General features: G+C 45.3%; 2 protein-coding genes across 9 annotated transcripts; one reads left to right on the top strand and one right to left on the bottom strand.

Moving 5' to 3' along the window:
• The first annotated feature begins 1,323 nt into the window (after window positions 1-1,323).
• Window positions 1,324-32,797, top strand: ATIC (5-aminoimidazole-4-carboxamide ribonucleotide formyltransferase/IMP cyclohydrolase). Its single transcript, XM_005289719.5, has 16 exons — window positions 1,324-1,553; window positions 4,295-4,421; window positions 6,461-6,537; window positions 7,835-7,901; window positions 9,678-9,766; window positions 10,897-11,048; window positions 11,135-11,291; window positions 14,233-14,358; window positions 14,549-14,656; window positions 15,811-15,896; window positions 17,347-17,436; window positions 19,867-19,995; window positions 21,069-21,161; window positions 29,232-29,414; window positions 31,438-31,593; window positions 32,443-32,797. The coding sequence occupies exons 1-16, from the start codon at window positions 1,532-1,534 to the stop codon at window positions 32,560-32,562; spliced, it is 1,782 nt and encodes a 593-aa protein (XP_005289776.2). The 5' UTR covers window positions 1,324-1,531; the 3' UTR covers window positions 32,563-32,797.
• A 7,641-nt stretch (window positions 32,798-40,438) lies between these two features.
• FN1 (fibronectin 1) lies at window positions 40,439-110,105 on the bottom strand. Of its 8 annotated transcripts, none has more exons than XM_065561089.1 (46): window positions 109,750-110,105; window positions 108,284-108,412; window positions 107,038-107,175; window positions 103,898-104,029; window positions 103,423-103,560; window positions 100,377-100,535; window positions 98,392-98,589; window positions 97,344-97,523; window positions 95,216-95,392; window positions 93,426-93,578; window positions 91,177-91,305; window positions 89,457-89,600; window positions 83,542-83,663; window positions 81,714-81,891; window positions 81,169-81,345; window positions 80,172-80,300; window positions 79,956-80,045; window positions 79,287-79,481; window positions 76,447-76,719; window positions 72,984-73,250; window positions 71,699-71,793; window positions 70,968-71,136; window positions 69,142-69,228; window positions 68,050-68,241; window positions 65,540-65,812; window positions 64,300-64,482; window positions 62,529-62,618; window positions 61,480-61,749; window positions 60,234-60,350; window positions 59,581-59,745; window positions 58,327-58,482; window positions 56,960-57,073; window positions 54,975-55,244; window positions 52,427-52,614; window positions 51,619-51,706; window positions 51,196-51,372; window positions 50,010-50,099; window positions 49,580-49,759; window positions 48,727-48,816; window positions 47,325-47,455; window positions 46,228-46,366; window positions 44,935-45,099; window positions 43,574-43,699; window positions 42,703-42,809; window positions 41,721-41,831; window positions 40,439-41,238 (listed from the first exon to the last, which is right to left on the bottom strand). In XM_065561089.1, exons 1-46 carry the CDS (start codon window positions 109,886-109,888, stop codon window positions 41,164-41,166), a joined length of 7,095 nt encoding a protein of 2,364 aa, XP_065417161.1. In that variant the 5' UTR covers window positions 109,889-110,105; the 3' UTR covers window positions 40,439-41,163. The 8 variants fall into 8 exon arrangements, with proteins under 8 accessions (XP_065417161.1, XP_065417158.1, XP_065417165.1 ...); XM_065561086.1 differs by having other exon boundaries at window positions 47,325-47,776; XM_065561093.1 differs by lacking the exon at window positions 65,540-65,812.
• Window positions 110,106-144,179: the final 34,074 nt, after the last annotated feature.

Raw genomic sequence — 144,179 nt, forward strand, 5'->3', positions numbered from 1 at the left:
GGTTGGTGGGTTGTCTGTGGGCGAGGACTGGCCTGCCTCCCAAGGTCTGTGAAAGTGAGGGATTAATTAATGGAGATATCTAGAACTGGAAAGGACCTTGAAAGGTCATCGAGTCCAGCCCCCTGCCTTCACTAGCAGGACCAAATACTGATTTTGCTCCAGCTTCCTAAGTGGCCCCCTCAAGGATTGAACTCACAACCCTGGGTTTAGCAGGCCAACGCTCAAACCACTGAGCGGATCATTGTCCAGGATGGGTTGTAGATCACTGATGATGCGTTGGAGAGGTTTAAAGCTGAGGACTGTAGGTGATGGCCAGTGGAGTTCTGTTGGTTTCTTTTTTGGGCCTGTCTTGTAGCAGGAGGCTTCTGGGTACACGTCTGGCTCTGTTGATTTGTTTCTTTATTTCCTTGTGTGGGTATCGTAGTTTTGAGAATGCTTGGTGAAGATCTTGTAGGTGATACTTGACAACATAAATAAAAGTGTCCCAGCACACTATTACTGAAAAATTGCTGACTTTCTCATTTTTACCATATAATTATAAAATAAATCCATTGGAATATAAATATGGTACTTACATTTCAGTGTACAGTACGTGGAGCTGTATAAGTAATTGGCTGTATGAAATTTTAATTTGTACTGACTTCGGTGATGCTTTTTATGTAGCCTGCTGTTAAACTAGGCAAATATCTGCACGAGTTGATGTACCCCCTTAAAGACCTCTGTGTACCCCCCAGGAGCACCTGTACCCCTGGTTGAGAACCACATCTGCTCATGGCTCATTGCAGGGGTGGGGGAGGATGCTTGTTTTGAGACAAAACTGCAATGATCATTTTACTCAAGAACCAGGTTTTGCACAAATTTTGTTATTTTAGACCCAGCCTGTCCTTTAATTGAAATTCAAACTATTTTTGACATTTTTAATTGAAATTTGGAAAATTTCTACCAGCTCTGGACCTTTTGTGGGGGGCTGGTTGGGGAAGACCTCGGGTTTTAGGGCAGGTCTATGCTAGAAAGTTTTGCCAGCCTAGTTGTGGGATTTTGTCACACACCATAGCGTTGCCTGCAAAAGCCTTAGCCAGTGGTATAAGAAGTTAGAAGTTTTTGTGGTGGTGGTGGTGGTGGTGGTGGTGGGTTGGTTTGGGGGGCTTTTTTGCTAGTAAAACTGCATTTACAATTTGCTGGTACGGCTATACTGGTCAAACCTTCCTAGCTAGGCCTGGGATGAGGATCTGAAGTTTGCTTTGTTGCGTGCAGGCAATTTCCCGGGGCGGCCCTGCTTGTGGGATGCAGACACACGTGGGGACCTACACCAGGAATAGGGCGGCGCGTGGCTCTGCGTTTTGTATTCGGCTGGTCCCCGCCCTTGGGGGACGTAGGGCTGGGGCTCCGCAGACGGCTCCGTCGCTCCCAGCATGCAGCTGCAACCCCACTTCCTGCCAGGCGCTTCCTAGGGCCGCCCCACGTGCATTGCTCTCTGCCCCCCCACCAGGTGCAGCCGCCGCCGCCGCCGGGATCGGGCCCGCCGCAGAGCATGGCTACGGGGCAGCAGCTGGGTAATGCCCCGCGCCGCGCGCCCTGGGGTCTTGCAGCGCCTCCCCCCTTCCCCCGTTTGCAGCTGCAGTGTCTGAGCCTTTCCGGCAGCAGCCTCCGGCCTAGCCCGGGGGAGGGGGGCATTAACCCTTCGTGATCTGCGTGGGGCGCAGCGTGACTGGGGTCTGTGGGAGGAGGGGGTTAAATCCGGGGCTGTAGTGCTTGGGCCTGACGATGCATTGCTTGGATCCGGAGCTGATGCTCGATCCAGCGAAAGGGCGTTGAGCTGCTGGTGCCCCAGGCCATGGAAAAAGGGGGCGGGGGAGAAGAGCCGATGACGCTTCTGAGCAGGTGTTTGAAACACGATCTCTGTACATCCCTGGGCAGGTTGAAATGGGGCCTGGGAGAATTTTTTCTATGTTGGGTGTTAAAAATATTAGTTGGATTCTCCCACCTCAAAATCACTCACGCCCTGCAAGGGTGCAGTGAAATCCTGTTTGAAATGTAAGAAACAACATTTCTCGCACAGGGGTTGGGGTTTGGTTGGGTTCCCTTTGCTATTGTCCAGGGTTTCCAAATCACAGTCATTTGCACCAGTGTCACATGACTGTAAAGCATGTGCAGAATGTTTCTAAATAGCATTTTAGATCTGGGAGCGTGCCCTTTAGGGTGACCAGATGTCCCGATTTTATAGACACAATACCGTTTTTGGGGTCTTTTTCTTATATAGGCTCCTATTACCCCCGTCCCGAATTTTCACATTTGCTGTCTGGTCACCCTAGCGCCATTTCATAGAATCATAGAGTAGGGTTGGAAGAGCCCTCAGGAGGTCATCTAGTAAGATGCACAGATGTAAATAACTGCACAAAGTGCAAGGCACAACCATGAATTGGCCCCATGCCATGACTGTTAACATGGCATTTAGGCCGTGTCCATACTAACACGTATGTCGGCAAAACTTTTGTTGCTCAGGGGTGTGGTTTTTTTTCACACCCCTGAGCAACATAAAGTCAGCGTAACATGGCTACACGAATGCTCTTACAGCAGGGCTGCTGTAAGCTTGTAAGTGTGGACATGGCCTTAGTTACTAGTTGGGGTGATGTCTGGAGCTGAATAGAACCCAGCTCGCTTCGTAGCTGCGCTGGTTCTGCAGGGCTGATAATTTAAAAAACTCTTGTTCACTCTATTTGGCTGGAAGTATAAGCAGATGCAGCTATGAATACACAGAAGCTCCTTCAAAATAGTGAATAAAAAACTGCCTTCCCCACTCCTTGATCTTCTGGGACCTGGTGTCCTCACTTAGAAATGTTAAGAGATCCAGCTTTGCAGTCAGTTCTTTGGTGCTCTGGGGGTCTGCATGTTTGGATCCAAACTCCTGGTCAGGGCATTGGTTAAGATCTTGTAGTTACAGCAGGGGACTGGGTCTGCGTTTTCTATTCCTGACGCCAATTTGCTGTGGCACTTGCTTAGGCAAGTAACTTAACCTTTCTTTTCCTCGGTTTACCCATCATAAAATGAAGGTATACCTAGGAGTGTCTGTGTTTAATGCTTGTAAAGCACTTTGAAATATAAAATCTGGTTAACTCGGAGCAGCACTGCTCAGGACAGTAGCAACTGCATCCATTCCTGCTCGATATGACCCTGCAAACACATCTGAGTAACTTTTTATGCATGAAGTTACTCAGAGGTAAATGTTTGCAAGTTCAGGGCTTAATGATATCAATGTGCTGGATCTGTGAACTGTGGGTTGTAGGTGCCATTAATCTGCACTGCTAAGATAGTAGATAAGAATTCACGGTCACCGTGTGCCATCTTTTGATAAATCCATTCATAGACACTGTTGTTCTTCCCTTGTAAAGTTTCCATTAGCTACTCACAAGCCAAGTGAAATAAGCAACTTGCTATTTTTGTAAATATCCGGGGCCTTATTTTTCAGAGTTGTGGACACTCCGTTTGAGCACAAAAAAAATTTGCAGTTGTATGTTGGTCTTGCAGGTGGAATTAGACTAATTTGAAATGCCAGAAGGCAACCATTGTGGTTATTTCAGCTGAATCCTGCATTACACAGGCCAGAAAACGTCAGCCGGGAATTATTCTTCCTTCCTGTGTAAGCGATCACCTTATGACTGGAGCTAAGCACGTGTTTTAGAAAAAATATCCTGACCGAGCTCTTCAAAGCTGTCAACATAATTTGCGCCCCCCCCCCCACCATAATTCCCATTCATATTAATAATCAAAATTATTAATTTTAAAATGAATGGGAATTGGGCATTCAAATCTCACCCCCAAAACCTCACCTAAACACTGTTATTATAAACAATACCCAGCTCCTATCTTTTCATCCATAGATCTCAAAGTGCTTTACGAAGGAGGTCAGTGTCATTATTCCCGTTTTACAGATGGGGAAATGGAGGTACAGAGAGGTGAAATGACTTGCCCGAGGTCATCCAGCAGGCCAGAGCTCGAAGTGTAGAACCTAATGCCAGTTCAGTTCTCTTTCTCCTAGGCCTCACGGCCTTCCAGGAGTACGGGCAAATGTTTAATGATACTGTTAGACTGGGCAGTTACTCAGCCAGCAGCAGACCATGTTGGCATTTGAACATGCAGATTGTCTACAGGAGTAGTTTCTAGTTTTGATTTAAAAATTGTTTAGTGAGGTTAGCTGCATATTTGGCCTCAAATCTGTTACTTTATGCAATGTAGTAAAGGGGGAAAAAATCCACCTGTGTGTTACCAGAATGTTCCCTCTCTTCTCTTCTTCCAGCTTTATTCAGCGTCTCAGACAAGACTGGCCTGGTGGAATTTGCAAAATGCCTCAACTCTCTTGGGTTGGGTTTGGTTGCCTCTGGAGGAACAGCAAACTGTCTTAGGCATGCTGGCCTGAACGTCAGGTAAGAGCTCTCTCTCTCTGTGTCAACGTTATTCTCAACCAAAAATACATCAAACCTTCTGAAAATGTTAATCATTTGATTAGTTTGCCGTGATTTGAGGCGAAGATGGGGAGGGAACTATACCATTTAAATGCAACAGAACTCAAGGTCTGGCTCCTTGGCTGGAAACAGATTGAGTCCAAAGACTGTTGAGATGAGGGAGTGTGTGTGGTGACTGATGGGGAAGTGAGGGTTCCTGCAATCCAGGTGTTCTCATGTTTGCCCTGACCCAGTTCCTCTCCTGTGAGGCAATATGTTGTTTTAAAAAATCAGGCCTTAATGCTAGTCTCTGCTGGCTGCTGAAAACTGGTCTTTGCCCCTTCTTGGAGAGTAGGGAAGGTTACAGGGTTTTATGGGGATTTGGAGATTATTTCTGTTCAAAACCACAAATTGTCTGTCTGAAAACGATGGCCTGGCTTTTCAAAAGTGGCAAATGATTTTGGGTGTCCTCAGTGTGTGACAGGCAGGAAAGCGTGAGCACTCCTCCACTGAAAAGGGAGGCACGCAGAGTCTCTAGCCAGTTTGGCTGTGATTTGAGGAAATGTTTTGATTCTGGGTCTCCGCACTCCACCATTCAAAAGCAGTTTCAGTCAAATATAAATAGTTTCCCGTGTAATGATGGCAAATCTGTTAAAGCGCTTGGCTTGACTGGCTGTTGTTCACCCTCTCCGCAAATGACCGTGGCAAAAGAAGCTGTGGTGGTGTCTCCAAAATTCCCCTGAGGTTGTGTTTCTGGTCCCTCTCTCTAGCGGTGACAGCACTTAAGGATGGTCACGTTAGTCTCATTCCCTCCCCAATTTACAGTTCCTTCTAATTATAAACAGTCACGAGGTGAAGGAAATGAAAAGCAAATCCATAATTTCTTAATGCATTAGCTACGGTTAGCTATGAAGAACAGTGAACAATATAACAGCAGTGGGATTAAAGCCACATTTTATAGGAGCAATGGTGCTGATACCTTGAATGTCTGTCTGAGAGCAGAATAATAATACTGTATCTAAAATGCTGGATCTTTAAAATGATTATGTCAGCTTCCCCATATAATGTTTCTTCTAAGATTGATCTCTCAGCTCATTTGTACAAGTTCTTATTAAGTTATCTAGTCCATATCTTCCAGGATAAAATAGTTTAAGACAGAGGTAATGTTGTTTTTTGGTAGGTCACGTTGACTTGGCTGGTTATTTCAGTATAAAAGCCCATTCACAAAATAACGGTGCAGGTCAGGTTAATTTGATTAAAAAATACATGCTTTGTTTCCATTCATGGGAAAAGCAGCTGATGCCCATTAGATTTATTTATTTATTTATTTTGGGAACTCCTGCTGTGCTGTTCAGGGCAGATATGGAAACCAGTGTCCTTCCTCTATTATGCTGCGTTGGACGTAGGTTTTACATAAAATACAGCTCTATACCTTGTTAAGTGTCGGAAATCAGTAAAATTGTGGAAGAGAGTTAAACGAGCATTCCTAGCATGTTTCTGCTAACAACGGTTACTCGCAGGACCATTTTGCTAGCTAGTGTCAGAGAGATGTAATGGAACCATAAACCATACCAACCTTAACGCAGAATAGTTTCTGTGACTCCCTGTCCTGAAACGTCTACCAGCTCTTCACAACAAGGATGCAATACTGGAAGAAACTGAGTTGTGTGATACACTAACAACCTATTTATCATGCCTTCCATCTGCTCCAGTCTTGTGAACATACAGGGCCCTGCCACTTCCGAGAATCGTGCTCTCTCTTCAGTAGTGATTGGAGACAGAGAAGTCATGATTTTCATCCACTCAGAGCTGCAAAGTCTTATTTTTGGCCTTCCTAATCTTGGGCATCCCTTGAAAGTTTGGAGATTTTTAGGGTCTGAACCTCTTCCCATTGCAGCCAGTGTTAAAACTCTGATGGGGGACCAGATTAGGGCCATGATTGAGAATATGGAGCCTGCAGAACCACTCAATCTGTCAAGCGCTGAGCAGCCATTTCAATGTTTTGTTTCCCCCTTGAGCAGAGATGTGTCCGATCTGACCGGATTTCCTGAAATGTTAGGGGGACGTGTGAAAACCCTGCACCCCGCAGTCCATGCTGGTAAGTTGTTGCCGATGTCCTTCCATTTTGAAACGGAAATCAAGGGGGCTTGCTGGAGGCCCTTCAGGGGATTGGGTGGAAGAATTGGGGAATGAGGACCGATGAAGCTGCAGGTCACTCAGTTGTAACCCACACGCAATCAACAGGAGCTGCATCGTTCGCTGGCTGTTAGAATGTGTGGCACACTGACCAGCACCCTTTCGTCAGACTAGTTCCTTCCCTCCAGGATGCTGGAGGCAGAGGAGTCACCTCTCATCACTCTAGCAACAAGGTAGGAGGCATTGTTCACTCAGTAGGAGACATGCCAGGAGGCTCTTGAATGTGCAGTGGCCGTCCTCTCTGTTGATGATGATTGACCACAATGAACGGTTTGTCGTCCTGGGCGTAGCCTGTATCTACAGGAAGAATACTTCAGCTTGGTTTCAGCTGCAAGCAGAGCGGCTCAGCTCTGACAGTACTCGAGAGTTGTGACATGCAGCGATCTTACTGCAATGCAATGTGGCCTGCCTTGGGCTTCCCTTGCAAACTCCTGGCAGACTGAAATTTAAACCTGTTCCAGCAGGTGCAGCTCCACTGAACTTGGCCTGTAGATGAATTTGGCCTGCAGAATGGGGCCCCATGGCAGCTTCGGTTTTGGTGGGTGATTCCTGCATTTTGTAAGCTTCAAGCTCTTACTTTTGGAAGAACTGCAGTTATTTGGTCAGTCCACCCAAAGAGCCATCTCGTGCTTCATCTCCTTTTGCAGCACTTGAGATCCGTAGGGTTGGACCTATTGGCCATCTCATTTCACACTCTTGAGAGGACTGGAAAAGTAGGGTCTCTTCGGGGGATGTTCAGCTCTGGATTCCTCTCCCATTTACTGTACGCCAGCCTGTCAGCTGTCTCATTCTGCTCAAGGCTCCACTTTGTTACCTCCTCATTTGTTTCATGGGGTTTATGTATTGTTGGGTGGCAGATCACGGGTGGCTTTTTCCTCCTTACCTATGCACCAGAGCCTTCGATGACCATTCCCACGTTTTAAGATAAGCAGCTGGCAGCTCATTAAGTGCGATTGTTTTGGGGCTTTGTGTTCAGCACTTGGAGTTCCCCCAGGATTTAGTGCTGGAAAATCTATTTGAGTGAAAGTTGAGCAGCCAGAAAGCCAATACAATGGGATTTTTGCTGCTGCTGTTGTAACTTAAACCTAATCAGAATGTGTTTATGGAATAAAATCTCAGAGAGAGCATGTACTCTGAAGAAAGAGGCTGAGAAAGTTTTAATTATCCTTTGTTCAAAAACCTACTGTTTTTGTAATTAGGAATCTTGGCTCGTAATATTCCAGAAGATGGAGCTGATATGGACAAACTGGGGTTCAGCCTTGTAAGGTAAATGTCTGAATACGAGGCGCAGTTAACCAGCAATCATGAGAAAAAGTTTAGAGACCAATCAGGGAATGCCAGTGAGTGGGAGTGGAAGGGATCGCAGCACCATCCCCAAAGAGGAAAAGGCACATCTGTGTTCTTGTTCCTTTTCCCTGTTGGAATCACTGGGTACGTGGATTTTATTGGTTAGTTTGTTGCAGATCTGTCTTTCTAGCTAGAACTGTAGCAAAAAGGGCTCAAGGGGGTTGATCTGACCATTTTATTTTTGATTTTTGAAATGTTTGCTTAATAAACATACACTTTGAGATTTGCACAGAGCTGTTTGAATTTCAACACACAGATAGATGGATTAAACATAAGAATTGGGATGGGCCCCTACAAAGGTTGTTGGGCTAGATTATAGACAACAAATAGCTCTTTTCCAGGGTCAACGTGAAAGAGCAGATGGGATCCCAAGAGGTCAAAACACTAAGTAACATAGATCCCTTCTGTTCATCTTGCTCTATATCTGCATTAGTTTCTTTATCAGTAAACTCGCCTGGGGGATTGATCACCTCAGAGTAATGATCAGACATAAGTAACCACTACTTCTCTTGTATTGCATTCAGTTTAAAAACAAGTGGCTGAATTAAATTATTGAGGGATTGATCCGCATGAAAGGAGGTGGAATTGAGCTGTGATAAATAGTCTGCACAGATCGGTCTTGGGCTGGATTTGACAGCCTAGGGCAGGAGTAGTCGATTTTTTTTTCCGTCAAGGTCCAATTTTTTTGGTCAAGCTATAATCAAGGTTCAGAATCCAGAGAAACATTTTCACACCACAGTAATGATAATAAGTAAATAAAAAGACCTTGCCGTCTGTTCAAACGTGTCTGGTGGGCCAGACTTGGCTTGTGGTCCATCTATCGACTACCCCGACCTAGGGTGTAAAAACGTAGGAATCAACATAGGTCAGTGAGAATCCCAGCCCAAGGCACACAGGATGTTAGAAAAAACCTGGCTAAATTCAGAAGGGAATAAAGTGTCCTCATTGCTCTGTATTCCAGTAAGCAATGATTTACCTTCACTATATCTAATTTTGATTAACTGACTTAAAAGATATGGGACTTTATCCTCAGCTGGTGTGATCTGCATGGCTCCATTGAAGTCAGGATGGTGAATGCAATGGCTTACTGTTTTGACTTGCATAGATACAGGTGTTAGCAGCCACAAAGTCACTGGGTGAGGGTGCGGCTCTTCCCGAAGACTCTGAAAAGACACAGTGATGGGTAGTAAAGGTGATTAGAAATATGGTGAGGCCCAAGTGAATGGGACATGGCAAAATAGGACTGTCTGGAAGATGAAAGGCTTGTGAAGGCCATATTGAAAATGGTTAGCCCAGGGTAGTTAATCATCGGAACAATTTAGCAAGTGGATTCTCACTCACTGGAAATTTTTAAATCAGGAATGGATGTTGTCCTAAAAAAAGATGCTGTAGTTCAAGCAGAGCTTGAACCAGGAATTAATACAGGGAAGTCCTATTGGCTGAGTTATGCGAGAGGTCAGACTAGATGATCACAATGGTCCCTTCTGGCCTTTAGAATATATGAATCGATGAGTTTTAGCAATCTCCACTTCCTTAGGAGAGGCACAGATCTAAGTTTAGGATTTTGCACTGGTCTCACGTCAGAAACGAGGACATGAGGAAAGAACAGTGACTGTACTGTGGGAAGAGCTAAGCCTGACTTGACTACCCTACTTCTTGATGAGTAACCCAGGGCTTTTCCCCATCACTTTCCAGAGTTGTGGTGTGTAACCTGTACCCCTTTGTGAAGACTGTGTCTTCCCCAAATGTTACTGTACAGGAGGCGGTTGAAAACATAGACATCGGTAAGTCCATGGGAAACTGTGAGAACAAACCTTCCACCGAGGGCTGATGTGATAGCTATGGGAAAACTGATAGCTGATGAAAGGCATTGATCTCTGGTCCATTAGTGACCTCTGTCCCTCTTCCTGGGAGACTTCATGCATCCATAAAGGTCTGCAGTGGTGATAATGATATTGTCACTCTGAGCCCTTTTTTGGTTGATCTGTACTACAGTGTTAACGCAGTTCGCTCAGGTGGTCATGACCACTTGGCAAAACATTTATGGCAATTGCCAGTCGAGGAAGGGCGAGTGTTGACCAAGCTTGGGTGGCAGGGTGAAATGGGGATGCCCTTCAGGAATAGAATAATGAACGTTCCAGTAACACGGATTCATTCTAACTGACTGGTGAGCGGCACTGCTCAGCTGGTGGAATAGTGCAGCCTGACTTACAGAAGCACCGTGTGTACATGCAGGGGCTTTGTTTAGAAGAGACAGGTTGGGCAGACTCTCTTGCAGTGTGGAGAGCAGATTAAGTGTCTTCCTGGAGCACATGGCAACGCAATGAGAAGTAGATGCGTTGGGGAAGAAAAGCTAAGCAATGAAAAGCACCAGGAGGATCACCATTGTAAGGAGCAGTTACAAATGCAGGGGCTTGTCTTTGTGCACCATTTACTCCCCTGTGACATTGGGTAGGACCCTTGATTTGGTGCATCTAGGGAGGGCTTGCAAATGTGGATTTCTCTCTGATACGTAGCTTTGCTCCTCATGACCTCGTTACTAACCTAACAGGACAGCATCCCTGTTCAGCGTCGTGTGAAGAGAAAGCTCCTGAATTATGTCCTGTCTCTGGTGTCTGCTCACCAGGGTTCTTGCAAGGACCAGGCATCTTATGCGATCAAAGATATTTTAATAGCTGTGTGCGATTGGGTTAAGAGGGAAAGGTGATCTCAGAGCTTGCATACAGGACCATTAATATTTGCAAAGGGCTTTGAGATCCTCAGATGGCAGGCACCATAGAATATTAGTAAAGGAGGGAACCATGATACCTTAGCTCTAGGTCAGAGGGCATCAACCTTACATTAAGATGTGAGTTTCCGAGTATTTTGGATACGGAAGAGGAATGTTACACGCTTCTGGGTTTCTTTTTTGAAGGAGGAGTAGCCCTGCTACGTGCTGCTGCGAAGAACCATGCTCGTGTGACAGTCGTGTGTGACCCTGCAGATTATAGCTCTGTGGCTGAAGAGATGAAGGCATCTAGTAGTAAAGACACCTCCTTGGAAACCAGACGTCAGCTGGCCCTGAAGGTCTGTCCTCTTCTTTAGAACAAAATTGTGCTCCCTTTGGAGAGCGTGTCCTAGAAACCAAACAGTCTTGCCTGTTTTGTCCTCAGGCTTTCACTCACACTGCTCAGTATGATGGCGCTATCTCCGATTACTTCAGGAAAGAGTACAGCAAGGGGGTATCCCAGCTTCCTCTGCGTTATGGCATGAACCCCCACCAGACCCCCGCACAGCTCTACACGCTGAGGCCTAAGCTTCCTCTGACTGGTAAGACAGAAGGATTGGCTGAGCTACAGCAGCAGAGGCCACCCTGTAGCCCTCCAGGGTGACTGCTGGGAAAATGCGTATTTGATTCTGAATTGGGAATGCCTCCCTGAGCCGTGCTCTGTGACTTTAAAAGGGAAGGGTTTGGATCAGCTCTTCTGCTACCAAGAGGGGTGCCACCTCCCAGCACGCCCTCTGCAGCCCCAGGACAAGTATGAGGCTGGAATGTGCTGTGCAGCTGTTATCCCTTGGTCAGTAGCTCCCCCAGTGGCTGCCTGCTGTATTGCAGGGGAGTAGGCGGAACAGTTCTGGCTGCTTGCTCCCCTGCAAGGCTATAAGAAGCCCAGGGAGAGTAAGATTGGTGCTTGATTGGTCTTGCCTGATCCCAGGGCAATATATGTATTTATTTCCCTAGGGTCAGGAAGAACCAGTCAAGTGCCTAACTTGTTCTCTAGGGTTTTTTGTCCCCCCCTCCCCCCCCTTTTTTTTTTTTACTTTTCTAACTATGATTCTTAAAGGGTTTCTGTTTTATGCTTTTCCAGCTAGTTTCCTGCAGCAGTTTCCTTTCCCTATCCCCATGATAGTGGAACATACATAACGCAATTAGGAAGAAAATAAATCCTAGCAATGGTCTAGGCCCGTTACTAGGTGGAGATAGTAAAATTGTTAATGCTGCAACAAAGGCAAAAGTGTTTGATAAATTTTTCTGTTCTGCTTTTTTTTTTTTTTTTTTTTTTTTTTTAAAGAAGCAGGATGATGTGCTGGTATCCTATGAGTATGACGAAGTACTTTCCAGCCTGGCACCTCGGTTCTAGAAAGATTTGTTTCCATTACAGTAGCAGGCTTGTTTTGTGGCTTGATGTTTGCCTGGGATTGAAGTGTCTTGCAGTTGCTTAGTTCGAATGCCACACAGCAAAGGTCTCTAGTAAAGAATTGGTTGAGTAGGAAGCACTTTGCAATTAAACGAATGAACAGAGTGAGAGACAGTAGCTGTCATGAGGAAAATCGGTATCTGCAGTCTGTTTCTGTGAGATTTACTGTAATTTCATATTAAAGGGTAGATCCTTAACTGATGTAAATCTATGCAGTTGCATTTAAGCCAATGTATAAGGACTGAGTTGCAACAGCTTATTTTGTCCTAACTTATTACTAAAATCCAGGAAGAAAAACCTTTTACTGTTTCTTAAAATGTTCTCCTTCCTCTTCTCCTTATTTAGCATCCTTTCGGACATCTGTGGCTCTAAAATTTCACCAATCGGTTACTTTCACTTGTTTTTCTAGCTTATCCTTTAATATAGACAGGGCTTCTGTTTCATGCTTCTCCAGATAGTTTTCTGCTGTTTTCCCTTTCCTTATCCCCATGATATCAGAATGACCCTCAAATATGGTGGGGATAGCTCCTTTTTTTTTTGGTCTCGTAATAGTGTTTGCCATATCACTGTTCGGAAGTTCTGGCTTTCATGCCTCACGTGTAGGCAGTATGCTAGTAAGAAATGGTCTTTAATGATACACATTTCCTTGTAGTTTTAATTAAAGAACCTCGTAAGAGACTCAGACAGGAGTTGGAAGCTGATTTGCTAGCAGATCTACATTGCATGTTGGCAGAACAATATTAGTTTCAGATGTCCTAATCTCCTTCAGGAACACAAGAACATTTCCCCCCTCCCACTCCCCCACACCTCCTCCTCCCCCCCCACACCCCATCAGGCTTCCCCCCGTCCAGACACACAAATGGAGGTGGTTCTCTGTGTTTATAGTTTTGAGTGTGCAGATGCCATGATAGTATTAAAATACTTAGGGATTATTTCACATTTGGGGCGCTGTGAGAGACTGTGCTCTTCTTCTGGTTTAGCATTTCTGATTAAAGGTCCGGATTAAGTCCTTTGCTGAAAAGCATTTGCTTAACTTTATCCTTGTGTGTAGTCCCGCTGAAGTCAATTGGATAGCACGCGTGTTTAAAGTTAGGCACGTGGTTAAGTACACCTCTACCTCGATATAACGCTGTCCTCAGGAGCCAAAAAATCTTACCGCGTTATAGGTGAAACCACGTTATATTGAACTTGCTTTGATCCACCGGAGTGCGCAGCCCCGCCCCCCTGGAGCACTGCTTTACCGCGTTATAGCCGAATTCATGTTATATCGGGTCGCGTTCTATCGAGGTAGCGGTGTATCTTGCTGAATCAGGGCCATAGCCACTTAGTTTAAAAAACAAACAAACAAATAAAAACATCTTGGGTTTCTGAGAAGACTCACCATAGAGGGAGCAGAAATGTACATATTTAAATAAAGTATTCCCGTGTTCTTTAACTACTTCTGTTACAATGTCCTCTTTAGAAATTAGGGCTCCACACTGCTAGACTGTATATAGACAGGAAGAGACAGTTTGTGCCCGAAGTAGACATGGGAGACTAATGGGTGGGAGAAGAAAGTGCTGCTATTCCTATTTTACAGGTGTGGAAACTGAGACGCAGGGATACTCGGTGCCTAAATGCCTGAAGATCTGGCTCCTAACTCCCATTGGAATGGGAGTTTGAAATCAGTGGGAGTTGGATGCCGAAGTGCCTTTGAGGATCAGGGCCTAAGTGTCTTGTCCAAAGTCACACAGGCAGCCTGTGGCAGAGACAGAAACTGAACCCGGTTTTCGCGAGTCACAGTGCAGTGAGTAAACTGCAGGCCTGTCCTTCCTCTGTGGGTGTCCTGTAGAATCTTGGCCTTGTGCTTGGGCTCCGCTCTTGCACTCCGTGTTATACAACGTCCAGAGCAGCTGGGCAGAAAACAGCTCTTTCTTTCCCTACATGCTCGGTGTGTTTAAAAGAAAACAGCTTGTGTAATTTTCAGTTCTAAGCGGTGGCAGTTTAAATTTAAAATAACTTGTACTCGGCGTTCAGGCTCCTTGGAGAGAGGGGCCTTCGGCCTTTAATGTGCATTTATGATCTGTGTGCAGTTCTCAATGGATCCCCTGGGTTCATCAACCTGTGCGACGCTCTGAATGCCTGGCAGCTGGTGAAAGAACTCAAGCAGGCTTTAGATATCCCTGCAGCAGCCTCGTTCAAACACGTCAGTCCTGCAGGTAAGAGGGGGATCTTATTGATATTCGTCTTGTGGAAGAAATACAGGCACTCTGTTCTTTGAATGCCACTGCAGTGTCTGTCCTCTCGCCTCTTAAAATGCCCCAGCAGCTTTGCTGATATGAAGGAGTTGGACCAGAATATTAGTTCTCATTTTCTTCTTCCACTGTCTTGGCTCATTTTATCCACCAGGTGCTGCTGTTGGACTGCCACTCACGGTGGAAGAAGCTCAGGCCTGCATGGTGCATGATTTACACGCGACCCTGACACCTTTGGCAACTGCATATGCACGAGCAAGAGGTGGGATGGCAAGTGAAAAAATAATCTGTGCAAAGAACTGAGAAGACTAATAGTACTTGCTCCTGAGCAATGTGCCGTGTGGTTCACAGGTTCTTCTCTTTGCAAGTTTATGGTGATATTTAGAAGATCCGAGTAGCTCTTGTTTTTTTGGTTTTTCTCCAGAAGTGTCTAAATAACTCTGTTGATTAATGCGCAATCCATTCTCCTCTTGAGGGACCTAGATCCAAATCAGGACTGTCTCTCAGTCAAAGTGAGTTTAGCTAGTTCAACCAACTCTGAAGTGAAAATCTCTTTCCTGCTTTTGCTGGCAGACTCTGGACAACCAGAGAACTGGATTGGAAGCTCTCAGCCCTCAACTGTGGGTGGGGTACTGTTGAATCATTCACAAAGAAATCTTTTCTCCCAACCGTTCGTTTTCTATTTGAGTTTAAAGAATTGACAGAAACAAAAAAAGGAAGGCTAAACATTTTTTTGCCCCTTCTCAGTGGCTCAGATTTCACTCTTGATATTTTGAGGTCATTCTGCTCATTCTCCCGTTGTCCATCACGTTCCAGGAAAAGCAGGTAGATGAAATCTCAGTTTCAAAAGGAAACAATTGACACACACCCAGTTTTTTTCCCCCAATTTGTAGGTCACCTCTGATGGTCATTGTTAAAGTAAAAGTACTACTACACGATTGGCATTCTCTGTCACAATTAGAAAGCTAGGTTGTTGCGGGGTGACACTGAAGACCATTGACCTGAGTGAATGGGAAACCTCCACAGTGTCATCTGGTGCAATTTGTCTCTGGTTTTAAATGAGCACCAATTCATTAAATATAAAATACAAAATGGCTATGATGTACATTTCTGACTCTGGTTTTGCTTAGAAAAGTCAGTGTTATATAAGACATTCATTACAGAAGCTTCGTAAATGAGAATGTGAAGGAGGAGAATAGGAACCTACAGAAATATTTTAGGATGGGTTTTGTGGCAGGGAGACTGCCCTAGATTTTTTCCCCTTCCTTGTGATTCTTAAGTGTCCCTTTCTTCTGCTTTGTGATGAAATTAGCAACCTCTGAGGAAAGAAACTGAGTCATGAATGGTTTGGTGGGGTGTAGGTGTGGGTTTTCTTGTGTGCTGCAGTTGAATTACTTTTTAAACATTATTTTGCAGGTGCTGATCGGATGTCTTCATTTGGTGACTTCATCGCTCTCTCTGATATCTGTGACGTCCCGACTGCTAAAATAATTTCCAGAGAGGTTAGTAAAAGAATGGCAAGTTATTCTACAAAGGTGAAGAGCTCTTGGTGAACTCATTGGTTGTAATTGCAATTCCATTCATACTTTTTTTTTTTGGTCCATTTTTGTTTCTGTCCATTTTATTCATTTGTATTTATTGGTCCGTTCCAATCATTTAATATCCAGGGTGCAGAATTTAAACCAGTCTTGATTATTTTTTCAAGCTGTGGCTCATATGTGGCAGCAGATGTGAAAACTGAACAATCAAACCACTAACTTCCAAGATGGATCATAACCTTCATCGGCCACTTAAGCAAGTCTCTAAACCCCTGATTGTATTGTAGTAATAGGTGATTCAGCAGCTCTGGTGGAACAGTAGGGAATTCCTAGTGGTCCCTACAAGTGCCTGCCTACTTCTTCCTGGGGAAAAAAGGAATGCATTTGTAGATTGCTGCCTACCCAGTAGACTGAGCCTAATTCTGCTGGGTTCCCCTTTGCCTGTGTAACTGAGCATATCGCACAAGTCACTAGAATAGATGACAACCCTGAATGCGAAATTAAATCAGACAACGTTAATACTTAACCAAACAGTGTTTGTGTTTGTTCTAGGCTGAGCTTCATATCACTGAGTGTTATTTAAGAAGGGAAGAAAGCAGAGTATGAATGAAAAGGAAACGTATCACTTTATGGCCCTAAAATAAACCACTTCTGTCAGTTTTTAATGCTGTTTGGGCCAACGCGGTTCCATTCTGTCACTATTTGTGTTCTCAAATTATCCGAGAGTTAGAAATAATGAATGGGTGAAAGAGGAGTTTCTTTGTCTGTCTCTGACCAGTCAGAGCTTGGGTCCAAAAGGTGCTGCTCCATATATACATACCTCTTCTGTTGGGTAGGCAAGTGTTAGTTGTTTTTAGAAAAGAAAACCTGCCATCATGTAAAAAGCATCTCTTTTGAACCCAATTAGACAAATACATTCACAAAGGTACCAGGACTTTTATTGATCACCCTGAATTTCAAAGATGCTCAAAGTAAAGAGAACGTAATACAAACCTGCCTTCTGTATAGTAGGTAAAGTATTTCCAGTATGCCGTTACAAGAAACCTGTCTCTAATAGATACAGGAATGAATTCACCCATAGGAAATGTGTGGGAGGTGTGTTCCATTGACTTCAGTGGGGAAAAACACATGCTCCTGTAGGCATTGTGGCACTCATCCATATGGTTGAAACCTGCAAACACGTAGTACGTGAGTATCCTGTTGTCCTTAAATGGATTATGCTCGTTTGTAATGCTACTTGCACTTGTGAGCGTTTGCAGGATTGAGCCCTCATTCAAAGTCTATTGAAGTCCATAGACTCTTGTTGGCTTCAGACCAGGCCTCTAATGTGTTTCTAATGACAGTATCTGAAATGGCCTATTAGTGTTGCTCTTTCCCCTCGGGGGCTAATGCTGTGTGTATGTGTGTGTTGCAGGTGTCTGATGGTATAGTGGCCCCAGGCTATGAGGAGGAAGCTTTCAAAATCCTCTCCAGAAAGAAAAATGGGAGTTACTGTATCCTCCAGGTGGGTGTGCTACATGTTGTTTGTGGTTTCAGCGTAGACTTCTCAGCCCACCCAAAGCTCCATCTCAACTCCATTTTCATTATAAGCTTCTTTTTCGGTGGCCTTCTCTCCATACTATTTGGAAATATTTTTTTCTACCAATCAGAGTTTACAGCGCTAGAACTACGCACAGATAATGCCTGATCCAAAGCCCATTGAAGAGCATGTGAACGTTCCCATTGAGCTAATTGGGTTTTGATTCAGTTTGGGATTAGATTTCTAAAGGATCTAGAATTTCACAGAGTGGCATGTCCATGAAGATATAGTAAAGGCTTATATTAAACAGGACATTTTTCAGAATGTCTTCATTGATGGTTTTTTTTTTGGGGGGTGGGGGGGGAGGTAATATGCACATTAGCAACAGTACTTTACAGAAATAAAATTTCTGGACTGCTCTCCACTTCGCTGCAACCTCCCTATCTGTTCCTGACATGTATAGATTCCTCCCCTGCCATCTATGAAATTCTCCAGCTTTGTCATTAATCTTATAATTGAGACACCCATTTGGAGCAATTTGTTACATCAGCGCGCACAGCCTTTTAAAACAACAAAATAGATTCTGTATGATCTCAGGATCAATCTGTGGGTACAACCAAAGACAACAGCAAGCCCTTTTTAAAAAAAAACAAAAAAACAACCAACCATATTTGAATCTGTAAGCATGCGGGACTCACCCCTGCGGTGCCTCCTGCTGGTTGTCTGTGGGAATTAGCTCGTCCCAGCTCCGGAGCGTCCTCTGCAGGCTGGTGATCTGCCTTGCTGCTGGCCCCCATGTCCCTCCCAGGACCCGGTGCCCCTTTCACGGGGTGCTGCCCCTCTGGCAGTAACCCCTCAGTCTCGGGGTCTCCCCACCCAGGGGAACTCCCCACCCACTATCCCCACTTCGCCTCAGTCTTGGCTACTGCCAGTCATCACTTAGCCCCCATTCACTGGGGCAGACTGCAGCGTATCAGCTACTCACCACAGACAAAGGGGTTTGGACCTGCTGCCTCTGCCTACCTGTGGGCTGCCCCTTTGCAACCCCAGTACCCAGTTGGCCTTCCCTAGGCCTGCAGTCCAGGGGGTTTCCAGGCCGGAGCTCCCCAGCTCCTCTTGCCTTCCCCCAGCCCTGCTCCACCTTAGGTACCCAGGTACACTCCCTAGCAGCCAGGCCCTTCTCCCTCTAAAGGCAGAGAGAGAGTGTTTGTTTGTTTGCTCCTGGCTTCCCTGGCCTTTATAGGGTCAGCTGGGTCTGTTTGGGGCTTGGCCACAGCTGAGCTGTTTTCCCCCAGTCAGCCCAGCTTTCCTCTGCCACAGCCCTCTCCCAGGGTTGTTTTAAGCCCTTCCGGGCAGGAGCAGATGACCACCCTGCTACAGAATCCCATGTGATGAAGAATAATCACATTGCAGGCGCAGTTTAGACGCCGTGGTAATGCATGATCCCATATTCTGTTGATAGCAGTACTTGTCAAATATTTAACAAGACGCTGCCAGATCATTCAGATTACCATCACCATGCCCCCTGCTCACATGTGCTGAGCAGCGTACACGTGACTTTAAATTCTGCCAGTTTCATTGTAGATTCTGTAGGAGATTTTATACTATAGCCAAAGGATCCATGTAGCTCCTATCCCAGTCCCTCTCTGAGAGGCTGACGCGCACAGGAAAGCTAAGAACTTAAGTAGCAGCACATAAAAAATTCCAACTTCAGATGAGAGGCGGATTCAAGCGTTACTGTCAGAAGAGCTCTAGAAGGTGGCTTAGGTGCTGCAGGCAAGCAGGAAAGAAATTACAGGCAGTCTTGAAGGCTGATTCCTCCCAAGTTATATCAGTTTTGCAAGGATGCAGTGGTAACTAGTAAATCTTTAATTCTTGAGAGACTCAATCACTGCTTGTCACCAGATTCCCTATAAAGGGACCTTATGCTTGGTGTTTGACTGAATGTTAGAGTGAAGAGACAACACACATTCCCCAAGTCCTGCTTCTGCTCCACCATCTATGCCCCCTGTAAAGGTGGGGGGAAGTCTGCGAAGATGGTTGCCCTCTTCCACTGCCACATGGGAGGGGGAAGTTCTGTGCAGGGAAGGTCCTTTCTGCGTGCGGATCTTTGTGGGTCATAGTCTGGCCCTATGTGTCTAAACATCCAGTGTGCACACTCCTATCCCCTATCTTCTCCCTTAAAGTGACACTTTGTTTTGGTGCTGAGAAGTTGGTGCTCCAGTTTGCTGGTACAACCTCTGTTTTGGCATCCCATCACCTTTCCACTCATCTGTTTTGGATTATGTAAAAGATTTACATTGTTTTTTAAGGTAAACTATTGCTGGAAGTCAGATTCAAAAGGGTCATTGCTCGACGTTGGATCGGAAGGGTTCAAAGAGCGTGAAGCACTACTTTCTATGTGTCTGCTTTTAGATGGAGCTTGATTACGAGCCAGATGAAAACGAGATTCGAACCCTTTTTGGGTTGCATCTCACGCAGAAGAGGAACAACGGCGTTATTGACCGGTCCCTGTTCAAGAACATTGTTAGCAAGAACAAAAATGTAAGTGTAAGAGAATTGGTGAGAAATGAGAGGACTGTTTGAGTGAACTGGTGGGCTCCAATCAGGAAAGGAAGTGAAATTCTATCATAAAAGACCCTAAAACGTTCAGGCAGACTTGTGGTTTCAGCAAAATGATGCACTGGGCCAAATCTACTCATGCAAGTAGAGCCATTGCCTTCGTTTTAGCTACTTGCCTGAGTAAGACGAGCAGGATCTAGCTCTTTATTGCTGATTATCAAGATTATAAATAGGAAGTTCCTCTTTTAATTGCCACAGTTCCACAGCAATACAGTAAGAAACCATTGTGGTCTCATTCGGAGTCACTGTTTAATAGTCTCATTTGTTTGCATTGTGTTGTATAAACTCCTAGATCTCTCTGTTCCATATACAGATGGTTTACACATCACCAGTGGGCAGTTAGTTACATGTGTTTTACATTTGTCCTAATTTTTCACTGTGAAGTAGCAGACCTATATGGATGTAGAAATAGTCAAATATGTCAAGGGGAGCTGAGAAACGTGGTAAATGGGAAAACAGTTTAACAAATTAGTAGCAGACTGAGTGTAAAATAAAATTGTCAACAGCATTTCAAATAGGGTCACCAGACAGCAAGTGAAAAATTGGGATGGAGGTGGGGGATAATAAGAGCCTATATAAGGGAAAGACCCAAAAATTGGGACTGTCCCTATAAGATCAGGACATCTGGTCACCCTAATTTCAAACTATGGCCTTGATCTGGCAAATATGTTAACACAAGCTTAGCTTCGTACATGTGAGTAGTGAATGCAACTGGACTGTTCACCAGTGTAAAATTAAGCAAGTGCATGAATGTTTTCAGGATTAGGGCCAGTGTTTGACTGTCAGTCACTTAGTTGTCGAGACCTGAGTTTAGGGTTGGTTTGGGCTACAAGAACATTAGTAGATAATCAGATTGTTGGTCACTTTTAGTCATTTTGCTGTGGTATTATATAACACATGCAATGGTTTCTGGTTTGCAGATTTATAGCCAATTGCAGAACGTTTTAAATCTGTTATTTAAATGATACACTCATTATCGCTTTCTGTTGTTTCAGCTGCCCGAGTCTGCGATCCAGAATTTGACTGTGGCCACCATCGCTGTCAAGTACACCCAGTCCAATTCAGTTTGCTATGCTAAGAATGGGCAGGTAACCAAACAGGGCTGCCTAGGGGGAGTATACCATCTCAGCCAAACTGGCCTATAGTACGTTTTGTCCGACACCAGGTGTAAAATCACTTAGTGTACTGGAAGCTATTAAACAAGTATAGGCAAGCTGGCTTAGACACTGTTACATGGAACAGTAGCTCAAGTTCTGTAGCTCTCAAGTGGCTGCCTGTGAAAGCAAAATCATGGGATCTTTTCACAACCAGGGAATGGATGGTGATTTAGGGGATCAGGGCCTGACTCTCTCTCTCTCTCTCTCTCTCCCAACCCCCCCCCCCCCCGCTCCTGAAAGCTTCTGTCCATGTTTTTATCGGGGATCTTTTTGTTGGTGGGCATTCATTTGATTTTTAAAGTATTAGCATGTGAGTATGGGTTTCACACCTGGTGTCTGACAGTGTTTAATTTAAAGGCAACCCGCAAAGGATATATTTTAATTGCCTTATTTTGCTGCTTTGTGATGTATAAAGAAGGGCTTTTTGTAAGTAGATGAGGTTTTTATTCTGTTTGTCTTTTAACTTTGGAGTATCAGGAATGTCAAGTCTTCCTTGATTTTGATGGAAGACTTACCTTGGGGGGTGGGCTTTCATGTGTGTTGTCAAAAGTTACACCATCAATGAGCAGATGGGGTGTGAATTTTTAACAGAAACATTTGCTCCCAGGTTTCAGAGTGGTAGCCCCTGTTAGTCTGTATCAGCAAAAACAATGAGGAGTTCCTGTGGCACCGTAGAGACTAACAAATTTATTTGGGCATAAGCTTTCAAAGTGGGGTTTAGCCCACGAATAACTTTGTTAGTCTCTAAGGGTACGTCTATACTTACCCACTGGTTCGGCGGCAAGCAATCGATCTTCTGGGATCGATTTATCACGTCTTGTCTAGATGCAATAAATCCATCCCGGAAATTCTTGCCGTCGACGCTGGTAATCCTGCTCCGTGAGAGGAGCAGGCGGAGTCAATGGGGGAGCCTGCCTGCTGCGTGTGGACCCGCGGTAAGTACCTTTAAGTTCGAACTAAGATATTTCGACTTCATCTATGTTATTCATGTAGCTGAAGTTGCATATCTTAGTTCGAACTGGGGGCTTAGAGTGGACCAGCCCTAAGATGCTACAAGTACTCCTTGTTCTGTTTGCTCCCAGGTGTTCATTAGGCATTGTATTTAAATATTACCAAAGACTTTTAAACAGACTGACTGAAATTCATTTCCGCTCTCAATTGCTTGCTGTTGTGATGTCATCATTCCACTAACCCTGTGAGACAAAACCAGAATTTCTTACATTTAAAAAAAAAAGCAGACTTTTTTTTTGATAAACTTCAGCTCTCTCTTCCACCCCCTTCACCTCCCACCCCCACACCATACAGAAGCAAAATCAGGCACAATCCCAATTTTTTTCCTTTGTGTGTCACCTTTAATGATTCCTTGTTTAATCCATCCTCAGTATTATTCACCTGCATGCACCAGATTGTCATCGTCTAGAGTTAAAATGCACCCCTGCATTACTTCCCTGTATTTTCTGGTGTCATGTGCTACATAGCTCTGACAAGGCATTTGGCTGGAAAGTTGGCATTTTCTCTCCCTGAGGCTTTTTAAATAGGTCTCCATCTAAGAAAGCATTAATTCTGGTTGCCCCAGGACAAAGGTCTGATTGGCCTGTGTTCCTCTTCCCCCCTCTGCTCACTCAATACAGCAGCAGCCCCATCAACCCCTGGTGCCTTTTTAGTGATGAGCTTAATGTGCTACTGCAGATGTTTCTGTGGTGGTTGGAGTAATGCATGTCCCATGTGTATGTGAAAAGGCCCTTGTGATGGATGAGAAGTGGGCTAGAATCATGTCTGTATAAGCAGAATTCCAGCTGGGTCGTTGCCCGAGGTTTGCTTGATAATTTGCTTATGCACATTCATGGGGAAATCTCTTAGCCAAGCATACATGTTTCTCTTCTTGGTTTTTATTGTATTTTCTGCCTTTATTTTAATGGAACAACCAAGATCTGATGGTTGGAAGCAGAAGCTACACAATTTCAGACTAGAAATAAGGTACAATTCTTTTTACCAATGAGGGTAACCAGTGGGTTCTCTATCACTTGCGTTCTTTAAATCAAAATGGAATGTCTTTCTAAAATATGCTACTTCATGGGCTTGATGCAGGAATCACCTGCTGAAGTTCTGTGCCCGTGTTATTCAGGAGGTCAGACTAGATAGTCTTAAAATCTATGGAATGCCCTCTGGGATTCTAGGAGTTGACATCACCCTCCCTTATTTTTGAAGTACACACAAGCTTTTCTTTATGTCCCTGCATATGGCATTCCAATTAAGAAGTCACCTAGCTCAAGCGATTCCCTGTATGCAGTGCTGTCTGGAGATAACCGACTTGATGATCACTCATCATGGCTTTAAGATCAGCGTTCTTCCCTGGAATATTCAGTGTTCACCTCCCCAAATAGAAACTGAGAAGGGAAACTTGATTGATAATTCATCACAAACTGTCTTAAGACATAGTCTAGGCATCTGATGTGTGCAGTCTCTGGACTACTGGCTCAATCCTACGCGGTGCTGAGTGCTCCCAACTTCCATTCCTTTGATTCCCATGGGGTTGCCTTACCTACAACCCCCCTCTTTCAGAGGAGCTTTTGTATCTCGGTGACCCATGATTTCTTTCAACCAGATCGGTTTCTTTGGAATTGTAAGTGGAACAGATGCTGCAAGCAGGGCAGGTTGCTAATTAGGGATGGGGAGGATTGGGATGGGAAGAAGCATTTGTGGAACTGTCACTTAATTTGCAGTAAACCAAGAATTGCAGGAAGGACCTTCTCCCTTACTTTGTCTGCTTTCCTGTAATGGCAAAACCAACCATTATAATACCGGGCAGCATGTTGGTTCACACTCCTTAATGACACAGGAAAGAAAGGATGACTCAGTGGTTAGAGCACTGGGAGACCCAGGTTCATTTCCCTGCTCCGCCACAGACTTTCTGTGTGACCCTGGGCAAGTCATTTAGCCTCAGCTCCCCCATCTGTACAGTGGGGGTTAATAGTACTACCTCACAGGGTCACGGAGGATTAATACATTAAGATTGTAAAGCGCTCAGAGATCTATTGATGAAAAGCATGATATGAGAGTTGGGTATTATCATTATTACTAAATTAAAAATTGCAATTAAGCCTCCCCTCCCCCTTCCATTCAGAGTATCTTAAAGATAAAATGGGCCCATTTTTCTTAAATGTCTACAATATTTTAAATAAAAGTTTTCAGCTATCACGCTGCATTTTGTCCACTTGGGAATATATACTGCAACATTCTTTATCATCTAAACTTTAAGAGGGCATTAGACTTCGCTCGTTACTCAGAATGAATGCAGAGGCATGAAAGTAAATCTCTTAATTTAGCCAGACTACATAGGTTGCCAGGGAAATAAAAAAGCTAAAGCTCTAATGCTGAAACTGCATCAGTGGAAGTAGTTTTCTGGGTTCAGACTTCATCAGGGTTCTGTGTACGTTCGGGGCTCTCTTCCAGGAGACCTGCAATCTCCACCCAGCCACTTTCCTCAGTGGCAACTGCAGTCCATTGTCCTGGCGTGGCTTCCCATGCAGCTCCAGCACCCTCTTCTGCCCTTACCTCAGGGCCTCAGCCTGCAGGCCCTAGCAGCCAGCCAGGAGTTCTCTCTAGCTCCCCAGTCCCTGCTTGCAGCACTGACTTGTCCTCAGTGCTGAGGCTTCTTACCCCTACTAGGAGTCTGGTTTTCTCCCCTCAAGTTCCAGTCAGCTTCTGAACTCTGCTCTGCCTGCGGCCAGTCTTATATGGGCCTGCTAGGCCATGATTGGCTACTCCTCTCGGCCCCTTTCTAATTGGCTGCCTCCAGCACAGCTTCCCTAGGACTGCTTTTAACCCCCTTTCTGCCAGTGAGGGGCAGCTGCCCCATCACAGCCAGTCACTCAGTTTCCCCATCTGTAAAATGGTCATACTTTATAAAGTGCTTTTGAGATGTACTGATGAAAAGCACCATTAAAAAAAGCCGGGCCCTATTTTTGTTACTTCATATCATGACATTAATAACATTGCTCATATTCAACTCTATGGATTTATTAAACACAGTAGCAATAAGTTAATTATGAGCAAATGATATAAAGTGTCAGCCCAAGAAAGACCACAGCCTGAGTCTTTCATTTACTCTTTGGGGGAGGTGTGTTTTACAGCTCTGGTAAAAGGTGAACTCATTACATCTTGATGAATGAAAAGGCAAATGATTCATTTCTTTCTTTTGACTTATAGCTTTAACATCTGTTGCAATCTAGCTGCATCGGAAAGTCTGAGGCATTGGCCAGGGCTGCTGGCCTCAGCACAGCATCTCTACGCTAGCCCGTCTGGTTAACTCTTCCGTCTCGACTTAATGGGCGCAGGAAGAAATTATGAAAGGGGGTTTCTACTTTCCTGCGAGCTCTGGTTTTGAAATAGCTGGGGATGTGTGCCCAGTCCAGCCTGGCAAAACTGCCCTGAAAAGCAACCAGCCCAAGCACAGAATCCATTCCACTCCCCTGCTACAGCAATGAAAATGAGAGGGGGGATTAGTGCTTTACCGGTACATCAAAACAAAACGTACTCACCCTGGGCCAGGGGGCTAATGAGACTTTTCAAAGGGGGTGTGTGTGTCCATCCGTCCATGCATTATGCTGTGCGCCCAGTCTGGGGTAGTCAGTCCCATTGAAGACACAGAACTAGAGGAGCAGGATGATCTTGGATTCTAAGGCCCCTCTGATCATCTAGCCGACCTCCTGCGTAACACGGGTCCGACAATGTCACCGACATAATTATATGTCATTCAGCCATAATTCCTGGCTGAATTAGTGTTTCTCTTGGAAAGTTGTCCCAGTGGTTCATTACTCACTGCTAACAATGTACTCCTTATTTCCAGTCTGAATTTGCCTGGCTTCAGCTTCCAGCCGTTAGGGGGCTGGCCTGGTGGGACTCAAGACCCCAGTTCAGCTCCCTGCTCGGCCACCGGCTTTGTTTGAATTGACCTTGGACAAGTCACCTAGGCTCAGATCCAAGGGATTTAGGCACGTAGAAGAGTGGACTCACCACTGGTTCACCCCCTCATGGCTGGGCGTGGACACAGCAGCTCTTTCCTTTCTAGCATCCACGGCCGGCAGTCATTCCAGTCCTGTGGTGGTCTCACGTCTCATGGCTTGGCCCTCCAGCCAGGTCACAGTTAGCCCCACAACGAAGTCCAACAATCAGTCACCCTAATCCTTACATTTGGTTTTCGGTCCCCAGCTCTGGACCCAAGGTCCCTGCACCCCTTCGCTCAGGGCTTTAAATTGTCCTCATCCCCTTTTGTCGGGGAGCTTCATGCCACCTTCTCAGCAGCTGATGGGGAACCCAAACCCATCTGCTACACTAGGTTCCACTCTGGGGACCCTAGGCTGAGCAGCCATGTTCTGCTCTGTCAGATACCTTGCTGCTGCTTCCCTGGACTCCTTCCCGCCAGTAGCCTCTTCCCCCCTCCTCCCCCGAGCTTGCTCCAATCCTGTGTCTTCCCACGATCTCAACTTCCACCGGGCTTTGTCCTGTTCCTTCAGGCTCCTTCCTGTTCTCCTCAGGGCTGTCAGCTACCAAGAGTGACTGCAGAGTTGTACACTACCTCCCTGCAGCCTCTTTCTGCTCCAGATGGCCTCTCTTTTCCCTTCACCCAGCTTCGCCCCAGCTGGGCTTCATCTTTCAGTAGGCCTAGCTTGCTCTCCAGGTGGGTTAATTGGCCTCTCAGGCCTACATTAACCTGTTCCCCTCCAGTGTGGATAGGCAGACCATCCATAAGGCACCTAAAATCAGTGGACATTAGGCACCTCAAGACCTGTAGCTTCTGTATCTCAGTGCCCATCTATAAAATGGGACTAATATCACTGCCAGGAGTGTGGTGAGGATCTTTCATTGGAGATTGTGAGATGCTCAGATACTACAGTGATGGAGGCCACATTAATACCTCATACAGAGAGGCACATGACTGTAGACGTGATACTGAAGGCTGTGGGACTAGCAGTAGTAAGCACTACACCCGCTAGTAATTGTGTGCTGGGTCTGGCCCTGCGTGCGAATGCCTTCAAAGAACATGGCTATGCGGTTCAGCCAGCTCACGTATACATTAAAACCTAGCTTGTCATTTTGCACCATGTCCAGATGTCATGTGTCTCACTGGCTCTTGCTCTGCGTGGCTTCCCAGCATGCTCTCTGCTGCGCGGGGGTGGGGCAACGGGATGCATAACAACTCCAGGGACACCTGTTTTCAATTAACTGAGGTGTAAAAACATCACACCGATGTTTCGACACCATGAACCAGGCAATACTATAGAACGAGGAGTGTACCTCATCCTGGGGGGGGGGGGGGGGGTGAGCAGCTCCAGGGTGTGCGAATGACATACCCAGCCCAAAGCATGCCGGGGCTTTATAAACAGGAGGGGCCAGCAGGTCTGGAGACTGCAGGACTTGTGACAAAAGACGTGTCACAAAAGTGCGACTGGCCCTCTAGGTTGGGGGTGGAATTCAGCAGTGTAGTCCTGGGGTGGTCGTGGCATTTATTTATTAATTTTTTAAACATTATTAATGTATTTATTTTATTGTTTATTTTAATTAATTTTTAAAATAAATGATTTTTTTATTACCATCAGCCATAGACTGGCATTGGTAGGTGTGGGGTTAATGGCACACTTAGTTAAACAGTGCAAACTACTGTCAGGGCTTACAGTTCAGGAAAGCAGACGATTCTCCAAAAATATGAACACCAGGATGTGCTCCAGTTGAAGGGAGAGAGGGAAAAGCTATCTGCTGAGTGAAGAATCTGTCTGACCAGAGCAGGGCTGGAGGAGGCAAAGCAGATACACTGCCTCTTTCATTCTAGGTGGCTTGAAAAGGTCCCATTTCAAACGTTGCTCCTGGAGGCAGCGTACCCAGGGGCCCGGTTTTATATTAAACTCCAAACCCACTAAGTAAGGGCTTAGGTTTAGTGTGCAGCTATTTTTAAATCCTCCTCCTCTCTCTGGCCGATGGCCGAATAGGAAATGTATTGACAGCTGCAAGGCTTTGATGTTTCAAGTTATGCCCTGATTTGACAGACCAGTTGTCCAGATTGAATACTTGCTTTTCCTCCTTATCAGGCATGACTGGGGCTTGTTCGTAATATGCCAGAAGTTGCATCTAACCTGTATGGTGGTTTTATACCATGCCGATCACGGCGCCTGGAGAGATTACACCCGCAGGGGTGGTCTGGGCACAGACCTGAATTCTCTTTCCAATACCTTTTTTCCAGGAACAGGTAGACTAGACTCTCTCACCAGCCCTAGTCATTCCTAGAGCAGACAGAGCGCTTTTTAAATGAAAGCCAGAGCTGCATGAAACCATTTTTTGGTGTGACAATTTAACTCCCTTGGCAGAAGGTGCATGTCGGTACTTGTAGAATTCAGGAAGCAAAATTTAGCTAGTCCGTTTCTCTAGCTGTTAGCACAATAGAGACCGGTCCATCACTAGGGTGCTGTGGTAGCACAAATAATAAATAGTAACAGGGCACGTACTGAATGGGTGAGAGAAACAAACATCCTTGTGGTGAGGGTGGGGTCGAGTAGGTTTTGTGCCTGGGCTAGAAAATGTTGATTTAACAAAATTGAGAGAGATACTAATAAGCGTGGGGTGTGGAATTGAAGTATAAGTAGTTGAACCTGGGAGACACGTAAAGACAATATGGACTGAGCCTGTTCTCCTCCACACAGTGCCAGTCCTGATTACTTGGGCCCCGATCCTGCTTCAGGTTGCACACAGACCCCAATGTCCACAAGGAACCCAGTTATGGAGCCCCAGTGAAGTCACAAGTGCTGGGATCTGTCCCAGATGCAATTTGCAGGATGAAGGGCTTAGGTATCTCTAGAGCACTCATCACCATTGGGGGAGGACTGGAAGGCTTTTCTCTGCCTTCATGTATGTTTAAAATGGCTCTGGGGTTGGGGCTGCTCTGATAAAGATCACAGTGCGTGGGGACGTGCTTTGGCTGTCCATTACAGTGTTCTGCATGTGCTGCAGGTTATCGGCATAGGGGCAGGCCAGCAGTCCCGAATCCATTGCACACGTCTTGCCGGTGACAAGGCGAACCATTGGTGGCTGAGACACCACCCCCAAGTGCTCGCCATGAAGGTCAAAGCTGGAGTGAAGAGGGCGGAGATCTCCAATGCCATCGATCAGTATGTCACCGGGACCATCGGCGAGGTAACGCGCCAGGATTTTCCCTAAAGACCGTCCCGGAGGTTCTGCACATTTTCTTGTGGGATCAGTGTTGATGACTAGACCAGGGCAGGGATTCCTGAATCTTGTGGGTGGTCTCTTCCTTTGCCCTTTTTTTTCCCCCTTCCATCTGTCATCCCAGTCTTGCATCACTGCACTGGATCTTCTGTCCCGGGAGGGCTGTATCCTTTCAGAGCGCACTCTTTAATTGTCGTTGAGAGAGAGGAGCCTCTCCTTGTTCCCGCCACACTGGGCATGCTTCCTGGGTTGCACTCTTAGGCCTGGTCCACACTAACCCCCCCATTTCGAACTAAGGTGCGCAAATTCAGCTACGTTAATAACGTAGCTGAATTCGAAGTACCTTAGTTCGAACTTACTGCGGGTCCAGACGCAGCAGGGAGGCTCCCCCGTCAATGCCGCGTACTCCTCTCGCCGAGCTGGAGTACCGGCGTCGATGGCGAGCACTTCCGGGATCAATCCCAGAAGATCGATTGCTTACCTCCGGACCCGGCGGTAAGTGTAGACCTACCCTTAGCCCCTCAGAAACCAGAGGTAATAACTAGGACCAGATTTGGGTCTTTCGGTTAGTGAAGCCACTCATCTGTCTCCTGCAGTCAATTTGTATAGGAGGAAAGTTGAGCGTATTGGAGGGCTGGATGGATAACGGAATTCAGTCACTCACCTTTGGGGACAGGTCAGATGAGGTCCAGACTGTTAATGGCCAGAAGTCATTTGAGTTTGAGAACTGTTTGGCCTGTGTGAAAATAATCTCTGTCCAGTTCCTAGGGGAGACACATTGTGGGGGCAGCGCCTGTGGTGTGGACAATCATAATCCCTGCAGTCCTAGGTACACAAGTGGGCAGCGAAGGGAGCATTGACTTTCCGCCTGTTCAGAGGATGTCCGTCTCCAGGGCGGTTTTATCTGGCAGTTTCCAATAGTCTTTCGCAGCCAGAGGTAGCTGGAGGGCTGTTACTACTGGGCAGCAGCACTTCCAGGACCCAGCTGAGCATGGGGCCCCTTTGTGCCAGGCGCTGGACAAATACACAGAGATAGGCTTTGCCCCGAAGAGCTTCCACTATAAATAGATAAAAGGGGTGGCTGTGGAGAGGCACAAAGATGGGCAGTGACTTGCCCATGGTCACACGGCAGGTCAATGGCAGAGAGCCAGGGGATAGAACCATGTCTCCTAATTTCCCCCATCTGCTGTGTGCTGCAGTGTAAGGGAGCATTGACTTTCCGCCTGTTCAGAGGATGTCCGTCTCCAGGGCTGTTTTATCTGGCAGTTTCCAACAGGCACTAAATTAATTCTGAATCTTAGAAAACAAAGAATAAAAGGTTCAAAGTATTGCCAGCACTTAAACTTTTCCTACTGTATTTTCACTCTGATTTCTGCAGTTCATTTCTATGGCTGCTTGGATTCCCAGAATCAAACTGGGCCAGGCTGTTGCAGGCAGTGACTGCCTCAGTAAAGCATATATGCCCTTTTAAAGTATAAACCCAACAACTGGAATGGGAACCTAGTGAATCATACATACATCAGCAACTGCTTGCTTAATGGGATGGCATGGGAGGTGGATTAGTGCAGTTTAAGAAGGTGATTCATAAGGCAAGCTCCTGTTCATCAGACATATGTGAAGCTCCTTATACCAAATCCTGTTTGTGTGTGTGTCCTGTGTTTACACCGAACGGCATAGCACTAACCGGCCAAAGAAAGCATATGGGCCAGAAACGAGCGAGGAGCAGGGATGGTAGCAGGAGCAGTGGTTGGTAATCTCTTTCCACAGTCACTTCGGATCTAGTAAATTCCTGGTGTGAAGTTCACAGCAGCAGAGCACCATGTAAGATCAGGACTGTAGAATAGTTGTGAACTTGGATGTAAAAGAGATGACATCGCTCGTATGCATAGGGGGCTGGGAGGAGGCCCAGAAGCCATTTCTGGGATGGTGATAGCCAGAGAGCAGTAAAAGGAGTGAATGCCATCAGGCTAAGCTGACTCTGTTCTTGCAGGGGGACGATCTGGTTAAATGGAAGGCGCTGTTTGAGGAGGTCCCAGCGCAGCTCTCTGAGGCCGAGAAGAAGGAATGGATTAGCCAGCTGGACGCAGTCTCCCTCAGCTCGGATGCATTCTTCCCTTTTAGGGATAACGTGGACAGAGCTAAACGGGTAAGGTCAATGTGCGGCCTGGATGTCAGGGTGACCTAAGGGAAACACCCGGGTGGTTTTGGCTTTATTTCGTCCATTTCGTGCACTGTGGAATGTGTATGCATTTTATACACGTGGTGCTTGAAAAGTGCCAACTAGAACTGCTGCATTCTAGGAGAGGTTTTTCTGGAGCACAATGGTTCTCCATGCTAACCACCATGGATGTTGGCTTAGAATTAAAGGAGTGTAAAAGTATGACAGATGTAGCCAAAAAAAATCCAGATAATGCTGTTTTTAAGTTCAGAGGAGCAGATTGTGACCTTTTTACTCACACTGGCAAGCAGTTACTACATGAGGAGTAGTCCAGGACTAGTCCTGTGAGTAACTTACTCACTGGCTTGTAAGCCCTTTGGGGCAGGGACCATCTTTTTGTTGTGTGGCTGTACAGCACCTAGTGCAGTGGGGTCCTGGTTCATGTCTAGGACTCCTAGGGTATGTCTACAGCTGGCCCATGCCCCGACTTGGGCTAAGAGGCTGTTGAATTCTAGAGTAGACTTCCGGGCTCGGGCTGGAGCCCAGGTTCTAGGACCCTGCAGGGTGGGAGGGTCCCAGAGCTCAAGCCTGGGAGTCTCCACTGCAGTTAAACAGCCCCTCAGCCCACGCCCCCTGAGCCCAAGTCAGCTGGCACGGGCCAGCCACGGGTTTTCAATTGCACTGCAGGAATACAGTGAGTTGGGGGCTGACAATCTGGACTGGAGAAGAGCACAAGTCTGTGCTGGTTGTACCATATTTCCTAGTTTCACTGCACAATTCATCCAGTTGTTTTTGCTTTTCATCACTAACCTTTAGCGTCTCCAAATCTTTGTTCAGAGCGGAGTCCAGTTTATTGCTGCCCCATCTGGCTCAGCTGCCGACCAAGTTGTGATCGAAGCGTGCAATGAGCTGGGAATAACTCTCATTCACACCAATCTTCGGCTGTTCCATCACTGATTCCACCATGGGCTGTCACAGCCGGTTGCTGTCACTCGCTCAGCCCCGGGCTCGGCATACGCAATGACCGTAACTTCACCCATTACATCTGGAAACCCAGTCTGCACATGTGGTAGAGTGTCCTTGTGTAGTCAGTAAACAAAGCCCCTGCTGCTGGCTGCAAATTAAAGCAAAAAGAAGCTTGATACTTGCAAAGGAATTAATTTCTTTTGAAAATAAATACGCGGTTCCTGGCTGTGATGAGTGTGCAGTCTTATGTCTTTCATATTCTGTGTGTGTTCGGGAAAAGAGGCTTCATTTTATGAGTTACATTTTATAGCCCAGACTTTACCAATTAATTAAAAAGCTGATGGAACATTGTGAAAGTCCTGCCTTGCAGCCACATTTGTAATGGATTGATAAAAATCTGTTATAAACTGAAACTACACAGATTGCTCTTGAGTTAGCAGCTTTCTCCCAATGTGTCCCATCCATTATCCTCTTTTCTGCTGAGAGTATGTAATTGGCCCTGTGTCTGAGGCAGTTTCAGGTTCAATACACCAAATCCTGATATGGAAGTGTTTTTGCCAAAGGGCGGACTTGAATTGCTTTCTTAGGCCTGGTCTACGCTGTGGGGGGGTGTCGATCTAAGATACACAACTTCAGCTACGAGCGAAGTCGACGTATCTTAGATGGACTTAGATTGACTTACTTCGCGTCCTTGCTGCACGGGATCGACGGCCGCCGCTCCCCCATCGATTCCGCTTCCGCCTCTCGCCCTGGTGGAGTTCCAGAGTCGATGGGGAGCGCGTACAGGGATCGATGTATCGCATCTAGACGAGACGCGATACATCAATCCCAGATACATCAATCACTACCCGACAATCTGGCGGGTAGTGTAGACGTACTCTTAGAGGTGAAAGGGGAAATACCAGTTCCTGTGAATCTTACATGCTTGGTTCTCGTACCAAGTGAATTCAATTCAGAGTTCAGACATAGGCATCTTGCCTAGAGCTACTTCCGTTCTCAGATGTGTACAGTTCACTTTACGTTGTGCTGAACTCTGATTTGCTAAACTCCAGATTTGCACTAGTTTTTCTATGTGAACAAAGTAACATACTGGTTATTTGCTCTTGCCAGCACATTCCAAGGGATATCTTTTGATTGCACTTATAAAACCTGTTTGGTTTTGTCACTGGCACAGCTCAGAGTTTTGCAATTGCTGTCTCTACATTGTACATTACATGCAACGGGAAACCACAGACCCGTTCAGCCAATTCCTCTTTCCTCCCCTACAGAGCTTATAAATTCCAAAGTGGTCCTGACCTCAAAAGGTTGAATTCGGTGGCGATACACTCTATGCAGAGCAGTAAAGTGGATAAATAGCAGCTGTTCTTAGGCCTGCAGAGTTTGTTATCCCCACAGATCCGAGTTTGAGGAGCTCACAGATGTGGTTTTAAGTCTGCATTGTACTGTGGAACTTAAACTCCACAGCCCGTTTGGACTCGGAGAGGGAGTGTCTGGTCCCAGCCTGTGACCTGGCTTCAGTGAAATCATAGTGCCACACTGTGATGCTCCACACGAGGCAAGGAATAGGTGACAAATGGGAGTTCTCGCTAGACTCCAGTACTGTTGCTTGCCTTCTTTCTGGCTTTCGCTTGAAGGGGCAGCTTTAATCGGCACAACCTCAAAGGCTGCCCTGCCAGCAAAGGCTGTACGGGGTGATGCTAGATCAGTGCATCCCCCATGTTGCCCTAACTGTGCCCTTCCTAGCCAGCATCGGCCCACTGTGGGTGTGAGATGGGCTGGTTGCAGCACCCCCAGTGGACGGGAGGTTCCAGGCGGGGTGTGCTTGTTCTGTATCTTGGCAGCAGTTTGCAGAGTGATGGCTGTTCAAGATGAAAGCTAAATCCTGGGCTATCTGCCCTGTCCATCTCCCTGCCAGGGCAGGCGGGATCATTCCTTGCCCTGTATTCGTGAGTGCTATATCCAGGCGAGTTTGAAATGAGCGAAGCAATGAGGCTTCAACCACTTCCTGTGGGGAAACTAGCTGAGTCTAATAAGAGACTATAATCAGTCTGTGCTTTTCTTCACTGCGTTACGTATCAGCATGCACCTAGTTATGTAGCCCCTTACATCACCCTGTAGGGTGACCAGATGTCCCGATTTTATAGGGACAGTCCCGATATTTGAGGCTTTTTCCTATATAGGCTCCTATTACCCCCTAGTCCCTGTCCCCATTTTTCACACTTGCTATCTGATCACCCTGCTCACAGCTCACACCCGTCAGTTCCTTGGAGCAGGGTGCCGTGTTCCCCGAGTTACCATGTGCCCACGTTTTATGGTCCAACAACAATAGCGTGAACCCCGACACCCCGAGTGCTGTTACGCTGCTCTGGCAGCTCTCCAGTTTGTCAGTATGAAGGTGCCTATAGCGGTGGGCAGGATAGTCAGTACCTCTGTTGTAAAGCCACATTAGAGGGCTACCGCCTGCTTGGGGGGGCTTGTATAGAGACCTGTTGAGCCTGTTCAGCTGAATTCATTAGGGGCCTGATTCCAGCACAGAGGGGGCCATAAACCACTCACGCCTCCCCACTGCGGAGCCCCAGCCTGGGGCAGGCATAAGAGCTATTGGGAGGCAGGGAACGTGGCCATGGTGCACAAGGTTCCCGTAGTCCCCTCTTGGGGACATCATCGCCAACCAACATAGATTAGCACAGTCTGCTCCGAACTATACCAGGCTGAGATGGGCGCAGAATCACACTTGTGTCCTTCGTGCCCCTCCCCACTAAGCCTGGCAAGGACAATGTATGTATTGTTTCTATAATGTGCACCCCACTGTTTCGCTATGAGCTGAATGAATAGAGGCTGTTCCGTTTGATAGCTGCAGTGTAGCCATTTTGGAGTGAAACGGTAGACTGCGTAGACCAGGGGTCGGCAACCTTTCAAAAGTGGTGTGCCGAGTCTTCATTTATTCGCTCTAATTTAAGGTTTCGCGTGCCAGTAATACATTTCTAAATGTTTTTAGAAGGTCTCTTTCTAGAAGTCTATAATATATAACTAAACTATTGTATGTAAAGTAAATAAGGTTTTTTAAATGTTAAGAAGCTTCATTTAAAATTAAATTAAAATGCAGAGACCCCTGGACTGGTGGCCAGGACCCAGGCATAGAATCATAGAATACCAGGGTTGAAAGGGACCTCAGGAGGTCATCTAGTCCAACCCCCTGCTCAAAACAGGACCAATCCCCAGACAGATTTTTACCCCAGTTCCCTCAATGGCCCCCTCAAGGATTGAACTCACAATGCTGGGTTTAGCAGGCCAATGCTCAAACCACTGAGCTATCCCTCCCCCCAGTGAGTGCCACTGAAAGTCAGCTCGTGTGCCGCCTTCGGCACATGTGCCATAGGTTGCCTACCCCTGGTGTAGACTCATTCTCAGCAGTCAGTGTGTTTTACGTACGGGGACTGCTGCTGTGGCACTGTAGCTTAAGTGACAGGGGATTTATTCTTTCAACCACCGAGGGATTTGTGCGTAGAAGGTGCAGGCTTTTCACTGTTGTTGAGCACTGCGTAGTTTTAGCTAAGGCACTTGAGCGCCGATGGTTCTGATGCTCGCTCAGTGGCATGGTGTGCTGGTAAGGTACACTTGCCTCCCAAATGGTAGGAAAAGACTGTTGCAAGCTAAGGGATAACACTGCCTGTCAGATGCATTGAGCTTGGCACAGAACTGCAGTGTGCCAGTGGGGACACTGGCAGCACACTGCCTCTGGGAGCTGCTGAGCATATGGGGAAGGTCATGGGAGGGAGGAGCATGCTGTCCCTCCTATGAGCTGGGGTGAAGTGGAAGGCAGGGCGGTGCTTTTCCTCCTCCATACCCACTGGGACTAGCCCGAAGCAGTCCCTACACGCAAGCGAGTGCAGATACTTCATTAGCCTGAAACGCAGTGCGGACCGCTGCAGAAGCAAGTTCACGTGCCCAGATGCATCCTTCACACTGTCACTAAATGTAGTTTGGGTTTGCTAATGTTTGTTGACTTTGAGTTGTATGTTGCCACGAGAGCAGATTGGGAATATTTTGACCAAACATTTTGTGCCAAAAAAAATGCCCATTTCTCAAAACTGAAGCTATTTGCAGGACCAGGCTGGCTTCAAAGAATTTCCCAGCTTGAAAAAATGTTGGTGGGGAAAAAGAATTTTGAAATTGTCTAAATGTCCCATTTTTTCCAGCTAAAAGTTTTGGTTTTCATTTCAAAATGACTTTTTGTTGAGCAATTTAACTGGATTTAGAATAATTTTTTTTTAAACAGCTCAAATTTGAAATATAACATGTTTAAGATATCCAAACAAAATATTTCAATTGACCCAAATGAAAAGAAACAAAAATGGCCAGTTTGTGAAAATTGTAGAGATTTGACAGTTTGTCCCAATTTGGGATGGTGTAACGGGGCAGGACTCACCCCTGCAGTGCCTCCTGCTGGTCCTCTCAGGAATTATCTCTTCCAGCCTCTGGAGCGCCCTCTGCAGGCCGGTGTCCCACTGCCGCTGGCCCCCCATGTCCCTCCCAGGACCTGGTGCCCCCTTGTGTTTGGGGTGCTGCCCCCTAGCAATACCCCAGAAATCTGGGTCTCCCCTCCCCGGGGAACCACCAACCCTCTAGCCCCATTTTGCCTCAGTCGTGGGCTACTGCCAGTCACCCTCTAGCCCCTGCTCACTGGGGCAGACTGCAGTGTAAAAGCCACTCGTCATAGGCAAGGGGGTTTTGGACCTCCTGCCTCTGCCTACCCCGGGGCTACCCCCTGCAACCCCAGTACCTAATTGGCCTTCCACTAGGCCACAGCCTGGGGGGTTTCCAGGCTGGAGCTTCCCAGCTCCCTTGGTCTTCCCCCAGCCCTGCTCCACCCCAGGTACCTTCTCTCAGTTCTCTGCAGCCAGGTCCCTCCCTCTCAAAGCTAGAGAGGGTCTCTGTCTTCAGCTTCTGGCCCCAGCCCTCTTATCAGGGCCAGCTGGGCCCTGATTAAGCTGGCCACAGCTGTGGTCAGCTTCTCACTGCTGTCCTCACTCTCTTGCCTTCTCCAGACTTTTTTAACCCCTTCAGGGCTGGAGCGGGGTGACCATCCCACTACAGATGGGGAAAAATCTTTTGAAATCTCAAAAATTCTCATCATCTGGGAAAATCATTTTCTGGCCAATCCTTCTCTTTGAAGTCCTCGAGCAGTTTTGTCATCTCATTCGGCAATAGAGCTGGATGGAATCATCACACAAACAGCCTCCCCTTTTGAAAAAAAATTTGATAAGAAAATATTGCTTGCATTTCACGGTTCTTTCTACGACCTGTATTCTGCCCTTGGCTAATGGTTATCAAGGGCACCCCCAAATACATCATTTAGCCCCAGGACAAGAATATCCAGAGGTAGAATATTAAAAGAATAAATGGGAGCTTTAGAAGGGATATAAACGTTCGTGTTCCAGGTTATAAACTAACATCTGACTAACTGGGCTCAGTCAGATGGAAATGTTCTCTGGGGGCAGCTTATCCCACAAATAGCTACTATAGGGGTTTCTTGCAGATTCTTCAAGTGCATCTGGTACTGGCCACTGGCAAAGACAGGACCCTGGAGAAGACTGACCCCTGTCCGGCAATTCCTATGTCTCTATGAATCATAGGATTAGAAGAGACTGCTCAATGCATGTCTCACCTAGTCTACCCCCTGCCAAGATGCAGGATTCATAGTGTCTAAGTTATCTAGAGTGAGCTAGTTATCTAGAGCGGAGGTCATAAAGGCATAGATTCCTCTAGTGAGGTCTGGATGGACATGCATAACACAGCTTGGGAAAGCTACAATAATGGAAATCTAGTTTACAAGAAAATTAATTTTCTCTCCGTAGATCTAACCCTGGTATATTTTAGGTACTTATTTAGCTCATCTATTGGAACAATATTGGGATACTGCTCATTCTTACTGCAACAATTTTACTAGTCACAAACAATTCAGCTGCCTGATAGAAATCTGTTAAAACAATTGCTGTCTATTACCATACTTCTCATGTCAAGAAGCCAAATTCCATTCTCATTCTATATTTAAGTAAATCCAGAGTAATTCTATTGACTTGAATAATGCAACTCCTGTATAACTAAGAGCAGAATTTGGCTCCAGGAATCACCAGGGAAGCTTTCACATTTGGTATTTCCTCCTAAGTGTTGAGCTTGAGGTTTTTGCAGTGCAGACAGTACAAACCAAAGGGTCTTATTCCTAGTTTAATTCATTGCAATCCAACGGACTTTGCTTTAAAAAACAAAAAATTTCTACAGGGATAATATTTTTAGAGTTGTGGTAGTCTGCTGGATGAATGTAAAATTGAATATCTGAATGTAAAACTGCTGTTTCAGTAAACACCAGAAAGTCTCTCAACAGGTGGAGTAGGGATACATTTTTTCAGCAGTAAATAGAAATCATAAACTAGGAAGTTTGTGAATAACTGATCAGACTGTAACATTTTCATTCCCTTAACAAGATCACAGGAAAACATTCTTCCAAATACTCCACAGTTGTTACCTGTTTAGAAATAGTTGTCCATTTCTTTGCCCTGTTCCCATATTTTAGATATATGCAATATATCTGTCTTCCCTTACGGTGGAGAATTTCTAATGAGGTGCCATAAAATTAATTCCTTCCCTTATATGTATTACAGTAGCACCTAGAGGTTACAGCTGAGATCACTTACTAGCAAGAGTGTCTGAACAAACTGTATTCTGCAGTTTAAAAATTGCTGTGTCAGGAATGTAGTTGTAGCAGCTCATTTTTCAAGTAGTATGAATCTGTAAATTCTTGTAAAATTGACACTGGTATCTTTTATACATTTCCATCCCTTGCTTAGAAATGAGTGATTAAATTATCCTCCATCAACAGTTATAAGGAGAGATGAGTTAAGGTCATTTATAATCTCTCCCCCCCAATGCTTACTCTGTATGGGTGATCGTGTAGCTACGGCATAGGCCTGATCTCAGGAGACGTAGGTTCAATTCCTGGCTTGGCCACTTCCTTTGGGATGCTGGGCAAGTTGCTTGGACCCCAGTTCAGTAAATATTTAAGCATAAGGCTAACGTTAAGCATGTCAGTAATCCCATTCAAATTGATGAGACAACAATTGTGCTTAAAGTAAGTCACATGCTTAAATACCTTGTTGGATGAGGCCTTACGTGCTGTCCCGCAGTTTCCCATCTTTAAAATGGAGATACTTCCTTTCTCCCGTTCTTTGTCTCGCTCATCTAATTAGTCCCTGCCCTGAAGTTCTCTCAATCACTGTCTTACTGTGTGCTAGCTCTGTGGGGTTTGTACTAACTCAGTGGTGCTTTGATCTCCACTGGTGTCTCTAGGGCAGGGGTAGGCAACCCTGTGGCACACGTGCCAAAGGTGGCACGCGACTGATTTTCAGTGGCACTCACACTGCCTGGGTCCTGGCCAGCGGTTCGGGGGCTCTGCATTTTAATTTATTTTAAATGAAGCTTCTTAAACATTTTAAAAACCTTATTTACTTTACATACAACAATAGTTTAGTTCTATATTATAGACTTATAGAAAGAGACCTTCTAAAAATGTTAAAATATATTACTGGCACGTGAAACCTTAAATTAGAGTGAATAAATGAAGCCTCGGCACACCACTTCTGAAAGGGTGCCAACCCCTGCTTTAGGGGCTACTGTAATTCAAATAATGTTTTCTATGCTGCTTTCTTTAAGAAAATGACCAACAAATATTCTCCTATTTTCAGCTTCATATGGCAGAAAGCCGGCTGTCCCCTCTTCTTTCCAAAGGCAAAGCTATTTCAGTTCAGTGTACACCTTCTTTCCCTGAACCCCCTTGCAACAACAAAAATAAAAAATCACCAGCCACACGTTTGGTTTGTAAATCTTTTTATTACAAGAGTTGTCTTTCCACAGTAGTAAAGCTTTGGCACTTACAGTATAAAAAATAATCACCGATCATAATTACACCAAATTCCTCTTTATCAACTGCATACTAAGTTTCTTCAATACATTTTTTCCCATATAAAAACACTTGAGGGATGGGGAACAAAACTGATAAATAACAGTATGAGATACAAAGATACAGCTAGAAAAATAATAGGATCATTTAGAAAGAATTAGGACTGTGCATATTTTAAATATCACAGTGATGGGGTATGCAGTCACTTAGGATATTGCTGGCTGCACGCTCAGGTGAAAGCATAAGAGTTCAGTGGACTTTTCTTCCTCTAAACGTTAGTAGTGTCGTTTTTGTTTGCATGGCAAGGGAGCCTTCCATCCCATTTACTCCTCCTGCCCCGGTATTATTTTGATCCCCAACCAATTCACAATTTAGTATCTTTTTTTCATTTGAAAATACTGAACGGTATCAAACACTGAGAAAAACAAAACAATACACACTGCTATCAATCATGAGAAAAGTCTGAAACGCGCCAAGAATGATGCTTGGAGAAGCTGTGAGTTGAGCTTAAGCTGGGAAAGTGACTCCGGAGCAGAAGGCCATTCTTAAAGATCTGGTTTTGCTAGCATCACTCGTTTGGATGGTCATCTTGGTGGATAGATTTTTGTTGTTGATGGTGTAAGACTTGCTGGATGTTACTTTCCTGGTCGATGTTGTGTGTCTGCCTGTACATCTAAGGGCATGAAGCACTCAATTGGGCAATTGACATTCTGTTGGGAGGAAAGGAAAACAGTTAGTGCTCAATACTGTAAAAGACAAGTGTTGTAACGTAGTAATCTCGGCTGAGAAATGCAGCCAAACTCCTTGCATTTGCAGCTGTTTAGATTTCTCACTACAAACCATTCTATTGATCTGCCTTAGTATGGGAAGGTTTGGAATGGAGAAGAACTCCCATTATTAAGAACTCCCTCAATCCAGCAAAGTACTAAAGCACTTAATCGCAGGTTTAAGTCTCACTAAGTCCCATTATAATCAACAACCTTAAGCTCGTGCTTAAAATTTAGGCATGTGCTCAAGTTCTTTGCTAAATAAGGGTTTAAAGATTTTGTGTCAACTGCAGAACAAATGGAAATCTGCAAGCGGTTCTAATCTATGATTATTATTAACAACAAGAGTTGTGGGTAATACACTCTTCCCCCCTCCCACCCCAGGCAAGGCTCGTAACGAATGGACATGGGGTCTCTATACGTACAGTATTTGTGCTCTGGTGGTATCTCTGTGAAAACTGCGTGTAGGAGTGGCCAGCAGCGCCTTCGGGGGCCGTCTCAACACCAGGTCTGCGACAGTTGTCACAGCGCCAGCCCTAGAGAAACACACCTCAATCAGATACTGTTTCCAAGGATCCTCATAACAGATGAAGTTAATACTTTATACACAAATCAGATTTCATCCCTGGGGAAACTGCACTGACATCGATGAAGCTACTCCGGTTTGACACCAGTGTAACAGTGATGATTCACACCGCAAGGAAGTAGAAGATGGTGTGAAGTTAAAGTAGGGACTGGTCTCCGCTTTACCTTCCTCCTTATGCATTCCCATTCGTTGCTTTTCTTGCTACTGGCCTCTCTTCTGGCTGTGTGTGACACTAACGTGGACACCCTTTGATTCACAGTTGAGGAGTGTGGAGGTTGGTTTAAGTAAGTCTGCAATGGGGTTCTCAGACTTTTCCAGCGTGGGCTGCATTTCAACAGTGAGACTGTTTCATGAACACTTCCCCCACTTACATGTCCCACTCCCCTCTCCCCGACCACTGTGTGAGCATGTAACTGTCCACGCAGCAACTGCTTAGCTGGAAAAGTGTAGGAAAGTATGTATAATTCAGCAGCTGGAAAGGCGGATGAGCTAGCCCCTATCTTCAGAGACCACCACTAAGGGCTTGTGGCCAGAGTTTGAGAATCTCTAGTTGGCGTACTGGACGTGTTTGCAAAGCTGGGAGAGGCACAAAGGCAACCAACTTTGACTTTTCTTGACATTCATCTCTGATTTTGTGGGGGAAGGGCCTTTCCAAGTGTTTTTCAGAGGTGACAGCATTCCCTGGTCATGTAATTGCTGACTCAAACCTAAACGTCTAAGGTTTTAGCAAGCTATTAATAAAATGTCACATTTCCCCCACTGGTTTCCCAGTAATATGCATCATCACATCAGGATTAACATGCCAGACTAGTTTTGCCTACCTGCTGTCCTCCGTAACAAGTACAGGAGCAGATGGCACCAAGGTACTCTTTCTGCCACTGTTCTCCTACGTGGTACATCTTACCATCATCATAGCATGTTGCCTCGTCTGCGGAGAATCAGAGGAAGAAGCAAGATTCCGTCACATGGTCTATATTTGCTTTTAAGGATTAGGACTTTGGGGGTAGGGAGGTGGGGCGGCTAGAGCAAGAACCCAGGAGGCCGAGCTCCCATCTCCAGTTCTGCCGATGACTCATTGATTGGCGTTGGGGGAGGCAATTGATTTAAAGCACTCCGTTTACTCATAATCTGTAAGGCAATGCAGTGCTCTGTCCCGGCCAGCCGAGAGCAATTCTGGGCCCCAGGGCCAGGGGTGGAAGTGATGATATGCCGTCACGTCCAGGACCGACTGCACCAGTCAGCGGGGCCCCCCAAAGTACAGGGCCCAGAGTGTCACACGGGTCCGTAGGAGCCCTGCGGCCCTCCCTGGCAATTTAAAAGGGCCCGGGGCTGCTGGCTGCCGTCGCTGCTACCGCAGCAGTGGCCAGGGGCCCCCGGGCCCTTTTAAATCCCCCCAGCCCCTGGGCAATTGTCTCCTTTGCCCGCCCTGTCGGCGGGCCTGGAGGTTGATGAGCCTGCTACAGCCTTGTCTAACAGAGAAGGGTCGTTTAGTTCATGCTCTAAAAGCCAGAGATCCTAGCTTGAGTCCCCCCTACTGTTCACCCACCATGGAGTGCTGTGTTACACAGAGTAAAACAGGCCCATTTTAACCGTACTTAGGTTCCACCCACTCTGTGTCACAATGGTGAGATGCTAAGAGCACAGATAAGACGAAAGCCTGAAACTAATTAACGTCAATGTGAAGGGACGTACGCGGGTCACACTTGAATTCTCCCTTTCCGTTGCCAAGACATGTGCAGCTCATCATCTGGCCGCCCTCGCCCTGGCGGTCCCACTTCTCCCCGATCTTGTAGTTCACCCCATTGTCATGGCACCATTCTGAATGAACCAGAGGAACAACAGTCAGGTGGTTACTCTACACAGGCCTGTTGCTTAAGGGGCAGAGAATTGATCTGTGAAGCCTCATGGGCCAACCAAAGGGAAGGAGGGAGAAGTCCAAGGAGAAAGCCATGGCTGATGTAAACGGGCACAACTCTCTGGATATGAGCAGAGTTGTCCCTCCTTTTCCCAGCTGTCGATCTGAGACTAGAACTTTACGCGGGAGAGGGGCCATTTTAGTTTGGGTAAAGGTGGAGGAGCCTCTCCAGGAAGAAATGGGTGGGAAAGAATTTTAAAATGTCATTCGTAGGGAATCCCTGGAACTACATAAAAAGGAAACTTAATTAAACAGGCACGGGAGAGAGGCGGGGAAGAAATGTACTTGTCTTTTAAAGAAGTAAATACACAGTATAATCATTTCACACCGATAATGGGAAAACGACAGTTAAACCTTGTGTACCAAATGATGTAATAGAACGATTAGACCTGTGAAAAAAATGTCTTCCTTGTAGCAATTACTCTCAAAGCTACATACAACATAGAAATTCCCTTTTTGCTTTGCTTACTTTGTAATATAAAGCACAATTTAAATCAGTAAGACACACGCCCTATAGAATCACGTAGACTTAGTTTCATCCCCGACCCTTCAGCTGACTATTGTCTACGTAAGCCCAAGTCCTGCGAAGACTAAAACTAAATGCGACTGCAGTGGTGCTGTTTGTTTGGCAATGCTGGCTCATTGCCAGCCTCAAGGTGTTATGACGGTACATTCAAACCAAACCAAACTTTGGTCCCAAGTCAACTTAATGAGAGTTGTATCAAATAAATTGTGCTGATGGATAAAGTTAGGATTTAGAGATCAAATATATTTAATTATGCAGGGTTGTTTCCTTAAATGACTGTTCTGATCTACTTTAGACACGCAATCTCTGATTTTCAAGCATTAACTGGACTCACCTAGCAATGGAAGGGAAAATGTTAATTTCCTCACAGAAGCATTACAGATAAATACAAACATGACCATTGCTTATAAAGTGAACAGCAGGACTGGATAAGCTGCAAAGTTCAACCACAGTTAACCAGTTTTCCATCATTCGATGATGCAAAACATGTACTAGAGTGTGCATTTATTTGCTTCATGTTTGGGTCAGATTGCATCTGCCAAACATGCCATTAGTGCTAATTAGGCATGGAGTTTAGCAGTCTGCAGGGATGGACAAAAGCAAGCTACTCACTAGATGAATCGCATCTGAAATGACCACTGCCAAAGCCTAAGCACTGGCACCAGAGTTTAAAGCCCGTTTCAGACAATCGCTCCCATTCCTCTCCAATGGAGTAGAAGGAGCCAGTGTAAGTATCATAACATGTGTCGTCAGTTGGCTGGTTCACTCCTTCAGACACTGGAAAGAAGAGAACAAAGAGGCGTTATACACAGGGATACAAACCCAGAAGAACGGTCATAACTGAATGCACATTCCCAATAGTGATGGAGCATTCGTTTAGCTGCGCTGTCAGCATAACAGCCTCCCTAGCATTTATTTATAGGTGCGCTTGGCAGAGCAGTAGAGTGATGATAAAAACTTCATAGGTGAAAGTTATTTTCATTTTGACCTGCCAGGTTTCAAGTGTGCACACATTTTGCATTTGCTACTGGAAAGCAATGATCTAACTAACCCACCTTTACAAAGCAACGTGCTGGACTCGCACGGAGCAGTGGGCGTTTGGATTCTGTGATCACAATGGGGGAGTGATACATTTCAGGCATGCTGGGTCTACAGGGGCTCGAGCTGAACTCTGTCCCAGAACGAAACCTCAAGTGACAGAGGAGAAGGTATACCTCAGGAAGGGATCTTGCTCATGTAAGGTCCCAAAGTCTGCCCATGCGTGGAGTCGGACTCCACCCAGCCAGTTTGCCCATATACAGCGAACATGCCAGGCAATTTACAACCAGCAGAGGTGTTGGTTACACCACAGCTGTCAGGCAGGGAGAGCTGGACCCTGTGGCCCAAAGACAGCCTCCCAGAAGGCAACTCAATTAACCAGGGAGATGACACAGCAATTCATCTGGCCAATTGCCATCCGTTGGTCACCAGAGAGACAGGGAGGAGGAGGTGGACTCAGGGTAACCCCTTTGTCATGGTAGGTACATTATTTTGGTTCCAGTAATTCGATGTGGGGTGGGAATGTTGGCCATGACACTGGCATTATCACAGGCCTAGCATCTCTGACTTCTGCTAGGACAGTCCCTTTCACCACCAGAAGTTGGTCAGCACCCACCTCGCTCTCAATGCACATTCAGGCAGTAGACTAGCCTCAGCTCTTATCATCGAGTCAGTATACTGCATAGTCATCTGCGCCACAGAACCAGAAAGAACTGTTTCTTTAGTGTCCGTTGTAAATAAGATGTGAAAGGAAACAGGGTGCTCCTAACCTATTGCACTGCAGCCTAACAAGTGCCCGGTGAGATCCGGGCTGTGGGTAAGAGGTGTAAGTCAGAGTTTTGCCCAGACTGTTTAGCTTTAACCTACCAGCATTGCCCACTGTGACAACCTCCTCCAGAACTTTGTGTCTCCTACGATCTTTCAGTGCCTCCACGATGATGTTGTAGGTGGCACCTCTAGTAAGGCCGGTCAGGGTAGCAGAAGAGGAAGTTCCAGGAACTCTGAACTGCAAGTACATTACCACAAAATTGGCTTTAGCAAGAGTATGCTTCTTAGGCTGCAGGCTGCTGGAGGGTAAGGCTGTTGTCTTCATACGTGATTGTACCGTGTCTAGCAAAATGGGGTCCAGTCCTGTGGATCCCAGAGTGCCTAACAAATATCAATGAATTCAGCCTCCATGTCCCATGGTGAAGTAGGGATCTACTATGATCTCAGTTTTAGACAAAGGTGAAGTGATTTGCCCCATATCACCCAGGAAGTCTGTAGTAGAACAGGAACAGAACCCAAATCCCCGAAATTCCCAGGGTTTTACTTTAGCCACAAGACCATCTTTAGACCAGCAATATTAACTTGGCTGCCCCATTCCACTACTGAATTTCATAGTACTATAGAATTGTAGGACTGGAAGGGACCTCAGTAAGTTAGTTCAGCCCCCTGCACTGAGGCAGGTTTATGTATTATCTAGACCCTCCCTGACAGCTGTTTGTCTAACCTGTTCTTAAAGCCCTCCAGTGATGGAGATTCCACCACCTTGTCTCGGTCTCTTCTTAAGCATTTTTATAGGATAAAATCCCCAAGCATCTCCTTTGCTGTATTAGCACTTTCTTTCACTTTCTTACGGAGAAGTGCAAACAGAGCCCTGGGGTCTTTCTGTTTTAGCCAATATACCCTCTGTTCTCCCTCAGGCACAGTGCCACCCTCAGGGCCTGCCCTCAGCCAGAGGCTAAAACAGCGTTAATCTGGCAGGGCTGCTAATACTACATGGTGAAGTGGCAAATAGAAATTACCTAGGATGGTTGCAGATGGAATCTTAGAACCAGAACTTGCTTATATCAACTCTACAATGCAACCACGGGAAGCTAGAATCCCAAGGTCCTGTCTCCTTAAATGTCTGAGGACTGCCGTAGTCAACTCCAATAGCGTGGCAGCATTCACAGTGCATCTGAGAAAAAACAATCAATTACCTGTAAAGGCTGTTCGTCAGTGCCGACTGGTTGGCAAGAGATGACGTATTCAGAGCTCTCCAGCAGGGGCCTCCAAGAGATGGTTGTCTGAGAAAGAGCTTCCTGGCCTGTGGTGTCATTGCGCCTGGACCCTAGTAAGTGAGGGAATGATTGCTCAACCGAGTCCCCTCTCGGGACTGGGTACCTGTTACTAAGGTTGATTTCTTCGTCCACATCTGGTGTCTGCAGCCTCGGCCGGTGCCTAACGGGAGTTGCTGTGGTGGGAGCGGTGGTCCTTCTAAAACCATGTTCCTCAAAGAAGACTTGCTGTCCCTGGTTCACTAGTGTTTGCTGGCCACTGGTGCCTGGAAGTTGGATACCATTTCCAGTCCTCTCCACAGTGGAAGGTACGTCCAGAATTTCCGGTCCGCCTTGGTTGGGGTGCGGCAGGGTTACCAGCTGCGGGAGCTCATCTAGCCAAAGAAAGGTTAGAAGCAATAAAGCAAAGCACCTTAAGCCCCAGCATTAGTTATGATAAACTAGGCAACTACAGTGAATGCTGTAAAGCGCTCAAAGCAATTAAATGTTAGCAATTCTCCCACGAGTACAGCACACTTTTTTTGACCTCTCTGGGATTACTCTACAGAGGCTATTTTTTTATATCTATATTTTGAAGTGTGGGGAGGGTAAGAGAAAGTCTGTTTTTAATTTTCATACTATTGAGGCAAAGCTATGGTTACTGCACCCAGAGAAGCCACCAATGCGCAAATTAAGAAAACAAGAGGTGATTGCAATAGACATTCGTAGTCTATCAATTGAAGAAAACCTTGGGCATGTGCGAAGGGATTCCCTCTTATGTTATTGAGGTCTCCAGCTGGATGACAGAGATTTTACTGGCTACATTCTCCTTGCAGCGCCTCACAGACAAGACACAAAGTCAGACAAATTCAAATGTATCAAAAGCGTGCATCAAATGAACAGCTTCCATTTATGTGGGCTTCTCCCACTGAGCCCATCACAGGCAAGAAGGAAAAGTGAGTGTTAGCTTTCATTTCATTATGGTTGAAAGGAAGAAACAAGCTGAATGCAATCTCAGGTCCTCAGTGTCTGAGTCCACTGAACTGTGCTTTGCATTGTTCAGCAGATCACCTCGTCCGTTGCAGAACCCCTGCTTATGAAAATGTATCCCTCTTTTTAAGGAAGAAAAAGAAAACGAAGGAAAAAATGCTACTTTCTACAAGCAGCTTGTCACTTAGGGAAGGCTTGCATTTGATTAACAACATACACCAGTGAAAAGGATATTTTAAGCAATGTTATAAAATTAGCCCTCTGGAGAAGACATTACCCCCAGGGCTGAGACTCTAATTCCCCAATGAGGAGAGGTCAACTTCTCCCCTCGGGGTGGCCTGGAACATTATTTTACCTGTCTTTTTCCTGCCAACCAATGGCTCACTCCTCTGATTGTTCTTCACAGCAATGATGTAGATGGTGTATTCGGTTCCTGGCTCCAGACCTGGGGAGGAACAGAATGACCTCATGCTTGAGGAAACCCCTAATTACAAAATGAGTCCGGGATAGCTAAACAGAGACTCCTCAAGGTTTCGCTCCCTGCTATGGTTTATAATACTAGAGCTTTCTGCACAAATAAAATGCACTTTCCAATCAGAGTCGTATTAAGCACAAAGAATCCATTTAGGTTTCCTTGTGTAATCATAGAATATCAGGGTTGGAAGGGACCTCAGAAGGTCATCTAGTCCAACCCCCTGCTCAAAGCAGGACCAATTCCCAACTAAATCATCCCAGCCAGGGCTTTGTCAAGCCTGACCTTAAAAACTTCTAAGGAAGGAGATTCCACCACCTCCCTAGGTAACCCATTCCAGGGCATCACCACCCTCCTAGTGAAAACATTTTTCTTAATACCCAACCTAAACCTCCCTCACTGCAGCTTGAGACTACATCGTCGTCTTTGGCTTCTCCTTGCTCTAGCAGGGTGTAATCTGCACTAGCCCTTTACCTGGTACAGATTATTTGTCCTTCAGTGCCTGCTCAGTGGCACTGGCTGGCACGTGGGGGGGGTGGAGTGGATCCCAGGCTCTGCCCACATGCACAGCTCCACAGTGTCTGATCCCCACCTGGGCCAAGACCCGTGGTGCTGGTAACCGTACACCTCCTGACCCCCCTGCTGGATCACATGGGGAATGCCACCATCTAAGTGAGATTCTCAGTTCAGTGCAGGGGGCATGAACCAGATGAACTCCCAAATGGAACAGACGTACCGGTAAGAGTGGCCTCCGTGGTGCCGGCGTGGGGGCGAGGGATCAGCTCCTTGGGCTGTGTGCCAGGTCTCTCATATCTGAGGATGTAGCCTGTGACCCGGGCACGGGGGGGCTGCCAAGTAATCAGCAGGGAGTTGCTTGTGGTTGTGAGGAAGCGCAGATTGGAAGGAGCATCGATGGCTAAGAGCAAACAAAATCAGTTAATGAATGTGGTAAAAGCAAACATGACTTCATCTCCGCTGCCCTGAGGGCTGAAGACAAATGACGGGTTTCCATGGGCTGCAGTCACCTGCTGACGATAATCCACTTCATGCTCAAAGAGGGAAAAATAAGGCTGTAAAATGCAGTAAACTATATATAAGATCAAAGTCAAGGAAAGCATAAGTATAATTTCTGTTCAGATGTAAAAGAAACAAGAAGTGCCATTTACCGGTGGACGCATCAATCACTACAGGGGAACTGCGGGCATTCTCGTTCACGGTGTAAAGGTAGATCTTATAGTCCGTGCCTGGTTGCAAGCCTGGAATTAGAGTAGAAATATTACAGTTTCAGCCTTGCCTGGTTAAAAAGTGATACAGAAAGCTGCTGCAATCACTGCTACAGGTAGAATCTAACTAGCTCTTAATGCCCAGGCTGGGTGTGTTGGCTGTAGACCTGCAAAGAATTAGGGGTGAGATTTTTCAAAAGCACCCTGTTGGCTTTACTTTGCTCCCAAGTCAATGGGGGCAGAGTTAGGTCCATGGCGAGTGCTTTTGAAAATCCCACTCATAAATCCAAGATGGTTATTACCTTTATCCAAGAAATACATATCTTCTAACAGGGTTCATCCTCCTCCCACCATTGCTCTCCCTTAGCTTCAGATACAGGGCACAAAACTGTGACCAATCAGTGCATAAAGGGTTGCTACAAGGAGATGGGGACATTGTTCTCATTAGTTCTCAATGATCAGGGTAGGAATAATGAATGGAAAAGCAAAACAATATACCAATGGAACCAGCAGAAAACGTGAATGGAAAGATGATCTAGGGAATGGAACCAAGAGGGTCATGAAATGATAGTCACTGGAGATTTATTCAGATCTTAGGTGGTTCCTAATGGAGATGGTCTAGAAAGATCAGACCTGCACGAAATCAGGCAGCTGGATCTCTGGACCAACTAAGAAGGCTCTGATCATGATGTGAAACAAGGTCTGCAAAGTGCAAGTGAAAAATCCAGTACTCAAGAGTATTAATGGTCTGAAAAAGTGCACTTCCTTAGCAGCTGCTCTGGAAAACACTTCCATCCGCAGACAAAATGTGAACGCTCACAAGACTATTTTCCTGCGCTCCCATCAAATCAGGGCCAGATTCTATAACCCCTCCATGCAAGGAATGTCTGTTATCTTCAATCTGCTCTCAGAGGGCTTGGTAGGATCAAAGGCTTTAATGAGGGTTCTCAAGGTTAATGTGTATGTGTGTTAGAAGATCAGCATGACGGGGCACCTAAATTCCACCTGAGCTCCATTCCCACCAAGGTATCCCCAGTACAGATTAGCAACCAAATGTATCTCCGATGAGCCTGGTCACTGGAAGATATTACAATGCAGAAGAGATGGTCTGATGAAGAATCTCATTTACCGGTGATGGTGTAGGATCTAACATCAGGGCTAATGGTCCGTTGAATGGGGCTCTGGCTATCTGCTGAGATGGCTTCAACCTGGAAACCGGTGATAGTTTCTGTCTTGGTGCGCCAGGTGATTGTGACGGTTGTCTCGGTAACATCTGTCACACGGGCTCTGCGGGGAGGGCTGATATCTGCACAGAAGGATCTGAGATCAGTATAACGGGCAGAAGCAATGATTTGGCAGGGGGTAGGGAAGGTCTACAAGAAAAAATCCCCTAAAAGAATCCCCTGAATCTTTGAAATTCATCAACTATTTTTAGAGGGCCACATGCTGATGATGTCTTCACTCAGTTGCATCTGCTAGGTCCTTACGCAGGACTTAGCCCATTGACTCCATGCATAGCACCTGCTGCTATTTGTAAAGTAGGATTGCTTACTCTCGAGGGTGGTGACCACACCATGGGCTGGCTGGCTAGTCAGAGAGTCCTTCAGAGCATACACACTGACTTCATACTTGGTTGCCACCTAGAAATAACAAAGTTATACAATGATCAGGGAGCTACATGGAATGTCTGATCTTCAGAAAAGCAGGTAAAGCTGGGACACAGGGAAACAAGCATGAGCTAATCAAGAAGTTAGTAGATTCACATTGGTTAGCCACCATGGATATCCTATTTAAACATAAAAAGAACAGGAGTACTTGTGGCACCTTAGAGACTAACAAATTTATTAGAGCATAAGCTTTCGTGGACTACAGCCCACTTCAGGTTTGAAAATGAATTTAATGAAAAATTTTAATTTTTGCAAATTATTCAGAAGCTTCAAAAAAAATGATCAATAGATTCACTGAGTCTAAGGCCAGAAGGGACCGTTAGATCTTCTAGTCTGACCTCCTGCATAACACCGGCCAGAGAATTTCACCATTCCTCTGGTAACAAGCCCAGTAGCTTGTGTATGACAGACGCATATTTGCCAGAGAAGGCCCCAGGCTGTATTGGAAGGGGCGGCGTGAAGAGGGGACAGGCAGACTGCAGTTTAAGCAGACAGATCCACTGTCTTTTAACTACTGGGATCCAAGGGACTATGCCCACAGCTAACCAGACTTAAAACAAAGGCCGGATTGGCAGGAGCTCTACTGATTTACCCCTGCTGCAGTTCTGGCCCAAAGCATTTTTAAATTGCTTAAGAAATCCAACATCCCCCCTCCCACGCCGCACCCGTTAAAATGAAAGATCAAAAAGTCACCATTAATCCCGACACGGCAGCAAATGTGCTGTCTGGGGCGAGGTTGATTTCTTTCATCGGCCCCGTCTTTTCCTTGGGATTCACTCGCACCCTGTAGCCAGTGAGACGAACGTTGGGCGCGTTCCAGTTGACTTTCAGGCTGGTTGGAGTTACCTGAACAAACTGCAGGTTCGTTGGAGGAGGAATCGCTGTGAAAATTGTAATTAGACGACCGTTAGTTTGGGAGAACATGGCACCAGTCAAGATAGCTTTTATCAATCATGAGTATGAAATAGTCCTAGGTGTGAAATACACAAGCAAGGGCCTAGGGTAATGATCTATGTTGGGTAGCTATTGGATCCCGTCACCGTATCCCTAGGAGCTAAGGTGTTCAAGGATCAGACTTGGATGCCTAAATCTGTGATGCTACTTCTCTCCAGAAAAGCTGGCTTTGGTGGTGCATACATTCAGTAGGTCAGTCTCTATGTCCGTTCCTCTTCTGCCTTTCTCTACTCTTCATGCCCCCAACATGATATTTTAGGTCAGTTTCACCCTGCCTTGCAGCTTGTCTAGCTCCACTGACCTCTACGGAATTACTCCAGATGTACAAGAGCACGAGAGTGGAGCAGAAGGCCCAGTGAATACAGAGAGGATGTAAAAATACCGCCACGGCCAAATGGGAGCATTTGACAGGTGTAGAGACTACACAAGGCAGTGGAGACTCAGGGCTGTGAAAGCCATAATGCTGTTTACATACGATATCTTCCTGAGCTAATATACTCAATGCTTGAATAAAGAACTTTTTAGAAGAAATCATTTGGTTCCTATAAACTGAAGAAATAGAAGCACCATGGGACATATTGATTGTCTTATTAGTTGTCATTCTTGGTCTACAACAGAATATATAGCTTACCATCATGCCCACCATTACCACGGTGCTGCAAAGCACTCTGATTGCACAGCATGTAGATACAATGCAATTCTCCCTTGCTAACTGAAATAGGGCCTCATTCAAAGCCCATGAAAATCAACAGAACTCCAATAGCTTTGTAAAAAGGTCCCAAAAGGGTAAACCCAGACAGTGGTTTAAGAACTATTGTTTACATTTATGACAGGTATAAACATCCTGTCCAAGATTTCTTTTTTATATTAATCTGTAAATTAAGATCCATAATCTTCCCTGCACTCAGGAAATTTTAGTGTCAGCTTTTCATTTGCAAATTAATGGAGATGTCGATAGTAAAGTGCTATCAGGACTTGGCTGGCAACGCGGGAAACTCTGCAGTAGATTTCAGATTGCTGGCAGCAGACAGAGCTCCCATAATAGTTCCGGTCCCCATTTCTTGAACAAAGACCCAGTTGAAATTTATACGACCACTGGTGTGAATTGGGAATTATTTAGCAAGAGGAAAATTCTAAATCAATATAGGAAGAAACGGTAATTATTTTGTGTGTGCGTGCGTGTGTGCACATGTTTCTCTTATTCCAGAGAGGAGATTGGTTAATAAAAAGTTTAATCAATGGATCTAGCAGAATCTGGCTCTGATGTGGTCTCTAGCAGGACGGCCATGCTCCTGTGAAAGAGCGTATCACACCAGCGTGGATGTTGTCAATGAAGCACAGTTGTAGCTGTGAGACAGCAAACAAGGTAACCTGCAATATCCAGAGCCAGAGAGAGTCTAGGCCTCTCTTGATGGAACTTTTCATGGACTCCATGTCAAGCATCGGATGCTTGAACAATCTTATTTCTCCTGTTGTACCCTTGAAACAAGGACCGGATGGTTACGTACTAGAGGTACTCTTTTGAAGGGAGCCTACCTTTACCCTGTTGTGGGAAAGGTGCAAATGACAAGCTGGGGGCAGGCTGTAAGCATACAGCAGCTGTTTCAGAGCAATGCCGAAGAGGGATTGGGAAGCACTTGGGGTACAAAAGGGCTAAGTGGCCTATAAGTATAGCAGGGACTGACCTGAAAGAATATGTATGTTTAAAGGATGGGTCCTGGCCTCCGATCCATTCCTCCTGCGCTGTCCTAGCAGCACAAAAAGGACAGGAAACCACCCTTTGCCTTTGATATCATCTATCCCTGGCCCTGCCACTGGATGCCCAGGATGGCAAAGAGAGGAGGGGGTCTGGCTAGTGTGTGATATGCTCCTGGGATGGCTCCTTGAGGACTGTTACTCTCTGCTCAGGCTAGACTGCTCTAATGTGTGCCGGGGACCAGATCACCCCCTGAATTGCACTAGGATCGGTAGACACAGGGGCTAAAAGGTGATGGAAGATGCCTGCTCTGAGGTATCTGTGATGTGGCCGTAACCCTGCTATCCTCAGCAGCCGACCGTTATTGTAACTCTAGTCTTCCAGAGGTTTACTCAATAAATACTTAGTAATCTTCAAGCATCATCCACCTCTCCAACCAAACTAAGCCCCCTCTCAATAGCAAATATCCCCCAGGCTCCTACGGAGGTTCTCCCGCAGCCGGGCACCAGCTGCACACAGAAGGACACAGGAACCACCAGGGCTTAAGCCATGGTTGCTCTGGCCTGCTGGGCGGTGTAGACAGAGGTGTACCTGTGGACTGGGTCCCGATCAGGGGCTGGCTCTCCAGGTCATTGTGCAAGGCAACGATGCTGACAGTGTACTCAGAACCGGGCCTGAGGCCATGCAGCTCGGCAGTGTCGTCTTCACCGTCGGGGGCGGGCACTAGCTCATGGATTCCATCCTCAGGGCTTGAGTAGGTCACCCTATAGCTGGTGACTTGCCCCTGGGGGCTTTCCCAAGCAATTTTGATGGAATCGACATCCACCTCAGTGAATGTCAGTCCTTTAGGGCGGTCAATGTCTGTTAGGCAAATTAACGGTAAGAGGTTATGTGATAAAAGCAGGTTGTGGGGAGGGGGGAAAAAAGCATTCTGATTACATGCAAAGCAGTCTTCAGATTTGCAGGTGCCCGATTCTCCCCTGCCTTGCACAGATCTTTACACCTCCGCTTAGTGAGTGTAAAATGCAATGGGTGAAATCTCAGCCCCGCTGAAGTCCATAGGAGTTTTGCCATGGACTTGAATAAGGCCAATATTTCATCCCACCATGTGTCTGCTTCTCGTTTCCACTAAGGCCCCTTTACGCCACTCGGCTCAGACAGAAAGGCCTTAAAATGCCAGAAACGTAATTTTCACCCGCTATGAGTCTCCTTTCCACTGGCCCAGTGAGGTAAGGTGCCTTGGTGTGCACTGAAATCAGGCCCCACCATTCTGATTTCATAGCCTTTCCCACCCCTGTTGCGCTCACTCTTCACTAGTGTAAGTAACCGTACGAGGCCGAGGAGCATCAGTCCCGCGATTTTCTTTCATAAATTAACATCCAATTAAATCATTTGTAACAACAGCAAATGACTATGTCGATTATATTCTAAATCCATAGAAACCTTTGGCTTTGTAACGAGCGTGCAGGGGATGCCTATACACACACAACGATCTCACAAATATACCCACAAATTAGAGCCCCTCATTGTCGTCATCTCATGCGATTACACGTGAGCGTAAGATCGTAAGCCAGGGTAAATACGCACAGCTCCAGTGAGGACTTCTGTGGAGCCATCCACATTTACACCTGCTGAGGATTGGGTCCGTAATCATCAGCTATGAATTAATCTTCATAATGATTCACAGAGTCACTGTTTTGCAATGCGATGTTAGCCCTATAGACCTGCATTCCCTATGCTTTAAGGTTAGCAAAGGTGATTTTATAGGAAACTTTTGGCTTAAAACTGATGCAGCTCGTGCAATATGCCTATGCAACACTTCAAGAAAATTCCTGTTCTGCTTACCATAGTTTTATAGTTATTTGGGTTAGATTGTGGCTTTACAGGCGGGCCTGAGCAAGGACAGGTTCATAAACCATGATGCACCAGGAGTAGCCCTGGGAGACACTGAGCATTAGAAACACTCCTCTAAGTGACAGATTCTTCCCTGCTTTCCTCCTTGCTCCCCCAAGTAGTACCAGCAGGCCAGTACGCAGACAGATGGGCCAAGACGCCGCCCACTGCCCTCCCAGCTGCTCTCGGGAGTGAGCAATCGGGTGTGTAAGTCATGCTTACTTTTGCATACCTGGTCCCAAAGTCTAGTGGCCTACAAAAGGGTGTAAAGCGGGTTCTTACTCCCTCGCTCTGGCAAATGCTCTAAGTTAAAATCTAGCCCTCTAAAACCACCTTTGCCCTCCAGCTCTAGAAATGAGGTCTATGCAAAAAAATTTTCAAAGATTCGCTAAAGGCAAACAAAACAAACAAACAAAAAAGAAAAATGATTTTGCTTTGACCATTTTTAGTGAAAGAAAATAAAAGCACAGCATTGTGGGGGATTGCATATTTTGGCAGCATTTTGAGGGGACTGCATATTTTGGCAGCTGATCCGGCTAGCTATTTCTTAATGAGAGGGGCGCTTGTCCTTTTCTGGAATCTAGATGTCCCCAGAGTTCCCACAGTAAAAGGTGCACACTGCAGAAGATACTAGAGGTGGGTTTGGTGGTTGTTTTGTGTCTTCTGTGAAATTAAATACATACTGGTAACGGCGGTCTCAACCAGAGGGAGGCTCTCTCCATTTTGATTCTGAGCATAGACACTAACCACATACTCGACTGTGGGCTGCAGGCCCTCGATGGTAGTTTGGGTTTGATCTGCAAGAAAAAGACAACACCAGGATAATTTGGAATAGAGAGATGATTTTGTGTCTTAAGCCTAGATCGTCAAAGGTATTTAGATGCCAAACTCCCATTGAAATCAGTCCCCTTGGTGCCATGTGGCAGAGAGAGGAGCAGAGTCATACTCGAAGCTGTGCGTGGTGGCCGCGTGGAGGTAAAAGTGGCTATGCAGATTGTCTCCTGCCCATCTCCGCAGAAACTCTGTGTGGGTTGCTTGGGGAAAGCAGGAGGGGCCAGGAAAAGGAACCAAAGCAATTTCACTGAAGGACTCACGTGCCCCATGCTACTCGCTACGTAAAAACCAGGGACTAGTCAGCGTGGCTCTGTCTGGGAATTCTACTGCAGAGGGCAGAGAGATTCAATCACTAGTGGTCACATGGCAGACCTGCTGTCTTTGCTGGAGGGGGCTGAGCACAGCAGGAACTCTGCAGCTTCTCTGGGTGGCTGCTGAGAACCCGCAGTGCTGGGGCAGGGTTTTCTATGGCTCGCCAACCTTTTCAGCTTTTTGCAGCTTCCTGGCCTAGTCCCTGGCATGGAATGGGCACAGCTCACTGCAGAGCTTGGGGAGGTGGGAAGAAGCAGGGGGGTAGCACAGCCAAGAAGGTACACATTCATTCCCATGGGGAATTCTGACTGTGTGCTTCGACTCGTGGGCCTTATTTTTAAAGCTGGACCAAACTTTGGTGAATTTGCCTTGCTGCAGTACTGAGCAAAGGTACTGAACTGTGCCCTAAGACCCGCTGTGATGCCAAATGGCAGCAGAATCAGACTAGATTGGCAGAACCTGGCCTGACTCACGTATACCAAGGCTCCTTCAGCCTGCTCCGACAATGCAAAGAGCCCTTCAAGTGAGTGTTACTGTCATTCATACCCACTCGAAGGCCCCTTGAGGCTGCTGGAGCCCTGTGATTAGTCTCTCCACGTAAGAGAAACAAAACAAATGCAGCCAGATCCTCACCACTTTTTGGAATGGGATTGAACATTAACCTGACCTCAGCAGCAAGCAGCCTTGAGAGCTAATCTCAGCACAGCTGGTAAAACACACTGAAATGTCCCAGAGGGCAAAATGCAAAGTCACCAGAAGAGCCCTTAAGCCAACATGCTCAGGCCGGGAGAGGGAAATCTGCCCCAGGCACTCTCAAGTGACTCCCCTAGGGGCTTTACGAAGTGGTGCCGATGGACTCCAGCCAATTGGGACGAGATCCCTAGGGATATGAAGACATACTCACCCGCAGGGACAGTTTTCGTTTTCATGGGCCCATGGCCATCCTTGGGGACGCTTGTCACTCGGTAACCCGTGACCGGAGAAGTTGAAGGCAGCCATCTGACACTGATGCTGCTATCCTGAACATCGGTCACTTGCATCTGGGATGGCGTGTCAATCTCTGCACATCGAAAAATAAGCCCCGTGAGCGTCTGCAATGCAGGAAGTCTCCTTTCCTCATCGTATCCCATGTCCGTAGGGCCCACTGTGACCTCCCACCTGCAACTTCTTCTGCTTTTCTTCTTTGAGACTGTTACTGGTTTTTTAATGGAAAACCCATGCTGCTCTGACTTATTATTTGTACCATAATAACACATATTCTTATCGATCGCGTTTATTACAGTGGTGCCTGTGAATGGAACTCCATTGTACAGACAGAGCAGTCGACAGTCCCTGTTCCAAGCAGTTTACAATCTGACTAGGGGTCCCAGTCAAGAATCACATATCAGGACCATAGTACTTAGCTCACTACATCCAATACCCATTAAGGGCAGTGGAAGTCTTTTAAAAGGGCCATTAAAGAGATTTTCCATCTGTTTCAATGGGAATTGGCTCAAACCTTATGCAAACAACTATCAAAAGACAGTCTCTGCCCCAGAGAGCTCATCAAGGGTAGTTCCTATTAGGGTCAGAGAGTACCTATGTGCTACAGTGCACTAAAAATGCCAGAGATAAGATGCAGCAGACTGGTCATCCTACATCAAACAGCCAAGTGGTTTGACACCCCTTGTGTGAGGAGCCAGCCTTTGCTTGGTATGCTCACGCCAACAAAGATGGATGTTAAATGGTTCTCCCTGAACAAGTCCACAACTCTGGTAAGTTTGTTTAGTCTTATTCTCAACTCCCCTCTCCAAAAGCTGCCCTCCCATTTTGTAACATTATGAACACGGTGGGGCTGTAAATCCCTCTGGGGTGTAACTCCATCAAAGCCAACGGGCCCATTACTCCCAGCTGAAACAGAGGACAATGATGAGATAAACCAGAATAAATAAATACATATATGGAGATACACCTATCTCATAGAACTGGAAGGGACCCTGAAAGGTCATTGAGTCCAGCCCCCTGCCTTCACTAGCAGGCCCAAGTACTGATTTTGCCCCAGACCCCTAAGTGGCCCCCTCAAAGATTGAACTCACAACCCTGGATTTAGGAGACCAATGCTCAAACCACTGAGCTATCCCTCCTCCCAGAAGCTAGCAGCATTGTCCATGTGTCTCACCCGTTTTGTACGTGACCGTGACTGGCTTGCTGCTGGCGGGGCTGTCTCCACGGCCTGTCACTGCGTACACGGTGATGGTATAGTCTGCTGCGGGCTTCAGGTCATTGATGGTGGCAGTGGACACGGTGCCAGGCACGGTAAACTCCTGGACAGGGCTACTGCCACCTGGGAGGGCAGGTCAGAAAGCAAATCTGATGAAAATGCTGATAATTATTCAAGTTTTAAACAAAAAGCAAGGGATGATCCAAAACCCACTGAGCTGAAGTCAGTGGAAGACTCCCATTGATTCCAATGAGATTTGGGTCAACCCATAATAAGTTGGAAAGGCCTTTTTCACCCCAAACCAAAAGGCAAATGAGAGGCCCATGGAACTCCCACTGAAATGAATGGAGTTTCTGGACGTGGTAGGCGAAGATGATTTGCCCCACCTTTAAAGTTCAGTCATGATATTTACTTATTGGTAATCTTCCCTCGGTGCATATCCATCAGCACACTGCCTCCATCTGAGTTCTCAGAGCATGCTGCATGCTACAATCATCGATTAGATTTGCCCTCACTATTTGCTGCAGTTTTTAAATGGCCCAAGCTTAAAGCTTCACACTTGGTGTCAAGGGGGAACTCTTGTAGAAGTGGTAATATTAGATCACACTGACCTGTTTCACCATAGGTTATCCTATAGTATCTAACAGTAACTGCGGGAGCATCCCAGGAAATCACCAGGCTGGTGGGGCTAGTGGCAGTAACCTCCAGGTCCCTTGGAACGTCGGAAACTAGAAAAGAGGGCAGGGTTAAAAAAAAAAAAAAAAAAAAAAGAAGAACATTTGACACTCCCCAGGCTCCTGTTACTCCACTTACACTGGAGGCTGTTGCTACTAACAAGTCTTTCCAGTAGCCCACAGTTTGCCATCCAGTCTCTAGGTGACGTATCTGGCTAAGAGCCTGAATCCAATGGCTATGGAAAGATTGCTATTGACTTCTGTGGCCACTAGATTGAGCCCTAAATGTGTCCCTCCTGCAGAAAAACCTCGGGGAGAGGGAAATTGCCCAGAGAACTCGTTTCTGAAGGCTACTGCCCTCGGTGGGAGGGCTTTGATGTCTCCCATTGGAGGGCAAGAAGAAAGGCCTCAATCCTCCTGGATCTACCAGCCCAGGAGCCAACCGGCAGCTCCCTGGGTTTTTCCTTTGCTTTGGTAGCCTGACACTCTGAGGCAGGCTCACCACAAGGTCATTTAAATGTGCACAATGGACATTGGCCCGAGCTATCTGAATTAACACTTAGCCTCTTCAGAAACTCCTTTGTATGATAAAATGCCTTATCTCCTTAGCAGACAGATTTTCTGTGCTTTGGGCCTGATCCTAAGCTCATGGGAATCAGTGGGAGTCTGTCCATTTAACTCAGAAGCCTTTGATTCAGGCCCTTTCTTCTCTAGCCCAGTGGTCTCCAAAGTGGGGTGCGCGCACCCCAGGGAGTGTGCAAGAGGATCCTTCGGGGTGCGCGGCAGGAGGAGCGCCGCTGGAGCAGTGCCTTTTTTTTCCCCTTCGGCAGTTCAGCCGCCTTTTTATTTTTTCCCCTCCCTCGGCAGTTTGGCCGGGAATCCGATTGGCTTCCCCCCCAACCCACCCTCGGCAGTTCGGCTGGGAGTCCAAGCGGCATTTTTTTTTTTTTTTTTTTTTGCTTCGACAGTTCGGCCGGGAGCAGGGGGTGCGTGCTCAAAAATTTTTTACTGATGGAGTGAGTGCTCAAAAGAATTTGAAGACCACTGCTCTAGCCAACTTTCTGCTCTGCTGTCAGTAGTTCAGTTACTTGCCAGCCAGCCGGAAGGATTCAGTTTAACAACTTGTCAAGATGGGGCAGGAGAATTTCAATGTACATTATGTCTGTCTTGTCTCCGAACTGACCTGTAGTTTGCTGGCCAACCAAGGGCAAGCTCTCCTCTCTGCCGTTGACAGCAATAATGCTGACCACGTACTCTGACCCCGGAGCCAGGTTAGTGAGGGTGATGGAATTCCGAGAAGGTGGGACACGGTCTTCCCTGGGCCTGGTGCCACTGTGTTCCAGATGGTGGCGAATTTTGTAGCCGGTGATAGTGGCACGAGGAGCAACCCAGTGCACAGTGAAAGAGTTGGCAGTTCTATCCGAAAAGTCAATGCTGGTGGGAGAATCAAGACCTGGTCGGGGTGGGAGGATCCCCAAGAAAAGGGACGTTCAGCTTATTTGAATAACAGATACATTTATTTTGAAATGATGATGGATTTCTCCAGCCCCACCCCACGGTGGGATTTCAGAATCCTGCTTGCACTCCTGCCAAACACTGTTCAGCACTGAACCTATAAATATGTAATGATCCAGATCATACAGTGGTGTTAAAAAACCACAGGAACGTAATGGCAAAAAATGGAATCTCATCGCAAGTTCAGTCCACATTTGGAGTCCTCTGAACTTGAGGTATTTGACAATTTTATATGTTTGCCCAAACAAAAACACCCAGCCCTGGTTTCAGAGAACAGAAAAAGCCAAAGTACAAAACCATTAGAATACTTCTGCTGCTTGGTTGTACAATGTCAGAGGGATACAGTGGAGAGACCTGATCCTGAAGTGTCTGGACCCCTCTTGGGGGACTGAACACTGGTCTTTTATTGGGCCAAATCCTCAGTGGATGTAAGTTAGCATAGCCCCATTGAAGTCAATTATACACCTTTTAATTAAAACCAGCTGAAGATCTGGCCCTTTGACCATTTTGCTCAGCACTTCCCAAGCTGTCTCTCTGCATCACTCCCTTAAAATCTTTTGTGCAACTCCAACAATATAATCATACATGTCAAGGAGAGCAAAATCTTCAAGGCTTTTATGCCCCAATTCCCCATAGTGATTAGAGTTGTCCTATCAGTGAGCGGTTAATGGAAGAGATAGAAGCAAACGGAAGTTTTCCAAGCAGGTTTCCACATACCTGTTTTCTGTACGCCAGTCAGAGGGGTGCTCTCATGCTGCTCATAGACGCTGTAGACGCTCACCAGATATTCAGTGCCAGGCAGGAGACCTGAAGGATTAAACCACACCAATTTAGACCCTCGCAATTGTCAGATTCTCGGAGCAACTGAAAAACCTCAGCAATTCTGACTGACACAGCTCATGATGTGAAGCGACCGATTTTTGCTTAGCCTGTGCAAAACCTGAGCCTAATGGATAGTTAGACATTTGAATCGAGCTAAAGCTTGGGCCTGGTCTACACTGGGGCGGGGGATCGATCTAAGATACGCAACTTCAGCTACAAGAATAGCGTAGCTGAAGTCGACGTATCTTAGATCGACTTAGAATCACTTACTTCGCGTCCTCCCGGCGCGGGATCAACGGCTGCTGCTCCCCCGTCGACTTCGCTTCCGCCTCTCGCCGAGCTGGAGTTCAGCAGTCGACGGGAGAGTGATCGGGGATCGATTTATCGAGTCTATACTACACGCGATAAATCAATCCCCGATAGATCAATCGCTATCCGCCGATTTGGCGGGTAGTGTAGACATACCCTTGGTTTTAAGCATGGGAATGGCCTTTTGTTTTACGGCAGTTTTAGCCTGCAACAAGTGGTGGTGGTTTCTTTTTTTACTGCTATTTGGCAAGGACATTATTTAGATGGGTTTGTCAGCAGGGATTAGTTTTCCATACAGGCCTCCCAGCTCTGAGCATTTAGTGATACACAGGGCCAGATCCTCAGCTGATATAAACTGATGTCGCACCACTGACTTTCAGTGAAACGATTCTATTTTACGCCAGCTAAGAATGCGGTCCTTTATTTTTAAAGCAGGGACTGTCTCTCACTCAACCAATTTGTCCAGTTTCTAGGGAAAATCCTCCCAACAAAACACAACTTTTGTATCGAGACGAGCAAATTAATTATATGCTTGTGAGAAAGGGAAGAGATCAGTTACATGGTACTGCTGAAATTTCAGATAGAGCATTTATTTTCCTTTCCAAAATCAGAAGACTCAAAGGGGACCTTTTGCTTATTTTGATCCTTTGTGTCTTCATCTAGACTGCTGCACTGCAAGTCATTGACTTTTTGTCAAACAAGATAGGCAATATGTACCTACCCTTAATAGCTAACCAGGTTCAATTGCCCCCCAGTATGATGAATCATCGTCCTTGTCTTAGCGGGAAAAGGTTTACATGGTTTGATTTTAACTTCGTTAAAACAATGAACCGAGTCCTTCGCTGGGGTAAATTAGCATAGCTCTAGGGAAGTCAATGAAGCTACGCCAATTTAACCCAGCAGAGAATCTGGTCCATTATACTTATTCCAATCAATTTCTTGCTTTTCCTTCCCTTTATGCTGGGTCTCTAACAAGAAATTCGCTGGAGAGCTGGGGTTCTCAATGTGTTCAGAGGATGGGCCGCATCTTTCGGGAAATTATCTCACGGACCAACTCACCTCCAACTCACAATCAGGAGAACCATGTCTCCCCAATTCATGACTGCTCCATGTCCATGCGGCAGCTATACCCATTAATACATAGGAGAGTAATATTAAGAAAGTACTTTACGTATTTGTATCTATTTTAATGTAATTTAGCTGCTGTAAAGCAGGGGGAGGGAGCCAATACCATGTGACCACCTACAGACCAGCAAGTGCTCCGCAGACCCACCAACCATCAGTGGACTTCAGCTTGAGAAATGCTGCTGTAGAGAAGTCCCTGACGTTCTGCTGACCTAAGCCGGTAACCTCTTACTTGTTAAAACCACCATGTTGTTGGAGGGTGAAATGGTCATCTCAGCAACATCTTCCTCTTTCTTCACAGGTGAGTAACGCACCAGGAAACTGGTTAGTTCAATGGATACTGGAGGAGTCCAGGTCACACGCATAGCATCTGGCCCCACGTTGGTGAAGCGCAGATCAGTTGGAGCAGGAACAGCTACATGCAAAGAATATTGGGGTTGGGTTTTTTTAACATTTTCTGGAAGGTGAGCATTTACCAAGGTGGATGCTCAGGGAATCTACAGTGTATCTCATGCGAAAAAGAGGCTACGGTGTCAGACCCATGCAAAACATACTCCTAAGCTACATTAAAACACTCACACTACTGTCAGGCTCCTTTAACCTCTTGGCAATCGCTGATACTGAAATGTATTCTGTCAAGATAATTTGAAAACAAGGTGGCAGGTTTCTGTAATATTGGGCTTGCAGCTGCAACTTGGGTTATAGAGACGTGGCCAAGAGAGGCTTAAGTTGCCATACAGCAGTTTACATATGAAAAAGTCCTTTCACCAAAACGGATACATGCATACATAGGGGACGAAAGGGTAGCTCCATTAAGTTCCTTCACCTCTACGTCTACTTGTGTGTTTAAGGGTTTAGAACCTCAGCAGCTTACTCACACGTGACAGGGTTTCATGCACAAACTAGTTCTCAGTTCATCTTCTACCCATGCACTACAGAGAACCTTGACAGTGTGACATGCCTGTCACTAGCGTGTGCTCAGGGAGCAATGATGTTTCTTGTCCATCTTTTAAGGCAAGATTTGAAGAGTTGGGCCACCACCAAAAAAATACAAATAGCTCAAATGACTTGACTAGTGAGAGCGTCAGGGGCTAAACCGAAGAGTGTCTCCAGAATTGTATCGACCCTTTGGGGGATCCCATCTCCCTGTGAGGATTGTGATTCAGGATCTTATACTTTGGGGATCAGATAACTCAAGTTTAACAGTGAAACCTGAAAATCCAGCTTGAATAAGATCCTGCCATTGCAGATAACTGCAATATAAAAATGCAGTTCATGCACAGGGCTAAAAAAATGCAAACTGCATCGCCCTTCCCATTCTATATTTAAAACAGAAGCCGGTCCTTGTCCTCCCCTCCCCCCATCACAGTGAGTGGTTCAATTCTTCTCAGAGAAAGCCCCAGTCTCCCTAGCAGCTAGTGACAGCATGAAACACCATCCAGGTCACAAACACGGAAGTTTTCAAAATTCACCCGTTTGCTGTGTCAGAGTGGTAGGGGCGCTCTCTCCGCCATTAATGAGTGTGATTACGCTGATGTCGTAATCAATGCCCGGCTCCAGGCCTGTGACTGTGTAGTATCTTACTGAGGAGTCCACAAAATCTTCAAAAATAGGGACACTTTCTCCTGCCGCAACTACCGTGATGCGGTAACCAATAATGGTGGAGGCATTTAGCGGGGTCCACCTCAGGCCGATGCTTGTATCAGTTATGTCAACAAAGCTTAGGTCAGTGAGCTGGGGCACCTCTACTGAGTGCCAAGAGGAACAGCAAAGACACACAGAGGCAAAAGAAAAGAGGAGGGGGAAAAATAAGGCAGTATGCGTCAGGTTACACGTCTTAACAGTGAGGAAACGGTCAAGCGATGATGGTGATATGCAACATTTTCCCACTGAGGGCCCAATTGCGCCACCTTTCCTCACATGAAATAGTACCTTGCAACACACGGAGGGCCATATTTACACAGGGAAAGAAGCAGGCAGGAATGCAGGATTTCAGTGGGAGTTAGGTGCCTAAATACCTTTGAAGAGCTGGACTCTGCCTGGTGGGATGTACAATAGCCTAAGTGGTTTAGGCGCCTAATTCCCATTGAGCTTACTGTAAGGATGAGACAATTGGGCCCTGAGGTGGTTTTTTTAAATGATTCTCTTAAAGACATACCCAATTTTAGCATTTAAAAAAAAATTCTCTTGTCTGTTAATCTTTAAGCAAAAGAAAACTGGATTAGTGATAACTGACCCTCGAGAATTTTTTAAAAAAATAGTCAGAATACTATGCCCAGCTGCAAGTGTTCAAATCATAAAATTATCAACACATTGGGAATGCTGAAATAACTGGAGTGGGCCCACTCCTGAGCTGGCAAAAACTGCTGTAGTTCTATTTAAATCAATGAAGGCAGCTGGTGAAAATCAGTGCATCTTTAATGAGCTAAAAGAAATTATGATGATTTTCACCAGCTGAGGTTCTGGCCCGGTATTCTTAAAGTCTTGCAGCTATAGCTGCAGCACAGGTGCTAAAACAAAAACCCCAAACTTGGGAGCAATATAAAGCTTGCTTAGAAAAACTGTAAGTGGTTAAAAATGAGCTTTTCTAGGATATGGGTTTTCCATATGAAACTCACAGCATCACCCAGCTCTGAATGTTATGCTAGGAGCAGTGTATGGCTGAGAAAAACTGACTTGGTTTCTTAACCAAACTTTACAATCTTCAAACCAAGCCATTGAATTAGGATTCATTTGAATAACCTTCTACATGCATCCTAGATGTTTGCATAGTTAACAAGGCTATGGGATTTTTCCGATGGACACTACAACTTTAGCAAAGCTGCTCTTTTCCAAATGTTAGACCCAACAGAAATCAGGGATTTTGCTATGCCTTTAACTTCTAGGCACCAACTCTTCAGCTGGCACAAACTGACACAGCTCCTTTGAAGTCAGCAGAACGGCACCAGCTCAGAGTCTGGCCCTGTAGCTTTAAGGACCAAATTCTGAAGTCAGTGGGAGCTGGGGACGCTGCTCCCCTCAGTAAGAAAGGACCTATGGCTTATTACACTTGTGATAGGATCATTAGGAATTAGCTGGAAAAAGGAAATATCAGATAGAATTGGCGCAATAGGCTGGTTTGCTTAATAACTGAGCAAATATTTCTTGCTCCGTTACGAAAAACAAGTATTTTACAGAATAAGTGTAGCAAAATGTCCATTTTCTGTAAAATAACTATTTATCCTCATGGGATGCATTTACCATATCACCTTTCAAGAGTATCAAAAGACACAAAGGATGCCATTTTGGGGGGCTTTTTCCCCCCCATTAGAGCATGGTACAGGGTTAAAGCCATTGTTGCTTTAATGCAGCAGTATTGTATCATTAGATTCCCACAGGAGTGCACAGCAACTCAGTGAAGCACAGACATTTTAAAAGCAGGGTTAACAGCAAGCATTTGCCAAACACACAAGCTGGCATTGTTTCATGGCTTAACGGAAACAAAGCCAAACAAAACCTTCACAAAGCAAAACTAGCACCCAATCATTCAGGGATTCAGATGTTTATCGTAGTACTGTGGTACTGGGACTACATGGAGACATCCCAGCACATAGTGAAATACCCACAAAGTAATCTGCCGCTAGCTCCGACTAGTACTACATTACGTCCCGGCTTTTCCTTCTTCGTTGGCTCAGATCTGCTGGCTGGGGTACCATGGGGTGGAGTCAAGGCACTGCTCAGTCCCCAGCCCACCTGTGCAAGTGAGGCAGTGTACCGGTTTCACAGAGACAGCTCTTCCCCAGCGGATGGGCTGCCAATGCGTAAGGGGGTATAAGGGCCCCCTTACTCACCTGCACTGGCACATAGGGCAAGTGACTACCTTCCTGCTAGGGTCTAAGCCTGCAAATCCTCCACCAACAGCGTCAGCGGGAGGTCCATGTGCAGACTGCTTACAAGGTTGGTCTGTTACAGTGACCGAGGCGGTTGCTCATCTTTCCATTACCTTGTGTGATGGTTTTGGAGATGGGGACGCTTTCCTTGTTGTCCTTGACAGAATAAACACTGACGTTGTACTCCAGGCCAGGGCTCAGATTTTCAAAGATGCAGGAATTCTGCTCTGCACTGACCACTTCCTCCAGGGTGTAACCCTGCTGCCCACTGGTAGGAACAGTGGTAACTCTGTACCCAGTGATGCCTGAAATACATAGATCACAGGAATCAATGCGGCGGATTTATTTAAACCAGGCTTGGATACAATCGCTCAGAGAAAAAACAGATGATATTAAACAGATGCTCCCTATCAACCTCAGCGGGGCTCAACGTAGGATCGGTCCATTTTGCATTGACACACTGAGATACATTTCCAAAGAAGTGTCCAATGGGGGCTTAGCCACGCAGGTCCCATGAGCATTAACGGGAGACACGGCTAGTCTCTGCAGCGCTTTGAAAATGGACTCTTAGGAGTTACCCAAAGCCAAAAATTCTACTGACAAGAAATAGGAAATGTTGCATCTCTCAGCTCAGGGTGGGGGTTTTCAAAAGCACTCAGCACTGGCCTACCAATTTCCATTGAAGTCACAGGAAATACTCCCATCCACATCAATGGGAGAAAGGTTAGGCCAAGATTGGGTGTTTTGGAAAATGCCCCACTCACTTTCAGTGAACTAACCCCACATTTTCCCTTCCGGCCAGAAACCCTCTTGGTCTTTTTTTGCTTTCTTTATTTCAGACTCTATGTTAGCTAGCGAGGATACTGGTGCAGACTCCTCACTCCCCCAATCCTACCTGACTTGAAAGGCAATCTTGATCATCCTTTGGAATGTCACTGTTTGACATGGAAGGTACGGCTTTAAGAGTCCTGTGGCAGACCGTTTTCATACAGGAATGCAGAACATTTGTATTTTATCAGATGATATTTGAATGTAACATAACATCTGCCAAAAGATGACATGGAAGCTAAACATTTAATCGGTGCCTGGTTAACAACCATCGCTGTGCCGTCAGTTACATTAGTGTAATTCTGGAGTAACTCAGGGGAGCTATTCTTGATCTACACTTTCGTAATGCGGAGCCGTTTCTGATGCTATGTAATTACCTGGACTTGTGCTTCTATCCCAGGAGACCGTCAAGATTCCAGTGTCAGGGTTAGGCTCCAGATGCAGGTTAGTCGGTGGGGATAATGCTACAAGAAGCCAAATGCGTGATCAGTTGACAATCCCAAGAGTCATTTGAAAAACAAAACAACCCAAACCCTTAAAATTAACCAACAACTAAAGCTCTAAGATATAACCGCATTTGCTCCAATCCCTCAGATAGAGACAAGCACATATCTCTATCAAGCATTCTTAGAACTACAATACCCACCTGCTGAAGTGAAAAAACAGATTGACAGAGCCAGACGAGTACCCAGAAGTCACCTCCTACAAGACAGGCCCAACAAAGAAAATAACAGAACACCACTAGCTGTCACCTTCAGCCCCCAACTAAAACCTCTCCAGCGCATCATCAGAGATCTACAACCTATCCTGAAAGATGATCCTTTACTCTCACAGATCTTGGGAGACAGACCTGTCCTCGCTTACAGACAACCCCCCAACCTAAAGCAAATACTCACCAGCAACCACACATCACTGAACAAAACTACTGACCCAGGAACCTATCCTTGTAACAAAGCCCGATGCCAACTCTGTCCACATATCTATTCAAGTGACATCATCATAGGGCCTAATCACATCAGCCATACCATCAGGGGCTCGTTCACCTGCACATCTACCAATGTGATATATGCCATCATGTGCCAGCAATGCCCCTCTGCCATGTACATTGGCCAAACCGGACAGTCTCTCCGCAAAAGAATTAATGGACACAAATCTGACATCAGGAATCATAATACTCAAAAACCAGTGGGAGAACACTTTAACCTGTCTGGTCATTCAATGACAGACCTGCGGGTGGCTATATTACAACAGGAAAAACTTCAAAAACAGACTCCAACGAGAGACTGCTGAGCTGGAATTGATATGCAAACTAGACACAATCAGCTCAGGACTGAATAAGGACTGAGAATGGCTGAGCCATTACAAACATTGAATCTATCTCCCCTTGTAAGTATTCTCACACTTCTTATCAAACTGTCTGTACTGGGCTAGCTTGATTATCACTTCAAAAGTTTTTTTTCTTCTTACTGAATTGGCCTCTCAGAGTTGGTAAGACAACTCCCACCTGTTTATGCTCTCTGTATGTGTGTATATATATCTCCTCAATATTTATTCCACTCTGTATGCATCCGAAGAAGTGGGCTGTAGTCCACGAAAGCTTATGCTCTAATAAATTTGTTAGTCTCTAAGGTGCCACAAGTACTCCTGTTCTTTTTACGGATACAGACTAACACGGCTGCTACTCTGAAACTAAAATAGCTTCTTTCAGAGCTGTACTCTGATGCCACATGCAGTAATGTTAATGTTATCTGAGAATCAAAGGGAGAGCAGACTCCTTTGAGACTGAGAAGAGAGAAAATGACACACAAATGCTTTGTTTTAGGGGTTTAGCAATACGGGGTTGGCCCCCTCCGCGCTTCCCTCCCGCCTTGGAACCCGGGAAAATGCTTTGTTTTAGGGGTTTAGCAATACTACTACTACTACTACTACTAATAATAATAATTTCTTTTAGCACTCAATTGAATTCAGGCCAAGATCTTAAGGTGCTTTATAAAAGAAAATCATCAGCATTATTCTCATTAAATATAGGGAAGAACTGAGGCAAAGAGACTTGCCCAAGGGTATCCTGCAGTGGCAGAGCTGCAAATAGAATCCAGCCCTCCTGAGTCCTCCACTAGTAACCTACCCACTCAGCCACGCAATGACCTAACGAAGTAGAGCCAGAGCATTACAGATTAGTAAGGGATATTCAGATGTGTCGTACGTGTAGTTATTCTTTTGATGATCGGCGTGTCTCTGTCCTGACCGTCCGTCAGGACTGAAATGCTGTAGACATACTCCACTCCAGGAGTCAGGCCAGAGATAACAATGCTACCAGATTCAGAAATCACCTCCCGTGGGGCTTCTCCACCTTGACTTGGTCGCACACCTAGCTGTAGAGGAGCAGAAAGGGGGAAGGTTGCATTCTAGCCTCACATATGAACCATCTAGGTGTCTATAAGCCTTCTGGACACATCCTCCAAAGTGATTAGCTGACTTGTTGTGGGGAAGTTGGTCTATGCTGGAGCACAGAGGGCATCGAAAGCCCTGTAGCTGGGTAAGCCTCAGGGAACACAGCATCATGCGGCAGAACGGGACAGTGCAACCTCATGGTGCTGCATGACGGACTATCAACTCGATGCCCCAAACATGGGCCTGATCCAAAGCACACAGGAGTCAGGCGAAAGACTCCCATTGACTTCAATGGTCCTTGGATCAGGCATGTGAGCGCATCACCTCCTTTGCATAAATATTTTAACCCCTGAATAATCACTTCAGATTAAGAAGACAAGACACTGCCCCGCTCTACTCAGTGCTCCCATATTTGTGACTACCCTTCCTTCCCCAAACCATCCTCTCTGGCCATTCGTTCTTAATGGGTCCTAGCTGGGTGACAGCTAATGGAATTAAGCAACAGAGAGCAAAACAGATCCAAAGGCTTCCGTGGGAAAATACCTTGAAACCAATCCTTGGCGCAGGTGTCCAGGTAACAACAATAGAAGTTTCTGTCACTTCTGTGTTATAGGGAGGGATGGAACCCATGGGCTGCACTGTGAAAGGAACAGATAAACGGAGTTCAAACTCAGCACTACCCAGATTTCTGTAACGCTCTGGGTAGCCCTTTGTGATTTTAAGGGCAGAGGGGGAGTGAGGGAGGGGTGTCAATTTTTTTTTTTATTATTCATAATTTGGCTGATCCTGGGATATATTCGCAGACTTAGCATGGAAAAAGCTTTGACTGAGATTTTGCATTTTATTCTTTAAAATACTATCAATTAAAAAAATATACAATTACACAACATATTCCTAACCTGGAATAGACTCAGTCCAATCAAGTAGTTGTGAAAGGCAATAGCTTTCTTTATCTCAGCCACGCAGTGTCCTCGCCAGAAATGAGGCCACATCTAAGGCAGACACTATGGGCCAAGTGCATCTCTGGTGTAACTTTACTGAAGTCAATAATATTACACCAGGGATAAATGTGGATGCTTGGTTTTAACTTCATACTGATACAAAATCCACACACTCCGTTGAACAAAGGATGTGGTTATCAGCCTTATTGATGAAAGGTTTTGATTTCTGTTGGTTTAAATCACAGCTTCATCATTATTTGAATAGCAAAATCTATCTATTCTTTCTACAAGTATGCAGTGGTTCTTAACGAATTCATCATAACACTATAATCTTTGGGAAGAAAAGGACATTTTATCCACTACGCATTCCCTTAAACCACTAGCTAACATATCAGAAAGGCTCAAACATAGAACTGTCTGAAAATGTTTTTTGAGGGAAAATGGCTCTCTCATCAAAATGCACATTTCCATGGGAAATGTCAGCTTTTAATCATTTTTTCCCCCTGGGTTTTTGCTGCAAAATTGGAAAATCCAACTAACAATCAAAATATGTTGGGTGAAACTGAAAACATATGCTTGCCTGAAATGTGTTGGTGTTTGGGTTGCCGACAACTGACATTTTTGGAAATGTTCAGTTTTAGATTTGTTTTTCAACAAAAAGCTGAAACATTTCATCAGAAATTTCTAATGGAAATATAATATTTTTGGTTTTTGTCTAAATTTCTTATGAAGTACGGTGGGAAAGCCATTTCCCGAGTAGCTCCATTCAAATATTATTTCAAAGGAATATTTTGAAAGACGAGTTAGAATGGCCGGTTTCAAACGCAGCCTATGCTTTTGAAGAGAACAGTGTCACTGGTAAATGAATAAGCACCCATAATGCTTACAAGTAGTGAAGACCGAAGTTTCTCTGCTGCTTTGCTGGTTGCCTTTCACTGCCACAAGGTAGACAGTGTACTCGGACCCAGGCTGCAGGTTCCTCAGTGCGTATTTGGTGGCAGATGGCCCCACGGTGTACTCCTTTTGTTGGCCTCCTCTTGTGGGACCTGCAGTCAGTTGGTATCCTGTGATCGGAGCACGTGGTGGAGTCCAGGCCACGAGCACTGCAGACTCAGTAATGTTGTCAAACCTTAGGTTGGTGGGAGCATCAAGTTCTAGAAGGAAAAGCAAAGTGTGTATTAACAGTTCTTCCAGGGGTTTAGCAGCCTACTTTAGGCTTTCTTTTGAAAAATCTCAGTAGTTGTTTTTTAAAAATACCAAAACATATGCACCAATTTTAATTAAAAAACACCACCACATTTCTGGGGAGGAATACGTTAACCTAAAATAGTCAAGCGGCGAACTATGCTGTAAAATAACCCTATGCATGCTTGTCTCTCCTATATGAATTATACAAGGTCTTTGGAATGTTTCATATGTCTCCATACTGGCATTTTTATCCTTAGGCCCTGACACAGCAAAGCACCTAAGTATGTGCTAAAAGTTAGGTACATACTTAAGTAGTGTGCTGAGGGGAGGGACATCTCAGTGGTTTAAGCAGTGGCCTGCTAAACCCAGGGTTCTGAGTTCAATCCTTAAGGGGGTCATTTGGGGATTTAGTTAGGGATTGGTCCTGCTTTGAGCAGGGGGGTGGACTAGATGATCTCCTGAGGTCCCTTCTAACCCTGATATTCTGTGATCCCGACCAAAATGAATGCAGCAGAGATGTTAGCCCCTGACAAAATGCTTACTTACAGGAATTAAAGCCCAGAAAAGGTCCTGAGAAAAAGAATGCCCAATGGGAGTTAGGCATCTGAATACTTTTAAAAATCTGGCCCTATGTTGCTTAGTGCAGTAGTTTTCAACTTTTCCATGCCCCAATCCCATGTTGCAACTAGCATCAGTCAAAAAAATGTTCCATCTAAACATTTTTTAAAAAAGAAAATAGTGTTTTTTTACTAAATGGAAATTTATTAAAAATCCATTTAAAAAACTGTTAATGGAACATACCCCTCCAAAAAAAAAAAAAAAAGTCAGTTTTGGGGTTCTCAGTGTTTTAATTTTTATCAACATTTTTTGGGGAGGGAAAAATTAACTCCCTTCCTCACCCCCATCTATAAAGAAAAGGAGGATGGTCATAAAGAAAGAGAGAGTTATTGTGACCCTCCTCAAGCCTGTTAATGATCCCCATGTTGAGAACCAGTGGTTTAGAGGATATAAAACTCAACTGACACTCGGGCTTGTTCCACACAGAAAACGATAGCGTTGTATCTCTCTTTCGTATGTAGACCTATATCTGGTTCTCTATTATACTGGTACAGAATTTGACCAGTCAGCTGTAGGAGGCTTTTATCACTTCCTCCACCCATGCAAAACAGATACAAAAGCACACACAATCATAGCTTATTTGAAGGCCACTGTTTAACGGAAGGACAAAAGGAGAAGCAAGTTTGCATCATGGGAAGACTTTTGCTGGAGAGTTTTTCTTGGGAAACCTGACTGATTTCTTTTCCCCAGGACTTTCAATCACAGGACACAACACAGCTGAATACTTTTAGCAATGTGGTTCAGATAAAGCAGTTAAGTGGATGATCGCAGCCTATGGAAAACAATTCCAGACGTGTGTTACTAGGTCTCTGCCTGCCTATTCAAATGACAATGCTCAGCTTCATATTCCAAATAAACATCTGGGGCCAGTTTTGCAAAAGAGCTCAGCTCCCATTTAGGCACCTAAATGAAGTGGGCGGATTTTCAGAAGCGTTCTGCACCCGGCAAACCCCAGTGAGAACAAACACTGGAACTTTTAGGTCTCAATGGGAGCTGAGCTCTTGGGAAAAATCCGTTTGTTTGTTTGTTTGTTTTTTGTAAACAGCGAAGGAAATTCAGGGTGGGATTTTCAAAAAGTGTTTTCAATGGGACTTGTGCTCCTAAGTCATGTAGATGCTTTTGAAAATGTCCAGGCACCTAAACTTATTTATTCTGAGGAAATGAATAAGATTAAAATGTCTTCTGCTTCTTTCTCTTTCAGACACACTGGGCCAGACTTTCAACAGTGACAACAGCCATTCAGAATACGACCAATGAGAGTTGGGCACTTTTGAAAGCCTGGTCCTGTGTGTAACTTCAGAATCAAAAACTGGGACACTTTTGTGTCCACTCTTTCAGGGTTGTGAAATACTCACAAGAGCCACATTCGGACTTTCTTTGATCAGCTTCTCTTGGGTCGGGAAAACACTTCAAGGAGCGGATCAAATCATAGCTATACCCAGCTGTTGTTACACAGCGCTTGTCATCAGTAGATCTCAAAGCACTTTACAAAGGAAGTCAGTATCATTATATCCATTTTACAGCTGGGAAAATCAAAGAGATGCTGAGTTTCACCTTTATCCTGTGCGTCCCTCAGTCCCTTGCTTCCAGCCTCTCTACGGTTGTGGGAAGCAAGGGACAGAGGAACTGCCAGGAAGTCCCTTTCTCCTCACACCAAGGAGCCAGAGGAGGTGTTTTGCAACGAACTGACTGGGCCACTGACACTGTACTGTCGTCATTAACAAAACTGTGAGAGGTTTTGCCCTTGAACAGTGATTAGTGGGAAACATGACTCCCTACGAGCCTGATCCAAAGTCCCATTGAAATCAATGCAAAAAACTTCCACAGACTTCAGTGGATTTTGAACACAGCTCTGTGTGGCAACAGTGAAACAGGGCTGTAAAAACACCTTATAGCAGGGTAGCCAGAGGTCTTGAACAAACATTTTGTACCCCCAACGTTTTGATTGATGAGGCAATTGATGCCTCCTGAAAGGAGTAGCAGGATATCATATGACGAACCAGGACTGACATGGTAATGTTCGATGTACTGTCACTTTAACAACGTGCTGATTCCTGTTCTTAGGGGCACACACAGAGCTCCTATGGCAGTCAATGAAAGCCAAGCGTGCATGCCAGCAATCAACATTTAGATTGAGATGTAAAAAGGCGGTCTAAGCAAGTTAGGTTCCCAAATCCCATTGAAATTCACTCTGAGGTGCCTTTGCAAAGTCATAGCCTCAGACTTTTGCTAGCAATGTGCCAGAAGGGCACACACCTTTTCAATCAATTAAAAAAGGAAAGCAAGAGAACTCCAGCCACATTAAATTGTTTCCAAACACCCTGAGAGTTAAACCTCTATTGGAAAGCGCTGGGAGAGAATTCATCTGCTAAGGAGATCACTGCATGATCAGCTGAATTCTCAGCCCCATCATTTTGCTTATTGGGTGCCACATGGCTGGAACGAACTGTTCCTCTTTAGGTGATGTCTTTATATGTTGCTCTAAAGGAGGGGAAAAGAGTCACTTCCAAGTCCATAAAAAAAGCATCAAGGAATGACACTTACTAGTCGTTTGCTCTCCGGTCAATGGCTTGCTCTCCCGGCCCTGGAGCACTGCAAAGACCTTGAAGATATAGGTCGTTCCAGGTAAAAGGTCAGTAACCTCAGCAAAGTAATTCCTGGTAGAAGGCAGTTTCTGTCCATGTACACCAGGGCGGTTAACCGGGATGACTTCCACCCGATAGCCAGACACTGTGCTCGATGGGGGGGTCCATATGATGGTGATTTTGACATCGGTGACTTCCACAAACTGTAGGTCCGTGGGTGAAGGAACATCATCTGACAGAAGAGAAACATCCAGTAAGACAGAGGGATTCCTTACAGAATGGTAAAGGTGACTCCAAGAATAAGGTGCGGAACAAGGAAGAAGTGAGTTCTGACTGAATAACTAAACTCTTACACGTTTGACTGAGACCATTTACACAACAGAAAATGTCAAATAAGCCCTATCTTAACAAATGATTTTAAGAAAATACCTGAGTCTACTGTACATCTGAAATTACACTGGGTGGCTGAGAAGATTTTAGTCTAAGATTTGCACATGGATTATTTTGTTGGCACAAAAGAAAAGCTAAAAAAATCAAATGCGCGAAGCAGCAGAATGTCAACTCCGTACAGAGCCACAAGTTAATACCCCTCCCCCAATTATCCAATGACTGGAAACAAGAAGCTATTTTGCTAATTAAGAAGAAAAGGCTTTAAAAACCAGCAGAATAATTGGAGAATCTATACATTAATTTTAAACCCAATCCCTTTATAATTAAACTACAGGGTGTGACCCCAGTCTCACTGAAGTCAGTGGTAAAACTCCCATTGGCTTCAATGGTGCAGTATCAGAGCCATTGTGGAGTCTTATATTCAACTGAGGTTTTGGATTACTTATGCAAATGAGTTCCACGTGATGCCTTATGGTTAACCAATACAAACATCGGTAATTCTCAGACTATATGGATGACAAATTATAAAATCATTGGACCTAGTTTATTCCTGGCATTGTTCTCATCGCAAGAATGTCTGATTCCACTATCACCACACCGGCCCTAATTCTTTCAGAACATTTCTTTTTGGTTCAGTTATACAGCCAAATTGATTTCTTTTTTAAAATTAAGGGCAATTTTAAAAAAAAAACTGTGGGTGCCTATAGTTAAGCTCCCAAATCCATAAGTACTGAGCAATTTCCACTCCTAATGACTTCAGCAGGGGCTCAGTACCTGAAAAAAAAAATCTGCTTAATTATCCAGGTATTTAAATATGGATCAGGGTACCAAACCCTAGTCACCTGAAATCTGAAGTATCATGGCAACCAGATACCCTTTCAATGCTGGTAATATGATCTCGCAAGAGAACCTTCATGACGACTTAGAAAAATCTGTTGAGATTTTCCCTTTGCCTAGACATGACCTTACAACAGAGATCAGCCTTTTGACTGGCCTGTCATCCTACTGCTAGGAATAGGCAGCAGGTTTAAAACAAATACAAGGAAGTTCTTCTTCACGCGGCGCACACTCAACTTGTGGAACTCCTTACCTGAGGAGGTTGTGAAGGCTAGGACTATAACAGCGTTTAAAAGAGAACTGGATAAATTCATGGTGGTTAAGTCCATTAATGGCTATTAGCCAGGATGGGTAAGGAATGGTGTCCCTAGCCTCTGTTTGTCAGAGGATGGAGATGGATGGCAGGAGAGAGATCACTTGATCATTGCCTGTTAGGTCCACTCCCTCTGGGGCACCTGGCATTGGCCACTGTCGGTAGACAGGATACTGGGCTAGGTGGACCTTTGGTCTGACCCGGTACGGCCGTTCTTACGTTCTTATTAGTATTATTGATTCTTTGTACTGCAATAAGCACCTAGGAGTCCTAGTTATGGATCCCATTGTACTTGGTGCTGTACAAACACAGAAAAAGATGAGCTCTATGTAAGCGGTCTTGTGTTGATCTAGCTGTGGAAGTGTGTTCACTTAAATCTGGCTCCCACCGACAAAGTTCCTCTCTGCGCCGATTTAGTATTGCAATGTCCCCAAGCGCTGTAGAGTCATGGTGGATGGAATTAGCTCCACGCAGTGTCAGCGTAGACACTGCGTTGCTTACGTCGACACTTCCTGGCTTTCGGGAGCCAGCCCACAACGCACCACGCTGACGATACAATCAATATGAGCGCCCCTAGTGAGGATGTGCACCCCATACACAAGGAGCAAAGCGTGCACACACAACAATCAATATGAGCGCCCCTAGTGAGGATGTGCACCCCATACACAAGGAGCAAAGCGTGCACACACAACAATCAATATGAGCGCCCCTAGTGAGGATGTGCACCCCATACACAAGGAGCAAAGCGTGCACACACAACAATCAATATGAGCGCCCCTAGTGAGGATGTGCACCCCAGACACAAGGAGCAAAGCGTGCACACACAACAATCAATATGAGCGCCCCTAGTGAGGATGTGCACCCCAGACACAAGGAGCAAAGCGTGCACACACACACAAGTGATTTAATAGCCGCGGGTGCTGTATGCCGACGTAAGTTAGGTTGACATGATTTTGTAGTGTGGATGTGGCCTAAATAAGTATTAAGACTCTGCATCCCAAAGTGGTCATCTTTGATTAGCAGAAAGCAGCATTTGACTTTAATATGTCAATGTTTAAAGCTTGTACATGAGCTAAACATTGGTGAGGTTTTCAGTAAAGGCCACTCTTGATTATATGCCCATTCAGAGCCTTTGCTGGTGGTCCACTTACAGCTAAAGCTGGGCTCTAGAGGCTGCATTTTTCTTTTAATTTGGCCCTGCTGCATCTGATAAATTGCTTTGGAATGAGCAAGATCCCAGGAAGCATGCTGGCTGTTACCTTTGGATGGGATGCCCGTGGTTTCCTGCTGGATAAAGACAGGAGTACTCTCTTGATTTTCTTCCACTGCATAGATGGTGATGTTATACTGAACCCCAGGCATTAAGTCACTGAGAGTCACAGAGGTAGCTGTGTCAGGCAAGTTGAGCTCTGTGCTGCTACCTTCCACTGATGGGGTATAGACAATTCGGTAGCCTAATGTGACAAAACAGACATGATCACCAGACGCAATCGTTACCACCAGCACAAGGAACTGTAAAAATAAGAAATAAACACATTTTCCCCCAGGGATCCAAAAAACACCCCTGAACTTTTAAGAACATGCTTCCCAGGTTTGTTATGGGGATGACGTGGGGGCAGACAGAGGCCATGGATGCAGAGGATAGTGGGGTTGTGGTTAGTCAAACCTGGATCTGCAAGTGAACCCGCAGAATCAGTTTGCACCCAGCCCACTGTAAAACCCATCAGCAATCAAACAGGCACCTTGCAGCCTGCAAGGTGCATCTTATACTCCCCATTTGTCTGAAAGACACTTTCCATGTGGTGTCCCAGGGTGGACAGAATTGCTCATCTGCTCTGTTATGCTTTGTATGTTCCTCTCTTCTGAATGTCAGGTTTTGCAAACATTCCCTCAACAGTTTAAAATAGTTACATGTAAATGAGGCAGACCTGTGATGGGAGCTTGTGGTCTGCTCCAGCTAACGACAATTGAAGTGTCATCAACTTTATCCACGTTATGTTTGGGAGGTGCATCAGGTGCTGTTTAAAAGAGATGAAGGGAATAACAGATGAGAAAAGCAAGTGAGGCCAAGACATGTCCGAACGTCTGAGAACAATCCACAGAATAGAGATTTCCAAAGCCAAGCACCACATCCCAACATGTACCTGTTGTCTGGGAAGTAGACAGGATCAGATTCTGTTCTCCTTCTTCTGAGATCTGATAGACGTTGACGATGTACTTACGTCCAGGTAGCAAGTCTGGGATGTTAACGGAGGTGGCTGTGCTCGGGAGATCTTTGCAAAAAAGAAAATAGAAAAGACTTAGCAACGGTTGTTTTTTTCTCACCAAACAAACCAACCAAAAACTCTGGGTTGGTTCTGTTGAGTCACAATTTTCTTGTGAGAACATTTGTTTGGTCTGAGCCTGCCCATCACAAGCCCCACAGAGCCTAGGACAGTTCCCTACAACTGGCAAGCTACTTAGAAGAGGGTCAGGGCACAGACTAGCCAGGGAAGAGCAGGTCAGCCGTAAGGTGCCGTGGCAGGTTTGCATAGCAACCAACTGCACTCTGCCTGACTTCGGCCACTGCTATGAGTCCAGCACTGATTTCACACCAACTCACACCCTGATTTTCTAGTTCTGTCAGGGAGGTTTTGAAAAATTATCTGGGTGGTCCATGCATAATTCATGTAAAACATTCAGAGGGGGCAGCAGCTGAATGGAAATCAATCAAAGAATGTCATTCTTTCCCTCATATTCTTTTCCGGAGCATAACTCCTGGGAGTGTTTAAGCACTATCCTCATAATGCCCCCTGTGAAATATTACCATTCCCATTTTACAGAGAGAGAACTGAGAAACGGAGAGACTAAAGTTGACCTGCCCACAGTCACACCCAGCAGAGAGAGGGATGAAACCCAGATCTCCTGAATCCCAGCCCAGGACTTTAACCACCAGACCATCCTTCCCAGCCAGTCTAATATGCTGATATAATAGAATGTGGAGATCTCAATGGAAAAAAAATATGAAACAAGAGTTAGTCAGCTCTTGAAAAAAAGGACGGTTCTAAGAATTCACCCAGATATAAGAGTAGGAGAACCAACTCCCCGCCACGGAGCTACACAAATCTACCCCGGCCGAACAGGTTCAAACATCTGGCTTACCAAGATACTGCGGCTCATCCCCCTCCTCGCTAAGTTCGTACTCAACGCGGAATCCTGAGACAGTGTCAGAGGCGGAAACCCAGGAGACTACAAAACTACTTGCTGTAATTTCTGTGACCGATTCAGAGGTAGCAACCACAGGAGAAAGGGGAGTTGTCTCTCCTGAAAGGGTGTTACCTGCAGAGGAAAAAAAGATGGGGAGAGGTCAGAAGGTTTTATTTTAATTAACAAATTCCAACCCAAAAGAAATGAAGGGACAGATCCTCAGCTGGGGTTAACTGACATGGCTCCATTGTCTTTAGTGGAGCTCTGCCGATTTACGCCAGCTAGGATCTAGGCGTACCTATTACCTTTCTAAAAGGGTAAGTATGCAGTGTGGCAAATAAGCAAAAAAAACAACCAAAAATACCCACCGTCTATTATAATATCCACAGAGGATGCAGCTGAATTTTTAACAGGAAACAAATAACTTAGGGAACGACCTACAAGGAAGTAAAGTGTAGGAAGGCAGCTGTATGAAAATATGGTTTCATACTGTTACTTACTAGAAATAGGTGTAGTACTAGTGGTGGTAAAATCAAAGCGGGTGACCTCTCTATGTCCATACTGCTGCACGCTGATGAGCTGCCCTTCATACAACACCCCAGGTTTCAGGCCAGAGATCGTGTGGGAGTTCAAGTGACCTGGGATGGTGGCTTCTTTCCACGGCACTCTCTGGTTTTTCTAAAAGAACAAAGACATCCAATACCATGAAAGAGACCCCCAAGCCCAAGAGCAGAAATCTCGAATTACGCTTTTATATGGTAGCCCATCACTGTGGCATCTGGACGCCTATATCTGTGGCAGGACTCATATCAGGATGAACAAAAGCCCTTGGAAGGAGGAGGGGCGGGCAGGGCGGCCCTCCAGAGGCATTTCGCTGTGGTTAATTTATAATGGGATACTGGGTAACAATCCTGTTAAAATTAGGGATGTGCCCTGAGGTTTTAATGGTTCTCCTTTGAAAAGGTTTAAGCAGCAATATATACCCAGCGATCATTCAACAAGCTAGAAAAGTCAGCCAGCAATTCTACAGCAGATACAATATTTGGAGATCATCCAGTAACACACTTGAGCTACTAGCTCAGTGGTTTGAGCATTGGCCTGCTAAACCCAGGGTTATAAGTTCAATCCTTGAGAGGGCACTTAAGGATCTGGGGCAAAATCAGTACTTGGTCCTGCTAGTGAAGGCAGGGGGCTGGACTCGATGACCTTTCAAGGTCCCTTCCAGTTCTAGGAGATAGGATATCTCCATTAATTAAATTTAAAAAATACCCTCTGAAAACAATCCTCAGCAAGATTCTTCCCCTCTGACCCACACTTGATTGCTACGGGAAATGCTAAACTAAATCCCCACCTTTCTAAGGTCAGGCCCCCTGGTGTTTAAAGACCATTTCATTAAGGACCTGATCCAAAGTCCATTGAAATCAGTGGAAAGATTCCGACTGACTTCAAGGGGCTTTGGACCAGGCCCTGATTGTTCTCGTAATGCCAAGCGGTGGGCAAGCACCGACATGTTTAATGGATGAGTAGACATCTGTAATGAGTGTTGTCTGGGGCACTGTCAGACAACTCATTTGCATTGGTTAAAATGAATCATTCTTAAATATGAATAAGCCAGCAAGCTGCGGCTAAGCAGTTTTGGCTCCGACTTTACAGAAGAAAAGCAATGACTTATGTTTATCTAATCTTCTGCCGGCTGTTTACATCTTTGTATCCTGCTCATTTTTACCTCCTCGTTAAGGTGATACAATCTATCCCAGTTGTTCCAGTAATATGTCCATGGTACAAAGCCAACGTTCCCTCCAAATAAGGAAACTTTCATAAGGATTTATACTATTCATCCCACACATAATCTCCACCTGCCTAATTTCCTAGCATATTTGCTAACTCTGCAGGTCCAGATCCTCAAAGATATTTAGGCCCCTAACTCCCATTGAAATCATAAATTCATAAGCACATGGATCAGTTCTGCTCATTCACAAATATCCATGATCACTGTGCATGCTTAGATAATATTTGTCACTTTTAATCCTCAGTGCAAGTGTCCTCTACAGTAGGGCAAGATCACTGAATTAGCAACTAGACCTGAATGAAAACGTCATCTTTCCCCTCCCCCCCCTCAAAAAATGCCCTTTTTTTTTTTAATTTTAACAAAACGTGAATTTTTATCAGGAAATTTCTGTTTTCGTTTGCATTTTTCAGGTTTTCATTGGGAAAAAAATTCAAAGCCCCAAACCAAAAATGTTTTGATTTTTGGCTTTTGAGAGCTTGCATGGATGTCAGGAGCTACAAACACGGATGATTTATATTATAATTGAAGGACGCACTTACCGGTTTCCATCGGAGAATATACTTGGAAATGTGAGAGGATTCGGGTGCATTCCACTGGATAGGATGGGAGTTGGGATGACTTGCACTCTCAGTGATAATCACTTGCACAGGACCAGTGGCACCTGAAAGGGAAGTTCCCCATTTTAATTTAATTAAGGAGTTTTCCCCTCTAGTTTGCTATTCAGTGCATCCAAAATTTATTAATCAAAATGCATTTGCTTGTCCAATATTATTATGAAGGTTTGAAAGAAATAGTTTTTCACTCTATCCCCCAGGCTCCACCACTTGTTATAGCAAATGCTCTGGTACACCGATCTCTCTTGCTCTAGGCATCAGCATTTGCTGTCTGGATAAACTTATGATGGAAGAATTGTGTCTGTGATGGAAGACTTGTGTCATAAGTGGTATGGAAAGAGACTTGCAAAACAGAGTCAGATCGTTTGGCAGAGCACGGGGAATAAGAGAACTTTTTCAACATGTGCTTATTATAAATGAAGTTTTATCAGTTACTATTCACTGCAATTTGGGTTAATTTTTAAAAGCAAAAGAACTCTGCTAGCTTAAAGCCTCATCCTGCTCCATGCTAAGAACCTCTGGCAAGGTGCTGAGGATTCTCAATGCCTAAGCCTAAGCCAACGGGAGTTGGGTATGTCCGGCACCTTGCTAGACTGGGTCCATGGAATGCTCGCCCAGAATTAAAATTGATCTCCACAGCTAATCAGAGTCTGTCCCAAGGCAGGATCAATGTCCTGAGAGCGGCACAAGGCAACACTGTAAAATCAGGGTGCTTCAGAATGCTGGAGAATCTTAGATGCTGACCAGCTGGAGAGAAGGTCAACAATATGGCCAACGCCAGCAAAAGGTTAAGAAGTCTCTTACATGTACTGGAACAAAAACAGAACTAGGGGCAAAATAAATTTCCATATAAAAGAGCTACATTTTTGTGGAGATGTTTACGGATAGGTTAAGTATCAGGGGGTAGCCGTGTTAGTCTGTATCTACAAAAACAACAAGGAGTCTGGTGGCACCTTAAAGACTAACAGATTTATTTGGGCATAATCTTTCGTGAGTAAAAACCTCACTTCTTCGGATGCATAGAGACTCTATACATCCGAAGAAGTGAGGTTTTTACTCACGAAAGATTATGCCCAAATAAATCTGTTAGTCTTTAAGGTGCCACCAGACTCCTTGTTGTTTTTACGGATAGGTTGTGAACCTCTTATTCAGGAAATAGCACCTCCATCCAGAGGTGAAAGTAAACCGGTCCGGTCTGGTACGGCATACCGGCAAGAGCCAGTACGCCATGCCGGACCGCACTGGCTTCCGCGGAGGGGATTTAAAGGGCTCTGGGCTCCCCGCTGGGAGCCCAAAGCCCTTTAAATCCTCCCTGCAGCTCCGGCAGCCGGGCTGGGGCCGGGAGTTAAAGGGCTCAGAGCTCCCCGCCGCAGCAGGGAGCCCAGAGCCCTTTGAATCCCCCCCGCAGCTCCAGCAGCCGGGCTGGGGCCGGGATTTAAAGGGCCCGGAGCTCCCGCCGGCTGCCGGAGCTGCGGTGGGGATTTAAAGGGCCCGGAGCTCCGTGGCGGCCAGAGCCCCGGGCCCTTTAATTTGCCCCTGAGCCCCGGGGGCTCCCAGCCTCCTCTGCAGCTGGGAGCCCCAGGTTGATTTAAAGGCCCTGGGGCTCCCAGCCACAGCCGGTGCCGCAGGGCCTTTCAATCTTGAGAGGCCCCGCCTCTTCCGGTTGAGGCCACGCCCCCCTCAGGACTCCAGCAGTACCGTTAAGTCCTGTAAGTTACTTTCACCCGTGCCCTCCATCTCTCAGTGGGACTAGGCCCATAACATCATACTATTGTGTGGATAAAGACCCCAGCCTTAGGCTTCAAAAAAAAAAAAAAAAAAAAAAAAAAAAAAGGAGGGGGATCTCTAACAATCTCCATTACATTTAGTCAAATGATACATTCTTCCATCTTGTAGGAAGAGGCAGTTTTTCTGCTAATGATTGAAGATCATCAGTTAAAAGACTATGCATTTTACTGCCTTAAGCACCTGAGTGGAGGAAAAGCACGACTTGCACACACATGCCCACAAGCCAACCAAGAGCCTGGAGGTTTAGTTGCAACAGAGCACTTTTGTAAACTCAGAGACCAGATTCAGAAAAGCACTTAAGCATGTATTTTAAGTGCATCCCTATGCAGCAAAGCACTGAAGCACATGTGTATGTCCCACTGACTTTAAGCAAGTGCTTAAGTACTTAGTTGAATCAGGACCAAAGATGCTAATGGCTTGCTCCAATGCCCACTGGAGACCAACAGAAAGGCACCCACAATTCCACTGGGTATTGGATCAAGCTCATAATTCACAGCACCTTTTGGTCTTGTTTATGCTCCCTTCTCCGACTCCTCATCCCTTCCCCTGAACTATGCTGTGAAAAGCTTTCAAATAAATGCGGAAACTCTCATCTGGTATTACACTAGTGAGTGTAAGTTCCCAGGGAATCCAGCATTGAGCCATCTGACTCTGCGGGATGATCTGTTATTTTAGCCATTAAATCCCCCTTGCCCCACCCCTTTTTTTAAAAAAGATTTCCTTTTATAGTTTGTTTGGATAACAGTGTAACATACATACCTGCATATACTTAAAAAGACTTCCAGCCAAACAAATCCATACCCACACAGAGAATATTTCAAAGCCTGTCTAACCCCAAATCTACATTCAGGAACTTTATATTTGATTTATGTGCACATTTCCAGGCACTCTCATGTCTAAAGAAAACCCGAAGCCTTGGTTTCCAGTCTAACGGAGTGCATATTTCACATAACTCAGCGAGATGTTTGTTTTAGAAGTCTGAGGAGTCAATAAGGCTCAGTAAGAAACTCAGCAAAGAAATCCAGAGGGCTGTGTCCCATTCTTCCCTTCATTGGCAGTCCTTAGTTCTACCCTCCAATTCCTGTTTTTTCTCTCAGATAGAGTTCATTTGTGAGTCTGATTATGTGTCTAGAGAGAGAGGGGAAGGATGGGTAGGACCTGAGGTACAAAGGCCCCGACCCACAAAGGTATTTAGATTCCTATCTTCCACTGAAATCAACAGATGTTAGGAACTTAAATACCTTTGTTGATCTGACCCAAAGAGACTATGTAATTTGGCCAAGGACACACAGATTAGGGCACTAGTTTGGGATTTGGGAGACATTGGTTCAGTCCCCTGCTGTGCCACAGATTTCCTGTCTGACCTTGGGCAAATCACTTCAGGTATGTCTACTCCGCAAAAAAAACCACCACCACCACCACGCAGTGCTGAGTCTCAGAGCCTGGGTCAACTGACTCAGGCAGAGGGGTCTCCCGCTACGGGGCTGAAAATAGCCGCGTAGACATTCAAGTTTGGGGTGGAGCCGGGGTTCTGAAACCGGGTGTGTTTCTCAGAGCCCAGAGGCAAACATCTAGATGGGCTTGCGCTAAGTCCCCTGACCGGAGCTCTGAGACTCACTGCTGTGGGGGAGAGGGGGTTGTATTGTAGACGCACTCTTAGTCTCTTGAGGATGAGCCTCACATCCTTTCCTACCTCACAGGGTTGCCATGAGGATAAATCATTAAAGATTGTGAGGTGCTCAGGTTCTATGGTAATGGGGGCCAGGGCCGGCTCTAGGCACCAGCAAAACAAGCTGGAGCTTGGGGCGGCACATTTTTAGGGGCGGCATGGCCGGCGCCAGAATGCCGCCCCTAAAAATGTGCCCCGGCCGCCCTAGCTCACCTCTGCTGCTGCCGCTCGCGCGCTGGCTGATTCGCGCAACGCTGCTCGGCCTCCCTCCCAGGCTCTCAAACCTGTCTGACCTCGGGCTTGACAGCCTGGGAGGGAGGGGGGGGACTCCGAGTGGCCGTGGCGCACACGCCGCTTCTCCTCCTCCCTCCTAGGCTTGAGAGCCTAGGGAGAGGAGGCAGGGCTGGGTATTTGGGGAAGGGGCGGGGTTGAGGCGGGGCCGGGGGTGTGTGTGTGTAAGAAAAAACGGGGGGGGGGGGGGGGGGGGGGCGGCCAAAACTCCTAGAGCCGGCCCTGATGGGGGCCATACAAGATGCAAGTGGATCTAAAGAACCCACTTTGGCCAGAGCCTGGAGAAGTGGGGCCAAAGCTGCTGCTGGGTTGTCACGCCCCTTTCATGTAACTGGGTGGAGAACGAGCAGCCTGTGCAGGACCACTGATTCACCAGGGGGCTGGAATAAATGGGCTGAAAGGCAGGTGATGACCTCTTCCCCACATCCCCAGTTGGGATGAAAATTCAAAAATCTCAGATATGTTCACGAGCTACAAAATATTTCCGTTTTTGTCAGTCAAAACATGGTGTTTTGATCATTTCAATACATAATTTTAAAAATGTCTTGGGTGTTTTTGTTTACTATAATTAGCTTACATTTCAAACCAAAACCTGATTTCAAACTAGAAACCTGGAATTTTTCATTCCAAAAATGTCAAATGCCAACAATTTTAAGTGGTTTATTTCCCGCCCCCCAAATTTTTGAAGTGAAAAATTTGTCACAAGCTAACAGTTCTCTAGAAAAACTTCAGTTTGGATGAATTGGTATTTTCTGATGGAAAAACATTTCATGAAAAAAAAAAAAAAATCCTGGCCAGCTCTACTTATGAGTACTAACTTGCCAACTACTCACAGATCATTTTATTCGCCTCAAGACAATGTATGTATGTAAAGTCTATTGTTTTGCTTTATCTGTGTTTTCACAAGGATTCCATTTATATAAACTAAAAACACCACTATGCACAGTTACATCTTCACTGCAACATACTTTTGTTATTAGAGCATGCTGTTTTGCCTCAGAGAAATTTGCGTGATCAGACAGTAACTACACAGGTCCATAAAATATCAAAGTGGTCCAATGGTTGTTAACTGAGTGCTTACCTTTTTCTGAGTCTTGCTTTATTAGCAATTTTTCTGCCAATAAGCAGAATGGGAAGCATCTTGTTGATGTAGAAGAAGTTATGCACTAAAATTACTCTGTCAATTTTAATGGAGCTACTCAATATTTATGCCAATGTGGAAGCAAGATCTGGGCCAGTGAACCAAACAATACATAGAGAGTGGAACTGGTTTTCTATAAATCCCTTAGTCAGAGTGTTTGACTGTAAAGTTTTAATATTATTTAAATTAAGGCCCAGTGGGAGAAGCAACCTTTAAACAGAAAAGTTGGTGCAACGGCTGCTCTTATCACGTTATGTTCAAGGAAATACAAAAGAACAAACCAGCAAACAGAGACATTGACCTGCCTCTGAATATTTCCTAGAATTGATTGGGCAAAGGAAAGTTCAAAAGTTTTGTTCGGGGCACCTGCCATGGTGCATTTTGCTTCAGCAGGTGGGTTGAGTACGAAAGGTCTGGCCATACATGGTATAATAGCCTCAAGCAATATATAGATAGTAGATAGATTGCAGAGCTATAATGTCAGTGAAACACCAAAGTGGAAATAAAACTACAATGGGTCAGATTCTAGTGTGAATCTAGTGTAACCCCAGTGAAGCCAAATGAATGACTCCAGATTTTCATTGTGATCAGTCTCTGGCCCTCCATTTGTAAGCTTGACACTTTCTTGTGTCCGCCTTCAGGTGGAAACGGTTCTGCTCTAAAAGAAAACCAACAGGAATTTCCTACCATATTGGGAGCTGAACAATTGCAAACCATCCACAGGCAAAGGAACCTAGAGAATTCAAACCCTTACTTGCTCGTTGTATGTAGGGAAAACCACCTAACCTTATTTGACGTTGACAAGGATACAAAAGGACATGCAGATTGCTAAGATCGGCAGAGGAAGCAGGCTGGGTGTTTACCCTGTGCTCCGCTCATGCAGCCAACCCCATCCTATCACACTAAACCAGAGCTAGTCAGGAGAAGGTGTTTAATCGTTAGGATTCTTACCTGGATAGGTCTGCAGAGGTTGACAATGCCACTCTCCAATACCCCGGCCGTAGCAATAGCACTGGTATCTAACACCATGAACATACTTCTCCCACGAATCCCCAATTTGATAAAAGGTCCGGGATTCCGAATCCTGGCACTGGTCTGAAGGCATGAAACAGGTACAGGTAAGTGTCAAATGTTGACTTAAATGAACAAAAAACCAAAACCAAAACGTTGGGTCAACACACAGGAGAATGATGAAGAGGGAAAACACGCTGCAAACAGTGTTACTGCAAGCATTACTCAAAGGGGCAATAGAAGTCTTACTTCAAAACTAGAGTACATAGAAACTCATCCAGACCCTAGATTTACTACTGCAATGGCAAGTCAGATGTTTGGGTGTTAATTCAGCTGTGGTATGTTTTGGACCATGACAACACTCCAAGGACAGGCTCTGATCATGCAGTCCTTCCTCCCCCTAAAGTCAATGGGAGTTTCTCTTCCACAAGGAGCTGGCCAACAGATATTATTTTGGAGCCTGGTTCTGCTTCAGCCACTGGGCCTGTTCTTTTCTCATTTAAAGCTCAGTCTTGTTCCCATGAAGTCAATGGCAAAACTCAGGTGTAAACTCTAGAGTAACACCATTCGCTTCAACACACTGATTCCAGACATAGGTGAGTGTAACTCACATCTGAAACCGGCTCAGTAGAAGTCTTATTGATGGACTGCAATGAGCATTAAGAATTTGAAAGAATAGGGACTAGGTTTGGAGAAATCAATGACAAAATTCAACAGACAGCACCTTTAATGATATTTTCCAACTCATTTTAAAACAAATTTCTTTCCTTCTTTCAAAGGAGCAATTTTCAAGAACTTTATGATCTGATCTCTAGTAAATCCGGGCAGACATACAATAAATAAAGCAGAATTTAACCACTAGTCCTTTCTGAACTGTTGCCAAAGAAAACATATTAAAGTTCTCTTGGGGTTGGTAATCGCAGATCAAACAACTAAGTCTTATCATCAGATCAGAGTTCGTTTTTTTGGTCAGAAAAGTACAGAACTACGATGGTTTTAACTAAACTCTGGCATGCTATTAACACGTGCACTCTTAGCATTGGCCTGCTCTCTTCTTGTTTGGCTGCCCAGTATAATAAGGAGCCAAATAAAATAAGTTTAGTCCATGGTAAGGTAATATTTGCTGGTGCAATCTTCCATGCTTTTCAGTTCAGTCAAGAGACCAGAAGATTTCCGCAAAGCAGAGGAAAAAGAACAATTTACAAGGTAGAGTTTAGCATTACTGGCTTGCTCCACACAACAGCTGATTGCATGAAATCTGAGGTTCCCGCTGAACGCCTTATTTGTCAGAATTCCGTCCAATGAGTAGCTAAAATGACCAGTTACCCCGTAACATTGGCAGCTACTGAAGCTAGAGTGTGTTATAGCGTAGGAATACTCCAAGGGAGGAATCAGTAAGGAGTAAAGTTGCCACTACCTAGGGTTATTGCAGATATTATCAGCTTCTCCCACTACACGTCAGATCGGCTGAGTTAAGTCAAATTCTGCTCTTACTCACTGCGCTGCAACTCCTCTGAAGTCACAGTCACTCCAGTTTTCTCCTAGTGTGATCGAGGGCAGATTCTGTCCAAAGATGTGGCCCAAATTCACCCATCCGCCCTATCACACATTTCCTTGTTATTGCATAGCTACAAGTGGGAGCAGCTGGGAATTAACCTACCGACAGGATCACATTTCCATCTCCCACGACCCTGGCCAAAGCATGTGCAGTTCAGCATGTGTCCTTCTTCATGACGCTTGTGGAATGTCTGGTTAACATCATAGGTGATGTCATCAACGATACACTGGTCTGATTGAGAGAGAACATGATACTTCCCTCAATGATTGCTTTAAATAAAAAAAGTTACAGAATACTTCTTCCGCTGAACATATTCTACCCCTTCCCCATTAGTGCAATGAGACTTATTGCCATGAAAAGCTATAGAAAAGAGAGACAGGATTGCAAGTATCTGTCAGAGATAAGTGTGATCTTCCCAGGATAGGATTATAAACTATGATCCCCTGTGTCCACTTGTCAGCATTGATGTTAATGGGACTACTTGTGTGATTAAGGGACGCTTGTAGGAAGGAGGTTTGCAGGATCCAGGCCCAAAGTATTTAGCCTTATTTAAATCGGGTTCCCATGGCATGTGGATTATAGCACATGAAACAGCAACTAAAATGACATATTAAAAAAATCACTGGGTTTGCGTATAAAGGGCTAGATTGTGACATTCTTACCCGTGCTGAGTAGCACTTTACTCCTCACTGATTTCAGTGGAATAAAATACTACTCGGTGTGAGCAAAGGTATCACAATACATCCCCAAATGTTCTCCGCACTTTATTTTGCTTGGTAATTGACGACACTTTGTTGTAACCCCAAGAGAAGAACTGATGCATTATATGCTCAAGTTATTCCTCGTACCCACTGATGCATGATGCAGGGCCAGATCCCCCAATCAACAGAGCGATGGCAATTTATACCATTTCATAGAATGTCAGGGTTGGAAGGGACCTCAGGAGGTCATCTAGTCCAACCCCCTGCTCAAAGCAGCGCCAATCCCCAACTAAATCATTTGAGTACTTGGCCCTAACCCTTTATCCTTAAAGCAATCTGGTCAATAACAGCTAGTTTAAGAAAACAAGCAAACCTGAAAACCCCTGTAGAAGCGAGTTGCTTTGTGAAGCAATCAACCATCATAAATATGGCCTGTTATTTGTGGCAGGATTTAGCTGCACTGCTAGTAGACAGGGCATGGAATCAGCCTCTAAAGACCGGTGTTCGATTCTGGGTCCGCCACAGCCTTCCTGCCCTTGGGCAAGTCATTTAATCTGTGCTGCCCCTGTTACCCATCTGTAAAATGAGGCTAGTACTTCCCTGCCTCACGAGTGTGTTGTGAGACTAAATCCCCTGGTGCTTTGTAAATGCTGAGATATTACAAGAAGGCCCACAGAGGTTTCCCGACAGCTGTGATCTATCAGGGGGGTTGAGAGAACCCACACCCTTTAAAAAAAAAAAAATTATTTCCCTGACTAGGTTACTTCGCTCTTTTCAGCAGAAGTTGCTTTAACCTGACAGTTTCCTTTCACTCTCCCCCCATTTCCCCTCAAGACCCATCCTTCAGAGATCACAATGCTGAGCGCTGGCCAGTTAGGCAGAGTTAGAAGGGAGCTTTACTGAACAGCAGGTCCTTCAGCTGTGCATCTCTCACCGTTCCGCACAAGACGCATGGAAAACTTCAAAGCCCTTGAGAGAGCCTTTCCGTATAAATTATATCCCATTTCAGCAGTGGTGTTAGCGTCCTTTCTTGGCTCTCTGACAGCACCCTCTGCTTTTTCCAGACATGAATCCAACACTGTAAGTAGCTTTAGGATGATCAAATGTCTACGCTTGCCCCTTTGAAGTCCTCTTTTTTGGTGCGGTCTACGCACTTCCCCACTTGGGCTGCTTAAAAGAAATCTCAGTACTGTCCTGCCAACTTTTCATACAGATTAGCCTGCAAAGGTAATTCAGCCTACACAGAGGAATTAAAAACCTCACTGCAAAATAGCAAAATAAGACTGCACTGCCCTTTAACCCCGCCTTCAAGCTTCAGACTAGCCTGGGTCTTTACACAGGGGAATAGCCTCAATTCAGCAACCAGAGTAGCTGTAATGGTGCGGACCCTTAAATATAAGCAAGAGAACGCAGGGATGTGCGTTGATCAAGCAAATAGAGGTTTAGTGAGTGCTGAATTGGCACTATTCCTGAATGTAAACAATATCTGGATCTTTGTACAAATATCCCTCCTGCCTCCACAAGGGAGACCTGTTGAAGTAGAATCGTTTTTGGGGGCTGCTCTAATTCCCAATGAAGTCAGTGGAAAGAATCCCTTTGACTTCAACGAGAGTTGGATCACGCCTTTGGTGCATAAATTAAGACACATACCTCTAAGCTGGGAGTATGCAATGCAGGTCCATTCGCCTCGGCCATTTCCGGCGCAAGTGCATCTCATCATATGGCCCATGTCGTGCTGTTTGTCCCACTGGTCTCCAACACGGTACATGACACCTTCATTGGTTGTGCAGATTTCCTCATGGGCTGTTCAAGAAGTGTGAGGGGTTTTATTTAGAGTTACAATGAGCACAAACATTCATATAATCTGCTATACACATTCCCACAGTGCTACGGGCTCCATACTCTAATGTGGGGGGTTTATGACCTCACTAGGTTTCCAAATCCCACTTTCACTAGGTGCTGATGTTCTCTAAATGTAAGTCCCTGACATTAGTTTATTCACTCTAAATCAGGTCTTCCTACCTCCAAACCTGTTCGGCTCTAACTACAGAGACTGTGTAGTTATGGATGGCTGTGCAAAGTGGGTGTAAAACCCACCACTGCTGGCCACTCACTTTACACAGATGTAAATATCTATGCAAGACACAAAGGGAGTGAAGACCCAGCCATGCTGCCTTTAAAGGACCACAAGAAAGAGGAAACTATCACCTAATTGTCACTTTACTTTTTGGTAGACAGGAGTGTAGGAAGATGTCTTTTGTTACAAGCCTCCTACCAAAATATACGTTCATCACCATCCAAAGGAAAATCATGGGCCAGACCCTCAGCTGCTGTAGCTGTGTTGAAGTCTTTGGAGGTATGGCAACATACATCAGCCGAGGACCTAGACCCTATACTTTCACCTAAATTACCTTTTCTAAAGGATTTTATGTCCTGGCCGAATTCCAACACAGGTTGGACATAAAATTGCCGACATAAAATTGCCTTCACATTTTCAATTAGATGTGGTATTCTTTTTTGCCACTTCATGTCTTAAAGTGTCACATCTCATTCCTATGCTCTGTTTAACATGTGCTGGGTTCCATCCCAGAGGTGGCTGCATTTCAGTGGCGGGTGGAATGATCCTTGTATCTGTCACCTACGTCACAGGATGCGGTGGGGTTCAGTTAATGTTTGTTAAGATATTGAGATCCTCACATAAAAGGCACTGCTATAAGTGTAAAGTTCTCTTTGCTCCATACAGAATTGTATGTACACGAGCAAATGTAGCATGGGAGCTGCTGAGTTATAAAAGGTTTGCTGTTTAAAATGGGTTCTCATAGCTGCCTTGTGTTCTGATCTTGCAGGAAGTGCTAGTGCTCTCTGTTGCCTTAGATCTAAACACACACAACTCCTTTTGACATCACTGAGACTGGCATAAACTGAGACCTGCATAATTGCCACGGTAACAGACTGATGTTAGAAGCACAGGGTCATCCGTAACGGCAAGATATGGCAAGAGGAAAGGATGAGTAGCGAGGAAGAAGGCTTCTGCAGATATAAGGCCAGATCCTCTGCTAGTGTAAACCTCTGTAGTGCCACTGACGTCAATGAAGCTATGCCAATTTACACCGGCTGAGGATCTGGCCCAGAATTATCTGCAGCAAATGGGCAGAGTAAATTTCTTTCTATTTGTAATACCAAAGTCACTGGTCAAAAAACCCCTTTAAAAGCCCTAGAAGAAACTTGAATTGGACTACAGCTACCTGGAAGCCACTAATGACTGAAAGTTCACCACAGTGATGGACGCAGCTCAGTGGACACTGAGGGCTCCACATCCCAATTGCATTTCATGGGCCACAGTCTGAGAACCAGTGGTCTTAAATAGAAACCTCAATGACTGGTCTTGAACAGAGACCAGCCAGAGATCTTCCCACCCAGCACCACCATCCACAACTTACCAGCCATAGGGCAGAAGCCAAACTTCTGTTCAGCATCGTAGTTCTGGGTGGTTCCGCACCACTTCATGTTGTCTTTCCGTCCCTCAGAAGTACAATCAGTGTAATTGCGGTTGTTATACAGGAAGGGGAAGTGGCACAAGGCACCATTGGAGTTGCCACCCCGGGTTTGGACCAGAACTACAGAAAGCAGGAGGAGTAAAAGAAAGATGTATCTGAGCCGGCATTTTCCTCAGAGGATCCAGGAGTTGTTTCAGAACACAGCACGAACCCTCAGTTTGCATGTGCCCCCTTACCAGAGTACCCTTAACCCTCTTTTCTGACGGAGACTAATTTAATCATGTAAATGTAAACTTTGTGAAAAGTTGGTCCACATTCAAGGAATTTGCAAAACCCAAAAGCACCCACCATCCCCCATGCACAGATGTGGAAAGAGTGGGCCTGGCCACGGGAATCATAGAGGAGTAGGGAAATCCGACATAGGCCTGCTGTGCCAGGGAAGCATCGGCATTGGAATCGTAACAGCAGCTTCACAATGCGCACAGATTCCCCTGGCAGAGAGGCATCATCTGAGGTCTGCTTTAGAGTTTCTTTGCACCAACAGAGTCATCAAGAACAAACAGGAATAGGAAGAGGGAGCTGGTCCAGTGAGTCAAATATTCTCTCCGTTATATGAGAACAGGAGTACTTATGGCACCTTAGAGACTAACAAATTTATTTGAGCATAAGCTTTCGTGGGCTACAGCCCACTTCTAGCCCATCAAAGCTTATGCTCAAATAAATTTGTTAGTCTCTAAAGTGCCACAAGTACTCCTGTTCTTTTTGCGGATACAGACTAACATGGCTGCTATTCTGATCTCCGTTATATGACATCTGTACAACCCCATGGAAGTAAATGGGGCTGGGTGGATTTAACTGAGAGCTGGGCTGTGACCAAGGACTTTAAATAAAACCTCAGCCCTTAGGAAACAGTTGCAACTTAATGATGTAGAAATAGCCAGGAAGAATGAAGCCTTTGCTTGCGTCCTCCTACACTGAGATTTTCTCAGCCCAGAGTGGAGCAAAAGGGAACTCTTAGACACCTATCACCAATGCAATCCAGAGCAGCTGAATTCCATAAATTCTCTTAAAATAGAACAAATGGGACATGATGGAAAGGGATGTAGAGTTTCATCTGAAGGACCCAGAAGATATTTAAAAAAAAACAAACCCATGCGAGTGAAACACTACTCAAAAACGACAGATCTGAGAAGTAGTATTTTACCACTTTACTAAATCTACCAATACATGAATAACTTCAGCCGCGCTTCACTTAGGGTCAGATCCAGCAGAAATTCCCCTGTCTGGCTGCTGTCTTATGGAAGGTCCATGGGCTTCCAGAACATTGCCCTTCCCTCCCCACCCCAGCTGATGTAGAATGTTGCGTTAGCCATGCCACAGCACCCCTTCCCAGTGGCAGATTAGAATTGCTGCTATATAAAGCAATCTGATTGGGGAGTCAGGATTGAGGGAATGACATCAGAGGATTGCACAGATGAGACTCCGGGCAGTGTCCTACCCTCATGGCCTAATATGGGCCATGGCTCTTGTCTGACTGGTTGAAATTCAACCAGCCAAGAGAGGTCTAAAGGTCCCTTGGATCAAAGACCGTGAGCTATACTCTGTTTTAACAGCTTCATTTTTAAGGTCAAGTAGGGAGAGCAATAGAACACAGATTTTCTTAAATAAAAATGCTAATCTGGGCCCTTTCCCATACAACACTACAGGAGGAGGCCCTCGCTAGCTAGTTAAAGAAAACCCTCAAGGGCAAAAGGATAGTCATATAGTTCCATCATTTCCTCCTTTTCCCTAGCTACTCCTACTTCACCAGGGTAATTGACATCTTCTCCACATCCCAGGATTGGGAGTTTAATGTTTGCAAGATGCAGGGAAGATGGGGAACATGTTCACAAGAACTATTCACGCTCTATCATTTTCATCTTATCTTCAGATGGTGCAAATCAGCAGCTTCAGTGGAGCTGTGTCCATTTAGACCAGCTAAATCTGGCCCAGACAGTATTTATATTCACCATACCCAGATACTAGAAATTCAACCTATTTTTCCCCAATACATTTCTCTAGACAAGCTTACCATTTTGTTCAGTACAAAAGGAGTATCTGTTGTCCTGTTCGAAGTTGGAGGTTGTGCTGCACCAGAAGTGTCCATCCGAACGACCTTCCGTGGTGCAAGAATAGAAAGTCCTCCCACCATAGGTGAATGGCAGAACACATGGCTCCCCATTAGAATTGCCACCATAGGTTTGGGTCACAGCTTTAAACCAAGCAAAGCACAACATTACATTACGGCTCAGTGTCCCCACTCCAGTTCTTTGTGCCCTAAAGTAACTCTAGCTTCACTGGACCAGATCCTCAGGTGGTACAAATGGCACTGACTTCAATTGTCCCAGGCCAATTTTATACCAGCTGAAGATCTAGCCCTGTAACATCATCATTCAACCTACATCCTCCCCAAAAAACATACTGCTGCAACTTAGTTTGAATAAAGTTGCTAATTCTGCATCCCATGGCTTTATTCTCCCACTGCCGTAGGTATATAATAAAATGGGAGTTACTTCTGTCCTATAGAACCAGGCCCCAAATAATCAAAACCAGGAAGAAATTCTGATTCTTTCCTTTCCCTTCTCCAAGCCCCTTGCTGTTCCTCATTTTGCATGCTCTTCAGAGCACCTTTCTTATACATTCCCCAGGATCCTACTTTCTAGTGAGGGACAAAACTCCCCATGGGGTTTTCTCTCCCCTCAATGCACATAGGAGCCATGAAAATTCAGACACGTTATGAGTGTTGACCTAGGAGAGTGTGTCCTTATGTCTTTAGAAACTGGGCTTCACTACAAGTGAAAACAACAGCTGAAATTCTCTTAGTGCCTGATGCACTGAAGTCAGTGCGACTCTTTCCAACGACTTCAGTGGGCTTTGTATCAGGATCTTAGTTCAAAGGCTGCACCAAAGACACTTATGTAGTTAAAATCCTTTTGCATGTTTGTCCCAATCCCGCAAAGCACTGAAACACTGACTTCCATGGGACTACTCACATAGTTAAAGCGATGCACTTGCTCAGCGCTTTGCTGCACTGGGGCCTTGATTTGTCTAGGTGTGAGCATTAAAAGAAAAGCTCATACCTGTCTCCTGGCAGCTGACACCATTGCCCAGGCAAGTACAAAGCATCTGTTGGCTGCCCTGCGTCTTGAGCCACTGCATCCCAACAGAGTACACCACCCCACTGTCAGTAACACAGTGACCGTATGGCTGAGGCTGAGGCTGGGGCTGAGGCTGGTAAAGTGCAGTTCGTACATCTGTGAAGGTTGAGGATCCAGATCCTACGGTAGAAAGTGTTAGAAAGGAGGGAATAAGCAGCAGGCTTTAAATCCAAAAACAAGGAACAGAAAATCTAGGTTAAGTGCTATGATGTTAACATTTAACTTTCTTAGGCATAATTATCTGCAGATATTTTTATGAATCGCTTTCCGTTTTCATAACATTTGTTTGCTCTTCAATTAGTAAATTTCAACAGTAAAAAAAAAAAAAAACCTCTAGCCACGCTAATAATCCTCCCCAACCAGAGCGACTGCACAGCCAACAACTGTGACTAGAGCAGGTCAAAAAATGCCAGTTTTTCACAGGAAATTTTTTTTGGGGGGAACCCCCAAAATTGTAAGATTTTTTTTAAAGTTTCCTATGAACATGTTTTTCTGTTGTGGATGACAAACTGAAATAAAAAATTGAAACCAATGAAGAAAGGAAAGGAGGAGGAAAAAATCCCAAACTGAAAAACTGGGTGGTTTGGTTTTTTCCCCCCAGTTTTTCCACCAAAAAACTGAAAAAAAATCTCAAAAGAAACCAGTTTTTTCCATGAATCGTCTATTTTGGGAAAATGCCGTTTTCCAACAAAAAATATTCTCAAAGGAAAATTTTCAACCAGCTTTAGTTAAGAGTAAGATGGAAAGAGACTCAGAGGCCTCTTCTGCACTTGGAAACTTTTGCTAAAAATTTCCCACTTTTCCTACCACCAGTTTAGCTCCACCTGCAACAGCCAATATGGGAGAAAAAGTATAGGCAAGGCTTTGACAACCATTGGAGTTTTAAAAGCACAGTATGGTTTAGACCTGCTCAGAGCTCTGCTTTAAGTGCTAGAGGTTTCCCGGAGTCTGTCTATACCAGCATTCCCATCATGGAGTGGAACTGGTGATAGCAAGAGTAGGAAATTATTAACACAAAACCTAGTATACCCACCCCAGGGGAAAAGCTAGATTTACACATTAAAAGCAGAACTAGGTCATTAAAAGGACAAAGAACCTACATTAAGATGGGCTTCAGAAGCTGAATATGTTGCTATAAACCTAGGACAGAGGACAGTGTATACCAGGAAACTAAATAAACACCATACCAAAAATCACAAAGGATCTGACATACAAAATACAATTTAATACACAAGTGCCTTGTTGACGTTTCTACATATTAAAGCTTGAGCATAAGTGGATGTGTTTATCTTGCCAGAAGAATAGTTTAACTTCTGACATCTACAAGATATTCAAGTTTAAATTCGGGACATTTAAAATAAGGCACCCTGTAGAAAGCCTATAGCTCAGTGGTTTGAGCATTAGCCTGCTAAACCCAGGGTTGTAAACTCAATCCTTGAGGGGGCCATTTGGGGATTTAGTTGGGGATTGGTCCTGCTTTGAGCAGGGGGTTGGACTAGATGACCTCCTGAGGTCCCTTCTAACCCTGATATTCTATTTCAAAAATATTAACCCAAAGTGCCACATTTTCAAGATATAGCCTATATTTATAGGTCCATAAATCAGTGCATGCTATTTTTTTGGCACCTTTGAACATGCACATGTTCTAATCTGCATGTGCAAATCTCTTTTGTGCATGCAAACTGTGTGTAAATGAATTCGGTCATTTGCTCATGCACAAAAGATGATAATGTTTAGTCTCCTGTCAAATTTTGACCTTAAATATTGCACATCTTCCTCTCGCAAAACTCTTGTTAACTTTGACAAGATTTTTGCCTAAATCAGTGCTGTGTGATTCAGCACAAAATCTTTTGTGTGTGACTTGTACTGTTCAATGCCCCCACTTACCAATAAGATTTACCACTTACCAATGCCAGGAGTTTGCACAGATGAATGCCTTTCACATTTCCACTCGCCTCTGCCGTTACCAGTGCAGATGCACTGAAGCAGGTTTCCTCGGTTATCCTTCTTGCTCCAGGTATCTCCAATTCTGTATGAAGTCTTGGTATCCTGATCATTGCACCTATCTGCAGAGGAAAGGAAACATTTATAACAAAGGAAGCAAGGCTTAGTTTTTCCTATATTTAGCAGCATGCCCATCACAAAAGGAAAGATACTGGGTCTTTTGTTGATATTCCATGATTAATCTTCCACAGTACAGTTCGTCTTCCACTACCAAGCTCCATCACCCCTACCAAGGTAGCCATATGCTTTCAAGCCCTGACTCTATTGCAGAAAGGAACATGCTGGGAAGCCATTCTAAAACATTGGATGAAATCCTGGTCCCATGGAAGTCAATGGCAAAACTCCCATTGATTCCAATGGTAAAAGATTTCACCCAGTGATTTTAAACATTCTTTCGGATAGCACCTTTTTGCTCCCAGTGTGGACAAGGCAGAATGTGAAACCGACTCCTGGGTTACTGCCCGCTCTTGCTAATAGTTTTCAAAACCATTTTAAGCACCTTGTTCCTTGTGGGGAAAACCCTGCTAAGCTGAAACCCGTTTTAATGTTGTTTAATTCTAAACAGTTTCTGAGAATGGTCATTGCATGCTGTAGACAGGGCCCAGTTGAACCTCATGGGCCTATTTCACATGAAAGGAACTAAATCCTGTTTGATAGGCAATATCTTTGGGTCAAATTCTTCACCCAGAAATATGCAATATGAATCCTGTCTTTAAATAATCTACCACCCGTGATGAATTGAGCAAATAGGTTCAAATGATAGCATAATAAACTACGTCTAGCTGCACGCAGAGCCACATGGATTAACTCATTCTACTTCCATTCCAGCATTTTACCCTCACATGCAACGGCAACGCGATACAATGACTCACGTTTACTCATGGGTCAAAAATGCTTTCATCTACTCTATGAACAACTGTGGAATGAGGTACACACCACTTCAGATTGCCATTGAGCTAGGGTACATTGGGTCAAAAACTAACATGTGGCAAACACATTAACAAACCACAGAAGATAAAATGACACAGGGCTGTGTCTATACCAAGAAAGTGGTAAGTGGCTACAGGGCTGATAATGTATTTATATGTACACCTCTACCCCAATACAATGCGACCCGATATAACACGAATTCGGATATAACGCGGTAAAGCAGTGCTCCGGGGGGGCGGGGCTGCGCACTCGGGTGGATCAAAGCAAGTTCGATATAACGCGGTTTCACCTATAATGCAGTAAGTTTTGGCTCCAGAGGACAGCGTTATATCGAGGTAGAGGTGTATATGAAAATGTGGACATTTGCCCTCAGAAGATCAGGTGTCTCAGGATGGGCACCCAAGAATTTAGGCACCCAAATCACTAGTTACTTTGGAAAATCTTGGCCATAATACTTATATTTTATCCACACATCAGTACTTACACTACTACGTGGGCCACAACTATCATTTTATACTTAGACAATGTATTTATCTATGTGATTACATTTTGGAAGCAAAACCCATTATTGGGGGGAAAAAATGAATAGGTTGCAATTTGCTATAGCGTTCAACAATAGACTCCAGAACTGTGAGATGAAAGCAGGGAGCATTGATTATAGTAACTTCGAAGCTTGCACATAACATGTTCCCTTTCTGCTTTGTCCTTTCCCATTTGACAGTTAATTATTTCCCCCCCCCCCCATGTGTTTTCAAACAGAGTTGAAATGGTGAAGGCTGGTTTTGTTTCATAGCTTATTTCTTGACTACCTCTCTCCAGAACTTTGACTTTAATCCCAAACCTCTGAGTTTTAGTTCTTTACATTTCTACTGTTTATATTAGCAAAAAGCTATTAGCTTTATATCTCAAGGCAACTGGGCATGAGGCCATTTAAAGGCTACAGAGAAAGATTTCAAAACCCGCATAACAAAGGTACAAGAGACCTGGTCAAATTACCTTGGGGCAGATGTACAGCTGGTACAAACTGTCATAGCTCCACAATGGAGCTTGTTTTACAGTACAGTCATACTAAAAGAGAAGGTAATAAGCAGAAGTAACTTGTAAAGGCCCCCCATCTACATTTTATAGGCCAATCCAGTGGGATATTTTGCAACAATGTAGTTGTACTGGTGCGAAGTTGGAGTGGAAAAGTGATGTGCTAGTGTTAAAAGATCTTTGCACAATTGCAAAGTATTTACACTAAAGGTTCACACCATTACCAAAATCCTCAGTGTAGACAAAGCATTAGACTAAACAATCATTGGTTTGGCTTTCGGATGGACTAGACGATGTTAAAAAACGACAAACCCTGCATTTTTAGAGCTCTGCAGGAATTTTTGGATTTGTTAATAATACCAGAATCTCAAGGAAGATAAACTAGGGGACAATTTCCCTTTAAAAGCACCTTCTCTCTCCACGGGGGCAATTCTAGGCCAAACTGTGTAAGGTCTGTAACTCGGCACAATGCCATTGACTTCCTGCGGGATATGTGGAGTGTAAATCAGTGCATAATTTGATCCACTAGAGCCATTTAGCCTAGAGGAATATTTCCCCAAAAATGGCTGTATAAAGCACAGCATGGACCCAACAACATAGCTTTCTGTGCAGGTGATAAGTGGCTAACTCCACAATGTATCCACAAGGGGGTACGGGATTCCAGAACAGGATATGGCAAATGCCATTGGCAAATTTTTGCTTGTGACCCATTCTTATGTTACAGTTTGATCTGGTCACCCCATACAATTTGTTTTGGTGAAATCCAATATACCACCTACTTCTCCATGCAATATCAAGCACACCACACACTTGAAGGTGTCTTCCTTTTTCTTTGTCTTACTTTAAGTGTCTTAGCTGGCGCATTCTGGGCCCCAAAGAAAGGATAAGAAAAGACATCATTTTAGAACCTGAGCTTCAGCAGAATTAAGTGCACCTGTCATTCTGCGTAGCGTTAGTACGTTGGCAAGAGAAATCGATACGTACTCCTGGAGGTACAGGTGATATGTCCATTGCCTTCGCCTAAGCAAGTGCAGTCCACCATCATCCAACCTTGGTAGGGCTTCTCCCAGGTCTCTCCAACAACATAGGATGTCCCGGCAGTGTTATCGTAGCATCTCTCAGCTGTGGGAATGGAGGAAGACAGGGTTTTCTCGTTTGTTTTAAATATTTCTAAAAGCCAGGGGTTCTCATCCTGGGGATGGCAACCCCTTGGGAGGCACAAACAGGTGTCAGGGGGTCATGACCCCCTTTGCCTTCCCATATTGGTAGATCGGAGGAGGCTGCCAGAAAAAAAAAAGTTCTAGACACTGCCACTGCACCAGGCTAAGTTAGAGCAGGCTGAAGGCCTGAATCAGTTCAAATTAGCATCCTTTGTTTTAATATAGGATTCTTTAATGACATCTGTTAAATACTTCTGAAGCCTGATCTCTCAAAGAAATATGCCAAAACCACTACATACCTAGAGGTTTGCAGGTCCATTCCCCTTTCCCGTTGCCCAGACACACACATTCTAACATGTAGCCACCTGTCTCGTGTGGTCTACGCCAGGTATCGCCAATCTTATAGGACTGACCCCCTTCATGGCACCGATCTGTGGCAAACAGAAAATAGTTTAGTCATCACCTAGTTGAGAATTAGGCCTGTGTATATTCACTGTAGAACAGCAAACAATCCAATCCCCTGTCATTTAAACAGCATCCTCTTCAGGCATCCTAAGTCAACGTGATATGAACTTTTAGCGAAGATAAATGCTAAGAGGAAAAGAGTTACTGTCAGGGAATCTGGGCCTGCAGCAGAGCTAATCTTCAGGCAGCCTCATCGGTACAGCTGGCCTGCAGCAGGCTGCCTGATTGGCCATGCTGCCTGATTGGCTGCAGGCACCAGCAGACCGGTTCTTAAACCAGCAGCCAGGGCCGGCTCCAGGCACCAATGCAGCAAGCTGGTGCTTGGGGAGGCCCATGGAAGGGAGTGGCACGTCCGGGTCTTCGGCAGCAGGTCCCTCATTCCCCCTTGGAGGGAAGGACCCGCTGCCAAAGTGCTGCCGAAGCAGCGGTGGTAGAAGTGCTGACTGCGGCTTTTTCTTGCTTTTTTTTTCGCCACTTAGGGCGGCAAAAACGCCAGAGCCAGCCCTGCCAGCAGCAGCAATTTACTGGCTGTTTGATGCTCATGCTCACCACTGTTCCTACTCCTACCTTATCTTGGGCCTCTGCCTTGAACCCCTCCTTGCCTTCTACCCTGCTTGCTCCAATTCCTGCCGTCTGGTTTGACTTGGCCCTTGGCTCCTGACTACTGACTCTCACTTGACACTTGGCTCTGGTATCCGGTTCCCACCCTCCAGTTTGACCCTTGGCTTTAGCTGCTGACTCCGGCTCCTATCCTAGTCCTTGGGGCCCGATGCCTGCTCTACCCACAAAGCTAGACCACTCTCCTTCCAGTTGGCTGACAATTATTGTCAAAGGAAGGCGTTTCCTTGAATGTCAAAGAAAGAGTTCCAAATAGAAGAGTCGTTGACGCTTTCTGAAGTTCCTCAGTCACCCACAGCACTCAGGTGAGACTTTGGTGTTTCATCAAAAAAAATTTTTTTTTTTTTTTTTGCATGAAAACATCTTTTTTTTAAATGAATTTGTTAGGCTTTTTGGTGGGAAATTGCTAAAGAAAAGAAATTCAATTTTTTTCCAATTTCAAATCGCATTTTTCATTTTGTTTTAGTTTACAATTTTTTGTTTTATTTCAGTTTTTAAAAACCAAACCAAAACTTTCTCTTCAAGTTTAATTGAAATGAAAACTTCGGCGTCAAATCAAAACAAACTTTCATTTCATTTAGACATTCCCACAAAAGTTTAAAAATTTCAAATAAATTGTTGTTCACAACTTTTAAAGAAACTGGTTTTTCAACTGGCTCGACTTAGGCCTGTTGAATTGCCAAGAACCAGGAGACCCAAGAGTGCTAACCAGAATTTAGAAAACAAGAAGATCTGAAGGGGCTGGACCTTACAGTTGGATATTATGATATTAATCCAGCTAAATCTAAAATTCAATGCGCTGACATACTATAGGCCGATTCAAAGACCTGCATGGCAGTGTTATGATCAGATGGATTTGTAATAAATACATTTTGGATCCACTAGTTAGCACAGATCCATTTGCCGAAAGAACAGCAAGTGGAGTATTGCAAGGGCTGAGTCTGAATGGATAAGGATCAAGATTCAGAGGCACCTGACCTTGGTCTAATTCCTAAAATGACCAAACAATCTGAGCAGTAGCAGTGATATGACACCTGATTCAAAGCCAACTGCAGTCAGGGGAGTCTTTCCACTGCCTTCAGTGGGCTTTGGCTCAAATCCATGATGAGGAAATGGAAGTCACAGCTTAACAATCATTTAACATCTTGAACCGGAAATCTCCCGTTTCTGATTCTGGGCCAAACTCAGCAGTGTCCAATGCAACTCCACTGAATGCAAGGCAGAACTTAGCCCCTCGGCCTTTGCAGGATTTCCTTCCATCCAATACTGAGAGGTTTCAGAGTAGCAGCCGTGTTAGTCTGTATCCGCAAAAAGAAGAACAGGAGGACTTGTGGAACCTTAGAGACTAAGTTAGTCTCTAAGGTGCCACAAGTCCTCCTGTTCTTCTTTTTGCCAATACTGAGAGTTCACGTCTGATGTCTTGTGGGAAGTATGCAGCGCTGCATGTTGCAAATCAAACCAAACCAGCTGTTGTGTTAAAGATGCAATAAAGCTGTGATTCTCAAAGACAGCATAGGGACTGGGAAATCTAAGCCCAAATGTACTGATAGAGTGCTCTTCATCTACGGTAGCAGAAACTGTTTTGCAGACAGAGTCTAAATCAGGAGCTAAAGAGAAGTGGTTAGCAGGTGACTTAAAGAGTGACCCAACAACTCAAAGGAAAGGAGTTCCAGATAGCGAGGCAACACAATAAAAGGGTGAGAAGAGAGCAGAGGGGAGGGGATGGTGAGGAAGCCAAGACAGGAGAAGCAGAATGGGTAAGAAGCATGTTGGGAATGGTCTGAGAGATCACAATCTCTAGCACATAGGCTCTCAGAGTGGGTGTCGCTACAGAGGCCACATTAAGGGACAGATACTCAGCTGGTGTAAATCAGCACAAATCTATTGATGTCATTGAAGCTATGCTGGTTTTCACCAGCTGAGGATTTGGCCTTCATTCTCTGCAGTGAGTATACACTGTTCCACTAGAGTTGCCATCAAGATCCAATGCATCTCTGATGGCTGTAATAAGCATGCAGCAGCTGAAATACTTTATACTGGACCTATTGGCAGGGCACTAACACACGTATCGCACTATTTTTAACATGTCGTCGATTGGAACATTTGCTCGTTAAAGCCCAATCCTGCCAGCCTTGCTCAGACAAATAATTCCATTGACTTCCATGGGACCACTCATGCGAAGAGGATGAGCTTTTTCAATGGAAAGATTCCAATTGACTTCAGTGGGCTTTGCATCAGTCCGCATACTCCTAAGCAATAAGCAAATCTGCATTGCACTTGGGGTTGTCAGGTCAACCTCTCTGGAAAATGCACAACACTGAAGAGCAATGGCTCAAGCAATATCTTTGTTACATACTTGCAATGGTGCAGCTAATTCGCCCACGTCCAGCCCCGACGCAGGTACAATCCCAGATCATGGAGTCTTTGGGGCGCTCATAAGTCTCCCCTACCCGATAGGTAGATCCAGTGTATTTGTCAAAGCAAGTTTCTTCAGCTGAGGGGAAAATAAAGTCCATGTGATGATGAATTAAGGTGCAGGCTGTAGCATTCAAATTGCAAGAACACAAACCACATACACTCCTATTCCCCTCCCTCCCTCACCACCATTTTTCCTTGTGCAGGAAAATTCAGATGTGTCTAGTTTTCTCTGAAGAGTAACAGTCACATATTAGTGTGGCAGCATGAAAGTCGGCAGAGTGGAATTCATGCAAGCACTGAGGGCTCACACAAGGCCCCCTACCCAACTGCAAACTAGCTGATTTGTGCTGCGCCAGCAACAAAAGACAGCCATAAACCATCTCATCAGTTAAGGTTTATGGCTGCTTGGCATCACCAGAGCAGCCCAACACAGCCTGAGCAAACCAGTGAATACAGCCCAGTAAATAAAGTTCAGTTTGATTATCCAAATGTCCCTGTTACCCCAAACAGGGTCACATCCCCCAACATCTGTTACATTTAAAAATCCCCCTGTTATCCAAAACCTCAATTTTATCCAAATTTATTCCATGTCTCCCTATGACACTTAGATAGTTGAGATCAAAATAATCATAAATCGGAATAAGAATAATTACTCCAACCTTACACCCAACTATGGGACACTCATATGCAAGTTAGAAGGATTGTGAAACAAGTTGCAAATGAAAGTCAACTTTTAAAATGTTTTTAAAAACGGTTTGACAGCATTAGGCTATGAAGTGCATATTAACAGTTACAGACCATACAATCAGATAAAAAGTTTAGAGAAGTCAGAGCTGAAAAGTTGGGCTCCAGATCTGTTGTGTACTCTGCAATTGTTAGGGATTTCAAATCTAGGGCCAGGGCAGATCATTATAGAGATGAGGCAAAGTTCAGATTCAGATCCACACTTCAGGCTGAGTGTTATCTGGACCCAGGGTTCCGATTGCAGGCCCATGTCTAATGAAGGCTACCTCTTAAAATCTCAGGCCAGATCCCCAGTGTAAATGAACGTAAATCCATTATTGACTCTCATGCCCATTAACATGAGCTAAGAATCTGATCTGTGCTCTATACGGTTTTTTTAATGCTTATTTTAATTGGCCTCACAACCCATTTTTCATTCATCATGACTCCCACCAACTTACGTTCAGGCTTGCTTTCGCAGTTAAAGCCTCTGCTTCCCCCATAGCAGGTACAGATGAGCATGTTTCCCAGGTATATGCGTTCCCATTGTTGGCTTATCTGATAATATCTCCCATTATCATAACAGCCCTCTGAAAAAGAAAGAGAAGTCTTGGGTTACATTAGCCTCCTTCAACCACAGAGCTCCAAACAAAAATAAAAAAGGAGAGTTAAATCATGTGTGGACTATACATTAGGTCCTGATGCTGCATTCTTTGCATATGCAAAACTCCCACTGAGACAATGGGAGTTTGGGACACACAGAGAAAGCAAGATCAGGCACCTGAATGTCAATCCACACCACATTAGATACTGCAGTACCTGCACAGGAGTTTAGAGAGACTTTAGTCTTAAAGGTGCCACAGGACCCTCTGTTGCTTTTTACAGATTCAGACTAACACGGCTACCCCTCTGATATTTGAAACAAAGAGTTATCAGACTCAGAATCTCATCTGGGGCCTGATCCAAAGCTCCATTCAATTCAATGGAAAGACTGCCGCTGACTTCAGTGGGGGCTTTGGATATGTTCCAGCCACTGTAGGATTGTTTCCCAGGTTTACATTTACAAGTGTTTTGTCCAGGTCAGTTCCAAGTGTGCCAAGCAGCAGGGCTTCCGCCACATCCCTTGAGAGATCATTTCACAGCCTGATAGATCTCAGTGCCAGGAAGTTTTTCCCTGATGCAGCTTCAAGTTCCCCAGACGCTTTCAAAGGTGACAACTGCAATTGTTCCAGCAAACATCTCCCAAATTGTGTTTGCAGAAAGAGTGTTTTAGTGTTTTGTTTTAAGGTTATTTTTAATTACATGTAATAATAAAACTATTGTTTTCTTAACTAAGGGCTCTAATGAAAACCATATACCCAGAACTGAAACATGAAAATAGCAGCTGTTTAGTTCAAATAAAAGTTTGGCATCTACATTTCATCAACTAAACCAGATCCCATTACACTATACTTCTGCCTTAATGACAAAAAACCACAGGGGCAGTTTATGCTATTCTTACTGGAGTAGTACCACTGGGGCTGAGAATCAACTGCATAAAGAAGGGTGGCAGAATTTACCCCACTTGGGCTGGAGCCGTGGTGCATCAGAGTGTAACATCCAGACATTCAAAGGCAAACAGAAAACTTTCCCCAAGCTCACTAAGTGCATCGCCCGCGAGTCTCTCGCTCGCTCTATGTAGTGCTTGTTGCAGCGTGGAGCTAAAATCTGACCCAGCTGCTGGAACAACTGGGATCACTTTGGATCTCCATTTATCACAGAATTCGCTATGCACAAAAAGCACCTACATACCCAGGGCTGCAGCCTGCGGGGGGGAGATTTTGGCTTGGTTTCTAAAGTCCACTACTGGACCCCCCCCAGCATCTGTGGCAGTGTCCCTGTCCCCCCCCCCCCCTTTGCGGTGGATCTGTGCCCCCCAGATACTCACGTTTATTCTGGCTGCTTGGGACCTGCGGCTGGACTATTTGTTGGCTTTGCCTCCTGGTTTTGCCCGTCTTGGGTTGCGAGCTTTGCACCCCTGTCCCCAGGCACAAGGCAACCAGCAACAGCAGCAGGCTGCCGGGCATCTTCAAAGGCTGGAGAGGGAAAAACGGCACTAGGGAGAGAAGCGGGCTTGTGGCTCTTCACGCTGCAAGCCCAAGGCAAACAACTTTCATGGGGCTCGTCCTTGCACTCCTGCCTGGCTCCTTCTCCTCCTCCAGCCTGCGAGCGAGCGGCAGACGGCTGGCTCCAGGGGGTTTATATAGGCCCCTGCTCCGGGGACCCCCCGGCAGGGCTCGCCACAGAGAGAGAGGGGGGAGGAGGATCCCCACCGGGACACCCCTTTGCCGCTCTGATTGGTCCAGGCTCCTGGCTGACGTCATGGGGGTGTGCCTCCAGCCGCGGACAAAAGATGCCGCTTGCAGGAGCGGCCGCTCCAGCGCAGGGGACGGGCGAGAGTTTCTCTAACTTCCCCTGAAACTTGGCTAAGCCTGTGGCGGGGGCAGGCTCGGGGCCCGGGTCCTGGCTCTCAGCTTTGCAAAGCCGAGGATGCTGAGAAATGAGAGCTGGGGAAGACCTGGAAAGTCAAATCATAGATCCCCCTCCCGAGGGGCCAGTGCAGGGCTATTCGTTCCCTTCGGTGTATTGAGAGGCTGGGAGTTAATAGTGAAAATCAGCCCAAAGGAAAAATCAGTCTTTATTTAAAAAAAAAATACTGTATACACTGAAAGCACCCACATCATTTTTGGCAGCCTTGAAACTCGTTCACAAAAGGCACTAGAAACACCAAAAAAACTCTCATACTGTACTCCCTGCAAGCTTATCCATAGGGGAACTGAGACATTAAACATTTAGTACAGTGGTTCTCACACTTTTGTATTGGTGACCCCTTTCACATAGCAAGCCTCTGAGTGTGACCCCCCTCATAAATATATAAAAATGTGTTTTTAATTTAACACCATTATAAATTCTGGTGGAAAAGTGGGGTTTGATGTGGAGGCTGACAGCTGGTGACCTCCCCATGTAATAACCTCACGACCCCCTGAGGGGTCCCCGACCCCCAGTTTGAGAACCCCCGATTTAGTACAAAGGAAACATTGCTCTGCACATCACTAGAAACTAGCAATAAATATAAACAGCAACAAAATCGGGGGGGGGGGGAAACAACACGAAATTAGAAACCCTAAGTGTAGTTCTTGATTCCTTATCTAGTCCAGTGTTAATGACTCAAGGCAAAGGTCTTTCATCACTTCCCTTTGCAATTGTGTTGGCCTTTTAAACCCTTTGTTCACAAGCAAATCTGACAATCCATATTTTGGTGGGTTTTGGGGGGAGGGGAGAGGGGATTCTAAAATGTTTGCCTATTTTTTTCATCCCATCTTTATTTATCTCTGACCCAAGGGTTGAGATTCACTTTTGACTACTGGACAAGAACTATTTTTATATGGTTTTCTAACATCCAAATCCCAAACCTGGAAGCATTGGAGAGCTATGGGGGGGGGGAGGGGTAGAGAAACAATAAAGATACATCTTTTAACTCCCTTGAAATAAATGAAACAATGAAAATAAAATTCTCTGGAATAATAAATATTTTGCTAACAAAAGGGCTGAGCCTCTTAGATAGAAGAGTTTGTCAGAGATGTGAATCTTAACTGCTGAACTTAAGTTTGGTTGCCAGATGTTAGAATTATTTTAAATTCCCCCAGTCTTCTATATCCTTGTCAGGACCTTGAGGGTCTCTTCTTTTCTTTTGCTTCACAGCCATCCTCCAACCTAAAAATCTTGCTTTGTGGCCACGATTCTCTTCACCAATGGGAACTAGACAGAACTTCACTTGTGCCACTCCTCAAACAGCTGGGGAAATTACTGCAGATCAAATCACTCCATGCTGTCTTCCCCAGAGTGCTTCTTAACAGCCCCTGGTGAGCAAGGTCCAGGAGCCAGCAGTCCCACGTGGATCTCCTGCATGGTAGTGGGAAGGTCACATAGCCACCATTGTAATGGTACTTAGTAATTCCTTCCGCTCAGCCATTGCTAACATTGAAAGTTTACTAGTGCTGGGGGCTTGAGCAATGCGGTTTTGTTCTTAAATCCACTTCATCTGCTGGAAGCCCTGGGCAGGAGAACTGTGGGTGTTTTGAGGAGCTGAAAAATCCACCCCCCCAAAGCCAGATGCAGTACAACCTCCCTCACCCTACAGCTTGTAGGCTGGAGCACTTGACACTGCCCCATGTGCAGCCGGTGTTGTTGTGATGTGTTTAGGGTCACGGGATCCATGCCAACATGGTTATGTTAGCCTGCCCCTGACTAGCCACCTTCTCTGATGGTCTACACGAGACCCTCATGTGTGGCCATTCCACTTGCAGCCCAAGTGTGCTGCAAAGATGGTGCTGAGGTTTTTTTTTTTTTTTTTGCAGTAGCCCATCATGATGATGAGCAAGGCTTCCAATAACAGTTTTGCCATTATTTCTTAATTACCAAGGCCCAGATGCACAAAGATATTTAGATGCCTAACTCCCATTGAAATCAATCACAGTTAGGTGCCTAAATATCCTTGAGGATCTGGGCCCAAATGCCTTGGGAGCAACTGCTGCATGTCGTGAGCATTCTTAGCAGAGGAATAATTAACTCAACAAGCTGGATTGGTTCCTGATCTATTAGGTCAGTTCATCTGACATGCATGGATGCTAAATGCCACATGCTGCCCTCAGTTCGTTTGCTAAATTCCCAGTGAGATTTCTGCAGGAAGATCAAGTGTAATGCAAGGTAGAGGTCAAATTCTATGTACAACAACTCCTTACTGAGTTATTTGTAAAAAGAGCAGGAGTACTTGTGGCACCTTAGAGACTAACAAATTTATTTGAGCGTAAGCTTTCATGGGCTAAAACCCACTTCATTGGATGCATGCAGTTTTATTATGCTATTTGCAGGAATGCGTCCAGACCCCAGTCAGAATCAGGGCCCAATTGTACTAACTATGATACCGAAGACAGCATCATTAAGGGATGAGCTTCCCAGACAGAGTGTCTGGGCCAGGTGCTGTGAAGCTCTTGTGGTCATGCACAGCAAGTTGGAACCAGACACAGAATAAAGCCGAGCTCTTGCAAGCACATTAAGCACTGAATGATCACTGAACACCATACTAGGCAATGGATAGACACATCATAAGCTGTTGATAAACTTTCTGCACTGGGAAATCAGCTCATTTGTAAACCTCCTGACTTTGGCATTTAAAATATATTTGCATTCTTCTGCACAGCGACACTCTACTCAACCATTACCATGATGTCTTACCTGCTTGTAAGTTACAGGAGGCAGAAACTGGACCTGTCAAGCAAGGTAGGTGGGTAAGACGGGGGGAGCTCATCCCTGAAATGGTAAATTGTAATCCATCCCAGTTTTAATGGTTTAGATCTAAACTATTTTGAGTGATTAAGGATATACTTCTACACAGTACATTCGCCAAACTGCTGTAGCCATATCAAGGGATGGGGATTGTCTCCTTTAAGAGGCACAAATAATCATAAACTGGTAAACACCCAATTCTTTTATGCTGCAAACAGGAATTGATTTTTAAAAAAATGTGTCTCCATAGTTGAGACCTTGTTTAATGAATGTCATCCCGGAATGCATTTGTATTGCTGATTTGGAATCCCCTGACTAAAGAGATTATGGGAGAGCATTGCTGGGACATGATGCTATTGAGTAATGATTATGTTATTAGGAAAATGAACTTTTCCTACACCCATTTGGAAAGGATCACATGGCTGAACTGTCCGCAAATCAGAAAACAAATCTGTCAATTTAGGAAATATACATATGTATTGGGATATCACGTAGTACAGTAGCACCTGGGGACCCAATCAAGCATCAGGATGCCCTTGTGCTAGGCGCTGTTTAGACAGATAACAAAAGACACTTCCGCCAGCTCCACCTAGTTTAAAGTGAGGGTGATTAATCTGGGGAGACTGAAAACATCTCTTTTAAGCAGCTTGGAAGTTTTTAGAAGACTTTCCTCTCCAGGGGTTTGCAATGATGATGGCATCAGCAGTAAGGGTGGTAAAGGAGATTTTAATCACAGAAGATTGGTCTTGCCAAGAGCTGCTAATAAATTCACAACAATGGAATGGAGGGTGTGTGTGTGTGATTTCCTGAGTCATTTCAGAGATGTGGGGTCTTAGGGTGCAGAAAGATTAAAATAGCCAGGTGGGAGACTTCTGTTCAAAAGCATAAGAGCTAAGGATGATGGAGGTTCTGAGGATATAAGGACAAGTAGTAGACAGAGGTAGGGGACAACGAACGGGTGTATTGTTATTAACAACTATTTGTATTGTGGTAGAACCTAGGAGCCCTAGTCACAGACCAGGATTCCATGATGTGAGGAGCTGTACAAAGACAGAACAAGAAGGTAGTCCCGGCCCAGAGAGCGCAATCTCAGTAAAGGACAATCATTTCCATGTGGTAGCACCTACAATGGGCTAGGCACCTTCCAAACACTCAAAAACGACCCCTGCTCCAAGGGGCTCACAATCTCAGGTGGTCCAAGCCATCTAGAATCACTGTCAAGAGCATGTCAGGAGTGGGTGCTTAAGATTAGTTTGAAAAATGTGAGTACACTGTACATGGAGGCAAGCCCCTCAGCCACTGTAAATCAGCTTAGACCCCTTGAAGGCAAGAGAGTGATGCTGATTTGCATCAGCCACAGATGTGGCCTGAAACCAACCCAGCATCTGAAAACAGAACTGGAAATACAGTGCTAGCAAGTGGGTGTCTTCATGACTAATGCCATGCCACAATATTACATTTACAAATAGAGAGAAAAATGTACAGTTCTCTCATACAGAACCATTAGCTGGAAGGTCACAGAATGAAACCAACTGGTAATTTGCCATGGTGCTTAAATTAGCTGTTTATTTAGCCATCACATTATTCCCAATCTGGGCTGATATTTAGTCATACATAAGCATCTCATTTCCACAAGGTTCACTCAAGGAAATAGCTCAGCATCATTTGGCTGCCTGTTGTTCCAGAAGCTGCCTCTCCCAAAGGAATCTACCCCATTAATCATAACACAACATGTAGTAATTATAACAATACTGCCTACAGTTAAACTTCAAATTTTCCTCCTGCTTGTTTCATGGAGGTTATGTTCTCTCCTTTGGCTTTCTTCAGGATGCTGCAAGTGCATAGGATTAATTTAGTTGCTGATCCAATGGGAATTAAAGAAACAACAACCTGAATTCTTGATGTGCTCATAATGATGTGCTTAGTCTGAATTTGTAGCCACCTTTCAGTGGCATTACCTGATCTTTAGTAGGACACAGTGTTTTAAATCTTGCACTTAGTTGCAGGTATTTTGATTCATACTGACACTTTTTTTCCTCCTGAAAACATCTTTATCTCTTTGATTCCTTGTTTACTCTAGACACCACATAAGCAGGCCTAAGGAGTTCTCCTGACTTTCCTGGCCCAATCAAATCGCCCACCAATAAAATGTGCACACTGGGCCAAATTCTGCTCTCCATCACACACCTATTGAGTGCAAGTGAGAGAGCAGAATTTGCTCGACTGGCTAAGCTCATGCTAATTCCAGACAATACAGAGCACCCATCAAGCAGGATAGCAACCAACATGCCAAATTATAAATTGCTCTTTTAGGAGGTAAAGAGGAAATGCCTTTTTCTTCCTTATCTCTCTGTCCTGCACAGGTGATAATCACAGCAAACCTGGATTCCTTTCCCATGACACAGGAATACCTGGGAACCTTGCCTGCAGCTCAAATATTTTACAAGGGCTCCTGCTGTGAGCTGGAACTCTCCTCATGATCAGAATTTCAAGCATGTGGTGGTTCCATTAGGTCCAGTCAAAGCTTAATTCATTACAACAGAATCAAGGCTCTTCCGTGGCATGCACAGTACTTCATTCACTCCAAGTGCAACAGTTCTGACACATTCATCCAGGAATCTGGGACATTTCTGCCTATGCAAATGGTCACGAATGTGGTGTCAATGACGTTGAAGTAATAAGCCAAGGAAATCCCTCCCACCTCTCAAAACTATCTGTTCCCTGGCTCTAAATGTTCACTGACAGCAACACAGAAAATCCACTCCCTGCTCCTTTGTGGAGTCAATTACTTACCTTGGTCCACAACTTGGAGATATCCGTGAGGCTTCCTACCAATGAGGATCTCTGTAACTGTGGCTCTTGTTCTGCAACTAGAGCAACCTGAGCCGTTCAAAAAACATGAATCAGTCTGGAGGCCCTTCCAAAATCACAATTGGCTTAAAAATCATGAAATTTTTCCAAGTTAAAAATGTGAGTGTTCTTTTTATGTGCCTTTAAAATTAGGGTTACCATTCGTCCGGATTCCCCCGGATATGTCCGGCTTTTTTAAGTTAAAAATAGCGTCCGGGGGGAATTTGTCAATGTCCGGACTTCCCCCCATGCAAAGCGTGCGCGGCGTACAAGGCAGCCGGCCGGATCGTTCCACTCGCACGGGCTCCGGCAGCCAGAGCCCTTCCTTCACTTCCCCCCTCCTCTCCCCTGCAACTTGAGACCAGTCCCCTCCTCTCTCTCCCTCCCCCTCCCTGCATTCACAGATCGCCGGCCTTCGCCTCGGCCTCCAGCAGTCTGGAGCTCCGACCCTGCTCCCCTCCCCCGCTGCCGAGTGCGCTGCTCTGCAGCACAGTAAGGGGGCCAGGGGGTCAGAGAAGCGGCAGGGAGGTTCTGGGGGGGGGGGGGTAGTCAAGAGACAGGGAGCAGGGGGGAGGGTTGGATGGGTCAGGAGTTCGGGGGGGGCTGTCTGGGGGTTGGGGGTGTAAGGTTTTGGGCAGTCAGGGTACAGGTGGGGGGGTCTCAGGAGGGGGTAGTTAGGGGACAAGGAACAGGGAGGCTTAGGTAGGCGGTGGGGTTCTGGAGGGCAGTTGGGAGCAGGGTCCCAGGAGTGGGCAGTCAGGGGACAAGGAGCGGGGGGGGGGGTCAGGAGTTCGGGGGGGGCTTTCTGGGGAGGGGGGTGGATAAGGTTTTGGGCAGTCAGGGTACAGGTAGGAGGTAGGGTCCTGGGGGGCAGTTAGGGAGAGGGGTCTTAGGAAGGGGCAGTTAGGGGACAAGGAACAGGGAGGCTTAGGTAGGGGGTGGGGTTCTGGAGGGCAGTTAGGAGCAGGGGTCCCAGGAGGGGGCAATCAGGGGACAGGGAGCAGAGGGGTTTAGATGGGTCAGGAGTTCGGGGGGGGGCTGTCAGGGGGTGGGGGTGTGGATAAGGGTTGGGGCAGTCAGGGGACAGGTAGGGGGCCGGGTTCTAGGGGGCCAGTTAGGATGTGGGGAGGGTCTCAGGAGGGGGCAGTCAGGGGACAAGAGGCAGGGAGGCTTAGGGAGGGGGTGGAGTCCTGGGGGACAGTCAGGGGACAAGGAGTGGGGGGGAGGGTTGGGGGTTCTGAGGGGGCAGGAAGTGGGAGGGAGTGGAAGGGGCAGGGGCGGGGCTATGACAGGATGGGGGCAGGGTTAGGGCAGGGCTCCTCCCGTCCTCTTTTTTGATTGTTGAAATATGGTAACCCTATTTAAAATAAAAACATTAAGGTGCACTTGTCACATTTTCAGGCTTTTCTCTGCAACCACAAGGGTGAGAAACTTACATTTTTAAGCTGGGGCTTTAAAAAAACCCCACCAAATATCACAAGAGACAATAAAATTGAGAGAGATCACACCACTGAATCCATGTGGTAGGCCCTGGTTCCCAAGAGAAACCTCATTGATTTTTGTGGAGGAATGCCAATTTCAGTGCCAACCTCAAGAGACCAAAAACCATGAGTGAGACCTCCCCCTCAAATCATTAGATATTAACGTGATTTTTTGGTCTGTCTTTTGACTGATGAATTCCTCCTCCCCATCCACAGCATGTATGTGAGAAAGAGAGAGACAATTAGTGTTGCCAGCACTCCCATTTATTGGGACAGGTGATTTTGGCTTTCACCCCTCCACCTGCCCGTCCCCTGCTCAGCTATTACCCTATCACCCATCCCCACATCAATCCTGTCCCTCCAAACCCCATATCACTTCTGCCCATCTCCCGCCCCCGACCCCAGCTCACATCTGTTGCTTATGAGGTTCTTCACTCCCCTCCCCCAGGGCTGGGGGTGCTGCAGCAGGGTCCCCCTTCCAGGCTCGGCAGCTCCAGGCGCTCTTCATCCCCCTCCGCCCCTTTCCAAACCAGGGGGCATGGGAAGCTCTGCCTGCAGCAGCTCAGAATGGTTGCAGTGCCCCAGGAGGTGGGCAGGTGGCGCAGGCAGCCAGAGTGGGGTTTCCCCCACAGGCATGGTTGAAATTGGCTGGAGGGCTGGAGCTTCGTGTCATTACCCGACGGGCTCCTGCCCTGGCCGAAATCCCATCACTGCAAACACAGGGCAAGAGCTGGCAGCAATGCGTGAGCGTGCACCATCTGATCACATGGCCATGGACCTTCCACTTCAGGGATGTCAAGCTGGGATTTTCCAACGGGCCCAGGGGAGTTAGAGTCACTAGCTCTCATCGGCTCCCCCCACATCGCAGCATGTCTGGCAATGCAATGGGAAACACCAGCAGCCCTCTCACACATGAGAGCCCTGCCTGGTGGGAAATCCCCTCTGATTGGCTGCTGGCCCCCTGGGGAAGAGCAGCCCATCAGGGCTGCCGCAGGAAGCAGACAGAGCTCTCTGGGAGCCCATGTGTTCTGATAAGAGCTAAAGAGCCCAGCGCTGCCCATCTGCATCTCTCTGTCCCCCCACCCCTTGCTCTAGTCCTCCCCATTCCCACCATGCAGCTCCTGCCTGTGCAGGGGCGGAGAGGCTGAGGAATCCTTTCCTCTTCCCTATGAAGGGGGCAGCTCAAGGTACCCTGATGTAGCGCCCTCCTCCCCACCAGACCTGGGATAGCAGTCGAAGAAGGAGGACCAGAGGTGAGGCTGGAGGGGCAGAAGGGATGGGGAGTTGAGGGTAGTACTAATGGAGGGCAGTAATAATTTCTGGGCAGGGGGATTGACAGATGTGGGGAGGCTAAATCACTTTTGTAGATGTTGGAGCCCTGTCAACACTAATTGAAACACACACACGCTGGGCAAGGGGAGTTCAAAGATCAAAAGACCCACCACAAACCACCATATCTATTCCCATGATTTTCAGCCTTTTCACTTGCAGACCGCTAAAAATTTTCACACACAAAAAAAAGGAAGACCCCTTTGGAAATCTTAGATAGTCTGCGGACCCCCACAGGTTGAAAACCAGTGATCTATTAAGAAAGAGAGTCATGATTTTGAGGCCAATCTCATGATTTTTGGCAGTGTACCCCATGGTTTTGAAGCTTGGTGGTTGGCAATACTGAGCATGGGGCCCATATCTCACTGGAGTTACCTAAATCTCTTACACTCCTTTGAAAATCCCAGCCTGAGCTTCTCAGCGATATGTTCCAAGACGTTCGTTCAGACTACTTCAAAGCAATGCTTGAAACGCATTAAGAATTCCAAAGCAACAGGGTCTTTGTCAGTATCATTGTGGTGAGGCTGTGGCTACAGAGACCATAGGGTATCCTCCATTTTGGAAGGCAGTGCTTGGAACCATATTCTAGATGCTCTTGTGTTAGGACTGTGTAATTTTTAAATGAAAATAGCTTAGCTTTTACCACAATCCCCCATTTCTTTAATGCAGAAAGCAACACAGCAGTTTTGTGTTACTGAAGTAAGTTATGACTCTTCACCAAAGATCTTAAAAATATAAAAAGTGAACTTACTTGTTCAATTACTACTATTACCCATAGCAGCATTAAGTGAACACAGCAATAAACCATAGTGTTTATGAGCGTGGATTTGCAGAGAGCATTTTCAGACCACACCAACATTGGTTTGGCTTAGGCAGATTGGGTATCATACAGAGACAAAGACTAGCAAGCAGTTGTGCTCACCTTTCTGTAGGAAGCTGAATGCACTGAAGAAGGTTAGTCTGTTTAGGATGATGATACAGAAGAGTATGTAACTGGGACTGAAACGGAGGATTGCATAGCTAGCTTTGGCTGTCAACAGAAGCCTTGGGAAGAAATTGTGACATATACAGTTCATCCCCAACTCCTTTCTCACCTCTTGAGAGCATGCAGCTAACTCCCTACCTCACCCTGGCCAAATAGTCCAGCCAGTGAGGGTGGAGGGGTGCAGTATTGCCAACTCTTGAGAGTTCTTCGCCAGTAACTGGAGTTGGGGCCCTTGCTGGAGCCAGTCTCACAACAAGGAGGGCAGCGCCAGTCTTCACTTGATTTCCAGTCCTCCCTTCCTATTTCCCCCTCCTGGGGAAGAACAGCCGAATAGGGCTGCTGCAAGGGAATGGCCAAATCCTCTTCCCCTCTGTCAGGTGGGCCTTACTCCCCCGCTCAGCTGAGTAGTACAAGTCCCCATCACTGCTTAAACGCTAGCTTTTAACGCCAAGCTTTTTCATCCTGCAGACAGGATAGCCTTTCTTTTGTGGATCCTTACTAGCCAAGGGTGCTATCTGCCCCTATTCAGAAGGCCAGAACAAGACCTATGCACCACTTAAGCCCTATTTTGAGGAGTCTATGGGAGACACTTTCAGTAAATGTCCCTCCTCGCTATGCTGAGCCAGTGATCGGAATTCCATGAATTGCTGTCTTAAGCTGGCCTTCTGCACACAGGCGACTTATCCCCTGAAAGAGGAGAGAGGAACAGCCCCACCTAGCATCCCTGGGGAGCCCGAGTATCAAAACAATAGGCAAAAAAAACCCTCTCTAGAAAAGACCATTATATTTCTAGAGCAGTGGTCCCTAAGCTTTTTACATCCCATTCACCCCTGTCTGCACTCCCCAGAGCCACAGTCAGAACCAGGACTGAAGCTCCCAGAGTGGGGAGGGCACAGACAGCAGTAAGGAGGCTGAGGCTGGGGCCTGAGCCGCGGCTGGGCTGGGAGCCATGGTCAGGCCCAGGGCCAGAGGCTGCAGCTAGGGGTGGGGGCAGAGCGGAACCAGGGGCAGAGCAGGGCTGGTTGGTGCTCCCTCCCCACCCCCCCATGGGGGCTGGCCCAGGCCCCCCCAGGTCACCCCCAAATGTTCCTCACCCTATAGTTTGGGGACCCCTGTTCTAGGGAGAGGCCAGATCCCCAGCTAGTGTCATTCGGTATGTCACTCCATTGGAGTCAACGCCACGAAAGTCAGTTGTCTCTGGTGGAGCTTAGTGTTGTGGGGTGCTCCACTCACCCCTAGCTGGGCACCTCCTCCTGGCCAATCTCTGGATTAGCTCACAAGGTCAACGCCTCCTCCAGGGGTTGCACATAAGGTGACCAGATAGCAAGTGTGAACAATTGGGACAGGGGGTGGAGGGTAATAGGAGTCTATATAAGAAAAAGACCCAAAAATCAGGACTGTCCCTATAAAATCAGGACATCTGGTCACCCTAGTTGCACACCATCACTCCAACTTTCTAGTCTGCAGCCCCTCTCTCACGCCCAGAACTGCAGCATCCTTCTCATGACTCAGCCCTCCAGCCACGTCACTCTGCGTTCCCCCCTTCCAGGGTACAGTCCTTCAAACCCTCGATCACTCCCACAGCAACCCTAGCAATCTTCTAATTCACTGCCCACTAGTGCCCCTTCCCCAGTGGCGGGTAGGGAACCCAGACCCCTCCTGTACTCCAGGTTCCAGTCCAGGGACCCTCTATCCAGCAGCTCAGGGCTTTCCTCATCCAGCCCTCACCATGCCTTCCCTCTCCCCCTTTTTCTGGGTGCACCAGCTCCAAACCCCTTCCCTCATCCCAGAGAGGGACTGACGTCTACAGAGCCCTGCAGCCTCCAAGCACCCCCTCCCTCTTCCTAGGGAGTGAGCGAGTGATTACTGTCTCTGGTTGGTGCCAGCTTCCTGGCTTTATAGGCCCCGCCTCTTCCTGCCCAGCTGAGCCTGCTTGCCATCAATTCCTGCTCCCTGGCTCTTCCTCCAGGTGCAGCCTGTGGAGTTAATAGGCCAACCTGGCTATTTTAAATCCTTCCAGGCCTGTGTGGGGTGGACACCCCATCATACTTTGCCTGTTTACAGCTGTGAAGGATCTGGTCCTATGCCCCCTTCCCCCCATATATTTCAGCTAACAGTTTGCACTACAAACCATCAGCTATAGAGTCAGTTTGGGAAACAATTTTTCAGGACCTACTTCTTCTAGCTTCTCAGCCATTTCTCAGCTAGCCTTGAGTTAAAACAGAATCCCCGCCAATAAAAATGATTTCTTTCCCTATTCTTTTTTCACTTGTTGGTTTGTCTGCAGAGCTTGCATTCTGGATGAGCCTTGGAACAGACTCAGAGCTGTAATTACCCAATGTGTTGTAGCAGCTGCTAGGGACAGTCAAGTGAGCACCATGCTGAGCTCTGTGAGCCAAAGACTTCATCAATGCCTGCACCATCTTGTCTAGGGCTGTGTGACAATCCAATCTCCATACTAAACCTTTTCTTTGGCTTTTTCTGAGCAGGCTTATAATTATGCCAGATCAAGGATGAATTTTGTGGTAAGGATCTCTGTTTGCTAGGGCTGCAAGAGAGACCCTTAAACCCAATTTATTTCAGACGTTTCCTTTCATTCCAAACTGATTCTCAGCAGCAAAGGATTTTCTGGGCTAACCCATGTAGTTCTGCTCTGTCATTAATGTTTTGAATTAATTCCTTACATCCAAATGATGATTATGGTGGGTTAGACCTTTCTTTTGCTGGCATTCAAAGCTGATAATAGTTTGCACATGTTTTCTGGTCATAGTTGTAGCTCTCTGTTGGGCTGCTTTCAAATTGGATTGACTCAGTTAGGCACTATGTGAGGAACTAAATGACCATGCAGCCATGCACATTTAGAGTAGGTATTCTCCAAAAACTTGTCATTTGTTGCTTTTACCTTTTTTACAGTGTTTATGGTATTTGCAGAATTCCATGGTTGGAATGAAGAATTATTATAGTGACAATAAATATTTGAAATGCAGTTTTTAAAGAACACATTCATTGTACTTAATTAATTCTCCAGCCCATTTGGAGCGCACATTCTCATGCAAAAAACAATGGCTTTTTTGTCTTTGTTTTTTGTAGAAGTTTCACTCACCCATCCGTTGGTATTTGCAGGCCTTGGTGTACAAATAGCTAAATATACTGCACGCATTTTTGCATATGAAATGATGATAAATAAAAGCAGTGCACTAGATGCTCCAGTTGGGTGCAGCCCCATTAACTTCAATGGGGAATCTGATCCCGTAACTCCTACTGCTGATACACTGCTTTACAGTTTCAAAGCACTTGCCAAGCATTCAGCCCATCTCTGTTCCCACTGGGCCAGATGGTGCCCTCAGGCATAGGCCTGTGTGAGGGATGATGCCTAGGCTGCACTGACCCAGGAGGAACCCTGGGTACTAGTCCTCCCATGCTCCCCTTTTCCTTTGTGGGAAGGGCAGTATGCTGCACCCCACCCCCATTCTCCACCCTCATGTCCAGCCAACTTCTCAACTTCCACCAACTCTCTCCTTGTCTCCATCCCCTCCCTGTCCACTTTGTTGTGGTAATGGGAGCAACAACTACCATGCAGGCACACTGATACAGGGAGATCCTGGTAGCCAGCAGCCTTAATGCATGGGGTGGAGGGTAGGAATTCTCTCCCCTGCACAGCTAAATTAGTGGCCTATTAAACTGAAGGGTAACATTCCAATTGATTCCAAAAGGAACAGAATTGGGCCCAGTAACTAATGAATCCACCCAAGACCCTTTGAAGTAGATCAATATTATCCCCCCATTTCATGGATATGGACACAGAGAGGGGCAAGCTTTAATAGGGAAGAAACTTCTAACCAATGAGAATTACTTTGGAACAGGGGGCTTTTCAGGACACTGTACAAAACTGTCATTCTGGCCATGCCAGAAAAGCTGGACAGTTTACTAGTGGGGTAGGAAGCTTTGAAAAGATGAGGTTATGATCAGTCACTAACCCTTCTTTCTTCCCTCCCTTCCCCCCTCCCTGCCCACAAAGAAAGTACCTGATGTCTAGTCTAGCATTTGTGCTCACTGTACATAACCCGAGCCACATATATTTACTTCAGGACACATTTTTCCTTCGCCCAGTCATGCGGCAGTGAAACAAACGTTACCAAATACAAATAATCAGCTCAGGGTATCCATCTGCCTAGATTAGCTTAAACCCAGCTCACTGTCTGTTATATGGCTGAAGGATTTATAGAGCCAGGTAAAGGCTTTAGAGTCTGGAGATATTCAATGCTTCTGCTTTTAATTATGCTCTGTAGATTTATACACAACATGGAAAGACAGCACGACTTACTTTCCAGTCCAAGCACTCATATTTTCCATCTGGTGTACTACTGTACAATATATATTGTGTCCACATTACATAAAGGCAAAGTTCCTGTAGCAACATGACTCTTCTCTCTGTTTATAATCAAAAACATTATTATATAGTATTGAAAATAAAAATTAATACTACACATGGCAGTGGCATTTACCTCCTGAATCACCATTTGCAGGTACCATTCCAGAAAGATGCAGGTGGATGAAAACTGGGTGCTGGAAAGGAAATGTATAATTCCCATAATTTCATTAGAAGTTATTTTGTGTGCTATTTTCCTAAGCACGGCTTCTAAAATTTACACCTTTTCCCCTTGCTAAAATAACATAGTGAGACATAATATTCTCTTACATGGAAATCCTAGAAAGGCCAATAAAAAGGAAGAAAAATCCTATTTTGATCAAAACTTTTATTATAAATTGGAGAGACGGAGGGCGAGGTGATATCTTTTATTGGACCAATTTCTGCCTGTGAGAGAGACAAACTTTTGAGTTTACAGAGCTCTTCTTCTATCCTGGGACTAACTTAGCTACAACAATACTGCATATAAACACTGGAACATCTGTGCATTGTAAAGAGGAAACATTCAAGTCACAGAAATGCGAAGGAGTGTAAAAAACTCAGTAGTACTTCAGCATTGCTCTACTACGGTTAATACGTTTGGTAGAATTTATTTATGGTTTTCCAGAACTGATTTTTAAATACAAAAATGCCGAAGTGCCTTAAAAGCCTAAGTCTCAATTGAAAGAGTGGGGCAAGGTTTAATAGGGAAGAAACCTCTAACCAATGAGAATCATTTTGGAACAGGGGGCTTTTCAGGACACTGTACAAAACTGTCATTCTGGCCATGCCAGAAAAGCTGGACAGTTTACTAGTGGGGTAGGAAGCTTTGAAAAGATGATGTTATGATCAGTCACTAACCCTTCTTGCTTCCCTCCCTTCCCCGCCCACAAAGAAAGCACCTGATGTCATTGGAATTTCAGTGGGGATTAGACACCTCAATACCTTTGAGGATCTAGGCCAAAGTGCCTAAGTCGCTTTTGAAAATGGGACTTAGGCTAAGTCTCTTAGGTGTTTTTGAAAATTTTACACACAGTCAACCTCTTTAGGTCCCATTTTTTACATCATTTAAACATAAGTCTGATCCTTAAAGACTACTGGGGGAAGAGCTATATTGAAGATCAGTAAGGTGGGAGGAGTAAAGCATCAGATTACAATAAAGCTAGTATACTATTTACTATTAATTATCAATATTTGTTGTTATTATTGCATAGTCCACAGCACAGAGATCTGTGAGTGTGCATAAAACTGTGCAGATATATAAGAAGAAGACAAATTCCTTTCCCATTAGCAGTTTCGAGCCTTAGGTCTCAATCCAGCAAGTACTTATGCAGGAATAATCCTATTAACTTGTTTCACCTGGGTAGCCCCTTGATGCCAATAGGACTAGCTATGGGAGTAAAGTTAAGCATGTGTTTTCACTTTGCAGGACTCACTGTACTCCTATGAGTAGCACTTAATCATGAGAGTAGTCCCATTCTAGTCAATGGGACTACTCATGTGAATAAGGGCTGCAGGATGGAGTCCTAAATTAGACAGATAATACAACAAATATTGGCAACAGACCATGATGAGTGGATCAATCGCCTCCCCTTTTCATGATATTGTCTTGAAATATCATGAAAAGGGGAGGCGATATTTCTATTTACAAGGGAAGCAGAATGTTATATCATTGGATTCTGCTCCCATTGAACTCCCATTGAAGCCAAAGGGAGTTTTGCCCTTGGTTTCAGTGGGAGCAGGATTGGGCCCATAATTTGTTTTGTTTACTATGTTTCTTATTATTTAACATAGAAGGATTGAAACTCTGGGACCAATAGAAATGTCACTATTTAAAAAAAAATCAGTGTAAACTGTTTGTTTTTTTTTTAGTTAGTCTCTGATCCCACTATACATGCTTACCTTTAAGTATGTGGATAGTCCCACTGACTTCATAGTGACTATTCACATGCTTCAAGTTAAGCATGTGCTTAAATCTTTGCAGGCTTGGGGTTTAAATATTTTTCTGCAGTGTTTACAACCCCAGCATGGAGGCACTTCATGAGACCCTGAAAAGGAAATTGATGAGAAATGCATAGCAAACAAAAGTGATGGCCACTGCAAAATATAAACAACAGAATTAATTATCAAAATTAGTTTATTTAAAATTAATCATAGATAGTAATCTAAAGTGCTTTTGGTAATAGACATTTAAAAATAAGTTTATGATTTTTTTAATCTTGCATTGTCTCATTAAGGCATATTTAGAAAACCATCAAACATTTCCAAATAAGTAAGAAAAATATTGGAAATCAGATGAGGTAATTCACATGAGATTTTTCATCTGGCCTTTTGGAAATAGAGTATTTCATGTCTGAATGTCATTACTAATGAAAAATCAAGAGAAACAATAAGTAAGTAAAGCCAGAATGTTGGGTTTGATGTCAGCCTGGGCATATGCTTAAATAAACTCCACCCTCATAAGTAACAATGGAACAAACCATGAGTGTTGTAGAAAGGGCTGCAGTTCTTTTTTAAAAGAAAAAATAAGAGACATACTGGAATGTTTAGCCAATCAAATTACTTTTAAATTAACAGATAGGGTAGAATTTTCAAAGCCACATAAAAGTATCTGCATGATGGCAATTTCTCATTAGACGGGAGTGGGAATTCAGTATTCTAACCTGCTAGGCATCTGTGAAAATCCCACCCATAATATAACACTTTGTGCCAAATTGATCCCTGGTGGGACTCCATTGATTGCATGCAGTTATATCATGAATGAATATGGCCTCTGATATTTGTGCCCAAGTGTTGATTCTTTGCTGGCTTTCATGACTTGTACTATAATATTTTAGATCTAAAATGCTCCTGCAATCAAATTTCTTATGCCTAAAATGGTAAAGGGACTCGGAAATGGTATGAACCTAATCTGTCTGTAGGACATTCTTAAAATTATAAACTTGTGGGTCACCCTGAATTCCACTCAGCAGGTTTCATTGCAGTTGAATTCAGCCACAAATCTGCTTACTTATAATTTCCACATGCATTATTGCTTTTAAGGGTGAAAGAACATGCCAATGTGTTGGAGACACATTTTATTGTCTAACTTGTGGCGTGAACACTTGAAAAGAGGTCCAATATCTAAACATTTTAGGCCAGAGACTACATAAAGAAATAAAAATAATTATGTATTATTATTATTATTAAAAATGAGTCTATACAGTTTGCAGTGTCATATGCACATGTTCTTTTACAGCTGCAAAAGGAGATCACTAATAGCTTTCAGTGGAAAATGACTGTCCAGACTTTATACCCAAACTGCATCTTTATGTTTGTTAGGTCAAATTCTGGTGCTGCACCATTTGCTTACAAAATGGCTGCACACAGCTTTAATGTGACCAGGGTTGGCAGAAGCTTCCTAACAGTGTCGGGGCCACTGTGGTCCTACCTCCCAGACCGTACCTTCTCCCCAAGCCTTTGTGCCGCCTCTTCCCTCCAATACCTCACCCCCCTCCTCCCGTCACTTGTCCTTACAGCTGGTAAAAAGTGGGAGGGCCCAGGCCCTCCCCCATTCCGGCACCCTTGAATATGACCCTGTGCTCTGGCCATCTCTGTCGCCATTCGCATCCCTCCCCGTATGAATTAGTCTATCTATGACCAGAAGCAGACTAAATGGGTTGTTTGTGATCAGGGACTACTGCACAACAGGGGACGTCTGTGCCAGAGTGTGTAGGCCATGTTTTCTGCCCATTAGTCCCACTCTTGGTCTGATATGGACTAGAAAAGGCCTGCAGAACGATCTCTTCACATGTCTGGAGGGTGTAATATGGATTACACACACGGGGACACTGGCAAGAAACTGAAATTTGGTTTTATTTTTTTATTTTATTATTATTACTCATTGGAGTAATTTTAGACCACAAGTGGGGGTTATTCTAACTTATGGCAGCCTCCCTACGATTCCCAGTGGGCTGCTGCACAGCCCAGAATGGTTGTAGTCCTGAGCGATATGGCTACTCCCCTCCCACCCCAACACACCTTTTCTTTCCCTGACATGCCCTGTCACTGGGCAGCCTGCCCCTTTAAGGCCAGGAGGCCCAGGGCTCTCTGTCAAGTTAGCCCTGTCCTGTGACACCTGTGGTGGGTGTTAGAGGCAGAAAGCCCAGCGGTTGAGGCTGACTGGATAGGGGAGTAGGCAAGCTGCTCTGATGTGGGATCAAGCTTGGAACTGACTGAGGCCCGTGGCGGAAGGGTAGTCCTGACCCAGATGGTGGGACTGTTTTGAACCCAGGAGCTGGTGGTTAAACAGTGAGAGGGGCTGTTGTCCCTGGGTCCTGCCTGTAAGGGAGGCTGTCGACTGAGCCCAACAGGGCTGAAGATTGTTTTGATGTTGTGTTGGACCTGGACTAAGGGACTCTGTTATGCTAGAAGGGGCTGAATGCTTTAGAGTGGCTTGACTCGAGGGCCAGATCACCTCAACAGCAGGAGTAGCTGGAAGAACATGGTGGGGGTGCTCTGGGACAGTGAGCCACATGACACATGGTGGAGAATGTGGGCAAGACTCGCCCCCAGAATCATAGGAGAGGACTGACACTTTGGGTGCACAGGTTATCAGATGGAGGATGCTATTTGTCTACTGGCAGAGCAGCAGCTACGGATCCAAGCTAGGGTGACCAGACAGCAAGTGTGAACAATTGGGACTGGGGGTGGAGGGTAATAGGAGCCTATATAAGAAAAAGACCCAAAAATCGGGACTGTCCCTATAAAATCGGGCTATCTGGTCACCCTAATCCAAGCACTCTTTCAGCAACTCCTGCAGGGTCAGCAGAAGCAGCGAGAGGCACACTGCACCGCTCAGTGGGAAATACAGCCAGTGTGGTTTGTGGCATAGTGGCAGGAAGGCCACTGCCACCTGCAAAGGGAGAAATGCTTTTGTATTTCTGGTGTAGAAGACATGGTCACTGAGGTTTGAGTGCCCAGTAGGCAGCAGGATGATCGGGGATGGCCACGTACGAAGCAGACCCTGGAAGGCAGGAACCCGGAAGGGCCTGCCTACGTGTTTCAGAGGCGGACAAATGGGGCATATCAGGTGAGTCTGCCCCTTGAATGGTGAATATGGAAAGACAACGAGGGAAGTCTTAAGAAAAGTGAAGTTTGGGGAGTGGGAAGGTGAAGAAGCCCTGTGCATGAAAAGAAATGGTCTCCAGGACAGAGTCTCAAAGGGAGGAGTAGCGTAGTCTACTGACTGAACTGTGTGAGCCCCTGGCAGCCATGTGCTCCAACTTATGGCAGCCTGCCTATGATTCCCCAGTGGGCTGCTGCACACTCAGAATAGCTGTAGTCCTGAGCTACTCCCCTCCCACCCCGACACACCCCTTCCTTCCCCAGCATGCCCTGTCACAGGGTAGCCTGCCCCTTTAAGGGCCAGGAAGCCCAGGGCTCCCTGTTCAACTAGCCCTGTCCTGTGACACCTGTGCTGGGTGTTGGAGGCGGAAAGCCCAGCTGTTGAGGCTGACTGGGTAGGGCAGCAGCAGGCAGGCTGCTCTGATGTGGGGTCAGAAGCCAGGCTCTCCCTTGGAACTGGCTGAGGGCTGTGATCTGCCAGAGGCCCTGGGTAAAAGGGCAGATTTGACCCGGATGGTTGGGTTGATTGGAGCCCAGGAGCCGGCAGCAAGACAGGCTGTTGCTGCTGCGTGTCTGCCTGTAAGGAAGAGGGGTGAAGTCTGAGCCCAGGGGGCTGAAGACTTTTGTCTTGATGTTGTTTTTGGATTGGAAGTAAGAGACTCTGTTACCCTGAAAGGTGAATGCTTTGAAGTGGCTTGTTCGGAAGGCCAAGTGACCTCTGTGGCGAGAGTAGGCTGGAGTTTGTTATGAGGAAACTAAGGTGCACGTGCTGCAATGCCAGGACTCGCCACAAGGGGGTATGCCAGGATGGTGAGTCATGATGCAAGATGCCTGCTATACCAGGGACCCCAAGAGGGGATAGCCCAGGGCTGCATACGCTCACCTTACTCCTTCTGCAGCAGGGTAATGTTCCATTGGGTTGCTGTGGCCCTTTGATGGTCCCTATATGTCACTGCAGTTATGTATATGAGCTGAGACTAGGGCTAGAATCTGCCCCCCCCCTTCTATATGCAGTTACTGTCATTGCCTGCACAAATTGTGCACACAAACAGCCATAATTGCATAGCTACTTGTACATGCACACTACTGATTTCCATGTACAATTCTGGTAATGGCACACTGAACTTGTCTACCTGCCAGGCTCATCTCCAGTGAAGGTAACATATTCTGAAGTTTAACCCTGATGTTAGAGATGGACCCAAGTTGAAAAGTGCAGATCTGGATTTCAAACACCCCAAACCTCAAGTCTGGGGTTTGATTTGGCCCGTTGCAAAGAGAGGGTCCACTTACAAAAAGTGAATCTGGGCTTGGATTTCAAACACACCCTAAGCTTGGAGGTGTTTGGATCTGGGGATTTAGCTGACACCCATCTCAAGCTAATATCAGGGTTGCAAAATTTCTGCATAAATTAGGGTTACCATATCTAGCAAATAAAAAAAGAGGACCCTCCACGGGCCCTGGCCCCGCCCATTTCCCACCCCAGCCCTGCCCCGACTCCGCCCCTTCCCCACCCTAACTCCGCCCCCTCCTCCCTCCCACTTCCAGCCACGCGGAAAGGGCTGCCCGAGCGCTACCGGCTTCACGGTTTGCCGGGCAGCCCCCAGACCCTGCGCCCCGGCTGGTGCTTCCCCAGCGCAGCTGGAGCCCGGGAGGGGAAGCGCCCAGCCGGGGGTGCAGGGTCTGGAGGCTGCCCGGCAAACCGTGAAGCCAGTAGCGCTTGGGCTTCGGGCAGCCCCCTTGCCTCCGCACCCTGCGCCCCCAGCCGGGCACTTCCCCTCCCGGGCTCCGGCGGCGCAGGGTCCGGAGGCATGGGGGCTGCCCGAAGCCGGTAGCGCTCGGGCAGCCCGGCTCTTAAACAGAGCCGAAGAGTTGGGGAGGAGCAGAGCCGCCGCGGCTGGAGGCTCTGCTCCTCCCCTGACTCTTCGGCTCTGTTTAAGAGCCGAGCTGCCCCAGCGCTACCGGCTTTGGGCAGCCCCCATGCCTCCGGACCCTGCGCCGCTGGAGCCCGGGAGGGGAAGTGCCCGGCCGGCGGCTGGGGTCCAGAGGCAAGGGGGCTGCCCGAAGCCAGTAGCGCTCGGGCAGCTCGGCTCTTAAACAGAGCCGAAGAGTCAGGGGAGGAGCAGAGCCGCCATTTTCCCGGACATGTTCGGCTTTTTGGCAATTCCCCCCGGACGGGGGTTTAAGTGCCGAAAAGCCAGACATGTCCAGGAAAAAGAGGACGTATGGTAACCCTACATAAATGCACTGACTATCTCATATTCAACAAACTGCTGGATAAGGCTCAACTACGTTAATCTGTTATTAGAGGGGTTAGGAATAAGCAGAGCACCATGAGCGTGTCACATATGGTGGTGACTGCTCAATCTCTTCAGTAAAAGGGCTTGGTGAGATCCTGTATGCTCCTGCATGGAAATTACTTAGAAATCAGAGTTCCAATCTACTCCTTCCTGCAAAGGAACCTCACTGAGCTTGCAGGCGACTGTTGAATCTCAAGAGAACAAAGGAAACATTCTGTCACCATTTGTAAATTAGCAGTAAAGTGTACCTCAGTAGCAATAACTTTGTGTGAACTGCACAGTCATCCTTAGTCATGCTGTTTATACTCTTGAGTATGTTGAACATAATAGATGCTGTTGGGGTTAAACATTCCAGAAGGAGCACCTTTTTATCTTCCTCTTCTCAAAACCTTTTGCCAGTCATGCTCATGCATAACAAAATGGCAGGTGACTCTCAGTAAAACATGACAATTGCATTGGGCTGCAAACTTTATTCTAAAATTAGATTTATGACATTTTAATCAACTTCTCCTTCTCGCTATGCTGCAACAGTAGCAGAAAGCAGTAGTTTTGGTGAACCATTTTCTTCAGAAATAAAGGCAAAAGGGCGTATATTCTCTTCGGATAGCCATAATGTTACTGGAAACCACTAGATGGTGCTCTCACAAGTAGTCTTACAAGTTCTGTTTAACTGATTTTATAGGCAGCTAGATCTTGGAGAAATTGTTATTTGTGGTGCAGTTCTTTGGGGAAGCCAATCCTGCTTCTACTACTAAAGTCTACTTACTCCCTGTGGGCTTGTCTTCGCTGCAAACGTTAGTTCAAGTTAGTACTCGTGAGTTAATGCACTCGAGCAGGGCTAGCGCGAGTGCCAAACTTCAGTGCAACACTGAAGTTATGCAGACTGATTTAATTAGCTGCACAGAGGTTGGATTAGCAGGGTGATTGGATTAGCAATTGATGAGTTATTGTAACACTGGCTACTGCATCCCCACTGCATTACTAGCTTGAGCCTCAGCATCATTTGAGCTTCAATCCACCCCATCCCCACCCCGACAGTCCAGCTAGCTTGAGTTTAAAGCGCCACTTAACTTGAGTAGAGATTTTTGTGTGTTGATGAGAGTCGAGTTAGGGGTAACACTTGAGTTATAATTCAAACTAACTGTGCTGTGATGGTCCACTCCATGCATCTGAAGAAGTGGGTTTTTTACCCATAAAAGCTTATGCCCATATAAATCAGTTAGTCTTTAAAGTGGCACCGGACTCCTAATTGTTTTTGTGCTGTGAAGACACACCCTTAGTTTTTCTGACTAGATAACTGTTTAGGTGTAGGACATATCCACACAAACAAAAACATACTGAGTGTCACATTACAATGACCTGAGGAGTTACAATACCACTATACCTAAACATTGTTAAATGGCAAATACTGGCAATGGCAGAGATAGTATCTCTGGATCCTATATCAACACTGCCCATTGCTGTCCAAATGGGTCCTGCAATGGATCTATATCTGCTTCCAATAACACTGATCTGCATGAGTGAGCATTGTGGGTGTCTCTCTGCAGCAGGCTGCAAAAACTCTGTCTCTCAAAATGGCTTCTTGTCACGGCAGACAGCAGAGTTCTTGGAGAGTTAAAGCTGTGCTATCCAGAAAGCAAAACTTTAACAGATACATAATGAAATATACCACATATACTAAATCTGACAGAGCACTGGTTGTATTTCTTTCTGGTGAGGCAATAGCCTCTTTTACCACATCGGCACTGCCCTTGCTGTTTTGTTTTGCCTATCTGCCCTGTGAATACTAGGCCCTGCTAGTATCACCCGACACCCTCTTACCGAGGCCACGTTTCTTGTGCCAACAATTATATCATATTTTTTCCCCAACCCACCTGTATCAATGATATACTTTTTTAAAATTGAGAACCCACACACTGGTCCCCCTGCATTCTAGAGTAGCTAGGGGTTCACATTTGGCAGGGGCTGCAGAGCACCATTGAAAGTGGGTGGGGGGATGGACAGATTTGCCCCGCTTGCCCCCAACCTGGCGCACAGGGTTGCAGCACCACTCAAGTTTGGCTGGGACAAAAAGTGGTCAGACCATGATCCAGATGGCCCCCCTCAGCTTTGTGGCCTATGACATTTGGCCAGAGACTTTTGGAATCCTGTACTCATGTGCTCCTCTGCTGACTGGTTGACTTCATCACTGATTTGTCCCAGGCTTCCTGAAGGCTGATGCTGCAAAAACCAGCTGTCCCTCCAGCCCTGCCTCCTGACTCATGGAGCCTGATCCCTTGCTTGGGGGAAGTTGGGACAATAGCACAGAGATGGCATTTCCCCCAGAGTATTTTGTCCTACCATTGATCCGCCCATTAGATCTGGTTCCGCTCTACTCACTAACCCACTGTATGGATACTAAAGACCTGATTCTCCATTGTCTTCCATTGGTGGTACCCTGTTTCCCCGAAAATAAGACAGTGTCTTATATTAATTTTTGCTCCCAAAGATGCGCTAGGTCTTATTTTCAGGGGATGTCTTATTTTTCAGAAATGAAAAATGCCTTATTATCGGTGGATGCCTTATTATCAGGGAGGTCTTATTATCGGGGGGATGCCTTATATTACAACGAGAGGCAAAACTGTAAGTAGGCCTTATTTTCGGAGGATGTCTTATTTTCGGGGAAACAGGGTATAAGTGCTCAAAGCTCCTGAAAATCAGGCCCTGCATGTTATGTTGTTACTGGTGGGTACATTATGTGCCTTTTTATGTGGGTTTATATTTCTTCTCTCCTCTCTGTTCTGAATAATAATAGAAGAAGAATAAATGAACTGGTTGGAAAATTCCAATTATCATTTTGTTTTTTTCTAGGGAGTTTTTCAGTATTTTTGGTTTTTGTCTGAAATTTCCTGGTTATTTTTCTGCTTTTCAGTGAAAAAACAAAGCTAGAAACTGAAAACTGAAAATGTTTACTGAAAAAAATCATTTTTTAATTTCAATTTTTGTGTGTGTGGAAAAATCAGAACATTCCAACCAAAATTTTCTGTGAACATTTTCAGGTTGGTTGAAAAGCCTATTTTGCATAAAAAAAAGTCAATGAAAAAATATCAAGCATCTGTAATAATAAATGAAAAATGACCAGCACGATGGACATGAAAGTTTTCAGCTATCCAGAGACTGACCTGGAAAACAATAGTGAGGGAATTAAGGAAGGAAGTATGTTAATGCAGGAAGAGATGATTGCTTCCTATAGGGCATATCAAGGAGCCATAAAGCCAGGGGTCTGTTCCAGCTGTAATTGGTGGAAATGACACAAGATATAAATGAAGGTGAAGATGGAGGGGATCTAGGATCTGCTTATCACAATATCATCCAGTTTCTTTTCTGGTGTTCTTCAAGCCTATAAGTGCTATGGGAGATAAAAGCAAGTCAGTGCCTATGGTGTACTTAGATGTTAAAAATGCTTAACCTGAGGCCAAACATGAAAAATAAACTGATTCTTCAGAAGAATTCATTTTGTTATTTCCAAAGGATATGGTATCATTCATGATCTGTCTAGCTGTGCACAGTTAAATACATGCTGCATTTCAACAATGGACAAATTAAATGAAACCTTGGACCTAAACTCCGGATCAAGAGCTACATTTCATATCTATTTAGGCCCGATTCAGCCCAGCACATAAGCACAGGAGCAATCCTGCTAAGTTCAGCAGGATAGACATACTCAGTACCTGGCTGAATCAGGGCTATAATGGGTAGAACATAAACCCAAGATATGAACACTCCTCAATTTGGGATTTGAAGTCCAGATTGAAGGGGTTTTGGATTCACTGAGTGAAATCCTGGCCTCATTGAAGTCTATGGCAAAACTCCCATTAATTTTAAAGAGGTCGGGACTTGTCCTATTATTTGATTTTGGTTTATTACAGAGATAGACCTGGTCTGCATCTGGTGTTAGGTCTGGTGCTCAGTATCAGAGCATCTCTAAAATGTACAGTCATCATCATTTCATGAAGGGCTATACATTTACAGCATAAGATACATGGGGAGGTAATGGAAGCAAATAATGTAAATGAGTTTCAGAGATGCTTCGTTTTATTCCTGGAGAACCCAGGGATTGAGGGGCTTGAAGGAAAAGCAGACAAGGGCATTAGGATCAATTAAACCACAAGGTGTGAGAATGTGGCTCTTCTAAAAAAAAAAACAAAAAAAGAATAAAGCCCTACAGATACTGGAGAACAAAAGTTTAAATGAATTTCAGAGGTGCTACTGTATAAGCCCCCAGTCCCATATGGAGTTAAACCTGATCTTGACTTTATGCACTGCGAAGGTTTCAGAGCTTCAGTTGCACTACACATTTACTACACTTGGAGGTTGCCTGGGCAGTTGCTAGGTCTTCACTAACAACAGGATGTGATGGGGTGTTCATCCCATGCCAGCCTAGAAGGGGTTAATGAGGCTGAGGAGAGGCCAATTAATTGGATAGGCCACAGCTGAAGGGAATGAGCTGGCCTAAGAACCCCTGAATAATGATAGAACCCAGGTGGGAAGAAACAGGCAGGGCTAGGGTAAAGCCAGGGAGCTGGCAGTACAATGGGGCTGCAGTGAGAGAGCCTGTAACCAGTCTCTGGAGAGTAGAGAGGGAATGAAGGGAAACAAGAAAGGGTAGGGAAAGGCTGATGGGAAAAGGCAGCAAGGTTTAAGATGGTGTAGGCCTTGGCTGCTGAGCAGAGGGTCCCTGAGCTGGAACCCGGAGTAGAGGGTAGGCCTGGGCTCCCCTTACAGCCACCAGGGAAGTGGCATGGTTTGGGCTGTGAAGGGATCGCAGCCATCTTTGAGGAAGGACTTTGATACCCTGGAAGGGGGAAAACATGCAGTCACCTGGAGGGCCAAACCACGAAGAGAGAGCACCACCCTGAGTCTCAGAGAGAGCAGTGGCAGGGGGTGTGAATGAGCAGCAGAAGGGGGGTGTTGGATCTGGAAGGAGCTAATCCCCAGAGCAGCCAGGAGGAGATCCTCTGACACAGGCTTATTGGATCAGTCTTGTAGTGTACATGCTTTAAACATGTCCGGCACTACTGTGTTGTAAGCAGGTCCTGCAGCCTGGTAGCTTTCTGTTATGAAGGTCGGACCTGTTTCTAGATGGGGTCTAACTATGTTATAAAATGGTTTATCGAATCTTGGGAATAGTAGCAGCCTGGACCTCATTGATATTTTAGAGTCATATGGTAAACCCCTTACTCCAGAGGCACTATCAAGTAACTGCTCATTTATGTGAGTAACAGCTCACCCGTGTGATTAAGGGGTTCACAGCTAGGTCATTAAAAAAGATTTTCCAAGGGCTAGCAGTGCATATAAATGGTGCTGGAATTCTGGTGGTCCTTGTTTCAGACCTAATAGATGCCTTTGTCTCTTCCCCCTCTGGAGGTACACACATGCAGTTGAATAGACTCTGCTGAGTGCCAACATCTTTGGCTTTATTTCATAAGGTTTCCATTGCTGAAGGCCATCAAAATGTCCCTTCCGGAGACTGGCTAATTTAGATCCTGTTGTTCCTGATCTCTATGCCAGGGAATCAAGATCCATATAAAATGGACATATTTTTTGACCGTATAATCAGTCCAAAAGAAAACAATGATAAATGATAAAAATACATCTTGTTTAAACCAGGACTTATTCAACATTTCCTTTGTTTTCTAAATTAAAGAGACTTAATCAGTTGCTTATTCATGGTCCCTTTGTGAGATTGCCAGCAGTTTTGTTATGCATGTTGATAATCAGTGGTAGAAGATGAGATGTAGATATTTGATGATGTGGATACATGTTCAGGGTTTTTAAATCCATTTTACTATTTTTTTCTTGTGGATTCATCATCCCAAGAAATATGTAGAAACTTGTGTAAGCAGTAGCAGCATGAACAGCCATCAACAAAAGATCCTTTCTGTCTGGCAGAATAATTTAAAAATAGCAGTTCTGTCCTAACCCAAATAGCAGTTACGTGTTTCAAGTGTATGTGTTTTGAAAACAAACTGAAGAAAAGTGAATCACATTGGAATAGCTTCTCAGACACATACTGTTAGCAGATCCCAGAATAGCAGAGTCTGTCATGGGAAAAATTCGTTGCTGATAGACAGATAGAGAAGAGAATTGTTTTTGATTTGCCTGAGTCACACTTTTTAAAAAATTAATTCTTTAGCTAGTAGTGTCTGCTTTTTTGCTCCCAATCAGCAGAGCAAGGAAAGAGGTGGCTTTTGCAGGAGCAGCCTCTTAAACTCAGATCCAGCAATTTTGTCTATTGCTGTGTCTCCAAATCACAGAATGAAAGGGGCGGGGGGATGGTTTAGTGGCTAGGACACTAGTGCTAGTGGGCTAGGAGAGCTGGATTTTTTTTTTCCAAGTTCACTGAAAAATGCAAAACATTTTCATTTCAGATCAACCCAAAACGAATTCCCTTCCCCTCCCCCGCCCCAGGTTTTAGTTCGGTGGCCACTGATCTGAAAAATCAGTTATTTGCACAACTGTACTCCTGAGCTATCCAGATCCTCTAATCTTGACTTTTAAACTTTATCTTGTGTCCTGATATTATTTTTGGAGGATGCCCAAAAGGTGATATTCATTTTTGGAAAACTGTTACAGGACATCTGTTAGTCTGCAATCAGTGAAGGATTTGAAAAGTTTAAGGGGACTGATACAGTATTTTGAAGAAGGTACGTAACCTGATAGATCCAATACATGATTTACAGGGCAAAAAAAGTTCAGTTAAAATGTCTAAGTGATGTCTCAGAGCATCTCAAGCAATTGGACTTGATTCTGATCTTGCACCAATGTAACTGAGAAGTAACTCCACTGAAGTCAACAGAGTTAGATCCATGTAAAACTGGTCTGAGATTAAAATAAAGCTCACAGTGTTTATGGGATTGAGGCATATAACAGCTGACTCTCCTCTATAGCATTTTCAAACGGTAACAACTTTCTTCTGCTAATCCAACTAAAATGGAATCCAAATCCCCAGAGGGACAAACTGGTACATAAATCATCCCACCTTGCACCTTAACCCTCCAGTTGTAGATTTTCAACAGGAGAACAAAGGTCATAAAGGGAATGCAGTCTAACCTGTTTTCGATTATAAAACTGTTGGGGGTCCACTTCTTGCAGTTACACCTGTGTAACCCTATTGACTTCAGTAGGTGATAAACACCAGTATAAGAAGCTAGCTAGACAGATAATTGGGCCTGTAATACATTTGACAGGTCAGATTCAAAAGCTGTTTTTGTTTTCTGTTTTTCCTGCTGAAATTTAATATCCTTCTCAATGTAAGAAGAAACTGTCTGTTCACAAAATGTCCCCGGCTACAAAAACACACCCACTGATGTTATTCCACGGTCAAGCTGCTGTTCCCCTAGTTTCTGTGGTCATTCTCTTGACAGCTGACATTTAAAAGTGAATAATCTGAATCGCCATTTTAATGAAAAGTTATTGTTATGCTGAAAGGGAAACGAAAACTTCCTGTCTCAGCCAGCAGCACTTTCTGGTAGCACAAATACCAGTGACAAAACAGCAGCCTTCCCATTGTGTGGACAAGCAGGGGGAAACAATGCAAGGCTTCTCAGGAGGCCAACTCCTTGTGGTTCATTGGGGAAAGGGACTATTGTGGGCCAGATTCTCAGGTGGTGTAATTCAATGTGACACCATTGATTCAGTGGCGTTACTCCAGTTTCCATCAGTTGAAGATCTGGGCCGACAGGTGTAAATCCTCAGAAGTGCTTGCACTGAGAATCTTTGTTATAAATATTTCCATTATAAAGTGATCTGTTGACAGCAAACATTAAGCTCAATCTGTTTGCGCTAAAATAGTAGTCTCAAAATCAAGGCTGAGGGAGAGAAATGTAGCGGCATGGGTTGGAAGGCGCCGAGTACAACCACTGCAGCACATAGGTGCTGGAACTAAGAGTGTGGGGGGATACTGCAGCACCCCCTGACTTGGAGTGGTTTCCATTGTATACAGGGTTTACAGTTTGGTTCAATGGCTCTCAACACCCTTACTATGCAGATAGTTCCAGCATCCCTGCTGCAGCAGTTACACAGCTGGGAAGGAGGTGCATCTGAGCAAAATATACCGTAGAGCACCTTCCATCCTGAAGGATCTGCAAGCGCTTTTAGTTACTCATGCTCCGTGCAAAGGTGGATGTGACTGGGGTGGAATGCAGCAGCCATTCTGACCAGCATCCCTGCACAACAGCATTTACAAGTGGAAGTGAAGAATAACTTCTCCAGTTAAAACCACAAGAGAAATTATAGGTAGAAGGAATGTAATTACCCAAGCTGAAACTGGGCCAGGACTCTGGGGCTCTCACTCCTATACTTGTGGCAAGGGCAGTGGGCTCTTTAGTGACCACAAGCAGTCAGGGCTTTAGTACGATGTCTTATTTGAAAAGCAGAAGGATCTGCTTTCATTAACACTCTACCGTTTCAATTGACGTTATGCTATGCTACTTATTGTCTTTATTTTCAGTCATCAGAAAAGTCCCATGTGATTTGTTTTGTTAAAAGTTTGTTGTACCGCTATTTTGAATTCTTTGCAGTCCAAACGTGTAAGTGTTGAATACATACCTGAGTAACCGTCCATGCAACCATGTTGTCATTAGAGCTAGTTGAAAACTTCCCAACAGAATGTTTTCCAATGGAAAAAGCCATTCCATTGATATGGAAACTTTCCAAGGGAATATGGTGGTGTGGGTTTTTTTTTTTTTTTTTTTTTTTGTCAAAATTTTGTTTTTCGTCTCAAAATGACTTTTTTTGTTTCTAAACTTGCGTAAATTTTATATTATAAAAAATATTAAAGTCCAAATCAAACCAAAATGCTTCAACTTTATGAAAATGGAGCGTTCGGTGGGAACAAGAGAACCGCTGGGGCACTAGGGATTACGGAGGGTCTTGGCTAGTGTGTGTTCGCTAGAAAACCCTGGCAGATTCCTTAGCTGCAGCATTGAAGCTCGTAGGTGTCTGTGCCCTGCTATGTAAAGTAGGTGCTGAAGTGTATGGGAACATAGTGCAAGCCACTTCTGGAGCCCTTAAGAATAAAAATCTGTAGGCTTCATCTATTGCCTGTGTATTTTATGCATGGCTGGAGTTGTGTGTCACTCACTAACAATCCTACAAGGTTCCCTTGCTAGATGAGCGCTAGGCCACTGATTGAGAAATAAGGATGGAATGTGGTGTTAGCTAGGGGGATGGGTTGGATTTAGGGAAAGGAAACTTCTTAGTCATCCTGTTTGTGCTTAACTATCCCAAGGTATGTCTTGCATTACCCTACCCCACTCAGAATGTAAAGCTGGTTTGTTTTAAGTATTAGGAAGTATGGAAAGCAAATTCCCTTTTAACGTAACGTATTTCCTAGTCACACACTCTTCCCCCCCTCTCCCCCCCGCCCCAGAACACAGATGGCTTATTTTGGCTGCTGTTTCTATTTGCTTTTTTCCAGCATCACTGCCTTTCTTTGACCTATTTTCCATCACCACCTCCTTCTCTTCTGAATCATATGTTGACATAACTCTGTGCTAGCCATGGTTATTATGGAGGGACAGGGACACTGAGTACAGGTACAGGGAGACTTTTTCCCAACCTCACCACAAGCACTTACCAAAATTACCCTAAACTTCCCTATCTGTTCAAGGATAAGTACTTACTAGCTTAGATCCTCAATTAGTGTCAACTGACATAGCACCATTCACTGGTTTACCCCAGATGACGTCTGGCTCATATTTACCACTGTGGACTGACAGTAGAGCAGTGATGTGATGTGTTTTGTTTTTTTCCAGCGAGGGGCTCCTTTTCTCTTTCCTGACCTCTTCTCATCCCTTCTTCGTGAAAGTTGGCTTTAAAATTTGCAGGCTCAGGTTCAGAAAGGTTTGTTGGGGGGCGGAGGCAATTGCAACACATTCTCATGACATTGCAATGTTTGAATCTTCACATTAGCAGGTTGCATCAGTTCATGTGGGGGTGTGATGGCTGCATTGTGTCGGGCATACAGAGTTGTCACGTATTGACTTGGGGCCTGACTTTCTTTGACCGCGTGTGGTCATTTACACTTGTGCAGTGAGGGCACAAAGTGTGAAATGCTCCCGTAGGCGTAAGAGTAGAGAATTCTGATGTGGTTGTAATTTAGATCCAGTTGGCACAGCTGAAAGAGATGGTGCAAGGTAGTGGAGAATTTGACCCTTAGCTACATCTATGCTTGGAGCCCGGGCTGTGATTGCCAGCTCCTGTAGATGTACCAGCACTAGCTCTGATTGAGCTAGTGTGCTAAAAATAATAGCATAGCTCTGGTAGCAGTGAATGCTGGTACAGGCTAGCTGTCCTAAGTGCAAACCTACAGGGTCCCGGTGGGTTTGTACCTGGGGTGGCTAGGCCGTGCTGTTGCTCACTACTGCCCATGCTACCAGGGCTACACTACTATTTTTAGCATGCTAGCTTCTTGAGCTGGGAACCAGACCCCCAGCTCCATGTGTAGACATCCCCTTAGTGTTATGTTACAAACATCCAACTCCCTCACATCATGATATTGCTCTGTAATACTCTGCCCTCCCTAGTTAAAAAAACAAAACAAAACAATACGCACCCATCAGGGTGGCCAGCAACCACACCCTGATTCTTGGATCTGACTGCTTTTGAAATTCATTTCCCTGCTGCTACAGGAATGAGTGTGTGAAGCCAACCATGCTGCTTGTTGTACCAGTTGCTCGGTTCTTGCCTGCTATCATGGTTATATTATCCTACCATGTGACATCACTGGTGATACACTGAACTGGTGGTTTTATAAGGAGAAGTTCACAACCATCTCAAACGTCTCTTTATTTAATAAACTGTTGCTTCCTTTAAAATGAATGCAATCAAAGAAAGCAGTTCTTAGTTATTTCCTTTCCCTATGACAATAGAGGATAGTGTGGCCTCTGGGCACTGAAGGGCAATGAAGCAGGAGAGCTGGGGTCTATTCCTGGCTTTGCCACTGACCTGCTATGTGACCATGGTTGCTTCACCTCTGTCTTCCCTCCCACCCTCTGTCTTGTCTCTTTAGGCTGTAAGTTCTTTGGGACAGGGACTGTCTTATTCTGTGTTTTATGCAGCACATAGCACAGTGGGCCTATTAGTGCTACCATAACATCATAATAGTTCTGAGTGCTGTATCTAAATTAGTACCCAATAAAATATGTGGGCAGGGCAGATTCATTAGAGTTAGCAATATAGGACCTTATGCAAAAACTGTATTTAATTTGGGTAATGCATTTCTAATCCAGCGTTTCCAAACTAGCATTGTCCCAGAGGCACTTCTGGCATCACATTCTGATTTTCTCCTCATTGCTCTATTTTCTGTGCTGTGGCTTAGTGCTCTTATTGTTGCTAGCCTTCAATCTGTTCAAATTCCAGAGCCCAGTGCACTATGAACAGAGTTTGTGACTCAGCAGTAGAAGGATGAATATTGCAAGCATGAATTTTTGAATACACCTGAATGGGCTCTTTCTCAATAGAAAATGCTGACTCGCTGTTTTCCAGAAAAGCTTCCGTTTTGACAAACTGTCGCTGAAAAGCTGGCTGGCTGCTATAGAGCCCAGGTCGCCCCTCAGTCATGGCAGCTGTCTGCTCCGTTTCATTTTGGAAAAATTGTGTGAAAAAATTTGATGTTTCCAAAAACACTTTTGGAATTTTCTTTGTGCAGGAAATGTTCTTAAATGGTTAGGTTTTGGTCCTACCTACTGTATTTGGAACAAAACCTTTCTGGAAATGGCATTTCTGTTCTATGGGAAATTCAGGCAAGTTTTGACCTGCTCTACTTTGTGACCGTTTGTTCAGCTAAAATGCAGAACTTTGTTTCCACAAACTTCATGACCCCTCTTCCTCCCCCCACCCAAACATTTGTTCAAGTACACTTTCATCAAAACCTTCCTAGAAAGGAGAAAAGTGTCACAAATATTTATAGATTTCCCCAGGAGACACTTGCGTGGACACTTTAGCAGTCTCCTAGTGCACAAAGAGTTTCCACTCATTTAGCAGAAGCAATACAAATATAGTCTAGTAAGTCTGGTGACCATATATACAGCACACACAGTGTGGTAAGCAGTAGCTGTGAGATGGAATTCACCCCATGCAGAGGGCCAGCACAGCCTGTATTCGCCACCAAAGATTCACTTAAACTCTCAGAAGAAGGGCGTTGTGTTGAAAGTGGGTGGAATCCCTTTTCTGGTACCCTGCAAGAGGGCTTAAATGTGACTTCAGTGATACTTGCAAATGTAATCCCTGGCTAACTCATTCTGAAATATGGTGATGTTGACACTGTATTGAAGGATCTATATAAAAAGAAATTCAAAAATGTTGTTATCAAGAGTCAATCAACATTAAAAGCAAAAAAGGGGTGTTGTAGTATTGAAAACAGGAAGTGACTCAAGAACAAGGGAGAAGGAAAGAATTCCAGAGACATGGAGCCCCACACAGCACTGAAACAGCAACCCCCAACTGCAGTACCTAGCAGGCAGAGGGGAGGAAGGAATTAGAGAAATAAAGTCAGTGGCTAAGGGCATAGGTTAATGAAGGCAGAAGATAGAG

Source organism: Chrysemys picta, chromosome 11, assembly GCF_011386835.1.
Source record: "Chrysemys picta bellii isolate R12L10 chromosome 11, ASM1138683v2, whole genome shotgun sequence".
Classification (NCBI taxonomy): domain Eukaryota; kingdom Metazoa; phylum Chordata; order Testudines; family Emydidae; genus Chrysemys; species Chrysemys picta.

What these genes read in the sequence shown, in the direction of transcription:
- ATIC (XM_005289719.5), top strand. Translation starts at nt 1,532, where the DNA reads ATGGCTACGGGGCAGCAGCTGG. An exon ending in TGCATATGCACGAGCAAGAG is followed by an intron (nt 14,657 to 15,810) that starts GTGGGATGGCAA and finishes ATTATTTTGCAG; the next exon opens with GTGCTGATCGGATGTCTTCA. An exon ending in CTAAAATAATTTCCAGAGAG is followed by an intron (nt 15,897 to 17,346) that starts GTTAGTAAAAGA and finishes TGTGTGTTGCAG; the next exon opens with GTGTCTGATGGTATAGTGGC.
- FN1 (XM_065561086.1), bottom strand. Translation starts at nt 109,888, where the DNA reads ATGCCCGGCAGCCTGCTGCTGTTGCTGGTTGCCTTGTGCCTGGGGACA. An exon ending in GACCGGAGAGCAAACGACTA is followed by an intron (nt 73,251 to 76,446) that starts GTAAGTGTCATT and finishes TTTTCCTTCTAG; the next exon opens with AACTTGATGCTCCCACCAAC. An exon ending in CATCAAAAGAATAACTACAC is followed by an intron (nt 69,229 to 70,967) that starts GTACGACACATC and finishes GGCTTCTTGTAG; the next exon opens with CATTATCCCCACCGACTAAC.